This window comes from Parasteatoda tepidariorum, chromosome 1 (assembly GCF_982258835.1).
Source record: "Parasteatoda tepidariorum strain Cologne lab strain chromosome 1, Ptep-v5.0, whole genome shotgun sequence".
NCBI lineage: Eukaryota > Metazoa > Arthropoda > Arachnida > Araneae > Theridiidae > Parasteatoda > Parasteatoda tepidariorum.
The window spans coordinates 120,329,262-120,455,613 of record NC_141755.1 but is presented as its reverse complement, the minus strand read 5'-3'; the positions used below and the strand labels follow the sequence as shown (position 1 = coordinate 120,455,613).

At 28.3% G+C, this 126,352-nt stretch overlaps 3 long non-coding RNA genes across 31 annotated transcripts in view; 2 read left to right on the top strand and 1 right to left on the bottom strand.

The window, feature by feature from the left end:
- Positions 1 to 9,592: 9,592 nt before the first annotated feature.
- On the top strand, positions 9,593 to 36,719 carry LOC147816814 (uncharacterized). Of its 25 annotated transcripts, XR_015432469.1 has the most exons (12): positions 9,757 to 9,962; positions 10,450 to 10,567; positions 11,060 to 11,238; positions 13,027 to 13,153; positions 13,225 to 13,329; positions 16,371 to 16,536; positions 19,989 to 20,092; positions 24,072 to 24,180; positions 25,684 to 25,772; positions 30,663 to 30,724; positions 31,620 to 31,665; positions 32,976 to 33,609. It is a non-coding gene; the product is annotated as an uncharacterized LOC147816814 (long non-coding RNA). The 25 variants fall into 25 exon arrangements; XR_015432447.1 differs by lacking the exons at positions 9,757 to 9,962; positions 31,620 to 31,665; positions 32,976 to 33,609 and adding exons at positions 9,599 to 9,617; positions 34,944 to 36,719; XR_015432441.1 differs by lacking the exons at positions 9,757 to 9,962; positions 31,620 to 31,665; positions 32,976 to 33,609 and adding exons at positions 9,700 to 9,718; positions 34,944 to 36,719.
- Positions 16,769 to 96,413, bottom strand: LOC147816813 (uncharacterized). The gene is made up of 3 exons (XR_015432556.1): positions 95,855 to 96,413; positions 29,197 to 29,282; positions 16,769 to 17,196 (listed from the first exon to the last, which is right to left on the bottom strand). It is a non-coding gene; the product is annotated as an uncharacterized LOC147816813 (long non-coding RNA).
- Positions 96,414 to 121,708: 25,295 nt separating this feature from the next.
- Positions 121,709 to 126,352, top strand: part of LOC147816812 (uncharacterized) — a 23,197-nt gene continuing 18,553 nt past the window's right edge. The window contains exons 1-3 of one of the 5 annotated variants that reach the window (XR_015432422.1): positions 121,764 to 121,873; positions 125,052 to 125,072; positions 125,274 to 125,417. This is a non-coding gene — a long non-coding RNA (uncharacterized LOC147816812). The other 4 variants (XR_015432408.1, XR_015432418.1, XR_015432385.1 and 1 more) reach the window with 4 other exon arrangements.

Sequence of the window (126,352 nt, the reverse complement as noted above, 5' to 3'; positions counted from 1 at the left end):
AACAAATGTTTTAATATATATGTAAAAAAAATGTTCAAGTCTCCTGTCTGACCAAATTTTCATGTTTTCCCTAAATATGAAATATGTTTAATTTGTTGGTTGGTGTCGTATCCTCTATAGAATCATATTTCATGGTGTGCTTGAATAGTTTTTGTTATTTCTATGGCATTAAAAGAATACAAATCCTCTTCTGTGGGGTAGTTTAAGAGGTGAAGGCCTGCAGCGACTGCAGGGCAGTTAAAAACATGATATGGTGTCAGTTCCACATTAAGACAGTTGCCACAGTTTTGATATTTTCTAGTCTTATCTGTAGAAATTTTCATGTTTTTATGATGTTTTGTTCTTAGTGTTTAATTTGTAAAATATTATATTTCGTACATAAATGTTTATCAATCATACTTTTCTTCAGTCCCGCAGTGGACTGATCGTTAAGACACGGTTCCCAGCAGATCACCGAAGTCAAGCATCACTGGCTACGGTCAGTGTGCGGGTGGGTGACCACTTGGATCAATCTGCGTAGGGACCGAGGGTGTGCGGTATGGGTCCTCGTTAAACTGTGCTACCGTAAAGTGCTCGACTTCGCGCGCAGGTCGTCGAGCTACCGAAGCGGGGGTGCCATCCCCTCCGCAGAGGATCAAAATTGTGATGGCATGTGTTCGGATATCATCCTCCGGGATGTTTCCCAGACCGTTGCCAGTAGCCCATTGTGCAGCTCTAATGCGACGTAAATTAACAATAACAACAACATACGTTCTTCTATTTTTAACTTTTTTATTTTTGCTGTTATTATGTCTTTAAAGTAATAAGGCTTTTAAATTTTTATAAGACATTTAAATTTTTAAATCAAAGTCGAAACAAGTTTTTAATATTGTAAATGGAAACTATTTATGAAGTTTTGACAGATTTGTTTTTATTTTAAGTCTGTGCATTTAATTTAATAAAATAAAAACAAATAAAAAGGAAATTTAAAAAATATAAATAAATGACCGGATAAAATAAAAAACTTCTGTTGTCATTAGAAAGGAACGCATCATATCTTAAATAATTTGAGTATTAATGAATTACTTAAAAATAAGCAATTTTTTTAGTTTTAAAGGTAAAAGAGTTTGTTGATTTGTTTAAAAGGTAATTTTGTCCCATCATTTGCTCATGAGACTATTTAATATCTGTTTCTAAGGATCGCAATTCCTTTTTATTTTACTTTAAAATTGCACAAATGATACATTTAATGCTTTCATGTGATATGCAGCAGTTTTAAATACCTAAAAAATGACTGAAATTGTCAATTAAAAAAACAATTGACTAATACTTTTGAATATGAATTCAAATAACTCCACACGTTTTGTTTTGCTATCTCATTTCATGCTCGCATTATTTAGAGCAGACAGTTGAGTGTGGATGATGTAAGTAAAAAAAGCATACAAAAAAAAGCCAATTTAATTTCAGTTAATGCCCTGGATATTATATTTTTTAACTTCTCTCAAAAAATTAAGTAAAAAAGGTAAGAGCAGAGCTGATACTTCTAATAAGTTACATTTATTCTCTATGATATTTAATAGACTCTTTAATAAATCCTTAAAAATGTAAGCCAAAAAATATACATAAATGATAATTTTTATTCTAGCACAAAAATGAAACAAATGCACTTAAAACAATTAAAAAGAAAGCAAACGTAATGAAGAAATATTTTTAATGTAAACATCAATTAAGTAAAATCAGCTTGCAAACTTATTCTTTTTTTACAAACAGTATTTATATAACCGGCCTTCCCCTGCTCCAGGGTGTAGGGCTTAGAAGAAGAATAATAAAACATTTGTATATTTCATAATGTTGAAAAATTTACTTCGATTATTAACTGGAATAAGGAGGTATTAAACAGCTGGAGGGGGGGGGGTCGCTGGTTGCATTCGTTTTCATCCTTGTAGCGATTAGCTTTTTCTCTATATTGCTTCTTTTGTAGGAACATCATATGTCACATGACTATTCATATTACTTTTATGAGAGTTGCGAATGGCAACAGATCAAAAAATAATAATAAAGAATGAGTGTTCTAAAAAATGTCTGCTGATCATTTTTTATCCTGTAACTCTGTTGCGTACAACTGGTGACCCGGATTTTTGACATGGCTACAAAAAACAGTGAAAAGATCGAAGCAACGATCGCCATGGACGCCGAAGCTAATAAAGTAAGCATTAAAATTCCACCTTTTTGGAGAGAGAAACCCGACATTTGGTTTTACCAAGTAGAAGCACAGTTTCAAATAAATAAGATCACAACTGAAGAAACCAAATTTAATTATTTGATATCCCAACTGGAACCGAAGTATGTAGAAAATATTTGGGACATTATTAAAGACACTAAGCCTAACAAATATACCTTGGCGAAAGAAAGACTTTTAAATACGTTTAATGAAAGCGAAAACAAGAGAATTCAGCGCTTAGTTACAGGATTAGAACTTGGAGATTACAAGCCAAGCCAACTTTTGCAAAAAATGAAAAATTTAGGAGCAGACGATTTTTCAGAAAAAGTGTTAAAATCTTTATGGCTTGATAAAATGCCGAATTTTATACGAAATATTCTGCTTGTCAGTGAAGAAAGTTTAGATAAACTGTCTACGATGGCGGATAAAATTCACGAAATGAAAACTGGGGAAGAAATATGTGCTGTTTCACCAAATGTTACCAACAATGATGCTTTAATTGCACGAATAGCAGCATTAGAACAGAAAATTGATTCACTGCAAATAAATGACCGTAGTAGATCTAAATTTAGAAATAATTACCGAAATACATCTCGAAGTCGCAGTCATTCAATAAAAGCATTCAATAGGAAAGGTAAATATTGTTACTATCATTTTAAATTTGGTAATCGTTGCCGACCTGAGAAATGTTATTCACCATGTGCTTGGCGAGAAAAGTCGGAAAACTCCATGATGCAACAGGATTAGCGGCTACAACTGTTGCTGATGTTAATGAAAGCCGCAAGTTCAGATTATTTGTAAAGGATAAAAAGTCAGGTTTACGATTTTTAATTGATTCAGGAGCTGATGTTAGTCTCATACCTGCAACTCTCACTCGAAATAAAACAATAGAAGATTTTAAACTATATGCAGCAAATGGATCCGAGATTACAACCTATGGAATCAAAATATTAACTGTTGATTTAAGACTTCGCCGCTCATTTAATTTCCCATTTATTATCGCCAAAATTAATAAAGGAATAATAGGGGCCGATTTCCTTAATAAGTTTAATTTATTAATTGACATTAAAGAAAAAAGATTAAAACAAGCATCGTAACTTAGTTACTGGTGAGGGAGTATTGTAGGAACATCATATGTCACATGACTATTCATATTACTTTTATGAGAGTTGCGAATGGCAACAGATCAAAAAATAATAATAAAGAATGAGTGTTCTAAAAAATGTCTGCTGATCATTTTTTATCCTGTAACTCTGTTGCGTACACTTTAGTCAACATGGCTGATTTTTTAACAAGTACATCATTGCTAGATGATTATAATGTATTCTTATCTAATACATTAGAAAACGAGAAAATTTACTGATAGTACCAAAATCAGGAATACATAAAAAAAAACTTTTTTTTTTCTAAAAATACACACTTTTTATGTAAATAAAATGTAAGGTATTAATTGCTATACAGAGAAGAAAATTAAATGAATTTATTGCATTGTCTTATAAAAATAGTTTACCTGCAATATTATTATTTGAAATAAGTGTAGAAATCAAAGTGTAAGAAAATAGCTTTATTTTCAAAAGCGGATTTGACATTCAATGCTAAAGTCCATTTTTAGTATTTATGTTTAAAGAGTTAAGGTGGAAGAACACAAAATGACGCAAAAGAAGGAAAAAAGAGCTATTTTGGCCAATGAAATCAAAATATTTAAACCATTCATTTGGTCATTTGCAAACAGTTTATCGAAAATTCTGGTTTTAAAAATTATTGCTCTTACTATCACACATTTAATAAAAATGCAAAATGAAATTAACTGAATTACTGATTATTCTGCCATGCTCAGCGGTTCCCAAGTGTTATTTAGGCTTCGGAACCCTAAATAATCAGTCTTCTTAAGGTAATGCTAAAACCGTGTAGTATGAAATACTAATGTAATATTTTATAAATACTTATTCTTTTCCTAATTTGTTATACATTCAATATGTTGTTCTTAGAAATATATTTTAATTTTAAAAAATGCCATTTCGATTTAATTGGTATTTTACTTCAAATAATTTAATGAAGGAAACCAAAAATTTGAAATAAGATATGATTTATAGATTGGATCTAAATATGATCAGAGATTATGAAAAGTACTAACCAGAAGTTATAAGAGTATTTATCCCTGGTAAAGAAAAGTACTAATTCGCGAAACCTCTTTAACATTCCCAGAACCCTAAAGTTTCATAGAACACAGTTTGGAACTGCTTCTCTAAGGTATCGTGTTAAAACTATCAAAATTTACCACATTTGCTACCGAAGCGCAAGGTAAAAAACTATATTTTTATGTTAATTTCATGAGAAGTTTTGACCAAATCGTTACGGAATAAAATTATCCTGTTTTTTGGTGCTCTTATAAATTTTACTATATTCTAATAGTTTTGACCATGCTTTTTTTTTTCTCAGTGCGGTCAGTACCATGAATCACATTTCATAAAAGATACTGTATTGCAGCATGCAAACAGATATGTTTTTCATAATATCTTCTATTTTGACATCTCAATTTTTTTCTCTCGCAAAATTGAATGGAAAAAAAACGCGTGTCTAGTAGTTTAACATAAAGAACGTATCGAAAATTTTCATCAAAATCAAGAGCATCAAGTGTTCAAATGACTCTTAATTTATTGAGATTGTTGTTGTTGTAGTTCATTTACATCGCACTAGAGCTGCACAATGGGCTATTGGCGACGGTCTAAGAAGCATCCCTGAGGTTGATCCGAAGACATGCCATTACGATTTTGATCTTTTGCAGAGTGGATGGCACCCCCGCTGCACTTTACAGTAGCACTGTTTAACGAACGAGAACCAATACCTCACATCCTCGATCCCTGCGCAGACTGATCCAAGTAGTCACCCACCCTCACACTGATCGCAGCCAGTGACGTTTGACTTCGGTGATCTGGTGGGAAACGTGTCTTAACGATCAGTCCAAATCTCTCTATTGAGTCATATTTCAAAGTAGATCTCTAAACATAGTTTTAATCTCAAAATTTTCAGCCGTTTTTTTTTTTTTTTTTTTTTTTTTTTTGTAAAACACTGTTCGATAATTTTTTTTTTCTTCTGAAAATCTGTCATATGTCGACATTGGTCCATTTCACTTGAAATAAACTCATGTGTTTTTTCTTCCTCATTCAAAATGAGAAAATATTGCACATGATATTAGAATATGAATTCTTTTCATATGCAGATGAAAATTATGAATACAAAACGGGATTTTTAGCTAATCACGATGCGTGATTTTTAAATTGCGAGAAGAATCAAAACGTATGATTTTTAAAATGCGTAAATACGAATCGCGATATAGGATTTCTGAATCATGAGACTACAAATAACTTGATTTGCTACAAAATCGGCGCAAACAAACCACGTCATGGTTGGATATCTAAATGTGCGATTCGTAATAATATCGAAATTTTATAAACATCGTGGAAATACGTCATTTTAATTTGCGATAAAGTTTGCGCAAATAAAGTACGTCGAAAACGAGTTTATTTAAATGCCCCATTTCAAACTTTCAAAACGTTAAATAAATTTTTAAAATAATTGCGATTTCAGAAACTGCGTGAAAATGGGTAGCAATAACTACGGAAAAGTCATTGAATTTACCATTAACCCACACACATGAACAGCGTCAAAAGTGATAACTAGAATTCAAAATTCGTGTATCGTAATAATGTCGTTTTGAAAATATGGTATTTTCAAAACTATGCGTAAATCCGTAGGGTTGAAAATCGAAAAAAAGAGATCGAAAAACGACATTGATTGAGATTGGGTGTGTTAATAACCTTACTAAGCAATTACTGATTTTTTTTTTTTTTTATTTAAAAAAAAAAATTCTTATTTTTTTCCTTTTAGGTTGTTGCCGCAGGCCGCTCATGGACAGCTGGCGGGCATTTATGAAACTAAACATTTTTGAAACTTAATCCCTTACGCGGCCTTGCCTGTTTTCGCAGCTGACTATTTTACCAACTATTTAGTTGTATTTTTACATTTTTCAAGATCTTATTATGTACGCAACCACGCAAATTATATATTCAATAACATACTAATCAATTGTGCTAGTCATTTAGTTTAGGTCTATCTTTAAATTAAAGGTTCGTTTTTAAATTATTTTATTTAACAACCGTCGTTGAACAGCCGACCCAGATTTAGAGTTTAGGACTATTATTTTTCAACTCCGTAGTCTTCAAATTTTCAAGTCAATCCAGAAGAAAAGGGAAAACTAAGATCAAGTATAGGGCGAAATTTCGACTTCGTGGAGGACATTTGTTGGAACTAACCAGCATATGCGTTACTTGGAGAGGAAAACCATGAAAACCTCCATCGATTAGCCCGACTGCAAAGGGACTCCAAACCATGATCTATCTACCACTGAAGATATTTCAAGTCAGCACTGTGGTCGATTCATGCAAATTTACAGATTTTACTCTCGCTTTTGGACTCTCCACCTACGCTATAGCACTGAACTTCTTATATGAAAAGTTAAAACAACTATTGCTTTTCTATTATTACTTTTATTACTGTTTCTAACTATAATAACTACAACTCTTTTTCAGATAAAATTTATTAACTTCATTATATTCCTAAGTTGAACCCGATCCAGAAGACAAGGGAACTCCTGGATCAAGTACCTTTTCCTCATCACTATTTGTGAAACTAATCAGCATTTGCGTTATGTGGAGAGGAAAGTCACGATTTTTTTTAAAAAGAAAGTTGCGACAAGTTATAAGTTATTATTTTTACAAATTAAGAGTCAAAGCTTCTTTCCAATCTTACGTAAAACTTATTTTAATATCGCGTGAACTTATTTTAATTTAATATACTTTGTCACTAGGTGAATAATGCCAAGTAACTGCTATGATTTTAGTGTGAAAACTCTCAGTTTCATTACAACATGCGAGTTTTAAATCACACATTTAAATAATCACTTTTTAATGTACTGTGTTTTGTCCGTTTTTATTGAAAATCCATGTTATTCTATAATTTTTGGCAGTTTTTATAATGCAATCCCAGATGATTTTAAAAATTCCGATATTTATTTCATCATGGGAATTATAAATCATACATTCAAATAATTACTCATAGTTACTTATTCGTGCTAATTTTATCGTAAATTAATGCATTTTTTGTTCAATTATTGTGATAATAAATTTTGCTTTTAAGTTTTGCTTTTTGCTTAAACTCTATACATTTTCTTTAATAAAGATATTTAATTTGATTTTATATTACTCATTAAAATACATTTGTATATATATATTACTCTTCTTTCAGTGAGCATTACAAATTTTTTTCATAGAATTTCTATTCCTTTTCCCCAATATTCAAATATCGCTATATTATACTTTCTTTAGTCGAATTAATTAATGATAAATATGGAAAAAAATTGAAAAAAACGCAAAAACGGGTACTCAGCTAGTAATAGATAATAAAAAAAATGAATTCATGCTCTATTATGCCTTTAATAAAATAATAAGCTAATTCCCCAAAGAAAAATTAATCAAGAAAAAGAAAATATTTAACAGATCATCATTCGAGGGCACTTTGATAACGGTAGCAACATTTAAGTCATATATGATTGACTCAAACTTGCTGAAGAATTTGGTTATTATTTATTAGATCTGCAGGTTTGTGTGCTCAATTTAGGCTGGGAAGATTTCCGTACCGTGATTTGTGGCCGAATAATCGCTATATCTTGGCCACTTCAGGTCAGCGCACCACGAGAAACTAAAAGAAACGCCTTAAAATGAGACTAACTCGAAGGGTGTAACTCATAGCCACTCCCAAGCAAACATTTGCATGTTTTTCTTAATAATTTTTCCCATTAAAATCAATTTGGCTCCTTAGAGATCGAAGTTGGCGTTTTAGATCACGATACGGAAATATCCCCGTTATTCTTATTATACCTTTGTCAAATAGAGAGACAGATAGCTCAATGCAGAGGAGTTGGAGCACGGTGGCTCAGGGGATAGAGTTTTTGACTTCCAATATGGTGAACCGGGTTCGAATCCCGACAATGGCTTATTGATTCGAGATCTGCACCCGGCTCGCACCAACCATAGTGCTGATGTAACGTATCCTTAGTAGTAGACGGGCCATGGGTTAGATTCAGCTCGTCGTCAGGAAAAACAAAACTGTGGGAGTTTTTCGGGGATTTCCTTTCCATGTAACTCAAATGCATGTTAGTTCCACCATAAAGTCCTCCACGTAGGCAAATTTCTTCCAATACTAGGGTCCCGCAGTGGGCTGATCGTTAGGACACGGTTCCCAGCAGATCACCGAAGTCAAGCATCACTGGCTGCGGTCAGTGTGCGGGTGGGTGACCACTTGGATCAGTCTGCGTAGGGACCGAGGGTGTGCGGTATTGGTCCTCGTTAAACTGTGCTACCGTAAAGTGCTCGACTTCGCGCGCAGGTCGTCGGGCTACAGAAGCGGGGGTGCCATCCCCTCCGCAGAGGATCAAAATTGTGATGGCATGTCTTCGGATCATCCTCCGGGATGTTTCCCAGACCGTCGCCAATAGCCCATTGTGCAGCTCTAGTGCGACGTAAATTAACAACAACAACAACAAATCCAATACTAGGCGTAGGTGTTCCCTTGTCTTCTGGATTTGGCTAAAAATTACAAGACTACTGAGTTGGACATGCGTAGTCGTGAACACAAAAAATCGGATCTGTTGTTAAATAAAATAAAATAAAATATAAAGAGTGTCCTCAGTGGTAGACGGATCATGGGTTCCTTTGCAGTCAGGCTAACCGTGGGAGTTTTTTGCTGTTTTATTCTCCATGCAACTATAATGCGGGTTAGTTTCATCAAAAAAGTTCGTCATGGAGGCAAAATTTCTCCGAATATTTGATCCCGGGGTTCCCTTGTCATCTGTACTGGGTTCAAAATTACTAGGCTACGGAGTTGAACATCCACATTCGTAAACACCACGAAAAAATTGGGTCGGCTGTTCAACGACCGCTATAATACTGAGAAGGGTGGCTGAGAGAATAGAGCACTTGCCTCTAAATGAGGTGACTTGAGTTCGATCCCAATGATAGCTGGTCGATTCGAACTCGGCACCCAGCTCACACCGACCACAGTACAAATGAAAAATATCCTCAGTGGTAGACGGGTCACGGGTTAGACTAATCATATGCCGTCAGACTAACCGTGGAAGGGTTTCCTTTCCATGTAACACAAATGCAGGTTATTTACTGCAAAAAATCCTCCACGAGCGTAAAATTGTCCCCAATACTTGATCAAGGAGTCCCCTTATCTAACATGCTAACTCTATGCTTAGAATTAGATTATTTATTCTAATTTCTGCTCTTTTTTTTTAAGATGTTTACCAAACAGTCTGCCGCGCACTGCTATCTTACCTTTTCTAAAATGAAGGAAGGTAGGGGAAATTTTACATTAAGTTGAAGTTATTTATTCTTGTTTTATCTTACCCCGTATAAACCTTGAATTCCAAAAAAACTGAAAAGTCACAGAAAACAAGTAAGCTAAAAGCGTAAAAATATTTTCGTACCATCTTTTGTAATTGATTTTAAACCAATAATTTATTTTTACCGTGTTTGAAGTATTATAAATTTATTCAGTAACAAAGTAAACAAGAAATTTACTCTGGTAGAAATTATTAATACAAAAGATTATAAAACTAAAATAATTCATTTAGACAGTGCTCAACATTCAAGGACCCTGTTCTGTTTATTTATGCTACTTAATTTTGTTAATCTGAAATGTACTAATGTTTATAAACATTATTATTTCTCAAAATTCCGATTGTTTTTTTTTAATTGAATTATTATCTTTAATTCTTTGTTTTGTAACTTATATATAAAGATATTAAGTTTGCAATGTTCTATCTCGACCTTAAAACCTCTCTAGTTCGTTTTCCTTCTGGGGTTCATGTGAGAGCAACAGTTCTTTTGTCTCCAGTCATTATTTGTAAAATGATTAATACAAGTAGTTTTCAAGGTCATTTGAAGACAACTGCAAGCTAAAAGCAGTGCAGCAAATTTAAAATACCAGTTTCTTTTAATTGATTATAAAATCTCTAAAATTTCCTTTTTCTAGAATGTTATCTAAATTGTTTGAAAGTTGGTGTAAAATTTACATTTTTGTAAAATTCTCGGATTGTTTTTTTTTCTTCTTCTTTTTTTCTTTTATGTTGGTAACTTCGCTTATTTATGTACTTAATTTAAAATATTTTTTGTTTTCTTACCTAGAGGATGAAAATGTTGGACATCCTTGATGTATTTTTGGATGCTGAAGATTACAAATATGAAAGAATTGATGTTGGTATCACTGGTAGTCAAAAACAAGAAGCTATCAGCTGATCTGATGGTTAGTTATTAATTTAACTACCCTTCTATTTTTCGAATTTTCTGTCGTTGCATGTGGTTAAATGAAATCATTGCTTCTTCATAATCATGTTTTTTGTAAAAGAAAAAAAAATCCTGTTAACTGTCAATTTTTCAGAGATATAAAAGTCAATAAGAAAACTAAAATTAAATTATTTTTCTTTATTTTCCTTTTGAAAAAACAGCTAGTTTTTTAAAGTGGCCATTAAAAATTTCTCCCATTTTCACCAGATATTAACACAATTTTGTTAACTGAAATACATTAATAAATGTTCATTAAGCGTTTTATTCTTTTCTAGTGAAAGTCCATAAAATTTTAATAAATACTTGTGAAAAATACAAACAAACAGTTATATACATCTTAAAATTTTTCTAACTTTAAATTTCCGTAAGCTTTTAGTGCATAAATAATAGTTAATGTACCTCTTCAAGTGTATAAATAATTATTTTAAGTAAAATCACATTTATTCGATAGGAACCTGAAACAAAAGTTGAATCTGTTGCTTTGGTTACTCATCATTATGAGCAACAGGAAGATATGGCAAGAGCTTTGGAATGAAGGATCATAAACAAATCAACCTGTGTGCATACAAGATGATTCAACCAAGCAAGCTACCATGTCTGACTACAATTCTGTCTTCACTGTTTCATCTGGTAAGTAAAATTTTTGCTGATAATAAGTGTAATACTTTTAACTTATTGTATTGATCTATATATAATTAAAGCATTTTAATTTTAGTGGAAAACATTTGTAAATAAGAGTTTTTCAAAGTACTTTTTTTTTCAAGAAATAAAAATATTTTTTCTTCATTAAGAAGGATATATATTGTCCTAAATTCTTATGAATCAAGAAATTGTGCAAAGTTATTTTAATGGACAATCACATTTCTTTTATTTATGTTTCTTAATGGTCCAAAAAAATCAGTTATCAGTTTTATTGCTAATTCAATGGGATATATATTTCTTAAAAATTTTACAAAATTATATACATTTAAGATACAATTTAGTTTTTCTTACATTGCAAATAGTAATTTCATTATTAACTTTGAAGAAAAATTCAATTAACTCTACATATAAATGATTGAAATCTCAATTTTTTAGTCTTCTTTATTTGAGAGTGGTTATGGTTTAATAGCCCTTAAATTCTGATTATAATTCCCAATATTTGTGACTTCGAAAGTAACACCTAAAGGTGGAGAGATTTGCCTGAAATATATATTTTTAAATGCAAAAGTTTATTTAGGTATCAAGTAATTTTTTTAAAGAATTGATCATACAAATCTGTTTCGGAATATGAATAATACACAATTCTTTATTTAATCCATATTAAGTTGTGAATTGTTGATACCTTTCTGAATAATAAATGTCCAATGTGTTAAATTAGCTGTAAATTTTTTTTAATTTCTACATATCTATTACTAATGCATTAATAGAAAAGTAGCTTAATATAAGTATTATTTTCAAAGGGGTGTAAAATATATACTAGCATTAATGTTTTAATATTTCTGTATGCTAAGTTTAAACAAGATCATGAAGTTTGTACCCCAACGGAACAAAACTGCTGTTATGGAGGGGGGGACTTTTTTCTCATTTAAAATGTGAATCGGCATGACCCCTGAATGCGAATCGGCAGAGTTGATTTTAAAAACGCATAAATACAAATCGCGGCATTGGATTTTTAAATCATGTGAATATGAATAGCGATGTACTATTTTTTAAACGACGTGAATACTAATCTCAATGTGCTACTTTTAAATGAGGTAAATACGAAAATCGATGTTTGATAGTAAAACCACTTGAATAAGAATCGCTATATTAGCAGATTCTGTTGCAGTTCCAAATATTCAAAATGGCGAAGATCAGCCAAATAAAAAGAATTTAGTCTCATTAGCGGGAATTAGAGAAAGTTTAAAAATTTGAATTTTAGTTTGAGGAATTCCGTGAAAATTTCATCCCATGTATAAGTTTCTGGTTAACAAAAGTCCGAGTACTTATAGTCTTGGGAAACTCAGAATTTCGCGATATTCCCAGAAAAATCATATGTCCTGCTCCCAATTTTTAGACCTCTTGAGGATATTCTCGAAAAACACAGAATTCCGGGATACAATCCCTGAATTGAGAATAAAGTTGTTAATTCAATAATATATTGTGGAAAAAATTATTATATTGTGAAAATATTAGTAAGAAAACAATGTTTAATTGAAACTAAGATATTACATACTTTTTAATGATTCAGTCAAATTAGAAATTTCTTTTTGTAAAATGAGAATTTCTCCCTCTCCAAAATATGACTTAGCGGTAAAGTCTAAGGCCATATTAGAAAGCAATGTAGCTCATGTTTTCTATTTTATTAATAATCACTATGTATTTCAAATGTAGTATAGTAAGATAAATGTATATTAGAATAAATATTAAATCTTTGAATAATTTTAAATATTAAAGATTAGCTACTAAAGAAGAAGTAAAGCTAGCTAACAGTAAAGCTGAAGCCTTAGAACAAGAAAATATTGAATTATCTGATCAATTATCCAAAAAAGAACAAGATCTGGTGCAATCTTCACAAGAAAAAGTAAGCTATGTTTGTTAATCATTAAATTTATTTATAAATTGCCAGTTTTAATAAAATTGAATTTCTTTTAGGAAGATCTGCAGTCATCTTTAAACAAAATGAAAGTGAAGCTCGAGGAAGAGACTGTGGTACACTTGGAGTCCAAACAAAAGTTTCAGAATTAAAATATCAAAGTAGTATGTTTATCTTTAAAGTTTAGATATTCTTCAATAAACCATGTATCAGATTTTTTTGAATCTTCATTTAATTTGCAGAATTTATTAGTAAAATCATATTAAATATATACATTTTTCTGTATAAGAAGAGAAACAGTTTTACAATTCAAATTAAAATACAAACTTTTTATGTATAGGCATTTACAAAACAGTTTTCTTGTTTATCCTTGTAGATTTAAGGAAATTCACATTTTTTTCATAAATACTTGATTTATTTTTTGAAAATTAAGGAATTTAAAATTTTTCTCTCTCTAAATCTCTCTCTAAATAATTTGTTTAATAAAAAGGTTTAGAATATGTTTTTGAATTAATTTATGTATATTTAATGTGCATCAGTTTAAGACAGTCAGCTTGTTGAAGTAAGCTTAACTTTGGATTTTCTAATGTGAACTTATAACTGCCTTAATTTATTTTGAAATGTGTTTAATGTGCTACTTGTGTACAAGACCTTTCACAAACTTTTTACGCGTCATTTCAAATACGCATTGGGATGCAGATCATATTGCATTACTACGCATATATCAGGCACTTATTCTAGCGCATATTGATTATGCTTGTGCAGTATATGGCACTGCCTCAACTTCACACCTTAAAAGGTTGGATACAGTGCATCATACTGCCTTGCGTATATGTAGCGGCGCATTTCGTACTTCTCCAGTGGAAAGCCTGTATGCTGTGTGTCACCAATTGCCTCTAGATTTGAGACGAATGCAGCTCGGTTTAACATATTATTATCATGTAATCTCATCCTCATCACACCCTCTTAAACGGTAAACACTCGCAGTAAGTTTAGAACAAATTTATGATGCTCGACCCTCACACGTTCGCCCTCTTAATGCTGGTATGCGCTCGCTCAACCAATCATTCAATATCTGTGAATCTACTACACAATGTGTCGATCACTCGCTTATTCCACCTTGGAACGTTTCACAGTATCATTTTCATTCTGCATTCGAAGTATATAGTAAGTCTCAAGTAGCGCCTATCATTTTTCAGCAACTATACAAAGCTGAAAAATCGTCATAAATATTGTCAACATGTTCCGGTTTTCACAGATGGCTCATAATCTGGCTATGTAGGCTGTGGTATTGTTATTTCTGACGACACCTACAGTTATAAAATACCAACTATATGTTCCATATTTACCGCTGAAGCCGTTGCAATTCTGTTGGCATTAAGGCGTATTTCAACCAGTTTGAATCGGAAATACTGCTTTTATTCGGATAGTATGAGCGTATTGCGCTAACTCAAACATTTTGACAATGTAACTCATCCCATTTTGTGTTTTATACAGCATTTACTATTTAAACTTCAGAAGAATGGTTTAGATATTTTGTTTTGCTGGGTTCCAAGTCACATTGGAATCCCAGGCAATGATTTAGCCGATACAGCAGCATGATCTGCCACTACTGCCCTAAATATATCTGTACCATTCTCAGATGTAAAAATACATATTAAAAGTATATAAAATCTTTATGGCAGCAGCAGTGGGATAACCAAGTAAATAATAAGTTGCACGCTCATAAGTCAAATTTGGAACCCTTCCCTTTGTTGCGACTACGTAGTGCAGATGTAAAGCTTACCCGTCTGCAAATCGGACACACCAGACTGACCCATCTACATCTGTTGTTTGGTGAATCACCTCCTCAATGCAACACTTGTGATGTTTTACTTTCGATTCACCATATTTTAATCATTTGCCCGTGTTTTAACAGACATCGTCTTACCTTTTTTGGTAGTTCTATTTTATCTATGAGAGATTTGTTGGGTGACTCACATTTTTGACTCTCACATCCTAACATTTTTGCATTTTTACGCGCTATTGGCATTTTAAATTGTATTAGGTTTTATTTTATTCATGATTTATTCACTTTTTACCATTTTACTTGTCTCACAAAATTTTACTGTGTTTTAACTTTGACATGATCTCAGCATTTTTACGTGTCATTGGTATTTTTAACTGCATATAAAAATTTTAACACGTCTACTGTTTTATACACTTTTGTAAATATCTTATCACCTTCATCCACTTTACTTACTACATATTATACTGTACTCATACTTTATATCTGATTTTATTCATACTTTTTATCTGATTTTATTTAAATCATTAATCTTGTCTTATTCACCTGCTAGTACTGTTTTATCAGTTATAAATGTATTACAATTAAATTTGAATGCACTTAGACTTTTAAACTATTTTACCATACTGTTTGGCGCAGCATGTCCTCATTTGGACCTTGTGCCACTAAACCCTACATTCAATCAATCAATCAATTCACAAACTTTTTTTTAATTTAATATTATTTTACTTTTAATCTGCAAGCTAATTTATTTAATTCATCTCTCTCTAAATTGGTACAAAAGTTTTCTGTATGCATGCATTGTATGTACTTAGCAAAATATACATTAAATGATTTTATTTTTATCATTATGTTAATAGCTATAAAAAAGAATGTGGTTTACTTTATGTACATAAATTTTCACATGATGGCCTGCTTAAAAAGGAAAATTCCAAATCCCCAAGAATATTGATAGAAAATTAAGTTTAACAAACTGAGCAATAACATTAAACAATCCTTGTTACTTTTATGAAGAATATAATTTTAAGTATTAGTTATAAAGTATAGTTAGTTATAAAATTAGTTATATAAAGCTAGTTAGTTATAAAGTATATGTGTAAAAATTTGTTCGAGTTATCAGTCTAGTCAACATAAAAGATGCAGCTCCAATAAATTATTTTGAAACTTTGTAGATACATTCATTGAACTCTGAGTGGATTTAAATGAATAGAAGAATAAATTACTTAAAAATTTTTTTTGCTTATATACTTTTGGTTACATATTTTTGAGTATTGAGGCAAAATTTAAATAAATAAAACTCATAAATTTAAAATTTCTGAGTGTCCAAACCTATTAAGACACTTTATTCTTTTATTATAAGATTTCATAATCAAAATTTTTCTATACCCTTTATTTAATTCACATTTTTTTTTAATGTAGCTTGAGATGGAAAAACAACAAAGGACTCAAGTTGAAAATTTGGCAAGAGCTGGATGTTTATCTGATGATGCTAAACATCGAATAACCTCAGCACCTGGAATAGTACACATGTGTTATCCCCCTTCAGCGCCACTTGGCCCTCCACTACCACCTCCACTTCGTATTGGTAAAACAGCTTTTATTTCACATAAATACAATATGCGTTAATGCATTCAGTTTCAATAATATTCTGTTATCTAGTCAAGATACACAAAATTCTGTCTCATTTTTTAATAGTTATATGAAAATTTTTAATTTTTCAAGCATTTATTCTTTGAAATGGTTTTACATACAACCATTAGGGAAAATAGGGTTGTTTGAAAATATTGAATTTTGTAAGAATGATATGTAAGAAAAAAAACAGTATGATGTAAAACCACAAGTATATCAAGGAATATAAAATTGTTGATAAATATTGAATTTTCTGAAAATGTTAGGTAATAAAAAAAGAAAGAGTTTTAAGGGAAAAATTATTCATTTATTAATTTAGTTTTCCATTCATTATAAATTTAACCATTATAAATTTAACAAATTGCATAAATTTTAAAACTGCAATTCTGCACATAAATGACAATCTTTAGACTTAAAAATTGTTTCTTGGTTGAAATAAAGAAACATTCATGTAAAAAGAAGGCATAAAAGATGATTTCATTGAAATCTAAGTTTCCTTCTTAGCTTCATGGAGTTTTATGTGTGTTAGTCTTGGCTTTTAGTGATTTCTTAGCTGCAAACTTTACTGCATCAAAAAATCAGCACCTCCCCCTTGTTATTCAGGGTGGCCACCCACCTGGAATAATCGGAAATTTTTTTATACTGGAAAAAACATGGAAAAGTCAGGGAAAATTGGATGAAAACCTGGAAAAATCAGGTAATTTCAAGGAAAAGCTGGAATTTTTCTCTTAATTTAAATTATTTTACCATCCTTTATATCCATTTTTATTTAGACCTAAATTTATCATAAAAAAGTTGAAATATCATCAACTCAGCAATACTTTTCTTGAATTAAAATTCTCTTCATTATTTCCCTGCTAAACTAGAATGCCATTTCAAACTCTTTTATGTTGGGAAATGAATGGAGAAATCTTTGACCTCTTAGGAGATTATGAGACTATGTAGTTTAAGAATGGAAAAAATGTGGAAGAAAGGATTTGGATATTTCCTTCTGTTTATAAAGGTAGCGTTTTTTTTTTTTTTTTTTTTTTTTATAAATCTTTTAGTGTGTGGGCTGAATCCATTAATTGTTCAAGTTTGTTCCGAAGGTTCGGGGGTATTTTTTTCTTTCAACAAAATTATTCAAAATGTTTTAGTATTTTTAACATTATAAAATACTCCCCCAAAAAAATTGGTTATAATTTAATTACAGATTTTATCTTGCACTCTTTTTCTGAAAGCCTTTGTCCAAAGAATTATTTTTCTCAGCAAAGACAACCAATCGCTAATAGCAAAATTGCTACAATAGTTGCATTGATATTGATTTTCTGGATTTCATGACAACTTTTACCCTAAAAAGGTGACAAAAATCAAGGAATGTATGGAAAACATGTTAAAATGATATATAAACTTAGAATGGAATTTTTTTATTTATTTATATTTGTTTATTAGAAAGAAGCAAAACAAAACTTTTTTTTTTGTTCTGCACTGTACAGGGACAGGATTCAAGTTGGGCAACCAGCTGATCAAAATTTTAAACTTAATATTGAGTAAACTACGTATCATTTCCAAGGTAAAGAATTGAAGATTTAGAATTAATTATTTTTTTGTTATAGGTTAATAATATAGTAAAAAATTGTTTTTTTCCTTTTAATGTACAGTATTTTAGTTTCAGCAGAATTTTTTTTATTGTATATAAAAATAGTGAATTTTTCAAAATTTTTTCCTATATTTTTTTATAAAAAAAGAAGAAAAAAACAGTTTTTTATTCCATGATTTTTAAAATGATTTATGATTTTAAATTAAGAAAGAATTGCTTAAATATGAGTTTTAGTTATATTGTTGTTAATATACGTTGCATAGTTAAAATGAGTAATTTTTCAACTAACTTTTATAAGATGGAAAATGTTATGAAACATATTAATCTGACCATTACAACAGGAAATGGAAAACAATTTAAATTTAAAGAAGATATTTAATTAAAAAATAATATTTATAGCATTAAGATTTAGAATTAAAGTAATTTTCAGTCATTATATTGGTTATCATTAACTTAAATTTCTATCCAATTTGAGAAATTTACATCTGACACTGAAGTGAAAAATTTCAAATTAATTATGTATCATATTTCACGAACAACTGCATAGAATTTTTTATTCAAATGTCAGCTTCAAAATTCAGTCAAGTTTACATTTAAATTACAAAAATATTCACAGAGTTTAGACAATTTGTAAATTAGTAATCATTTTTTGCTCTTGCTTGATTCACATTCAACAGCAATAATTTAATCCATTTAAGTTGAACTTATATTAAGCAGTTTTTATAAAATAAATTGTTTTTCGATAGGTTATGATTTACGAAATATTTAATGTAAAAATTTGATGATTATAAACTTTTGTTTTATAAGATAGTTTTTCTAAGAAATTAATGTTCATTTTTTTCGGCAACGTGGAATTTCTCAGATGTAATAACAAAACCAATTAATTCATCTGAACTAGGAAACCATGTTATATTGGAATTCTTAATATATTCTAATTTCCATTAAGAAAGAAAAGAAAATTTTAAGAATTTTATCATTTTTTTTTCCTTCTGTATGGAATATGCAACAAGAAATTGATAATTTTTCATTTATTTTTCCTGAATATGTTTTAAAATAATAGTGCTAATTTGAAGCAAGCAACATTATTTAAACTTTTGTTTTATGGTATTGGTTTAAAGAAAATTATTTCAATGAATTTTATAAAGAGCACTGTTTGTGTAAAATACAGTATAAAATGGCTCTATACTGAAATGTAAATAAATATAAAAATTTATTGGTCTCTAATCACCTGGAATTATTTTCTTTAGCTTAATAAAAATATATTAAACAGTACTTATCCAAGGTTGCTTTGGGTCATTGCTATTTGTTCGGTACATTTTGTGCAAAAACAATTGAACACTTAAAAAATGTTTTATTCATTAAAAGCGTTATTTTCTGTAAGCTAAACTTATTGTTTCTTCCACATCTATTCAGGATGATATATTAAAAGAATAGCATTTTAAATTAAATACTACACTATTATATTGGCTAATACACTAATAGTGACACTTTTCTTGTACCTTTACTGCACTTTAGCAGGAAAAAAAATGTGCTGACCTGGAAATTTTGAGATTTTTACTGGTAAACCTGGAAAAATCGGGGAAATTTGAAACCTGATTGGTTACCCTGTTATTCAATGGAAATGTTAGTGTATAGCAAGGAAATTTTTGCAAATTTTATCCAAATTATTATTATTAAGTGAATTGTAAAGAAATATTTTAGTATGGTAACTTTTCAACTATTTTTATGTAGAAACTTTATTGAATATTATGTTTTTGTGTGTCTCCTTTGATTTATTATTGATTGATTTATTGTGATTATTTTCTGTATGAATTATGTAAATTTTTTAGGTTCATTAAATGTCAAACCTTTAAATTTGTCAAGAGTGATCTCTAAAAATATTCCTCAACCCTCAAATTCTTTGAAATCATTTAATTGAAGTAAACTACCAGAAGTATGAAAAACAAACTTGCTTATTAATATACATTTCAAAAAAATAATTTATAAGTGTATAACCAATGTTATGTAATAATTTTCTTGTAGAGTAAGTTGGAGGGAACCGTTTGGGAGGAATTTGATGACACAAAACTCTACACTGCAAGAATTTGATAAGACATTCTCTATTGGCCGTTGCTCTAACCCCCCTTGTAACGTCCCCTTTCTCTATATATTTACCCTGTTTTCTCTCATTTCTTTCTGTTGCACTGATGAAGGTTGCCCTTTGAGCATCCGAAACAGCTGTCTGCATTTATAAATATTTTTTGTGCTCTTAAACGTTGTTTACCTCAGTTTGTTAGTTTGTAGGACATTTTCTGCTTATCAAAAACAGCGGGTGACAATTTTTATTTTCCTAAAAATTAGTAAAATATTTTTTTCTCTATTGCATTGAATTTAATGTATAAAATTAAACTGAGGTTAAAATTAAAAATATATTTTGTGTTTTTTCTCTCAATTTCTTTGTGTTTGTTCATATGCAATATTCCTTTAAAGTTATGAAGTATTTAAGATTTTGATAAGTTTGTACTGAAATTTCTTTTCAGTACGTAACTTGTGAATGATTGTAAATATTGAGATTTTCTGTTTATTTTGTATCTGAAAACTGTGGTGAAATATATATATATATATATATATATATATATATATATATATATATATATATATATATATATATATATATATATATATATATATATATATATATATATATATATATATATATATAACTTTTAGATGCACCCTAATTAGCAAGTCTCAACCTTCTCTTTAAAAAAAATATCAATCTCTTTGATCTATCCTTGCATTACAGAAAATTAAAAGTTATACATTTTGCATATTTTTAAATGAATGCACATTCTGCTTTTCTTAAGTACTTGTGATTAATTTGTAGTGCATTGGTTCAGTTGCAAAAGATATACCAGCAGTGGTAACTAAAGCCAAATCAAGAGAACTCACGATCATTGATGGTAGGCATGCTCAAAATTGTACATTGTTGTTGTCAAAATTAAGACTCTCAAATAAAGCTTCCTAGATTCAATAGAACTTAGTATGGATAATAAGGAACAGTTACCAAAAGATATGGTTGAGCAGGTGATTGATCTTTATATATAAGTATGTATATGAAGGGAGAAGAACAGTTTAAGTAAATGTTTCTCAAAAAGGATAATTGGATCTTCATCTGTTGCACTTTGTGCATCACTAAGTTTTGACAAAGTAATAATATGAAAAATAGTCTCTTTCAGAGTGTTATTACACAGTGAAGATGGACGGTACTATGAGGAAACCCTACCTTTCCTCACGCAAAAAATTTTTTCTTTGTATCAGCTTTCTCATTTCGCTTAGACTGTTCTTCCCTTGTGGGTTGTCAGTTGAAAAAATTCAGTTATTTGCTATGGATTCTCGGATATTTTCTAATCAGACTCTTTTTAGGTTTCTTTGTTTAAATGTTTTTCTATTTTTTAAAAGTTTCTGCAAATTTAAGTTTACTTGGAATTTGAACATTTAAAAAAATTGTTTGCATTATAACTAAATAAATGATCAATTTAAGTTAATTTTTAATAGTTGAGGCCGCTGGTTACCCATCAGATACTGGTTCTTTTTCCCATTGATGTAGTCCTCTTTTTTTTTAAACACAACATAACCAAAGTATATTAGATAACATAAAAAAAATAAGTAACATATAACGTTATCATGCACATTTTCTAAAATTAGAAAGATACAAAAAGTCACTGTGTGCATTAGTTTTGATGCTATATAATGTTAGATTTTGTATTCTGATATTATATTGCGTTGCTTTTTTTTTTTTTTTTTGATGTAAGCAAGAGGAAGATTTGGATGGTGGTAGAAAAATTAGGTGATATAGTTTAACTAAATTTTCTGTATTGCTGTTAAACACTAAAACATAGAACAATAGTTTATACTAGTGGGCAGCGCCCCCTGCTCTCTAACGCTCGCCAACCCCCGAAAATTGCTACGCAATCTTATATGGTTTGATTCGCAAACCAAGCTCGCTTCGCTCGCTACTAGCTTAGGTACATTGCAAATGCACAAAATTCTAAGAATTCAAAACAATCATTCAAATCCATCTAAGAACCTATTTTTTTTAATCTTTTATCATTTAATCTTTTAAATACTAAGTCATTAAACTAAATTTGAATTCAGATAAATGACATGTAATTCGCTAAACCTATTAGAAATGTGCTATAGTATAAAATCTTAAGATAAAATTTCTAAAACTGATATCTCTTTAAAAAGGTTAAAATTTTGGCTATAATTAAGTCTATTAAAAATTGAAATAAGTGAATTACAATGGAAAAACCTGCATAAACAAAACATTATGTTTTTAAAAAATAATAACCATGAACGCATCACAACTTTGTTAAAAACATAAGTATAAGTCTTAGAACTTTGACATACAAAAGAACTAATAACAATAATAAAACAAATAAATTCGTGATATAAATCAAAAATCGTCAAATAAATTCATAATATATATAATTTGTGAAAAAAAGTGCTTTCGACAAAATACGAAGACTCCCCACTTCTGCCTAGCTTAATAGTGTGAGATTGCCGCAGCTGATAGGGTGAATTTCGGTTACTTCAGTTTCCGTTTTTAAAAGCGCTATATGTTGAGCCACCTCAACTAGATTTGGCATGTGACATTTTTAGCGGCAATCATTGGTCGATTTTCTAGCGTTGCCGTTCAGGGAGTTGTAATGAGGCTTTTTTTTGTCACCGTGTAAGCGAAATATATATATATATATAGATATGTCATTCCATGCATTATTTACTTAGAAATATATAAATACTAAATAAAATTATATTACTGAATTCCAGTACCATCCATTTTCCTCCCTCTTACTCCAAAGTATAGTATCTTATGTTCTTATGCTATATTATGATTTTCTTTAAGAAATTTGAAGTATTAAAAAAAATAGGAAATACTATATCTCAACTTTTATTGATATTTTTTTTCTTTTCTTCATGCAATGAGTTTTCTGACGAATTGTATATCATTAATAATTTAAAAATTTATTCTATATGTTTTTTTAGAAAGGATCCTATTTAATCAAAATCTCAATAGAATTTTTTAGTTTGTAAAACATGCTTTAAAAGAGTCGTAACTTCGACCATTTGTAGTTTGAAAATTGTCATTCATTATTTATATTCTGAAACTTTGTAATAATAAACCACATATATAATTACAAAGTTAAATTTACATTTGAATTAGTTGAAAATTTCCCTTAGAAATTTTTTTTCTCTTAAAATGTAATTATATCATTCATTTCCAAAAATATTAAAATAAAATTGTATCTAGAGTTTTTAAATTGTTATTTTTTGTAATAATTGAGACAATAAAGAAAAATTAAAAATATTCAAATTATTTTATTGCTTTGTTTTCTTGCTATAAACTGTTTTTTTTTTTTTTTTTTTTTTTTTTAATAATTGTTCTAGGGAATTTTGGATTTTTTCTTACACTGTGATAAATTGAAAAAATAATTAAAAAGGTTTTTCCGTTCCAATGGTAAATTAAAAAGTTTTTTTCATTCTAACTTAAAAATTCACTATGCTACTTGTTCAGCCATATAGTCAGTAAGTCTTCAGTGAAAGAGCTGCCATTTTGCATAGTAATGCATAAGAAGAAAAAAATTACAGTACAATTGCTTGTACAAATAAGGATCTTTTTCAGAATGTTGTTTAATTCAGTTATCTCCCTGAAAAAATTTCTCAAGCAATGCTGATTTTTTTCACCACTTAAGTGACCTCACTGTTTAACTTAAATTATAAGTTGCAACTCATATAGCATATAATATTTTTACTTCATTTTTACAAGGATTTTAAAACTATTTATTAAGTATGGAAATTATGTAACAATCTGTCTGTATAACCTTTCTCTTGTAATTTTTTTATTTAATATCATTATTTTTGTTTTAAAGCTTTTGAAGTTAATGCCTAGTCATGAGGATTTATGGTACTTACTCAGTTGAAATTGGGAGCGGAATTCCTTTTCAGAGCCTTGTTTAGAACTTTTTGAATCCAGGCAAGGTAATTATATACTTATAACCAATGCAAAAAATAAGACATGTAACCAATAGTTTTTTTATCATAAAAAATTAAAATTGCATAGATTAAGAATAAACCGGGAATACTATGAAATGACAAATAAATGAAAGCCATAAATAATAAATAAAAGTTGTAATAAAGTAAATGATGATAATGGTAATAATAAATGTTAATAATTGAATAAGGGAAAAGGATAAGTGAGGAACATAAGAATAATGCTTTACAGCATATAAAAATAAAGTTTGTAAGAAATACATATTAATCGCTTAAAGACAAATGAAAATAATAGCTAAATTTAACTTTTACATCTAAGCAGCTTTTAATAATAGCTATTTAATAATGAATTTAAAAATTAATTTAAATGAAAAATTGATAGTATCTTGTTTTTCAATCTGCAGGAAATTTTTTTTATTAAAAAGATGTTATATAATTATTTTAAATGTATAGTTTAATTGAAGGTGATAAAGTATATAAATTATTTTATTGTGGCTCCTTACCAAATAAAGTTTTTATTTTGCCATCGCAATAAAATCGCATATAATTTGTGTGGCATTTACCTTAGATTTTTAAATAGAAAATGTTTTATTTTTAGTTCATCACAATTTACATATCTCAATCAGGAATCTCCTTTTTCAATTTTTTTAATGTTATTATTGAAGTTTATTTAAATAAAATCTACTTTAAATATATTTGTAATTATTTAAATTGTCAATTAGTTGTCTTTATTTTAAAATGTTTCCGTAGCTTTATGAAACAAAAATGAAAAAGTAAAATCATGTTGAATTAATTAAATAAAATATTTGTTCATTTTAAAATGCATTATAGCAAAAGCTTTAAGCAGAATAATATTTGTTAATGATTAAATTTAAGGTTATTAGTATTCTTTTAAAACTATAATGCACACCACTTGCTAAAATTTTTCAAATTATTATGACAAATGAAGTTTTTTGGATTGTTAACTTAGTCATCGAGCTGCAAAAAGTTCATATCCTTGCAGACCTTAGAGCGAAATTCAGCTAAATTTTCACGATTACGATGGCTCACTTAAGCCAATCAGAAGCCTGTATTTTTGTAAACATATCCCATTTTGCTATATGTAAAAACACAGGCTTTTGATTGACCCAAATTTTTCCATCATAATTGCGAAAATTTAGCTGAATTCCGCACTAGAAAGCCATGAATTTACGAAATATAGATTATTTTTTTTTTGTGTTCATATGATAGATTAATGAAGAAGCTAACATAAAACTGACTGATTCAACACTGTACAGATATTTTGTTTAAAAAAGTTCATTATTGAAGTAAACATAAAATAAAGTTTTAATTTGGTTTGGGATCTCCCTCTGATGTGGGTACCGGGGCAACTGCTCCATATGCCCCTGCCTTTGTCAGGCTCTGAGTGTTTGACTGAGTTATGCTGTTATTTTTCTAATAAATAAATACCAATAACTAATTTCATTCACCTTAAATATTTTTCTTTTTCAGAATTGTTCATTATGAATAAAGTATTCGAGCTTTATTCTATAAACAAAAATCTCAAGAAAGAGTGAGTGACTCGAAACCAAAAATAGAAGGTATTTTCTTATTATAATTTATTGTCAAAAAATGCCTAATTTAAATTTAAAATTATTCCCAAGCATTTTTACAATGGTTTTAATTTTTTTAAAGAACATATTTCTAATTTTTGTTCAAAGTAATGTTTTTAATGATAAGGATATTTTTTTTCCATTTGATTTTTTGATTTTCAAGGATTTTAGTTATAAGAAAAGATTCTTCAACATTAAATATTTTATATTAGTTCATTAACAATAAATCTTTTTTATAAAAATATGCATAACATTATTTTTTATACTTGTTGGTGGAATAAGTGAGCATGTGATATAATTTTAATTTTATTCTCAATAATCATTTTTTATGGTGTTTAAATTTTCTCATTCAAACCCTTTTTTGGAATTGATGTTTTTTATAATGGAACTGAAAAAAAAATTAGATTCAGATTTTCACAGGTATAATGTGTCTATCTATAAAGTTCTAGCATAATGTTTTGATCAATAACAAATAATCTATTACAAATTTTCAATTTATGTTTACCAAACTCCAAAATTTGCACAAATTTAGAGAGTTAAGTGGAATATAGTATTATATATCACTTTGAGCTTCCTTCTTAACTTTTATATGCCACTTTGAACATTAGAAAGACAGAAAATCTAACTTTTTCACAACTTTCAAAAAGGTCACTGTTTTCTCTGCATCATGTAATGTTAGGTTCTATACAAAATAATATTATTTAGAGTTTGCTGTATTATTTTGCATAAGTTTTGATGCTATCTAATTTTATATTTTCTGTTACTATCTTGCATCAATTAATATTTTTGGAGTAGGCAAGAGGAAGATTTGGATGGTAGTATAATATTTAAGCAATATAAACTTACTTAATTTTCTGTATTATTGTGAAGCAGTAAAACATGAATCAGTAGCTTTGTCATTCACTCATTGTTTACTTAGCACTACATACTAAATAAAAATAATAATTAATTCTGCTATCATTCATTTTTCTTCCTCTTACTGCAAATTATACTATATGTCCAGCTGGTTTTTATGAATGATGTGATGGCATTGCATATTTCTTAGCTTTTAAAATTTCTTTAATTTCATAAATTTAATTCTTTTAATAATTTTTAATTCATTTTTAATTAAATCTATTATTTATCTAATTAAATATATTATTATTTATCAAATTTATTTAATTTTTATTGCATTTTATAATAAGCTAATATAAATATTTTATTCTCTTCTTAACAATCAATGTAACGTCTAAGGTTTTAATTCAATACAAATGTATAACTCATTAATTCACTGTTGTGGCTAAATTGAATATCAAAATCTTATTTTAATTCTTTATTCCTTAAGCTATTTTATTTCTCTTACCACAAAAATGTTTCAGTTACAGGGTTATATTAATTCTTGTGGTCTTTTGGGGGATAAAGCTGTAACCAAATTATTTAAAATTTAATATTCTTAACGCAAACTTTGTTTTGGGCTATTTTATCTTTTGATAAATCTTTGTCTATGGATCTCTTCCTATGCTCCTAACTGTCTGTTGGGAACAATTCAGTAACTGTTTATTTTAAATACTTGGTGTTAGGACTGGGGAGTTAGTCCGTCGTTGACAAAAATTCTCATCATTTTTAATAATACATCTCTTGTCCCTATAAAGGGAGCAGTCTTTATTTTGTTTTTCTGGCCATGAAAGTAAATTTAAAAATGCAAATTTCAAAATTTCTAAACAAAACAATCATTGATTTATCTATGCAATAATGTCTCTTCATTAAAATCATACTTAAAACAGAACATTACCACTACTATGATACGATAATTATTTTCCTATAAAAACTGGGCCCAATGTCTTATCAGAAAAACTGGAATAAAAATATTTCCATCATAAATGAATATTTCCAATTTAACTAAAAAACATACTTGTAGCTAATCTTTTGTTGATAATTCTTTTCTTTACAAAAGAGTTTTCTCATAAATTTTATATCATTTATCTTTTTCAAGTGTTAATATGTAATTTTAAATTCATTCCCTTTTATTATTCCCAATGAGCCATTTTTATCAGAATTTCAATTGAATTTGTTCGTTTGTAAAACATGTTTTATTAAACTCATCTCTAGTCGTCTCTTATTCAACTTTAATCATTTGTAATTTCACATTTATCATACAATATTTGTATTCTAAAATTATTTTATAAAAACTATGCTATATAAAGTTATATTTTCATTTGAATTGAGTGGAAATTTCAAATTAAAAGAAATATTTTTTTCTTACAATCTTAAAATGTAGCTGTGTGTCATTTATTTCTAAAAAATGAAACTGTAGCTTTATTTAAGGATTTGTTCAAGATTAAAATAAAATTGTTTGAATTTTTAATTTATCATTTTCTGTAATGATTATGTTAATAAAGAAAACAATTAAAAAAATGTTTAAGTTACTTTCTTCCAAAAATTTTCTTTTTTCAATGGAGAAAGATTTAAATTCTACCTAACAAATCTGAAACAAAATCCAAAGGCACCGTAAGACATTTTTTAAGGGTTAAAACCAAGAAAACATGAAATATTTTTAAAAATTGTCAATATTTTTTTTATTGTAAAAATAATTTTATGTGGGCACATCAGAATTTTAAACAGTTCTATAATTATTTAGTACTACACCGACAATATTTGCAAAAAAATTAACATAACATTTAAATTTCAAAACCAAGAAAAAAGGTAAAAATATTGGTTTATCTAGAAATAAATTTACACAAACATGTAATTGCACATGAATCAGATCTAAAACATACTTTTTAACATTAACGTAAAAAGCTGTATTTAGTATTAATGATCAAAATTTGACAACTATCAGTTACTATTTTCAGAAAGTAATCACAACATTTATTTTTGTTTAAAGCAAACCTATACCATTCCTTGTATTTTGCTCATTTGAGATTGTGCATTACAAGCATTGTAAAAAGGTTTACAAAAAAAGGTGTAATATGTAAACATTTTAATGGGGTATTTTAAAAGAAGAAAATACAAAAATTGAAGAGATGCTAAAGTTAAATTTTGGATATTGATGAATAAGCGATAGAAAAAGCTATATTAAGCATTTACAAATCTTGTTTTTGCAAAGACTATACAGGACTTTCCAGATGAAACTTAACACAAGATTCTTTTCTACAGTGATTAAATTTTTTTTTACCATAATGTGGATGTTTTTCAGCTAAATTTTAAACATTAAGTAAATCGCAGAATTTTTTTTTGCTATTATCATTATTTTACTGTTATATTATTTTAAATATAATTAGAATAAAAAATTTAGATACTTGTCTTAAATTTCAGCCAAATAATTCAAAATTAAAGTAATAAACACAATTCTGATAATATAAATACTCACAAGCTTAAAATTTTGTTTATAGTCAGTGCTAAAAGAAAATTGCTTCTAATATTATATCCTTACCTTTTGATGCAATTAAACGAATACGAAACATTTTGTAACAAATCTATTCTTGCAATGAATGGTGACCTTTATCATCGTATATAAGACTAGAAAACAAATGCCAGGAACAAAATATCAAATTAAGTAGAAAAATATCAAAACAAAATTATGAGAAGAATGAATCTTAGAGCACATTATTATTAATACAAAAGTCTTGTCATTTATTAAATATAAAAGAAAATTCTTGTTTTGTACTAAAGATAAAAATCCATAAATTCTTGAGAAATTAAAAGTAACCAAATTTAAAATAACTTCAACAGTTTCATAAGGAGGAAACTAAGTACTATGAAATTTTTTTCAACTTTATATGTTATAAAGTATCATCAACGCTCAAATTTCTGCCAACCCACTTTTTCTATTCTAAAGATTTATTGCAAAGTTGCAGAATAAATACTTGACCTTATTTTTTTCTAAATTTTAAAATTCTTATTTGAGTTAACAATACATAAGAATAAAAAAAATCATGATAACATTACAACTATTTCACAAAATAACTATTTAATTTTAAAACTAAACATACTAAGAAATAACTTCATCTAATTATAAAAGCAATATGTTCTTACCATTATCTTTTAACAAAAACATCTCTATAATTTTTTGGTAAAACACAATTTAAAAAATTATTTATTATTAAATACGTTTTTAAATGCTTATAATTTTTTTATTACTTTTATTTTTAAGAAATTTTTCTTTTAATTTAAACAAATCTTGTCTGTTTAATATATCTTTCCATGAATTTACCACCATTTAGAGTTTATATTTATTAGATTCTAAAATCTTTAACAATTAGGAAGATTACATTTAATATAGAAACCTTAGATATTCTTATTTTTAAATCTAAAATTACTTGTGGGGTAAGTTTTTCTCTTTGCATGATGTCTTTGAAACATTCATTTTAAATTCATGTAGTGCTCAGATTATAATTTGTTTTTGTAATTTTTTTGTACCATTTCATTAGTTTTTAAAGCAAACGAAAGAACACTAAAGATGCAAAAAGGATAGCAGTTTTGCTTGAAAATATAGATTTACTATGATTTGAGACATCGAATAATTTCTTTTTAACTAGATTTTTCAAGTTAGATAAATGATATTTGTTTACATTTTAGTCAATTTTAAAACAATAATCAATTTCTAGATAATTAGATTTCTAGATAATTAAAGATAGTTAGATAAAAAATTTAGATAATAACAACTAGAACTCTTTCGAAACTTTTGTTTCCAACTGATTGATTTAAAATCATATGCAAATTACAGTAAACTTTTTATTTAATTTATTCATTTATTAACCTTTTAAGTTTTTATCTGTAGTCTTCTTTGTGTTATAAAGTTTTTTCATGTAATTATCAAAAGAAATAGTATTAAGGAAGAAATATTCCCCCAAAATTTGTGAAACCTTTAAATAATTAAAATAATATTTTTTTTTACAGTTTAAAGACGTTTTAAAAATTGAAGGAGATATTCATCATGTTCGACTGGCAGTAAAAGTCAAGTGCGTACTACTCATATATTTTATTTTAAACTGTGCAAAATTTCTTAATTTTATTATTTAAGGATGCTTTCTTTTAATTTTAAATTCTTTAAAACCTTTGTGTTTTCTTTAAGAGTTAAGTTAATATGAGTTTCCAAATTATATGTAACTTAATGTGTATGTCAAAATTTATTTTACTATTGCTTATTTCACTCAAAATTAATTACTTTAAAGGGAGAGTAAGAACATGATTATCTGATATAATAATTCTAACATTTTAAATAGATTTTTGTTAAATAAAATTAGATATTTCAAGATAATCACTCTGCAGAATTCCTATCATAACAAGAAAATTAATGTACTAATTGATTAACTATTCTCTAGAAAAGCAGACATACCATATTTCTGTCCTTGTCTGGAAACTGTAACTTCAAGGTGTGCTCTATTAAAATATGTTGATCTTGTTTATTAAAGATAAAATTATCCACAGAGGAGAATAAGAAATTCAGAAACAGTAGACTGACAAGGATATAAAAATGTAAAATTCATCTTTAAATATTTGATGGAAGAAAATAAAATTCTTGTTTTCAATTCGATCACTGAGGAGTTTTGCTCAGCGGAGAAAATTTCTAATTTTTTCCATTTCTCTAGTGATTTAAAACAGAAGACATACTAATTGAAATTAAATTAAGCTATAAATCTACCACAGTATTAATTTTTATCATCTTGGTTAATATGAGATTAAGATAAACTTAATAAATGTGTGAAATTGAAATTAGTGAGTTTCAAAGCTAATTAATTTAGTTATTAATTATTTTATGAGCCAAAACTAGTATGTTGGTTTAAAATGAAAATAATACCTATTAATTTTATCTAATTGTCACAAATTTTATTTTATTAATTTTTTTTTTTTTAGCTGCACGCTTTGAAAATTTTTACTTTTTGTGAAACAAAAATAATAAGTATCCTTTTTTTCAAAAATTATTTTATTCTACTTTTTCCATTATTATTGAAAAATAATTTCATTTTAATTTTTGATTTTATCATATAAAAAAAAAACTGTGTACCGGGCAATATTTGAATTTTTGAAATTTTCTTTAATATTAAAACTTTTTCTTTGATAAAGTTGCTTTTAATTTATAAAAATGGTATGAAACTTTTAAAGAAATGTATTATTTCTTAATTTCAGACACTTGCGGAAAATAATCTCTGTTGAATAGTAAAATTTATTACTTCTCAAAACAAAAGCAAATTATTGCTTTGTAATCCAGTCAAAAAAACTAAGTTGTCAGTACCTTTTCTCGATCTTTATCATATAAATTCATTTATTTAAAATTATATTCCTCTAAATTCTTTTTTTATTAAAAATAACTACTTTTACTTTATATATAACTTTTACTTTATATTGTAAAAAGTTTTTGGCATGCAGTAATTTTTTAGTAATCTCAAAAATATTAAATATCGTAAAGGGACAAAAAATAAGGAAATGACAATGAGAGGAAAATCATTGGCAAATCCTAGTCCCGGTAATGACTGGTTCAAGCTGTTCACAGTACTGGTTTAAAATATTTTCAGTGATATACAAATTACGAGTTAGAGTTCTCCTCGAGCTAAGCTTACGAGCTTTTTGTGAATTTTTTTCTATATAATACAAATTTCATTTAAAATGTCTTCTCTGAAGGCATATTTGTAACCTATGTTTGATCCAGGAGTTCTTGCAATGTTTATGTCTTCTTGCAATTGTTAAATTTTTCAAGGTATAGTTAATTTATGATATATAAAGAAACCTTTGTTAAGTGGACACTCTTGAGACAAAATTGTCCAAAGAGAGAAAATTGTCTGCTTACAAGGGTTGTCCATTTATAGGAAAGGTGCATTAATAACTCCATAAGTTGTTTTTAGAATAACAATTGTTGAGAATGTTTTTAGAAAAACTCCATAAATTGTTTTTAGAATAACAATTGTAGAGAATGTTTTTAGAATAACTCCATAAATTGTTCTGACATAGAACAATGACATAGAAATAATTATATAAATTTATTTTCTCATTGATATTTATTTGAACTTTAAAAATTAAAATATTTACAATGCAAAAAGAATAGATGAAGAAATTTGATACTAATTTCGTAAAGGAAAAAATGCCTAAATCTTATGTGTACTGTGCATTAGAAACCAGAAAAATAAATCAAATAATAATACTATGTATAAATCCCATGTTATACAGCTTTTATATGTTTTTACTTGTATACCAAAGATCTTAATTTTAAATTAGACCTACCTGAACCAGAGCTTAAACTCTGAACTTAAAATATGGTATTCAAATTATATATAGTTAAATAGTTTTTTATTGTATTTCGTATGATTTTAAACTTTATCTTTTAAGACATTACATTAAGCCTGAAATTTTACACTTTTTATTATTTTTAAAATTTTATTAAATTTTAAAAAATATGATACATCATATCATTTTTTAAACATGATTTTTAAACTTATTTTATAGTTATTCAATATAAATATATAAAATAAGATGAAAAAGTGTGACTTATAATTTACTGGTTATGGTCTTTCAAAATATTTTCAACTAGTCAACAACTGTTGCTTTGAATTTAAGCAGCACAATCCCCATTAGATAGATATTATAAGTTAGTAGAAATTTTTCATTCTGATGACTTTCATTTTTTAGTTACAAATGAAATGTTGAGCGTTAATATCAGCATAATATTATTTGTTTCCAAGGCTAAACGCATCTGGGGGCAAGAAAAGGGACAGAAATAATTGTCGTTATCCCGGCACTACTGAGGGAGCAAATGGAATTGCTGCTTAAAGTTTTATATTTATAGTAAAAGAAACACAGAATTTCGTAAAAAATTGCTTAAGATATTTATAAAAATGCAAAAAAAGAAAAACATTTCATTATAGGTTAGTTTTATAGTGACTGATATAGGTTTTTGCTGGGTTTTCTTATTTTTTAAACTTTCTTTTCATTGATAAAAACTTTTTTCTAATTATCTGAGATGCTTCCTTCTCTCCTCACTTAATTCTCCTTCTATAAGCAATAATGAGATTATTTTTTAAATTTATTTAAAAAAAGAAGTTCAAACTAGCCAGAAATATTGAAAGCTTACTTGAATTGACATATTATAAAAATGTAGAGAAAGTGGCGAATCGAGAAAAAGCTCAGTGATTAATGATACAGATTACTGATCGATAATGTACAGATATTAAAATTTTGATTATTATTACTACAAAATTTTTTAATTTCAAATCTTAAGTATATTAAAGCTAAGAAATTCGTTTAGAGAGGGTTGCTGTTAAATGTTTTTCTTTTAATTATGTTGTCCTTTGTGTCATAGAATTGCCCATAAGTTAGTAATTACTAACAATGAAAGAATAAAATTAGATGGGTACTCTAATAAAACAATTATAAATTTAAATGCTGTACATTACTGGAAATTAATATTTCACAAATCAAAATACATAAAGTACCTTTTTTAATGTTATAACAGGAAGCTTAAAAAATATAAAAATTAGACCCCTCGTGCTTTGAAGAAGCCCAAAATAATATTTTTTCATTTTTTTTTTTTTTTTTTTTTTTGAGGGGGCTTGCAAAACTTATCTTTAGTTTTGTCTGTAACTGAAATAAACTTTCATGGTATTTTAAAAATCAATAAATAGGAATACAATTAATTTCTTCAAATGAGTAGAATTCTATGTCATATATGATTTTATATTTAAAGGCATATTATGTACCTTAAAAAAAAATTACATATAAAATCTGAGTTGATCTCACAATGTGTTAGATGAACTTTATAGTAATTAAAGCACAAAAATATTTTTCCCCATAGTTTTATAAGTATTGATTTGAATTTCATTTTATTCATTAGTTTGTATTTTAAATAAAATGTGTTATGGATTGTACAAATGTGATATAATCAAAATGTTTTCTTTTCTTTATCAGAATGTCCACCATTTAAAAACTGTGTTATGCTTGTCATTGATTACAAATAAAGGTTATGGTCAATGAAAAGTCTAAAATACAGTTTAATCTGAGAATTTTTTAAGGCTGTATTGAAGCATTTTAAATTATTTAAAAAAAATTTAAGTGTAAACAGATTCAGGTTGGAATATGCTACTTTTTTACTATTTTCTCTCTGAGTAGTATTTTGAAACATAATTGATATGAAATGTAATATTTTTTTTCATTGCCACATAATTTATTTTATTTTCTTAAATTTTTCAGATATACAAGAAGAAGAATGGACTGAAGGAAAAAACTCTCCTTCTATGAAATTTATATAAAAGGCAATAAAAGGGCATATACATATTTCCTGACATAATTGTGTGAGCTGATGAAGAAATATCTTCTTTTTTTTCCGGATTTTTATTAATTTTTTTTTAATAATGTTAACAATTTTCTTTTTTCATTATTTTGTAATTTTTTCCATGTTTTCTCTTGTTGATTTGTATTGTATTTTGAACTGCTTTTCTGAATTCTATATACTTGCAGCTTATGCACAGTATTGAAACCTATTGATTTTCTTCATTTCCTTCGTTTTTTTCTCTCTTTTTTTGTTGTTGTCCTTTTTGTATTTATTTATTGTGCTTTATATATAAATAACACCGAAAAAAAACTACCAAGATTAATTAAATATATTTTAAAAACTACCCGCCAGCACATATGAATATGTCCATAAATTAGAGTGCTTTTCAATATTGTACTAATAAAACCAAAACAAAATATGTTTTAACATATTTTGCTATATTAATACAATATTAAAAAGCACTCAAATTTACAGATATAATCATGTGAGCTGGCAAGAAGTTTATACGACTTAAATATTTTGTTTTCTTGCTTTTTAATTTTTTTAAATTATTAAAACAAATTTAAAAGAATTTTTAAAATACATATAATTATTTTTGGTAGTTTTTCTACTCATTTAATTTTTTTTTTCCTTGTTCTCTTTTTTATTTTTATCACATTATATGACTTCTATGTACTTACAGCTTTTAGATTTTCCTATTTAAGCTTCAGTAAAACTAGTTTTGTTTCGGTCACATAATTGTTCATAATTGAACATCATTAAGATTATATTTGATTTCACATGTTTTTGTCTGTATAAAATATACTATATTTTCTTCTCTTTAATTAAAATTAGTTTTGTATTTTAAAGTACTTAATTATCTTAGCTGACTGTATTGAAGATGTAGGAAAATATTATAAGCTAGTATCTAGTGATGCAAATCAAACTTTCTGAATGGGATTGCTTGTAATACTCAAAGGAAGAATTGTATTTAATTCTTGTATATAGTTAAATATTGAACATTTTATAATCCTTTTTGTTTCGAATATTGTGCACTTTCATTTGCAACCTTTTTTTTATTTTTTTTTTAGTACATTTAATTTTGACTCCGTTTTCTAACTTTCCTTTCCTTTTATTTTTAAGTTTAAAAATTGTCTGTCTTCTGTAGCAATGCTTAAAAAATGTTTCATATCTTCATTAATAGATTTAAAAAAATTCTTTTATTTTGTCTTCTGTGTAATTTATTTATTGTACTGTTTATTTTTCTTTCAATTTGAAAAATTCTTAATATTTTAATTGTTAACTTTAGTATTGTATATATTTAAGAAATCTTTCTTAAGCTATTGTAACTATTTTGGTATGTTATGTTTAAATGCTCTTACCCCTTTTATGCTGTAAAGTTATATATATTTACACCAAATATCTGCAGCATTTTTGATTTTAAAATTTGTACTGTTTCTTTTACCAACTTAAAAATGAACTAAAACCTACCGTCAATCAATTTAAGTTTTAAAACATACAAAATCTATTCGAGCCACTCCTTGACTATTATTTGTATTAACCTCCAACATACTGAGCATTAATTTTAAAAAAAATTTGTTATTGCTTTTTTCAATCTGTCTTCTAAGATTATTCACTATGATTCACTATGTTCTATATTTTTCCTATTCTTGTAGGTAATAAATTATAATTTATAATAAAATTTTTAATTTTAATATGCATAGTTTTTCTTCATCTTTTTAATTTTCTCTATATTTTTCATGATCTTGTGTATGATCTTGATATGAATTGTGTTTGGAGGTTTTCTTAACACAAAATCACTGAAACAGTTTCTCCAAATAATCTTCAATTTTCTTTATTAAAAGTAAATCACATTTAAGTCCACCAAAGCAATGTTCAAATTACAATTAAGTAAAAATAAATTATTTAGGGACATTTGCAGGACTAAAAATATTTTTTAAAAATACCATATACATTGGTTTAATTCAAACTAGTTTTAAAAATAATTTGAAAAATAATAATTTTTTTAAAGCATTAAGCTCTTACCTCTTAGCATTGTTTTATTTGCTTATTTTTTCAAAATTTTTTATTTAGAGTGAAGTTTTTAGTATAATTTTTTGTTTAATTACAAAAATTCAATGACATTTTTTTAAAGAAATGCATTACTTTGAAGTATAATTTATCATATGCAATATTTCTAAAAAATATAGGTTCTTATATAGCCGATATTTGAAACAAACTTAAAAATTTATAAAGTTACAAAATGTTATACTTAGAAATGTTAATTTTAAATTAAATCATTTGATATCAATAATTAACTAATTATTGATATCAATAATTAGTTAATTGTTAAAACTTTGCTTTGTCGAGACCCGTCGAATATGTAAAATTGAATTAAGAAGTCATTTTGAAAGATGATAATACAAATAGGATAGGTGTCCACACTTTTGATTTTAAATATTAAGTCTCTCTTGGCTCAGAAGTGAAATTTTATATGGTTGGAAAAGCAAAGATCATTTTCTTTCAACGAAGTAATGTCCCGCGAATGAGCGTAACGCAGAGAGCTTATTCTTGACACGCTTTTCTTATAGTTAGACAATGTTTATTTTATAGAAATAGATTTTCATTAGCTAATTCCAACACCTGTGATAAATGCCAAATTTCTGATCGAAGAGAGAGTTGTTGTAGTTCATTTACAACGCTCTAGAGCTGCATAGTGGGCTATTGGCGACGGCCTGGAAAACATCCCTGAGGATGATCAGAAGACATGTCATCACAATTTTGATCCTCTGCAGAGGGGATGGCACCCCCGCTTCGGTAGCCTGCTGACCATTGAAGTGACGGAATTGGAAATCTGAATGGTGCAATTGACCGATAAAGCTAAAGTGAGGATGGTCCTTCATTTCAATTTCAGAGCTGTGGAACTCTAAACTTGCAGCCTTCGAACGAGCTAGGAAGAGAAAAATAACGTCATTTTGACGTCACGTTTCTACTCCTAGGGAAAACCTGAAACCTCGCGTTTTCGAACGGATTTTGCTAACGGCCGGCGATCTTCATTTTTCCTCCCATCTATCGGAAAACTTTCACCTAACAATTTGCTGGTGAAAGCGATTCGAACTTTCGAATGGAATGCGTTTAACGCTGGGATTAAATTAGATTTCCGATTTCAAAAATAATTTTTTACCCAGATATTTTATGATTTTTTATAATCATTTACCTAGATATTTTATGAATGTATTCCAGACATAATTTTTTCTCTCACAAATTTATTATTTCATATAATTAATGGATTAAATATTCAATCCCAACCACGTTGGCAGATGCAAATGCTTTTGCAAAGTCAGAACTATTCACCCCTTTAAAAATCAAAGCCCACGATCAAATAACTAATCTTGACATCGATAGAAAGACAGCCACTACTCTCATCAGACTAAGAACAAAACATGAAAATTTCTACAGATAAGACTAGAAAATATCAAAACTGTGGCAACTGTCTTAATGTGGAACTGACACCATATCATGTTTTTAACTGCCCTGCAGTCGCTGCAGGCCCTCACCTCTTAAACTACCCCACAGAAGAGGATTTGTATTCTTTTAATGCCATAGAAATAACAAAAACTATTCAAGCACACCATGAAATATGATTCAATAGAGGATACGACACCAACCAACCAATGGATTAAATAATTAGTTTCGGTTTCTAGCAGAACTTATAATAAAATCTATAATAATCTTGCACAACTTTCAATAAAACGTGAAAAAAAAATTTTTGCTCCAAATTTTTGTGTATTCCCAGCCATAATATGTTTGGTATAATTATTGCCGTATTTTTATTAACTTTTATTTTAATTACCTCATAATATTTTAAAAATATTTGCAGAGAAAAATGTATATTTTTTCTTTAAAAAATTGGTTAGTTATGACTGAGATTAGTGCATAATAAATAAAAAAGATTACTATTACTAAATCGTATGTAATATAAATAAGAATTACTATAAATTGCATACTTATTTTCGATCCGCTGTGCAATTTTCTGTCAGAGATTTGAAAGAACTGAAGCTTTTAGAATATGATCGCTTTTGTAATTTTTATGAAATAGTTGATTAGTTTAGATGCATAATTAGGAAGCATAATTTCATTTATTTTCACTTGTCTTTTGAGTTTGGTAGAATACAGGTGGGTAATAAAAAGCATGGAATATGAAGAACGGAAATTTTTTCGATATAATTGTTTTTAAATTATTATTAAGTTGCAGATAAATTTAGATGCATAGTTAAGAAACATTTTTATTATTTTTTTTATTTTTCTGTTCATACTTTATAATGCGAAAATTTCATCTTTTATTTTCTAAGACAAAAAGATATTTTTACTCTTATATCTATAATGCCAAAATATATTCGACAATTTATTTTTTGAAAAATTATGTATTATTTTTAGGAATAAAATTTGTTAAGATTATGATTAAAAAAAATTCTAAAATCATCTTTTTTAAATTTTTTTGTTAGAAATAGCATTATAAAAGCAATTGAATTAGAAAAACGTTTTAGAGTTATTTCTTAATCTTCTGTTTGACATTTGACCTTTTTAAAATAATTACTCCTTTAATAAAATGGTAAATAACAAATTTTAGCGTGGAAAAAAAAACTTAAGCATTATTTTCTTTTCTGTTTTGAGATTCTCCATTAAGTATCAGCTAAGTTATTCTAAAGATATTCACTTATATTTATTTGTTATTATTAAACTAGCGTTATTATGTTTTTATTCAAACAATACTTTAAATTATCTTAATGTATGCGATTAATTCTACTTCAAAAGGTTTTTATCGAATTTATGGGACGTGTAAAAAAAGAGAATTTCTTTTGAATTTATTTAGCATAATTCATTTATATACAGAATGGTAAATCATAAGAAAAAAATATCCTGCGTCAATCAGAAAAACAATTGAGAGAATTTTGTTATTAAAAATGTGTGCAATGAAAACTAGTTGATATTTGCATCGAGTTAAACTACTAACACGAATTTGTAATAAAATAAAATCACGAATAATCCTTATGGCTAGACCTACTACAATGGAAATGTGTAACTAAAAGTTCTAACAAAGTTCTCACGACTTGGCACCCTTGTCTTCTGAGTTGGATTCCATATAAGAGCGTAATCTAAAGAAAAAACTTTTTTAATAAAATTGTTTTTGAATTCATTGTTTTAAAGTTGCTGATAAATTTAGATGCATAATTAAGAAACCTTTTTTTATTATTTATTTCCTTAATTTTCCTGTTCTCAATATTCCAAGAAAAAATTTTTTATATTTCTAGTCTTATAATTATAACATCGAAATATACTCGAAAATTTGTTTTTTAAAAATTATGTAATAGTTTAAGAAAAAAATTGCTAAAATAAACATTAAAAAGTTTCTAAAATCACGTTTTAAATATTTTGTTTAAAAATTGTACTAAAAAAATTCTAGACTAAAGAAAACTAAAAAGTTTTCTTTTTTAAGTAAAATTTTTTAGTTATTTCTTAAACTGTTGTTTGACATTCGAACTTTTGAAAATACTTATTGTTAGTATTACAAATTTTAGGGAGAGAAAAAATCAAGCATAATTGTTTTCTCTGTTTCGAGATTTTTTTAAAAATATTAGCTAAGTATTAATAATTTGCTGAGTATTATTATTTTTTAAATATTAACTGATATATTGTGTTTTACCTGTATTCGTTGGTCATTATTATACTAGTCTTTTTTTGGTATTATTCAAATAATATTTTAAGTTATCCTCATTGATGCAATTAATTCTAATTCAAAAAGTCTCTTATAAAATTATGTGGCGCTTAAAGCAAATATTTTTCCGAATTACTTTTTCATAATTTATTTACATACACAATGGTAAATGATAAGGCAAAAAAAATAAAACCCAGCATCAAATATAAGAACAATTGAGGATATTTTGAAATTGAAAATGTGTTTAATTGAAAGTATTAAAAATATTTGTAACAAGTTAAACTTTAAAAACGAATTTGTGATATAAAAAAATCACGAACTGCCCTTATGGTTAGAACGACAACAGTGAAATTGTGTAACTAATGACTCTAGCATGAAATTCTTAAATAAAGTACGACTACTTGGCATTCTTGTCTTCTGAGTTGGGTTTAATGTAAGAGGGTAATAAAAGGCAAAAAATTAATTGCAGAGAAATTTTTTCCAAATCTAGTTCAATATAGCACAACGATTGAAAATACCATTTTCAGAAAAGAGATAAATTATTAAATTTGAAAAATAAATATTGCATTGTTTGAGTTGCGAATCGTAATTTATTATGAAAAAGAAGAAAATAATGTTTTTTTGAAAACATAACTTACAATTATTAAAATGTATAAGTTTGCAATTGCGAAAAAAAAAAAAAGAAATCATAACAAAAAAGAAAGTGAAAAATTGAAAAAGCAGTTTCTTTTAAAATTGTAATGCAAATTTTTTTTCAGATTATTTAAACTAACAATTATTTAAAAAATGCTAGTTTAAAGTTTATTTCATGCATTCTACCTATTTATTAAAGCTTATTTATTGCGCGTTATTTTGATACTTATTGTAGCTTTAAAACTAAAGACTTTAGTGGTATAAAGCTACATATTTTATCAGTTGCAAATATTAAAAAAAATAATTAGAAATAATAGAAGATAATAAAGTAATCATAAATATAATAAAAATTTTATCATAAATATAATAAAAATTTTTATAAATAATAAGTAAAAATAGAAAATTGCAAAATTTTGTGAAATTAAATAACCTTTATTAATCATTAGCTCGTTAAATCTAAAAGCTCTCGATAATATACATATAATTTCTAAAGTTTCATAATCTAGTGATAAAATTTCTGAATGAATCAATTACATTTATTTAAAACAATATTCAAAGTACGATTTTTAGAAAAGGTCTATTTAATTTGTAATCTGATGTTATTTTTTATTTTAGGAATATTTCTTTTTTTTTTTTTTTTTTTGACAAACTGTTAGTAAATATAGTTAGAAGTGAATCGATTCTCTAATAATAAATACAATATTGCAAACAAGTTTAAAACGAATACTACATATTAAATTCTTGAAAAAAGATCAAAGATTAAAATAAGTAGATATTTATTTCAGACTGTATGTAATTGTCAAAATGAAAGAAGAATACATTAGTAACCATATAAAATTACTCAAAAATGATTTAAAATATAATGTAAAAATAAAATAAAATAGTGTGTTAAAAATAAAATAAAATTGTGTGTAAACACACAATTTTATTTTATTTTTACATTATATTTTAAATCATTTTTAAGTAATTTTATATTGTTACTATTTTATTTTATTTTTACATTATGTTTTAAATCATTTTTAAGTAATTTTATATTGTTACTAGTTAATATAATTTGAATTTGGTTTTAGCTGCCTTGTGCGCTGTTCCAATTTGAATTAGTGTAGTAATGGTTATTTATTTTTCCTACCTCCTGTTTAATAATTTTGACTTAAGAATTTCAATTTATCTTCAGAAGAATACATTCTCTTTCTGAAAGAAAACACTGTAAACTCTGGGATAGACCACAACGGCTAGGCCTGATTAATAATAAAAAATGGCTGCTTATAAAAAAAATAATTGCATTGAGATAAAGATGAACATTTAGTTGAAATCCTATTACCGCCAAGCAATCTGAAAAACATTTTCTAGGTTTTCCTTTGCGTGTAACGCAAAATTTTATTACTTTAATTTCAACTTAATCTTGGTTAAAATAAATTATTTTTATAACTTTTATAAACATTGTTTTACTCCGATATTTAAATTGCACGTTACTTTGATTTTTGGAATGAGTTAAAAATTACAAAAAATATGAAGAGCATCTCGCTATATTCACCGAAATAATTGACTGTCTGTCAAAGACGCTAAAAAAATTATTTATTATATAAAAAAAATTCATTACGATTACTGAGCATTTCGCTGGAATTCCTTAAGCGTCAAGCAATCTGAAAGATATTTTCGTGGTTTCCCTTTACGTGTAACGCAAAATATGATTGTTTTCTTAAGAAAAACATTCATAAAGGCAGCAATGTTTAAATATTTACATAAATTATGAATTATTTTATCTATATTCCTTGTAAATCAAAACAAAATGAAGAGCATTTGATTGTGGGCAATTAATTAGCTAGGTACATAGTCTTACGCGGACATTAAGCAATGAATTGGGAGATTTTGATACTGATATATATATATATTATAATAATTTGAATAATTATTTGTGCAAAGGCATTAATAAAGATCGGAAATTAATAGATAATACAATCAAGTTCATAATAAATACTACGAATAATTATTTTCATGAAAAAGATTTTTATTTTTAATTCTCATCGGAAAATTTAACAAATTTACGGTTGCATGGCTTTAAAAAAATGTGTCATTGATGTGCATTTTTAATTATTACGATTTTAAAACAATAATAGTAAACTTATAAAATTCAAAGGATTTTAGTTTCGAACTCCTTCTGTTAAATCATATTTTTCAATATAAAAAAATGCTAATATAAGCATCTATACTTCAGTTGTAATAGAACCAGACGCTTCAAACTAATAACTATGGTTGGATAAGTAAATATCCTTCCTTCGGTTTTAATTAATCTAAGTTCTGAAAACAAAACCGAAACTATAGTATATAATTGCTCGTAATCTGAATGATCTCTGCTTTTAAAGCTTCAATAAACAAACAAATAAATTATGAGTAATGAATAGACATCTTTAAGCAATATACAAAATAATATACTGGTTTACGGAAATGAAAAAGTTTTAGAATTTAAATTAAATTGCTTTTTAATGATCAACACTGATTACGCGCAATGCAAAGGTACGGCGGGGATGTCAGAAAATAATCACTACGACGACGCGAACGCCACTTTTTGTGCGTAAAACCGGTCTGTCAAAAGCATGTTGCTTTTCTAAACCCCCCTCCCCCCGGGAAAGTTAAATGTCCTTATCCCCTATATTAGTCCCTGGCCCAAGCGAAGGGAGAACGATTAAAGGATAGACAAGAGCCATTGGTCACTTTCTTATAACTATGGATACAAAACGTCACTTCCTAGGGGGAGGGTCCGAACCTTTGTTCGAGGGATTCCCTTCATCGCTCTCTTCGGGGGTTGCGAGGTTTGGATTTTGTTTTACTATCGGACGGTGGTATCGAATAGATTCCGGGGAATAGTGACGTCACCGTCCGCGTTCGAAGGCTGCGAGGTTTGGGGTCGTGGTCAGGTTTGGAAACCATCATGAGCTGGGATCCTCTTGGCGGATTTTTGTCACAGAAGAAAAACGAATTGAATCATATCGCTTTTAAACTTTTCTTTAAATTCTGTTTGCAATCAGACTTTTGTATAAGAACTTACGCAGATAGCAAAATAAGGTTTATTTTAACTCAGCAAAAACCTTTTAATGTAAACTAAAAAGGTTTTTTTTTTGCGGTTTACTTGTAAACCTTCTGGTCTTAAAACAAGGTTTGTGACAATCTGCCCTATTCTACGCACGTAACCCAATTCCGAAACCTTGGAGAGAAAACAACCTTTTATATAAAAACCTGAAAATCAAGGTTGCAGGGCTGGATTACCCATTAGACCATGACCTGGGGCCCCTTTAAAATGGATTTTTTGAAAATAAATTTAAAAAAATTAAGATAAACAATGATTTTTCAAATATTTTCAAAGTGTTATGATTATTTTTAAGTTCTAATTTAATAAAATGAAGCAAAATTTAATTTATTATTTTATTTTAAATATGCTTTCTTAAATGAAAATATAGATAAATACTTTTATACTTGAATAAATAAAAAGTATCCGAGAAAAAAAATAATTTAATCTAAGAATCTTGAATGGCCTAGGGACCGTTTAAACCGGCGCTGTGAGGTTGTCTTAGGGTTTTCAAGAGTGAAAAATTTTTTTGAATAAAGCTAGACTTAAGGTTAAAATAATCTTAAATCTAGGTCATTATAAGGTTTCTTTTCGCAAAGTCTTGTGTGCTCATCTAAACTCCACCTTGTCATGAAATTTTAATGGACAATATTCAATTTGATCTTGTGTGACGTCATCTAAAACGTCATTATTGACCTAAATTACCCTTTTACCTGAGTGGCAATACTTTTTAAAAAAGCTTTAAAATTAATTTAGAACTTTGGGATGAAATAAAACTTTAAACTTGGGGATGAAAGGTTTGAAGCTGCGATATTTTTACTTCGTTTGAAAAAATGTTTTTAATACAAACATTTTCATGACAATAAAGCGGTCGGTTGCTGTGGTGAGGTCACGTGCTTTCTGGAAATACATTAGAATCTTTCTCCATATGAATAGTGCACATGTATTTACTATAAACTTCTTGCAGACAATAAATTTAAGTTGAAAACGGCATAACAAATAATTATTTTAAGCAGAATATGGTTTTTAAAGTAAATAGAAGATTTTCCCCCTTGTTTCAAAGTTTAATATTCAAAATTTCATTTATACATACTACAGTCAAACCCAGCTATAGTGAACACGGTTTATAGTGAACTCCCGGATACTGTGAACGAAATGTGCGGTTCTGTGCCGTGCTATGTTATTTTTTGTGGATATAGTGAACCAAAAAAGTGAGAAAGTTGGATATAATGAACTTTTTTCTGTCCTCGACTGATTTTTTTCTTTATTTTTTGTGTGAGATAATTTTGAAATTTCTACTTCAAAATAAATACATATACCGATTTTTGAAACTATCTATAGAGGAGAATGTAGTGATTTTCTTGTTTGCTTTTTCACTTCTCACTTTCCCATCCCCAAACAAATGTTTCCAAAACAGGCAGATGATGCACCTGTCAGTGGGTCCATTTCTAGCCCTTTTTCGGTCATTATATACATCTTTAACAAAGAAAGATACTTGCTTTTATATGTAGTACGCATTTCATTCAAGCTAAAATATCGAAAATATGGAAAAAGGAGTTAAAATAAACTAAATAAATGAATTATCTAGTATTTTTCCTTTTTTTTTTGCCCATTATTTGCTATTTCCCGAAGAAAAAAAAAATTTTTTTTTTTTGCATAGAACACTTTAAAATGTCGAAAAACACATTGAAAAAATAATATAAAATAAAATAAACAAATTTTTAAAAAATGACTACCGCCTGGATTTACCGCTTAACGAATTTTACTCGCCCTAAACACCCTGATTTTTGTCAGTTAACTGAAACGGGTAATAAAATGTTGTAGAAAATTTCAAAAGTATTTGAAGATATGTTTTATTCCAGAACAAGAATTTAAAAATAAGGAAAACTATTTCGAAAATCGCGACCAATACAAAACGATTAATTGCGCGATGAAGCATTTTGTTCTCGTTCTGATTTTCGTCAGTATTTTTTAAAATAGTAAATCATTTCACAACTTGTAAATCAATGTTCTTGAAGTATGTTAAAAATTGTAAATCAATTTTTAACATATTTCAAGAAATTCTAGATGCAGAAAAATTTCATGTAATATTTAGTTCAAATTTTTTTAATCGGCGAATCTAGAATTGGCGACTTTAGTTCCGAACATTAAAAATAACTAATTGTATAAAATTATAAATCAATTCACTATTTATTTAAGTATCAAGAAAATCTAGATGCAAAAAACTTCGAAGTATTTAGTTCAAACTTTTTTTAATTGGCGAATTTTGAATTGGCGACTTTAGCTCGGAACATTTCAAATAACTAATTAGGGCAAAACAAAGATTATAACAACCCTAGGAAAAAATCAAATTAGAATTCTCTCTCTTCTTGTGGAGTGTGGTTAAAATTTTAAGGTTTCTGTAATTTAATAAAAGACTTTAAATATGAGTTGTGTTCTCTGTTTGCTTGTGCCAAAGCATAGTGGTATTTGTGACATATAGATATGTGTTAGTGCTTTTTGACACTAAAAGTAACAACTCAAGTCTGGCTTGCAATCTATTAAGTAAGTTTCTATATAATTCGTTACTACTATTCGTTTTGTTTTTGCATTTATTTCATAGTTGTTTATGTTAATAGTAGTGATTGAAGTGATTTTTTAGTTTTATTAATTGATTTGTTTCTTAAGAAATGCAGTTATTTTCATTAATTACGGATTTTTATTTATTTATATACGCTGATTTGTGTGAGGTTAAATTTCAATCGAGATGTATTATACTTTAAAATGGTATGTGTATTAAACGATTATTAAATGTTATAAAAATATTATATTCTTACAAGGTTATTTTAGGAAGGATAGATGTTTATGAATAAATTTGTATAATTATAGATGTCTGACACAAATAGATTAATTCACTGTTTTTATATCAATCTTTCTATATCAATTAAGATAGTATAAATTAAAGAATTGAATTGTTACTTAAGTAATTTTTACGGGTTTTTAATTGCTTAAGACAATTATCTAGAAATTTTATATCTAAGAACACACAAATAACGCTCTCACGCAATATTAAAATCAAGCATTCGTATTTATGAAATTTCAAACCCACACATCGTGATTCATATTCACTTGATTTAAAAGTAACACATTGTGATTTGCATCTCAGGAATTGAATTGTTATTTGCAGCACTTTAAAATTATGTATCCCGGTTTATATTCACACGATTTTAAAATTAAACTTTGATTCCTCTCCGTACTATTTTAAATTCAAATATTGCGATTCGCAAACACGCGATTTTAACATCACGTTTCTTATTCCGATGATTTAAAAGTCGCACATTGCGATCACGAAATTTATCTTTAAGAATTTGCTTTTCATAGCTGTAAAAAAAAGTGTAAATTTCCTCTAACATACTTATAATTTAAAACATACTTGTAATATTTATGCTCAATATTCAACACAGATGATTAAAAAATTATGCTTTAAAATTTTTTATTATTGTTCTGAAGCTATTTTTATTATTATTTTTTAATTATTACTGAAGGATTGTTAAAATCTATCATATAGTGTTATGCATTTCATAAATATTGTTCTAAAATGTATTTTAATTACTTAAAATAATATGGCTTGTATCAAATTTATTTGTAATTTAATTATTTCACAAAGGAGATTAAAAACTAAATATTGATTTCTCATTTTTAAAAATTGAATTAAAATTTGCAATGTTCTAAAAGAAGAAACTGACCACAATAATGAATTTACATGCCTCCTAAGTGAACTTTCTTTACCCCTAAAATGTAACTTATTTTTTCATGAAACCCCACTCACTCATGTTCAAGTTTTTTTTTTTTTTTTTTTTTTTTTTTTCAAATTGTGATAAAAACATTATATCTAAGACTGAATGATATTCATTTATTTAAAAATATGTAAAGTTATTTTGGTTTAATTTCTAGGTTAATTTATTTTAGGGGTGTGATCGTGATCTCAATCTTTGATTCTAAATTTAGGATTAATTTTGTTCTAGGATTAAATTCAAATACAAGATTGAACTTCGCTTTGAACGAAATTTGTTTTAATTCAATGTATGTAATTTTGATAGTAATATTTTTTTGGATCTTTTGTGTTTTGCCCGTGTGTACAGAACACTTCAAACAAACTTTGTTCCAATTTTTTTATCTCCCCAAATTTAACATTATATCAAATTTGAAAATTTTCAACGTGTAGTTTTATGTTAACGTTTTTATTTCGCATTTTAAGAAAAATTTTGGAAATAAGACAATTTTAACATAAGCATTACTTATATTCCTCCTCTCTTAACAGCAAAAATATTCAAATCACTAACCCTCTCCCTATGTTAACTGCTTATGTGATATTTTAATAGCCATGTATCAACCCTATTTTGCCTCAGAACTGTTTTCTTTAAATTTATCTAAATATTTCATACACTTAAAAACTAAAAATATTTTTCAAAACAAATTTTTTTCAGTTTTATTTTTAGTATTTGTACTTATATTTTTTGAAATAGTTTTATCACATTTAAATCGTTTACTCACTTTTTTTCATACGAAATTGCTAATGAAATGTAAAGTACGTATTTAAATATGGAGAAATTTTTTTTTTTTTAAAGTTGTTTTTAGAAGTTATACACCGAATAGCCAGTACATTATGACCACCCTGCTAATAACATGTAGGACCACCTTTAGCCCTCAAAACTGCTAGCACCCGCCGTGGCATTGATTCCACAAGGTGCTGATAGGTAGTCTGAGGCATTTATGGCAACGTTACTTTTAAAAAATAACGAGTAAAAGTACAAATATTTTAAAAAAAAGTAACGAGTAAAAAGTTCTTAGTTTAAGAAGTAACGAGTAAAAAGTTCTTATTTTAAGAAGTAACGAGTAAAAAGTACAAGTACTGAACAAAAAAAGTAACGATTTAAAAGTACATTTTTAGGAAATCGAAAATTCAATGTAACCTAAAATTTTATTGAATAATATTCTTATGTTCTTTAATGTTTTTGCAAAATTGTTGTTATTTATTTAATTATTTTTAATTTTGAAAGTTGCGAACATTAATTTATTTTTAAATTCGGAATATTATAATATAATTTTATAATATAATTTTATAATATAATCGTATAATATAATTTTAAAGTCAAATATAATTTTAATATCAAACATTTTATGGATTTGCTTGAAAAGGAAATTTTATCTGTTGATTTTAATTTTTAGTTTATCATTTTTATTTATTTAAATTACCATTGACTCTATAGAAACGCGTTTTAAAAGCACAAACATAAACAAAGCAAACACTTATCAGATAGCTTTGTGATCTTTGAGCTAGTAAAAAATAATTGAATGTGCAGTGTAAGTTGAAACAGAACAGTCTACAGTTTTATTTGTAACAATGGCTAATGCTGAAGTCATACGAGAAAATCATTTTCCGAACATTTCTGCCTAACGGATTAATTGAAATTTGTAAACGAATTTTAGTATCAGCGGCTAAACTAATATCCTTCGAGTTTTCAAGAGTTAAAATAGTAATTATAATAGTTTTCAATCGCACAAATAGTTCTGAAGTTCTTTGAGATTTGACTGGGCGTTGTTTGATAAGATCGGGCATAAACCTAATTTTAGTCAAAAATGTACTAGGTAAAAATGTATTTAGTAAAAAATGTGTTAAGTCATTAATGTATTATTAGAGAGTTCAAAAAGAAAATTAAGAAACTTAATGACAAAATCCAACATTTTTTATTTAGAATGTATTAAATAAATGCATAAAACTCGAAAATGAATGAAAATAACTTGCTAATTAATATTTTTATTCATTTTGCAAAATATAATTGCATTTCGAAAGTGGTGTCACTGAGTCTGCTGCTAGAATTTCTCAGAACGTGCTTATCCACGCTGAATAAGCGCTCCACGGGAGGTCAAGGTATTTAAACACGAAGTTAGCTGTGAATGCATATATATTGCACATTAATTTTATAAATTAAAAAATACATAATCATTTTTTTTAAATTTAATTTTTTTTTTAGGAAGCTTACCGAGTTTTAGAAAAAAGTAACGATTTCATTCGACATTTCCGTTACAAATACTTGTACTTTTTCCCTAAAAAAGTAACGAAAGTACATGTAAAAGTACTAAATTTAAAAAGTAACGAAGTACAAGTAAAAGTACTTACTTTTTACTTGTACCGGCGGTACAAGTAACGAAAGTAAAAGTACTGCTATATATGGTCTGAGGTATCTTGTACCAAGACCTCACCAACTGGTCCAGCAATTCCCTCACATTGCGGAGGGTAGCGTGGCAGCACGAATTTGGCTTTCCAAGTAGGACCAAAAATGCTCTATTGGATTAAGGTCAGGTGAATTTGGGGGCCAAGACATGACTTAAAAGTCACTGGAATGTTCCTCGAAGCAATTCATGACGATTCGACCCTTATGACATGGTGCATTATCCTGTTGGTAAGCACCAGCCCCCGCAGGAAAAACTGTTACCATGAATGGGTGAACCTGTCTGCAACTATGTTCAATTAGTTTACAGACGTCAGGAATTGTTCTATTAGGATTATAGGTCCCAATGTGCCCCATGAAAACATTGTTCCTGGGCGAGAAACCATGAAAACCTAGGAGAGCCCATTCTTATAGATGGGTGGGAATAATATAATGTCTCTTTGGTGTATATTGAGTTGGTTTAGAATCCAAGCTTAGCTTGAAATTAAAGATATGAAAACTTATATGCAATTTAAATGAAATTGTTTTCTCCTATACAATATTATTCAATTATTCTATCCAGATATTATGCGTTTGCATTAACTTTAAAAAAATACTTTATATCTTTAACAATAATGTGAGCTTAATAGACAACTGTTTAGCTTTAACCATTGGTTGCTACGCTTTTATTAAATCGCTTTTGTATGTATTTGGCTGGAATCATGAAAACTTTCGATCTATCTTTGATGATCTAGAGGACTAAATTTTAAACTTGGAGTGCTTTAAAACCGTCGTTGAACAGCCAACCCTACTTTTGGGGTTTAAGACTACTTAACTTCAACTCCGTAGTCTTGTAATTTTGAACCCAATCCAGAAGACAAGGGAACTCCTGGATCAAGTATTGGGAGAAATTTTGCTTTCGTGGAGGGCTTTTTGATGAAATTATAACCCGTATTAACGTTACATGGAGAGGAAAACCTCGAAAACTTCCATGGTAAACCTGACGGCAAGGAGACTCTAACCCATGATACGTCTACCACTGGGGATATTTTGCTTCAGCACTGTTGTCGGTGCAAATCAGACGCGGAAATCGTATCGACCATCCATCTCTGGGATTCGAACCCGTTTCACCTCATTTAAAGGAAAAAGCTCTATCCCTTGAGCCATCATGGCTCAGCTGGAACTCTTTGCGGAATGACAAACTTTCTATCATTTTTTCTTATCGCTAGAAGTAGCTTTTATTGTCACTCGAAATTTCGACAACTTTCCGATTAGCCAAAGCATTCAAATCTCGACTTGAGCTTTATGCAAAAAAGACAATACATGTTTTAATATCTTACTGAAAGTGATAAGAAAATATCATTACAATTATATTCCAAACAAAATTTCCTACCAAACAAAATTGCGATTACTTTTCGTCTAGTTAGAGTGTTTAAATTTCAAATGGTGTTTTGACCTTGGCTACAACAAATTACTATTTCCTAAAAATTCTAAGCTAAAATTTGTTTCAATTTTTAATTCCAGTTGAAAATCCGACCACTTTCTGGCGTTAACTTAGACAATAACAAAAAGGAAAGTAATAAAATGAAAAACTTCTTTAAAACTTTTTATGGAATTAAGAAAAAAAGGAGAAAGTAATCCTATCTGTAATGGCAGCCAATACCGACCGTCTTTCAAACGTATTTATCGTTTACCGTACGTTACTTTTAATGACAAACATAGAATTATTTCTACATTATTGTCTACTTCTACTTAAAAAACGTTGTTTTTAAAATTTTAATTTTTTTTTTTATGTTAAATTCATTTTTTATGTGTCCAAGCATTTGTTTAAAAATGCTGCTACATATTTTTAACTATTGTTTCTATTCTGGTACTCAAATTTAAAACATAAATTCTTTACTTTTCCTATCCATTTCATTGATGTTTTTTCTCATATATATATATATATATATATATATATATATATATATATATATATATATATATATATATATATATATATATATATATATATATATATATATATATATATATATATATAATGTGTAAGCGTTTAGATTCGTAGCCCTTATTCCGCCAGAACTGTTTCCAAATTTGAAACTTAATCTGAAAAAGATTTTGACTTCTTTTTTTTTTTTCATGAAACAAAGAAATTGATGAATCTGTCTCCAACATGTGAAATCTAGCTTGAATGTTAAAGGCAAGAGGAAGTGTGTAAAAGATTGTTTACTTTTGCGTATCAAACTAATAAAAAAAATAGAACCAATTGAAAAATATTATAACCGTTAAAAACATTAATTTAATGCCAAAAATGAAATATTTTTTTCTCTTTGGTTTAACCATGATTGAAAATCAAAATATAATTTATATATATTTTTAGACTAATACGTGATTTTGAATGTCGAAATCTAAATTTTAAATAATTTTATTCCAGAAAAATACATGAACTTTTTAATTTTTTTCTCAAGTTTTTTCGATATTGTGGTTTGTTTTATTTAAAATTCTTTGCCGAAGCATTATGATTATTTTGATTAATATTACTGAAATATATAAATTGAACATTAATTTATTGGATGAAAATTATCTTTTTGTTAAGAGGATAATGTTAAAAATCGATTATATTATAACGATCGATTACCTAGCTATCGGTTAATCGATGGCAATTTCTAGGTTAACATTACTTTATTTTCTATTACAAAATGTTACTTAGATTTGACAACAGAAATTAGCGTATCTCTTAAAAAGGTGATTTGATTCAGCAACAAAAAATAGTTTAAGAATATTATGGACGGAATACAAAACTGTGTTTATAAATTTGTTTGATTTAATAACTAAATATCCTTTTTTTCCTGTAACTGATACCAAAATAAAATTATACTTAACCATCTTTAGGGTGACACACCTAGAGTTAAAAGCTCCATTTTAACCTTTTGATATTTCAAAAAAAAAAAATTTTTTTTTTGAAAGAGCTGTTCAAAGTTTCAACAAATCCAGATCGTCCAAGGGAAAAAAATGCTTCATTTAATTAAACGAACATAAAACGATTAGATTGGAGTTCTTTATTTTGCAATCTATTAAAAAAAATTACAACTTGGAATTTTGTTCACTTCACGTGGAAAAACGTTGTTTTGTGTTTTAAATTAAACTGCACGAACTTTGTCTTTATTAATGTTTTTTCAAGAATGATTTTATTACTGTTTCCCGATTACAGGGATGTAGCAGATTATGTCTGTTTAGGTTTTTACAAATATAACGACAGTCCATAGTGGGCCAACGGATTGAGGATTTTGCCAGGGAAACTTATTCTTTGACCTGGACATCCGATTTTTTACCCCAATCACTCTAAAATCTGATTTCAAAGAATTGAGATACCATTGGTTTAGGTGTTTCTCTTATATATTTGCATATATGTAGTTTATTTGAAAAAAGCCCTCCTCCCTCGATGTGAATCGTATTTTCCCTTATTCATTTTAAATTGGTTTTATCATGGATTAAATAATCACTGATATCTTACATTATCTTATCTATGTATGTATCTATGTATATATGTGTATATTTATGTGTATATCATACAATTGAAAAATTATAAAAATGTTTTGGTATTTTTTTAGGCATTAACGCCTTTACTGGAACTGGCAGTGGGGCCTCTCAAGACTTACTAAAGAACTGTTGTTGCTTTGGAACTTTATTACGTAGATTACTTAGCTGCACAATGGGCTATTGGAGTCGGTCTGGGAAACATCAGATGGATGATCCGAAGACATGCCATAATAATTTTGATCCTCTTCAGAGGAGTTGGCTCTTCTGCTTTGGTAGCCCCGACGACCAGTGTGCGAAGCAGAACACTTTACGGCAGAACAGTTTCACGAGGTACCACGGAAACCTGATTGAAGTGGCAATCTAATCTGGAATTAGTTTACTGGGCACTGTAAGTACTCGTATTGATTTATTAATTGTTATTGTGGTCTTTTTTATTTTTATTTTATTTTATAATCGTCGTTGATTTAACTCTTTCATTCCGGTAGTGTCTGGGATTTCAAGCTCCCCTGTTACGGCAGTTTTCAGAAGGAAGGTTTTTCACTTGAACTCGACCACACTTACCACCCAGTGAGATATAATAAAGGGGGTGTAAATGATTCTCCTTTCTCTTCATTCAAACTCAGACTAGTGGGAAAAGAATGCGCGCAGCAACAAATAGTTGGACAATTTAAAAACACCCCATTTACCAAAACGTTAGTTCAGCCCTTTTTTGGCGACGAATAACTAAACCTTGTAAAAGTTTCTTTCCTTCTTGTTTTCAGTCCTCTTTTTAGATCTTTTAAAATGTTTTTTTTTTTATCTTTACTCAATTTGTTTTTACAAAATCATCAAATGTAAAAAGTTAAGATTAAGATAAATTGCTCTTTAATAAATTTTTTATTAAATTGCGTAATTATAATATATTTCGTGAATAATTAATTTAGCTGGAAGTAATATATATACCACACCTCACAAATTTCTCTGCTTTACCACTTCGGACACCGAATCTCGAGACTTGTTTACTCAAACTTTTTATTTGACTCAAAAATAATTTTAATAACCACTATTTTTTTATTAAATAGAGATTTTTATTATATAGTTTTTAATAGTACATTGCATAAAATTTCTCAGAATCTTGAAGATTAATTATGAAATTTTGCTCAATCTTAAAGATTAAAGTTTAAAATTTTGCAGAATCTGAAAGATTGAGCTATCTTATTTTTGTAAATGACAATTCCCAGGGCTCGAATGATCAGTTAATTAGTCCTTGAAAAATACTTTTTTGAAAAATGTCCCATTTCCGAGATTTTATTATTCAACTGTTTGACGCAGATAGGCCACCGGTGTCCCTTTTATATATACTTTTTCTGGCGCTCTAATTAACAGATAAAACATATTTTGGTATTTTTTAAATGTAATAAACTCTTTGATAGTTTCTAAAAAACTGTGTTAGATAATCGGAATTATATTTGTACTGAAATGAATAAAGAAATTTGAACAAAAATTTTATTTTCATTCATATAAGAAATAATTTATTCGAAATTGATTCTGTAAATTAAAGAAAACTGTTTCTTTTAGATCAAAATAACTGTGCCTGAAAATAAAGGCAAACTTAATATATATATATATATATATCTATATATATATATATATATACAGTGGAGCATCGTTTATACGACGCCGAAGGGACCACCGAAAAACGTCGTATAAACGATAACGTCGTATAATCGATTTTTACTTCTAAAACTGAAACTCACTCCGTTTCAGTTAATTTTAAAGTTTAACGTGTTGATTTACATAAATTTCTAAATTAGACAAAGCAAAACAAACAAATAACCAAAGAAGAAAAATTGCAGTGAGCAATTTGAATGTATGTTACCTTTAATTACATTTTCTTGCTATTAGTCTCTACAATGCTTGGAATAGCGAGTTGAACTTATTGCTTTCTATGATGCAATTTTAGATTTCTAATCACGGCCAAATCTAATGACTGAAGCTCATTTGTGCAATTTGCAGGAAAAAAGAGAGCTTTTACATTTTCCAAAATAATTAGTATCGATGGGTGCGCTGGACATTGGTCGATGAATAGCAAAATGTTTCGTTTTTCTCTCTTCATAACATTGTCAAGTTTTTTCAGTCATCTAGTAAAAATTACGGTCGTCATCCAAGCATTCTTGTTGGCACCCTTTTCTGTATCATTCATGTTGGCAAATTCCGGCCTTTTTTAAACAAGAAAAATAAAAAATAAAATAAACGTGAGCAAAATCTAAAAACCGACGTATAACCGATTCTGTGCGTCGTATAAACGATATATTTTTACATTAAAATGAATAGGAATGATTTGGGACCACACTAAAACGTCGTATAAATGTGAACGTCGTATAAGTGATCGTCGTATAAACGATGCTCCACTGTGTATATATATATATATATATATATATATATATATATATATATATAGTTTAAAAGTGAGCTGTGTTTGGAAGATTTTATCTTTAACGCAAAAAAGGACACGGGTGTTTCATGCTCTATTTCATAACCATAAGTTATTAAAATGCTAAATATAATATTCTTCATTCATTTTTAAGTAAAAATGAAAATATCTTTTATAAAAATCTTGCATCAAATCAAAGGGTTAAGAAATTTTGACCTTAATTTTAGAGATTATCATTATTTTTAAATTGCACTTCCTTAGATTATGTTGGCTGGCACTTTTATACTTCGAAGTTTAAAGAATTTTCTAATATAGTAATGGAATATTAAAATGATTATAGAGCCAAATTGTCTCAGAGTAAACAAATTTTATACTATTTGAGTACACTTTTTGATCGCGTAATTAGATTCAGAGAGAGTAATGGAAAGACATAATAGTTAAAGGCATAAAGTTTCAACCTTTCCCTTTACTGATCTATGAATGCCATATATTCCAAATTATCTTTACCTTTCTGACAACAATATTTTGAAAAATATTTATTTTTATTCTGAGGAATCACCTATGTAATGAATTTTGCATAGAAATCAATAGTTATAGGAAATAATATGCATATTCTAAGTCGGCTTCTTAAGACAAAAATATTGTTTATTTTTGTTAAATAGAATCATCATATTTAGAGCAACATTTTATTGCACAGCATCTTATGTAGTTAAATAAATTAGTAATAAAACTGAATAATATCAAGACCTGCATTTTCATCTAAGAACTAAGCCTTTACACAGCGTGCTCGCCATTTTGTAGGCAAAAACATTCGGATAGCGTCATCGCCTTCCTTAACTTTAAATTAAATTATAACAAAAACTATTCCCGCATCTGGTGGCCACAAGTTATCCTATTTTGTTTGAGGGATTTTATTTGAATGTATTGTTGTAGATATATGGTTAGTTTATCGTTGAAGAATCAGAAAGATGGGTTAGTCTCTTTAGTATCTTCTTATATTTTTTTTTCGGTGAAAGGAAATCTGTGAAAAAATAGAATACTATCATCTTAGCTAATTTGTTTATAATTATCAGGTATAATTTACTTTTAACCTTATAAGTCTAATATTAAGCAATTTGTTAGTATTAATATTTAATTGTGTAGAATTACAAAGCTGTTAGTATTCTTTAAATTCAGTTTTTAATAAAAATAAACGAATATTTTTTTGTAATTTGAAAGCATATTATTTAGTCAAAGTTTTTAAATACAAGTTTAGTTACAGATTCTTTTTTTTCTTTCCAATAACCACTTTTGACATCGAATCGGAATTTGTTTCATCTAGGGCACGAAAGTTCAACAATAAATTAAAGAATGTGGTTAAATGAAGCCCTACTGCTATTTTTCTAAGAAAATGTGTCTTGCTGGTTGCAATCCTTTTCAGTAAAAATGGTCAAAGAAAAATAAATTTTAGCTTTTACTATCTAATATCAAGAAGTGTTCTGTATAGTATATCATTATATTCTTAGTTACGCAGCAGGTATTCGGCTAACCTTTTCGTACATTTCTCACTCAATTCGCTTTCCAACTGGTTCAATCATTCACAACAGACATCGGGAATTCATTCCCTTTTGTATGGCGATCGACACCACTATATTCTTTGATCATGGTTTACCGGCCTCCTCCGAAAAAAAGGGGGGAAAAAAAAGGAAACTGTCTTCTTTCGACATCTATTTTTAGAAACATTTCGCCCTGGATAATTTTAATAGAAAAATAAATAATTACTGCAGTAATTTTGCAAACGTTATTAATTAATATATTTAATTATCATTTTCTTATTTATTTCTTACGTTAGAATGCCTTAATAAGTCGCTTAGGTGCTAAGCATTGTTTATTGCTGCGAAAACAAAAGTTTATATAAAAGAGAACTAAAGTTTTTAAATTTTCTCTCTAGAAAAAACATATGAGCTATAAAAAAATTAATAGAATTATTAAAGATACTATCTGATTAATTTTAATATTTTGGAAGGCTTCTCCTAAATTATATAAGCATTTTTTATTACTTTCAGTTGCTTAAAAAAATAATAAATGAATAAAGTATAGAGCAGGAAGCAGGGGAGTGATAATATTAATTCTGTTATATTTATTAAAATTTCAGATAAAACCTTCTGATACTTAAGCTTTTTTAAAAGTAAAATGTTTCATTTATCTTCTTTTTTTTCTATATTGACGTGAATAGTTTTAATAGATATAAATAGTATGTTGCACAGTTAATAACATTAAAATAACTTAAATCTTGAGAAAATTATTAAAATAGTAATAATAATTTTATCACACTGAATAATTTTTTTTAAATTTTAACTAATGAAATAAAAACATTTCTAATTTCTTACAACAAAAGAAGTAGAGAAACATGCAATGTCAGAAAAATCAGTACAAGATAAAATTTGCTACAACCGCAAGGAGACATCAAGTTTAGTCATATTTTCTATTCAACTTTAGCCAAAGTATTGAGCGATTCAAAATTGGATTCAAATTTGATTGACGCAAAATCAAATTCATTTATATGTTGCAAAAAGAAAAAAAAAAACTATAATTTTTTTTACAGAAATCTATCCCTTTTTAGTCGTAAACTTACTTTGAATAATTATTGCTTAATTATTTGAAAGGAGTGTACCATTTTTTCCCCGTAATAAAATTTAAAGCATATTATTTACTTCACAGATTATTTGAATATAAATGATTATACATTATACTCGATAAAATTGTTTCAATGCAGACGTGTTTGTATATAGTAATATTTTTTTATATTTTGCTATATTGGAGACAATAATTGCACACAGAAATCATATGTTTTGGGGCAAAAAAGAAATAGAGCACAAATCGTCAGTTCAAGTACTTCTCGAATTCTCGAACAAAACTTGCTACTGCAGAAGTTTTTATTTTATAGTTTGGTAATTCCAGGGGGAAATTGCTTCATATTTGAAAGTGTAGTTAGTGATTCTAATCAATGACATAGCATGGTTTTTGATTTTCATACACAGTTAAGTAGCGTTTTGAAGACACTCGGGAACTGGAAGACACTCTGGAAAATGATAAAACGTCTATTGGTGATGAAGGAAAATGCCCGAATTTCCTTTTAATTACTCACAAAAGATAAATAAGGGCGGAATAAGATAGATGAAAGAAGCTACAAATAAGAAAGGGATGAAAAGGTTTTTTTCCTAGTTTTTCAGGAATCCGAACTTACAGAATGCATGGTGTTATAAAATTATCCCTGCAAATACTTTTGTACGTCGTCACAAGCAATCAAACTCTCAAAATAATCTTAAAATAGAAACGATTTTCCAGAAATTTCATCCATTCCTCATATAAGAAGAAAAAATGATTGCACTTTTTCCTAAATTAGAACACAAAGAAAAAATGCAGATCTGCAGATCAAATTTCATTCATAACAAAAATTACTGGACTTTGTCCTAAAAAATTATTTTTGACGATAAAAAATAATTAAAAACTAAAATTATTATTATTATTCGTATCTTAATATAAAGCACATTTGAATATTATGCCAGAATTATCACCTGATTTTGAAGACTTTTTGATTTTTTTCTTCCTACTAAGTTGCATTTTTCCACACTTGCAGAGACACGTAAAAGAATTTAAACTAAATAAAAGTAATTTGAATATTGTCATTGCAAACATAATTCATTTAGTAAAATATGAATATTTACAACGAATAAAACTATCATACGTTTTTTTTATTTATTTTTTTACTATCGGTCGAAACAAATTGATTTGTGCATGCGAAAGTGGTATCTATCTACAATTTTTATTTATTTAATTTTTCCAGTTATGCTTTTGTTGATGTAAGTGGTATCTCACATTACTTCTTACTGGGTTTTTTTTCTCTCTGAAACACGAATGATGGAGCTGTTTCCATCAGAGAGACCTCCACAAAGAACAGCTTCTCCAAATGCTTTTCGTTCCCTTGTCTTCTGGGTTGGGCACAAAATTACAAGGATACGGAATTGATCAATGGTAGTCATTAACTCAGAATTATGTCGGCTGCTGAATGACGGTTTTAAAATTAAAATAAAAATTTCCTTACTGCGCAAATCTCTAAGAATTTGGACAAAGGTTCTGTATAGGGAGGCTCTCTAGATCAGTATACTTTACATCTACTCAATGCTCTTTTATTTAGATTTGAATAAAATAAAATTTAAAGTGAATGTATTGTGGAGTAGAAATTATCAGCATTGTGCATACAGAAATAATTTCGTTCTTGCGTAGAGCTAACTGTATTATTATTACTTTCCCCCCTTTTTCCTCCCTCGTGTGTGTGAAACAGTTGATTTTTATTTATTTTTGAATTTAAGCATACATAAACAAAGAGGTTATTTAAAAGAAAATAAAAGAATTAAGAATGACACGGACTAAAGCCTTTTTCAATTGTATTCAAATGATAAATTTATTGACAAAATTTGAAATTTATTGAAATTGCTAAAACCAAAACAAATTTAAAAAGAAAAAAAAAAATTTAAAAGACTGCAAAAACAACTATTGTTTTCTTTTCAAAAAAATTTTTAAGAAAAAAAAAGAGATTTGATTATTTAAAATATGATAGAGTTTTCTTAAGTCCACAATATTAATCATCAGATTTTGAATAAATTGTTTTGAAATAATTTCAATTGTATGGTACCATTGAAATACATTTATTTTATGAATATGTTTTAATTTATTTAATGATTGATTTTGTAAAACGATTTAAAATTCAAATATCACTACTTTATACTGTAATTTCTTATGTCATTGAAATGTCTTAAGTTTTAAATTATAATTTCTGCGTAATTAGATTTTTTTTAACAATTAATATTTTTAAATTCCTTGAAAGTTCTGTTTTTAAAATCTTTATTAAATAATCCAAATATTGTTAAATCTGTTTTAAGATTGGCTGCTAGCCAAAAAAATGTCCGCAATTGTTAAAATGTTTTAATTGTTAAGTTTTATTTTTTAGACATTAAATTTCATTAATTCTAATAAAAATCACATGTCGTATTTTGAAAAAAAAAAAAAAAAAAACTTTGAAAAAGTGAAAAAAATAATTGAGTGAAGCAAGTTTATTTCTTATAATTTTATGTTTCTACTTTGCATTGGTAACAATATACATCTCTGCTTAATTATTTACTTACTTAATTATTTTTTTTTACTTTTAGGTGTGGATACATTTATTTATTTATTTTTTTAAATCTATAAGAAACACCATAAACTAGATTACGTAGTCGATCAGAGAAGGTATAATGAAATTGAGTATGCCTGAAAAATTTGCACTAATATTATATTGCCCTAAATTAACTCATGTTATTGTTTCAAGAAAGCAAGACTAACAGTTGAAATATTAGACATTATCTACTAAAAGAAATTAAATACAATATAAAAAGTGCAATGAAAAAAGGCTAGATACCTTTAATTTTATCATAATAGAAAAACCAACAGTACTTAATTAACATTATAATTAACAATCTGATGAAAATTACATGACTTTTTGATGTGACTATGTCAGAATATAAATTTCTCTTACTTTTTTTTTTTCTCCAATATCAGTTTTTTCTTTTCCTTTTTTAATGTGTTCCGTGTTTATTCCTTAATTTTTACAATAATCACTAAATTCTCTCTCCCGGAAAAAAATATAGCATAATTTTTTCTTGAATTTAAGAAAAGAAAAACAGAAAATTAAGCTGTTGAATTTTGTTTACTTTTCTTTGGTGGCGTTTAGTGTGTGCAATACCTTACAATGCCTTTCCGCACCTATTGTAATTCCATAAGTAACAATGAAGAAGGAATGGACAAGTGTTGAAAGAATTTCTGCCTCTGGTAACAGTGGGTTAGCAGGATAGTTTAGATGTCCAGTGGTGAAGAGGAGTTAAATAGCTTTGTGAAATTTTTCTAAGCTGTGCAAAACAAGCGACTAGGGGAAGGACGATTCCATAATGTTAAAAACTTAAGAGTTTCGTCGGAAGAGTGAAAATAGGGAAAGAGGGAAATTACACTGAGAATATTTTTGTTCGCTTCCTTGGCGTATTGGTTAAATTTCAAAGGTTTACCGTCACCGTTAGCATTTGTTTTTATGTTTATTTTTTGCGACGTTTGCTGTCATTTTCGAACACGTATAAAATATGTTATTTGTTGAATGTTTTCGTTATGTCTTTGTTTTTATTATTGTTATCTGTTTTGCTTTTGTTTTTAATTTTTTTTTTACTTTAAAGTTAGTTAGATCTTAATATATGTATGTTGCCGGCATTGTATAGAATACTGGATGTTTTTAGGCAAAGTATGAAATGTGAGAATTATACCGGCCAAATTATACTTGACCATAAAAAACATCAGTGTAGGGTATACCGGGCAAATACATACCGGGCAATGGCACTGAACCTTAAAAAAACATCAGTGCAGGGTATACCGGGTAAATATATACAGGGCAGTGGCACTTGACCTTAAAAAAACATCAGTGTAGCGTATACCGGGCAAATATATACCGGGCAATGGCTCTTGACCTTAAAAAAACATCAGTGTAGCGTATACCGGGCAAATATATACCGGGCAATGGCACTTGACCTTAAAAAAACATCAGTGTAGCGTATACCGGGCAAATATATACCGGGCAATGGCTCTTGACCTTAAAAAAACATCAGTGTAGCGTATACCGGGCAAATATATACCGGGCAATGGCTCTTGACCTTAAAAAAACATCAGTGTAGCGTATACCGGGCAAATATATACCGGGCAATGGCTCTTGACCTTAAAAAAACATCAGTGTAGCGTATACCGGGCAAATATATACCGGGCAATGGCTCTTGACCTTAAAAAAACATCAGTGTAGCGTATACCGGGCAAATATATACCGGGCAATGGCTCTTGACCTTAAAAAAACATCAGTGTAGCGTATACCGGGCAAATATATATCGGGCAATGGCTCTTGACCTTAAAAAAACATCAGTGTAGCGTATACCGGGCAAATATATACCGGGCAATGGCTCTTGACCTTAAAAAAACATCAGTGTAGCGTATACCGGGCAAATATATACCGGGCAATGGCTCTTGACCTTAAAAAAACATCAGTGTAGCGTATACCGGGCAAATATATACCGGGCAATGGCACTTGACCTTAAAAAAACATCAGTGTAGCGTATACCGGGCAAATATATACCGGGCAATGGCTCTTGACCTTAAAAAAACATCAGTGTAGCGTATACCGGGCAAATATATACCGGGCAATGGCTCTTGACCTTAAAAAAACATCAGTGTAGCGTATACCGGGCAAATATATACCGGGCAATGGCACTTGACCTTAAAAAAACATCAGTGTAGCGTATACCGGGCAAATATATACCGGGCAATGGCTCTTGACCTTAAAAAAACATCAGTGTAGCGTATACCGGGCAAATATATACCGGGCAATGGCTCTTGACCTTAAAAAAACATCAGTGTAGCGTATACCGGGCAAATATATACCGGGCAATGGCTCTTGACCTTAAAAAAACATCAGTGTAGCGTATACCGGGCAAATATATACCGGGCAATGGCTCTTGACCTTAAAAAAACATCAGTGTAGCGTATACCGGGCAAATATATACCGGGCAATGGCTCTTGACCTTAAAAAAACATCAGTGTAGCGTATACCGGGCAAATATATACCGGGCAATGGCACTTGACCTTAAAAAAACATCAGTGTAGCGTATACCGGGCAAATATATACCGGGCAATGGCTCTTGACCTTAAAAAAACATCAGTGTAGCGTATACCGGGCAAATATATACCGGGCAATGGCTCTTGACCTTAAAAAAACATCAGTGTAGCGTATACCGGGCAAATATATACCGGGCAATGGCACTTGACCTTAAAAAAACATCAGTGTAGCGTATACCGGGCAAATATATACCGGGCAATGGCTCTTGACCTTAAAAAAACATCAGTGTAGCGTATACCGGGCAAATATATACCGGGCAATGGCACTTGACCTTAAAAAAACATCAGTGTAGCGTATACCGGGCAAATATATACCGGGCAATGGCTCTTGACCTTAAAAAAACATCAGTGTAGCGTATACCGGGCAAATATATACCGGGCAATGGCTCTTGACCTTAAAAAAACATCAGTGTAGCGTATACCGGGCAAATATATACCGGGCAATGGCACTTGACCTTAAAAAAACATCAGTGTAGCGTATACCGGGCAAATATATACCGGGCAATGGCTCTTGACCTTAAAAAAACATCAGTGTAGCGTATACCGGGCAAATATATACCGGGCAATGGCTCTTGACCTTAAAAAAACATCAGTGTAGCGTATACCGGGCAAATATATACCGGGCAATGGCACTTGACCTTAAAAAAACATCAGTGTAGCGTATACCGGGCAAATATATACCGGGCAATGGCTCTTGACCTTAAAAAAACATCAGTGTAGCGTATACCGGGCAAATATATACCGGGCAATGGCTCTTGACCTTAAAAAAACATCAGTGTAGCGTATACCGGGCAAATATATACCGGGCAATGGCACTTGACCTTAAAAAAACATCAGTGTAGCGTATACCGGGCAAATATATACCGGGCAATGGCTCTTGACCTTAAAAAAACATCAGTGTAGCGTATACCGGGCAAATATATACCGGGCAATGGCTCTTGACCTTAAAAAAACATCAGTGTAGCGTATACCGGGCAAATATATACCGGGCAATGGCACTTGACCTTAAAAAAACATCAGTGTAGCGTATACCGGGCAAATATATACCGGGCAATGGCACTTGACCTTAAAAAAACATCAGTGTAGGGTATACCGGGCAAATATATACCGGGCAATGGCACTTGATCTTAAAAAAACATCAGCGTAGGGTATACCGGGCAGTGGCACATATACTAGGTCTAGTTGACTGACTAGACTTTTGGTAAATGTCTGAAATATATACAAGGTCCAGTTAAGTTCCACTGCTCGGTATACATTTGCCTGATATACCCTACACTGATGTTTTTTTAAGGTCAAGTGCCATTGCTCGGTATATATTTGCCCGGCATACCCTACACTGATGTTTTTTTTAAGGTCAAGTGCCACTGCCCGGTTTATACACGAAATTCTTTTCACGATCTCCCCCCCCCCTCACGCTCCTCCAACATGTACAGAATTGCTGGAACAGCGACCGATAATTGTCAACAGTACTGAGGTACGTACCTCTCTGCATATTAAACGTTCTTTGAAGATTAAAAAAAAATCAAATCTGACTGTCTTCTCTGTAAAGCCTAATAATCAATTCTTTCTTTTTGATGACCCTATAGTTAAGTTTTTTTTTTGTTTCAGAAAATCCCGCCAAAATTTGACTTTCAATGTTGGCGCTAAAATAAGGTGATATTTTGCTAAGCTAAAGCTCTCACCACCAACGTTTTCCCGATATCGAGCTCATTTTCCCCTTTCTAAATTTTCTAAGTCCGTTTGTATTATGGACTCGTCCTGTCCCTAGTCGCTTGTCAAAGCAAATAGTGGACAACCGTATTGTATGAATCATTTCTCAGAATACTTACAAACATTAGTCTTTCCCTTGCGGTGAAGAAAAAAAAACCGAAATATTCCCAAGGGAATACTACAAAAGTAATATAAATGAATTATTTAGAAATAGAATACTGAATGACTTTTAAAAAGAAATTGGTTACGCGTGATTAAAAAAACGAAAGAAAAAAAAATTATTATTTAAAGCTAGTAAAATATTAACACTAATCATTAGCATTTTGAATAACTTTAAAACTGTTTGATAAAAAATCAATGAGAAATTAAAGTAGTCTTTTGAATGATAAAAGCACAAATGATTTTTATAATGTGATAAATGAAAGGCTTTGAAACATTTTCGAAATTTGCTAGGTCGTATATTTCTAAACATTTTCTGAACAAAAATAAACGAAAAAGGGTTGACGGAAAAAAAGGTCCCGGTCAAAAAGATACCTCCATAGGAAAAATCTGTAGGGATATTTCCCCTCTCGCCTTCTGGGCAGCATGAACGCTTCTCGCTGTTTCAATGAATATTCTTTTTATCTGTAATAATTCAGATTAGATCATTGAGATAAGGAGAAGGGTAAGGTTATGGGCTGGTTGTATTACGCTTTTTTTAAAAAATATTATTTCATTTATTTATTCTTCTTTGATTATTTTTTAAAGCGGGAAGATACTATTTAACTTTTTCAATAATGTTTTACTTTTTTTTGTAATTTTTTTAAGTGAAAAATGTGTTATTTTCTATTTTAAATTATATTTTGTGAAGAAGTTGCTAATGTGAGGCTTAAAGTAGCCAATCGGGGAAATCGGTAGTATTTTTGTGTTGGATGTTTATTCGTGATTGGAGGTGAAAGTATTGGTCCTTTTTAATTAGAGTCGCGGTATGTCTTTTTTTTATAAGCTGGGTATGTTTAATTTCTCTATTTCTCTCTAGTCTTCTCATTTCAAATATTTTCCCCTACAGAATTTTTCCTACACGGTACCTTTTTTACAGGGACCTTTTTTTCCGGGGACCTTTTTTTCCGGGACCTTTTTTTCCAGGTACCTTTTTTTCCTTGACCTTTTTTTCCTAGAATCACGAAAAAGATATTGAAAAAAGTAGAAATACTGAAAGGACTTTCCTAAGAATAAATTGGTAACTTTCCTTACATTGAAATAAATTTGTAGACATTAATGTATTGAGTTTTTCAATATTCTTATGTACCATAAAATATTAAAAGATAATGTCTAAGTTTCTTTATTCGCGATCAATATCGAGTAACATAACGACGCATATCATAATGAAAAAATATAAGTTTTAATATTGTTATAAATTTCTAAATTTAAAAAAGTAACTAAAACAAGAAGTCCTTTTTCACTTTCAATCCTTTTTTTTTTCTCCCTTTCGATTTATGTGGCGTATTATTATTTAACAATAAAGCATTGATCTTTATCATTCGAAGACTATTCGAAAGTTTTATGTAAGTGTTCCTGAGGTTTCCTTGTGTACCTGCTCAAAAGCACATTAATTCGTATATGTACGTATAAAACACTACATTTCCTCTGTGTACTTGTTAAATTGTTTTGAAGAAAAATTTTGCGAAAAACGATGTAATTAAATTTTGATTCTACATTTTACTGAGAAAAATTGAGTATAAGGTAATTGCTTAAGCATTAACCTCCAAAGACTGGAGAATAAGAATTGTATTAGGTAATTAAGTTGAAATATCAAACAAATTTCTGTATACGCTAATTACAAACGCTTTTTTTTTGTTACAAAAGTGTTTTTTTTTCTCTTTTTTTTTTACACGAATGTATTTTAACAAGTATAAAAGGAATGTGATCAATGTTTGACGGAATTAATTAAACAACTTTCTTGTTCCTCCTATGAATAGTGAATATTTAATGTGGTTAGAGTGAAGTAATGTTTCGTCAGTTTAGGCTCTTTTGTCAGTAAACTTGACATGAAAATCCAATATGGCAACAATTTATTTTACATTTCAATTGAAAGAAAAAATTTCAAATTACTTATATTTAGCTCGATTTCAGCAAGTCAAATTGCCACAAATGAACATAGTCGTCGATTAAATCTCTTTTTTTTTGTTTCGAAAATAAAATTACATAATGTGATATGAAGAAAAATAATAATTTCGTTTCGAAATTTATAGGGTTTATGCAAAGAAAAAGGATTAAACCAAAGAAATTAATATATGTTCCATAATTATTCGATGATTATTTAGCGGTTGCACTATGAGAAACCCGTGTGGCAATGCAAAAAGAATTATTAAAGTGTAGCAGTTCTTAGGAATTCCCACGAAGAAAAAAAAAACGCTATGTTTTAGTTTTAATTATAATTTGAGAAAATTATAAATTCTTATTGATTAAATAATTGTAACCAGTTTGACATCAATTTAGAATTTTTTTATTTATTTATTTATTTATTTATTTTTTGTAAAAAAGGGCCGTGAAGCATTTCGTTATAGCACAGGATACATCGATTTGTTGATTTAAACCAGTGTCTTTCAATAAAGTTAGCATTAGAAGATAAAATTTGGTGTTTGGTGCTGTCTCTAAAAGCCATGCCTGCAAATTTTAAAGTTAAGAACAGCAATACATGGGAGGAAACTAATTAATATTAACTGTCAATCCTATTTTCTCCCCCACTCCAACGAACCCCAACAACCGCGAAGCTTTTTTTTTTTAGTACCTTCCCCACCCACTGGAGAGTCACGAAACAACACCCAGCCGGAGCTTGCATGTGGATGTTTTTTCGTGACGCTTCGGAAATAAGGGGTTAATTTTATCTCATTAAATCTTTGGGTTTACGAATACTGATGTTCAACTCCGTAGTCGTGTAATTTTGAATCCAATCCAGAAGAAAAGAGAACTCCTGGATCAAGCATTGGGAGAAATTTGCCCTCGTGGAGGACTTCTTGATGGAACTAAGCCGCATTTGCCTGTCATGATTTCGGAAAACTTCGAAAAACTCCCACAGTTAGCCTGATGGCAAGGGGACTCTCACCCATGATCCGTTTACCACAGAGGATATTTAACATCAGCAGTGTGGTTGGTGTGGTCACTCTGTCCCCTGAGCCATCACTGCTCGGTCCTTTTTAATTGAAAATATTTGTATATAGAATTTTAATCTAAGTGTAAATATTATGATTTTTTTACCCCTTTTGTTAAATTGTTTTTTTTTTCCAGTCCATTTTTCTAAAAAAAGTAATGTTTCAAAATAATTGTTAAATAAGGAAAAGTATTTTGCGTTTTCAAAATGTTCCAGTATTGTATTTTTTCCCCTCCTTTAACTTTATAACCTTTTATACTAATACTAACTTCTTTAATCTTGTGTTTGTAAGTCCCGCAGTGAACTGATAGCAGTGAACTGACATGGTGGTTCCCAGTTGAACTATACTAATACTAATACTATTCCAGAAGAAAGTCAAGCCTTACTGGCTGCGGTCAGTAAGTGTGGGGGGGGGTCACTTTGATCAACCTGCGCAGGGACCGAGAGAGCACGGTATCTGTTCTCGTTAAACTGCTCTACTGTAAAATGCTCGACTTCACGCGCAGGTTATCGGGTAACCAAAGCAAAGGAGCCAACCCCTCTGTACAGGATCAAAATTGTGATGGCACTTCTTCGGATCCTCTTCAGGGATGTTTCCCTGACCGTTGCCTATACCCCATTGTACAGCTCTAATGCGAAGTAAATAAAGTATCTCCTGTTTTTTAATACTTTTTTCTCATAGATTTTAATTTTATGTTAGTTTAAAATGATAAAAAAAATATTCTTTTTTATTTATATAAGTGCAAAATAGCTTTCTTTAGAGCTTTATCTTGTAAAATATTGGTTCGATAGAGAATTATGGGATTTTTATATTTTAATATTTTATATATTTCTTTTTTTATATTATGTATTTTAATACCGGCCCGGATATAACCGGAAATTGCCGGATGATAAATCCAAATTTTTCCGGTTACCTGGAATTTGCTGGGTAGAAGATTTAATATGACGCGGCAAAATTCTAGTAACAATCAGTACATCTCCAGAAAAAAGTAGCCTCCACTTATATTTCTGCAAGTTTGTCTTTTTTTTTAATGAAAACTTCAGTTTTTCATAAGTTTATTGTTCACAATTTTCAAGTTTAATTACATGAATTATTTTATGATGTGCTTCCAAATCCACCAAATTTTATTAAAATCGAGTGTAGGGGGAGGGAGGTTCAAACTAAAAGTGATTGATATGACGTGGAATTATTCTGTTAATTGTTTGTGATTTATTGTATATGCATTGTTTAATGAAATATTACGAAAGACTTTTCTGAATTGCTTTTCAACGGTTTAGTTATTTAAGTTCAGGACATAAAATGTTATTTTCTCCTTAGTTTTAAATAAATCAAATGGAAACCTTATTTTAAAATGGATTTTGTTATTTTTTCTATAAGTTTTTTTTGGGTGTAATATTTAGTGTTTTGTCTTGCAGACAGGAACAGCAAGCTGCACGTCATTGTGGACAGGGCCGGAAATAGATAAGTACATTTTCAGATTATTTTTTAAAATTTTTGTATCATTGCTTCCCGTATGTATCATGTCGTAATGTTCTGAGCTCAAATGTCCAGTCAACTCCACCTAATCTGATCAATATGTCTTGATCCATGTGTTCGATCGTCTTGATGGCGCCCATTTTGCCAGACATTATCAGGACCATGATCACATATATCTCCCTTCTCGACCCATGGTATCACATATTTATATAAAACGAGACTTTCTGACTCCAGCGGCCCATGATCAAACGGACGTGATCATAATTCCTAACACTCGTATAATAAGTAACTTCCGAAAAAACTATCACCGAATGACGTGACATCATTATTCAACCGAACACGTCAAAAAGTAATAATTCGAAATTGAAATTCGCAAACCGTAATAACAATGTATTAAAAATAAAAGGAGTTGAAAAATTTATAAATGTGAAATGAGGATAGAATCGTTTCAAATCGAATACTTCAGAAAGTGATAACTCAAATTCGTAACAATGTATTAAATGCAGCGAAATTTACTTAAAAAGCCATAAAGAAGCAGCAAAAAAAAAAAAAAATTCTTTCGTATTGCAAACGAAAATTAACTATTCATTGTGGGTAAACATTCATTGTTTTAATATTTATTACATATTAGGGGATAACTTTTTATATTCGGTTAAATAATATCAGGGTAAAGATTTAAAATAAGGGACGATCTTAGGGTACCTTTTGATAGATTACAATTTAATATGAAAAAGTTATCCCCAAAATATGATTTATATTTGTCTTTATACACTACCTTTCAGGATTTTCAATACATCTCCATTCATTAACAAGCAAAATTAGGTACCTTCAATACCCTATTAGTAGCTTACATATTAAGACATATCCCCATAAAATCAGCTTGCTGCTTATTTCTGGACTTTTACAGTGCATAAAATAAAATAAATCACCCGGAATAACTTTCGTTTTAATGATCAGAATTTCACGAATTAACTGTCAATCATATTGACTTAAAAGAACTACTTCAAGTATCTATTTAAGTTACAGAATCAGACAAAAAAACGCGCTTTCTCAGAATAAACCAATGTAACTGAGAAACATTGTTTATAAAACGAATTTAACTTATTAAAATAGGAATGATTAGAATTTGAAATTACTTATGTATTTCTTGTAAATGTCGGAAGAGTAATTAAATTAAATTAAATTAATCAAAACTGATATTAATTACAAGTATTACTTTAATTAGGCATGTGATTAAAATAAAAGTAAGGCTTAGGTTTGAACTATTTTGATGGCATTACCCTTAACATTAAAAGGTTAATTTTTGAATAAAATTATTATAATATGAATAAACTTATTATAATTATTAAAAATATTATATTTATAATCAATAGTTTGTTATTTCCAAGAATGAAAAAAAAAATCAAAGGACGTATTGAAATGAATTACTCTTCCGACATTTATAAGTAAAGTTAGTAAAGCTATATTTGTGTGACGCATTTTTAAATCTGTAAAAAGTAGACACGACAGTAAAAGTTTTACATTTTGAATAGAAAGACAACTTTTTCCAACTAAAAGTTAAATAACTCCTTAATCTTTTGCGCATTTTCAATTTTAAGCGTTGTGTTTCCTCTTACAATCTTTTAATCTTATACATTCTTTTGTTTTATTTTCTCCTACCATGAGTTTTGAATTGAAATTGCACTTACTCTCGCGCTTAGGGCAATTTACGTAGTATTTAATGTCTAAGTAGTTTTTTTTTTGAAAGTAATTGCGAAAATTGAGTAACTCCATCTCATCATTCAAGAGGAAGTGGAATTTTTCAGGAAATGAGGAGGAAAAAAGGTTCAGTATCCCCTCTACTGTGATAAAAACCAAATTAAAAAAATAAATAAATAAATAGGAAAAAAAGAGGGAAAAAGGTTCAGTACCCCCTCTACTCTGATAAAAACCAAATTAAAAATAAAATAAATAAATAAATAAATAAATAAAAACGATGCGTATTGCACTTACACAAATTAAATTTCTTTAAAATGTTTTGTTGTCTCCGAGAACGCAAATACTTCACTTCCAAACTGATAAATGTATTGAAAATCCTATTCTTTCAACTTCTTTATTATTAATACATTCGATAAGAAAGAAAAAGCTACCGAATTTTGGGTCAAAAATGTTATTGAGAAATTTCTACTAAATCGTGAATGAATTATGTTATTATGCTTATCTATGTTATTATGCTTAATCACAAAAAAATAAATATTTTTGTGCCATTAAAGTGTTAGAATAGTGAAACAATCAAATGAATAATTTGGAAATAAATGGAGATGACGCAATGGTGCTCAAATTTTTGCAAACGGATATTTATATTCTAAGCTTAAAATTTTTTCTGTAATTTCTGTTGCCTTGATCGTTAACTGCACCTATGATAAGGTTATAGAGAATTTTAATCATCCATATATTTCGGGATGGTATTTCAAAAAGATAAAACTGGATTTTTGCAGGCATATGTTCTGGGGATGTTAAAAGGGTTTAAGGGAGAAGGTAGAAAGCATTAACTAGAAGGGGGTACCGAATCACGTGTTAGAAACCCTAATTGTAATAACTTATTGTGAAACAAAGAAAAAGGAAGAAATTTTTTTTTTTCAGATCTTAACGGACCGCCATTTAAATGGCACTTTTATTTTTAGAGTGTCTACAATCACTTTATCATGAATTATATTCAATGAACATACTTAAATTAAGGACCCCAATTTTTTTTAAAAAAAATGTTGCTTTATTCATTAGTACTACTAAACATCTATTCCTCATTTGAATAAAAGTTATCTTCTTGTAACAACGTTTCACAGTAAGCTCCTACAATGACATCACGCAACTCGTAGAACGATTTTGCCACAGTTCAAAATCGTGTTTTTCTTAAAGTTTTTAACTTACAAATTTTGAAGTTCTGAATTTATTTAAAGACAAAGCACACTTCTATCATTTAATAATCAAAGGCTTTTTGTGGTTCACTGATTGCGGACTTGCTGAGATTGTGGCGCCCTACGAGTGTGATGCCTTATTTTTTCTATTCGAAACAAGCTCAGTAAGTTGTAGTTTTGTTTCGAGTCTATATCGATTAAAGCAGGGATGCCAACAATTACAATAATATCCGTAATCATTACGCTTTCCTTGTCAAGATTACTACTTACTTTCGAATAATAAAATGTATACTTTTTAAGAATTTCCGTAATAAGCAGTTTAAAGTAAGTTTATTTTCCTCACAATTGCCAAGAGTTATGAAATTTTTATGGTCTGCAACTAATCTGAGATTTTTTTCTACTCCTCAAACAATTTTACAAAAAAAAAAAAGACAATGTTTTGATAGAAACATATAAAAAAGGAAAGAAACTTTATGTATTTTTCCTTCCAACAAGCTAATCTTCTCTCCTTATGGAAGAGCATATTAGAATGCTGAGATCATAAATTTTTTGCGGTTCAAGTGCAAGATGACAAAAAGCCGTGAAGGCCAGTTTTTGAGGAACTAAGACCTTGAAGATTCATTCCATTTAATTTTACCATCTTATAAAGTTTCAACGTTGTATAATTTTTAAAAATAGTTTTTTTTAAATCTAAATGTTACTTTTTTGTTGAATAGTAAATCCTTGCATAACTTTATTATTATTATATACCTGTATCATATTAGGTTGTATATACAACTTAAAATTGCTCTAATTTATATTCCGATCATATTTTGGTGCTCTGATTTTTGATAGCTAAATAGGAAAGTTGGCACTCCTGCTAAAGTCAGCATTTTTAAATACAAAACTTTAGAGTAAAGTCTATATTGGAATATTAAAAAGGCAGGGAAGAATCTCGAAATTTCGGAAGTGCAATAAAATGTTTAATTTTAAAAAACCAGAGTTGTGTACAAAATAAAATATCGGTGTTCTATATTAGATTAAGCTATTTGGTGAGAAAGGTTTTAACCTGCTAAATGAATGCTAACATTAACAAACCCATCTATCATATGTTTAAAAATGGTTACTTTTTTTCGACAAAAAAAGGAAAAGTTTTTTCTGTGTACAACCTGAACGTGAGGGTTGAAAAGTTTGAGGCACACAAGTGTGTGTCATTTTTCATCTGCAAATTCTTCCCATTTTCCCCTACGGATGGGAACCTCAAGATTGAAAGCTCTCTTGCTATTTGAAAAAAAAAATTTGGTTTTAACGCAATTTTATTTTTTGAGCTATTGGATGGCCATGGGAGTTTGGTGCTGTGAAATCGCTTTTAAATCCTTCTATTATAAGGTCCGAATTAAATTTGATCCTAAGTAAAATCACATAGATTTCATGTAATGATGAATGAAAATGGTGTTCACAAAGGCTTAACAGCCTTCCTGAGGAAATTTTAAAAATATTCATCTTAAAACATTCAAACTGTCTCATATATGCTTTGTGACAGTACAGTTAGGGAAATCACTGAATTGATTCAAAGCCTCAAGAAAAAAATTCTAAGATTTATCTGCAGAGCCCGTGTTTAGAATTTTTTTTATCTCCGAAACAAAATAAATAAATCTGAGCTGCATTAATTCTGTTAGAGTATGACGATCTTAATTCTTGAGCAAGCTTTAAAATGCATAGTGGTTTAAAAATCTTTTATAATTAATATTTTGTTTCTTATAATTTAAATGTTACATGCCTACCTTACATATAGATATTTGTTAATATTGAAATTAGATTATTTCACTGAATAATTTTGTAAAAAAAATATTTTGGAATTTTCATTGATAGCTTTATTTTTACGAGATTAAGTGTTTCATAGTAGTATCTGTTATCAAAGAAAAATCCTGTTTTAAGTTCTTCTTAAGCTTCAGACTCATATAATTGATTACGACTTATGGAACATTTCAATAATTTTTTCTTATTTAAAACAAAATTTCTTTAGCTTTCCCATGAAAATACTAGAAAATTGAATTTATTTATAAGCTAAAAACAAAATATTATTTATAATTAATGTTTTTGAATAATTATATTTAAAAAAATAACTTTCAATATGAAAACTAAACTTTAGTTTAGCCTATTAACTACTGCTGTAATTGGCATGATGACATTTTCATGAAGCAAATTGTTTGACTATATTATTTATAACTATGACGAAGATAGTCTGCATAGTGAAACGAGTTGAATAAAAGTTTATTCCTCGGTTGACAGAGCTTACTTGTCAGTGGTTAGATTTTATCCAAATTAGATAACTTACCCTGATAAGTGGATAATATACAATAAGCTTATGTCGTTTATTTAGAAAATATGAACGACACTACAGGTGAATACTATTCAGTTTTAAAGTTAGGCATTGTGCATTAATTTGGTAGTAAATGTTGCGGGTGAATGTTGTCTGAAAAATTATAAAATAAAAAATTTCAAACTGTAATTAAATTTATGAGATAGTTTATTTTCTAATATGACCTCTAATAATGCGAATAAAAGTTTATAGTAAACAGCAGAAATATTTCTCTGTTGTTAAGAACATTTTTTTTCTAAACAGAAGTTCCTGATTTGTATAGTTTGCTGACAATGTTTTTAAAATTAAATTTTCTCATTACTTAATTAATAACTTGACAGCTTTTTTTTTCTCTCTATAAGCAAAAAATTAATGATGAATTACAATAAACTTGTAATATTTAGAATTCTATTCATCATAAGCAACTGCTTAATTATTTATGATTAACCATTTATACTTGTCACTAAATTTTGTTTCTATAATATATTTTACTAGAAAGACAAATAGAATCAAATGATGAGCAACCAAAAAGTTCTTTAGTAATGTTAATATTTATATTATTTTTTGACATAACTAGGTATATTTTTTACCTGGTATTTATCTCCTGAATATTATTTGCTGCTCTCTCTAAATATTTCAAATTCATAATTCGTTAAATTCAAAATCTGAATGGCTTGATATGCTGAAAGCGTTCCCCAAGACAAGAAGTGTACAATTTTTAAAACAAATGGAACGTTATTTTTAATAAAACCTTGCATCCAGCTGTAAGTGGGGAGAAATTAAAAAATTTTAGGATTTAATTTTATCTTAGAATTCAAAATAGCATTCTTAATTAAGACTAATGATAGAATAATTGTTATTAATTAATATTCGAAATAATAATTAAAGAAGAATCGTTATTAATCTTTAAAGGCTAAAGACAGTAACCTTCTCAAATAAAAACGCCCTTTATTTTAATCTTAGTCATTTTTGTCAGCTTTCAGCATCCTCGATAATGAACCAAAGAATTTAACATTTATTCATTTACCTTGATAGGCTTTGGAGATATCTGAAAGTTAAATCATATTTTACTAAAAGTGCTTGAAGTGTGAGCACTTTTTTAAGGAGTTTTTTAGCTAAGAGGAGTTTTTTAGCTAAGGTTTAGCTTAAGGAGCTTACACATTAAATTTATTCCACGAAAGTTAATTCCGACCAGTGTGACAAAATCTAATGCATGAAACATGTCAGTTTAAGTGAAACGTTTCCTTTTAAAAACGCACTGTTTATCTTATTACACATTCTTTCCAGAATGTAATCATAAGCCCTTATGAAATATTTCATTATGGAAGCTCTATCAGAACTTAAAAATTAGCTGAAAACAAATTTGTTATTTTCTATTGCAAAATTTGACAGAATTTAAGAATCTACAACTTTACAGAATCAGACGTAGAATAGTAAACGTTCCCTCCTTTTTTTTGTTCAAGACTTGGGTTTTAAAACTGTTTGATTTTGTTGCATTGAGTACTTATTGAAGTTTGTGATTAGTTCCGTAGCAACTTCCTTGCGCCGTTTACTATTAAACTATGCATTCAACTTATCAGTTTATTCACTTAATGGATTTGTAGTGATGTCAACTCCTTATCTTTTGATATTTTGAACTCAGTTTAGAAGATACGGACTCCTGGTAGATATTCATATAAACTTAACGTTTGTGGGATAATTCCTAATTATTAATCCACATTTGGCTACATGTAAAAGAAAACTAAGAAACCGTCCAGCCGTTAGCGCGATATTAATTCTGTTGATTTTTCATTTAAAAAAAAAGTGGAAAAAAAAACATTTTCAAATTTGTTAGAAAATATTATTTGGATGTGAAATCCAATTTTTTTGTAAGTGTCATTGCTTATAGTTTCTACAAAAATAAGTTTTCATGATTGCAAATCCGTCAGAAAATATCACAAATAACGAGGGCTGCAGATTTGATTAGGTCTTATTTAGTAAAAAGTGTTAGTTATCTTTATTTTTTCTAAAAAATAACAAATTTCGTTTCAACATCGTGCTGAAAGTATAGTAGTTAAAAAAGACAAAAAATGCAAGTCTTCATTTAGATGTAAACTTGAGAGTTTGAATCAGGAGCAATAGATTACAATATTGATTACTTTATGCAGGTACTTTTTTCATTATGATTATATTTGTATTACATTCAAATTACATTTATATTTGTGTTTATTTCATTTAACTGAATGATGTAAAATTAGTTTAAACACTTAAAAATTACTTCAAAGCTAAAAAGGCGGTTAGAAAATTTCTTAAAAATCATTTTTATGTTAAATAAAAGTATATATTTTCAGTTATTTGATAAATTAATAAAAGTTTTGAAAATTTATTTAAAAAATGCATTTCTATAGCATATTGGCAATTTCAGCTGGTTTATTATTTACTATTAATCATCATATAAAATGCAGCATAAGCTTTACAGAAAACTCTTTGCTAAGTATGATACATGAAGGTTTATAGGACAGTTTATAGTATTTTAACGGCTTTAGTTTGTCAACCGAAGTTTATTGAAAACACAAAAATTTTAAATTGTCGCAGAAAAATTTCTAGATACGCTCTATTTTTTCGTTCCAATTAAGATAATTTTTCTAATTTTTATACTACTTCGCATTGATTTAAATTTAAAAAAAAAATTCTTTCACAGTAATCTAAACTTTCTATGATTGAAATCAGTTTTTCCTTAAGATTTACGTTGCCATACGACAACACTGGTTTCATGTGGCTGTATAAACTTTCACTATTGCTATTTTTGTAACTATGGAAATGCAAACTCTTTATTTTCACTTATGCTTATCGATGCTCATAAATTCACATCGTTTTCACATTGGTACCACAATCAACTAGGTGTGCCCTAGGAGGTATTATCTCCCCCTCCCTCCTGAAAACATTGTTAATAAGTAGTTATTTGCTGTAAGCTAATACGAATTTCTAGAACATGAAATATCTTAGTTTTATTTTATTTTGTTTGTTTTTCCATTTATTTTTGCGTCAGACTTATTTTTCCGCACCATTTGAATCTATTAACTTGTATTTCTTCTGGCTCTGCTGTATAAGTTTATTGCACCCGATCCTAAGTATATTTCACCCTACCATAAAATTCCTAAATCATTCTCTTTATGTTAATAGTTTTGAGACATGTATCGATTTCCCTCTAATGCATCATAAAAAGTAAATTTTTTTAAAAATCAATTGAAATTATAAATAAAGCAAGAATGAAGCAAAAATTGAAATGGAACAATTTCCATATTTTTGAGTCATCATTAAACACTTTCTATATTTAAAATATTTTTCTGCTAATTAAGAAATTTATATCTAAAATTCTGATTTAAAAAAATATATGTGTAGAAAATTTCAATTCTTATGTATAATTTTTTTGTCATATTGGTTTCTTTTTGAAGTACTAAAAATATTCACTTGATTCTCAATATTCTCAAATAAAAACATGAATGTTCAAGTATAAATATTAATTTTCTGAGTTGCATTCTAAAATTTCAAAAATATGGATACATGTTTGAAGAATCCGCCGGTGCCATTTTGTAATTTTGACTAATTAAAATATATATATATTTTTTAAGAGGGGTATATTATATATATTAAAGAGGGGAAGTATGTTTGCTATCTAAAATGACTAGGCATTTTATGTATGAAACTTGTATTACTAAAAAACGAACTAAGTGTTTAACAAATATTTGAGAAATAAGTTTAAATAATTAATAAATTGTCCCTATAGTTGATTACTGTGCATATCAAAGTTGTGATCTTAGTACATCTTTGCACTGTATTTATTTTGTTTTGCACTTCAAATCAGCATTAGTTATTAATGCCAGTGTTCTTGATTATACCGTTAACAACTTACAACACACAAAATTATTTATTTTGTGTTTCTGTTTACAAAAGTATAAAATACTAGCTTCCTCAATAAAACTTGAAATAAAATGGCGTAAATACAAATATATTAATGCTCAAAAATAAATATATATAAACTAAAGTTGATTTTGTTTCTTCTACACAAAAAAGAACAAACAAGCTTAAAAAAAGCAAAACAAACCGTTACCATAGCAACTTCCTTTTATGAATTACATCAAAATTAAAGATTAAATAAACGATAATTCGTAACAGTATTGCTTTATTTTTTACCTGTTGCACAAAATTATTCTAATATCAGTGCTTCTTTCTATCATGAAAGCTGACTTTTTATCAAACAAATAACTGTTTAGTTAGCATTAATAATACCTACATACAACCTAATACAGCTTCCTACAGCCATGAAACATAACTTATCTAAACACTGTGTATTGTTATTTAGCATTACTTTTGCATGAATAGTTTAAGATGAATTTTTAAAAGCAAGGAAAAAATGAATAACATTGAGATTCCGAATACTTTACATTGTGTCGATTAGAAATTTTTTGTTTCTGATGGTTCTGAGCAAATAGCAGTTCTTTACACGTTTATTCATAACTTTCTACGTTAGATAGAGGATAACCAAGTAGTTTTAAACTCTATTGGGAAAAACTATGAATTGATTTAAACAATCAGTAAATGATTAGTCGTCTCGGAACGGAAAAACGTCATTTGTGTAAAGATGATTTGGAAAATAAATCAGGCGATGATTTCTAAAAAATTGCTGTTTGAATGAAATGCTTTTGTGGACAACCGAAACATGAATTAAATAAATTTCGTGAAAGCATCAATTCGACAACCATAAGCTTCGAAAGAAGTATTAGTTATTTTTTCTATTTGCTTTAAAAGATGGAAAATATGTCGATAACTCTATGTTCTGTGCAACTAATGCTAAAAAAGGTAACAAATGAAATGTTTTAAAGAGCAATTTAATGTATTATCTCAGACGTGCAGCTATGTCTCAAAATATTTCATAACTCATGCATAAAATTTAACAATTTCAATATCTTCCTGTTCATCACACATATGCGTTTCTTCAGGACATGAATTTCATCATAGAAAAATGAAACTAATTAAACTTTAATAATTTAGTATGTTTTTTCTTCTTCTAAAATTAATTTGATTCCTTATATCGTAAGAAATATGAAAATTTAGCTGCTTTAAATATTTTTATCAAACTTACTCAATGAAGCAAAACTATATTGAATATTATTAATTGTACCAAAAAGTGATTAACAAGGTAAATGTCATTTCCAGAAGAATTTTAAAATTAGAATTATTGCTTTTGGAAAGAAATAAGTAGCATGGTATTATATTAAATAAGTATTAATGCTCCCACCTATGTCTGCAATTCCGATTGATCATATATTAAATGTTTGAAACTACGTGGAAAACTTTATAGACGTCAATAATTCTTAATTTCCTTTTCATTTGGTTTGTAAAACAGTAATTGCACACGGACGCACAATATAACATTTATTTACATATTCATGAGAAATGCTGTTTAAAGCTCCATAATAAAAATTTCTGGCAAAATTATTTCGGAATTTCAAGATGACAAAAGAGACAAAAACATTTTCTGCCCTAAGGAGATATCTTTAGCTTCTAATTCATAGCAACAGGCTGTTTTTGTCAGATAAAATTTTCTATTATAAGATGATATTTGTATAGTACGAGTTCTTTGTTATTTAATATGTGTTTTAAACTTTAGTAGTGTATTATTAGTAGTTATAAAAATAAAATATGAACAATTTCAAATGGCAAAGCTCATGAAAATGTGCAATTTTGTTCCACATTTTAGCAATCCTGTGAACCGAATTAATTATTTTATTAATAGAATGCCTAAGATAATATTAGCTATTTTTCTGTTGCACACAATACCAACATTGCTAAATGGTTACCTTAATATGGAAACGATCGTTAACGAAAAACCTCCTTTCCTGACACAAAATGATTTTCAAATATATTGGTGTAGCTTTTAAAACTTATTGAAGAAATTTTCCTATAGCTCGGGATAAGGAATGTCATATCTAACCATACTCAATTTACGTATGAGTTTGAGTGTTTTTATGCATCTCTTTGCGATATCTTTGCAATTATGCATTTTTCTTCCGAATTATTTTAAGTAAATATATTTTTTTAATGAATAGATTGGATTTTAATGGTTCCCCTGACCTTTTTAAATTGAGATCTTATCATGTTTTCACATGTTTTCTTAAAATAAAAACGAAGTATCACTTTGCAGTGAGTAGTTGGAAAGCTTTGGATATTCATAATTTTTCATCGGCTTCCCGTTTGTGAACGTTTGAATCGATCGAGGTATATAAATTTTTTATTGAATTTGATATTTTTACAAGACTTTGAAAGTTTTGTAAACCTGCTTTTTACATTAAAAAAGCATAACTCTTTTTAAGAATTATTTTTTATTTATTTTGTTTCCGTTGTTTTTTATGAGCGGAATGTTTCGCCCCGAGTAATTCTCTTAAGATAAAAATAATAAGAAAATATTTAATTTTTGAAAGGCTTATAATGAGTTTCAACTGCATCCACGTAACGTCCTCATAATACAATAACTGCACTGTTGATAAAGTGGTGGCTTTTTCTTCTAAATTTTGAAATGAATTTGCTTAGAGGTGTTAATTTGTCTCAAAAATTGTTCAGAAATTATTAGCGCATTAACTTACATTAAGTAACTTGTAACTTATTACGTAAATTTTAGTGCTTGTTGAATGAAGTACAAAAAAAAAATGTTAGGAAAAAAGTGACTCATGCAAAGGTTTTTTAAACAAAAAAAAATTCGAATCTAAAACAAAAATTTTTTTTAAAATCCTAGAGAGATTTTTATGAACAAATATTACAGATTATTTGGAAAATTGTAAAATTTTGAGCAATTTTTTCTTAAAAGAAAAAGTTAGCTTTAATGTTACTTTTCTCTTTACTTTTTCTTTAACGACACTTTTTTAATTAAAAAAAATTACTATTTTGAAACAGTTTTATAGAACTAAATATTCTTTGAATGTATCAGTACATGATTGGTCGTCTCAAAACTTGAAGAAGTGGAGTAAAAAGTTGACGGAAATGTGAAAGTTAAGTCTCTAGAAGAAACTAAGAAATCCCCGTAACCTTACTATTAATTAAAAGTATCAATAAATCATTTCATTAAAAAACTGATAATTTACTTAAACCTAAATCATCTGAATCTTATGAAAAAAAAAATCAAACATTTCTACAACTATGAACTACCATAGAAGTAATAAGCTAGCGACTCCTTGTAATCTGCAACCAAATTTGCTGATGTTATCAATAATTATAAGTGCATTGCTTAAAAATATAAATAAATTTGTAACTAGATTGCTGTTCCCAAAATGTTATTTCTTAATTTGATGCTTAAAATTGAACAATCTTCGTAGCTATCCGTGTGCATAACACACAAATTAAGAATTTCAAAGCCCTTTCTTGCTTGTTTTTTAAATGCTTGAAATTGATCTTAGTATTTCAGATTTGTGGGAAAATCAATTTATTTCAAAGATTTCATATATTTCAAAGATATTTTTCATTTTACAAAGAAGAAAAAAAAAACTGGTGTTGTCAAACGTTAATGAAATAAAAATCTTTTCCGGTAAGATAACGTTAATAAAGCGCCGCAATAAAAAGTTCTTTTGACGTTTTACTGTGAAAGGTTGTTTAACAAAAAGCGAAAACATTTTCTGCCAATTTTTAATCGACAGCAGCAGTCCGTTTAAAAACGGCTGTTCTCAGTTACATCAATCATCTATGATCAAAGTCTTTGTCTGGAAACGTTTTTTTTTTTATGCAGGATCAGTAAGAGTTTTATTTTATTTGATATGTGTTTTAAAATTAGTAGCCTGTTAATTATAAGAAAAAGTTATAGAATGGCAATACGCAATTTAAAATGGTAAACCTTTCTAAATTTGAGTTTTGCTTCATAGTTTGAAAATATTTTATATCTCTGAAACTTCTCAAAAACCCCTTTTTTTAAAACACACAATACTCATAGTACCTAATGGTTGCATTAATATTTAAACGATCGCTAACGTAAAACCTTCTTTCATACCACAATCTGTTCCATGATTAATAAGATAACGAATGCTAATTGAATAAATGGCGTAAATTCTCAACATTTATTTCCCTGTTCATGTGTTGAAGAAGTTTTTCGATTACTCGTGATAAGACTGGTATGTCTAACTACATTAATCTTATGCAGGAATTTGAGAGTACATTCATCCCCCCCAACCCTTTTTTTATTAAAGAAAGATACTATTTTAACATATTTTTTCAAAAAAAAAAACGAAGTATCAATTTGTAGTGGGTAAATTTTGGATATTTTTTGATGGCTTCTCGTTCGTAAACGTGTGTATCGATCGAGGTATAAGGAAAATTTTAAAAAAAATGCGATTATTTTTACAAGACTTTGAAAGTTTTGTAAATCTGCTTTTTACTTTAAAAAGCAAACTCTTTTAAGAATTTTCATTTTAATTAAGATGTTTTATATGAATCTTCGCCCCGAGTAATTCTTTTTAGATAAAAAATAATTGGAAAATAATTATTTTTTGTTAGGGTTAGATAGGGTTTTAACTGTATCCTCATAACGTCCTCTTAATACAATGTATGATGCTGCAGAGTATAGAAATACCGACAAAGCATGTCAGCGTTGCCGACATGTATATCAAAACTCTAATTTAAAATTTGAGAAGTATTGTCACTCAATATTTAGAACTCGAGTTTCATTTCTTTTTCTTTGTTTAATATATAAAAATGTTGCAAAAGTAAAATCACCTATGCAAAGATTTATTATTATCTAAATGTTTTTTTTCTTCAATTATTTTTGTTTTTTAAATAGTTTTAAGCATATTGCATCTTCTTAAAAATTACAAAGACGTAGTTTAAGTTTATAGATAAATAAAAATGAACTGTTCTCTTATAAAATTTCAATAATATTTATCTTTTGCTAGCTCTAAACCTTTTTAACTTTAATTTTTTACCCAAATAAAAATTAATGAATTTCTTGTTTTAACGATGAGTTGTTTTGCATGTTTAAAAGTTTTTTTGATTATTTTAAGCATTTTCAAATTCAGAATGATTTTTATTTAATTTACTTGAAAATTTCTCTAGAAAATTCATTTTTTCAAAGTAACTTTTTCATTTCTAATATTAGACCTTAGCTTTATGAGGTTAACGAATTATTATTATTAAACAATGCCTGAACTTTAAAAAATATATCAAGCTTTAAAAACGTGTTAATTTTTGTTTGAAACTGTATAAATATGTATTTGTTTGTGCTGGTTATTAGTAATTTTTTGATCTCTAAAACTTTTTTCTTTATGATGTTATTTTTAAAAGCTAATTTTATTTACGAGTGTATATTTGAATGTAGTTATAATTATTTTAGTTAAAAGAGCATATATTTTAATTGTATTGTGTATTATAAGTAAAAGATTACAAAACGTTTTACAAAACTAGATACAATAGGAAATACTTGAAACAGACATTTTCAGAAAAATGAAACTTTCCTTCGAATGTCATAATCACCCCCCCCCCCTCACACTGATTAAAAAGTTAAAGACACTGAGTTGGGTCAATAAGCTGGATTTTTTTTAAGAAACAAACTATTTTTACTGTTTTTTAAAACTGCTTCATACTCCGATCAAACGTTTGGAATTCCAAGAATAGTGCAAACTCTGTTCGTAAACTCGCTGAATGAGAGATCGAATTTGAGTAGCTTCTTGAACAGTGTGTTAAAAGATATGCAGAATCAACTGGAAATATTGAATCTCTGAGAACTGAATTGACGTAAAAATAAAAGAAAAAGAAATCGAAAATCCAAACGTTCTGGAATATAAACAGCTAGAAAGTAACTTAGTTAAATAAGTTTTAGAGGAAAGATTTGAAAGCTTCAAATATAGCATTCACCATTTTAAACACAACATTTAGACTTTTAATTCGAAAATCGAGAAATGTTACAAAAACTGTAAGCATGTTATATGGATTGTAATTATTTGACAACTTAAATCTATTAGGCCATCTAAATTGTCAGATAAATGCTTGAATAGTCACGTGCGACAAGCTCAATGATTGCGCTTACAGAAAAGCAGTTTACTCAAATTGTTTAAATTGAGCTTTGAACACTTCAGAGAACACTTTGAACACTTCTCAATTCTTAGGAATAGCTCGAAAATCTGGGCTTGTGATTCGTTTTAAAATAACGAGTGATATCAACAAAAGGTTATGAGGAAGCCTGATACAAACTGTCAAAAATCTTATTTCTAAGAAGTTAAACTGATTAGCTTAAACGATCAGTTCATTAGGACTTAAGGAACCATTTTTTAGTAACCAGTTCAAATTTATGCATTTTGGCTCATGAAAAACAAAAATGATGAGACAAGCTTCAATTTCAAGGCTCTAATGATAGTGATCAAACAATCTTACATGCTGCGATGTCAAAAAATTGTTGACCAACTTACTTTTGAAGAAAAAAATACAACATTCGCACAGAATTTGCCCTGAAAATTGAAACTTCAATCTCAAATGTCAAGCTATTCCAAACATATGTGCCTGTAACTAACTCCCAAAAAAAAAACACTTTGAGATGGTCTGGCCTGTCTGTAAAAATAATACAAGTAAGAGTCAGTTCAGAAGATATGAGATTATAATAGTTGCGAAGATATGAATGGATTAGAAAATACTCGACATTGCCAGTAATTAAGGAACCAGCATTGATCAGGGCAATCCAAGATATATGCAGTATATGGGAATTGGAACAGATGCCGACAGGGAGATAGACTCAAGCCTTTGACTAGTGAGGACGTGTTTTTTCTCTGATCGACCATTGCCGTATCACAGAACAGCGCGCGGCGGAAAGGTTTTCCCTTCCGGCCGCTCTCAAGTACTGCCATTTGATGAGTCATCGTTAGATGATATACTTGCTAACTGCGGGATTCCCCCGCAATATAATTCATCCGGAAACTTAGAGAAGTCTGAAATTGAAGCCTTCTACCTACAGTTTTCCCTAGAGGAACTGTGCAAAATTGATGACTCTTTCCGATATTTCTACAGAAAATATCCTACTTTTGATGGATCTCATTGACGTTACATCACTCAAAGGAGTGAAATTGCCCACTACATCATGTACAGATTAGGCAGACAGAAACCGGAGGGGATGGAATTAGCAAAGAAAGGAGACCCAGTTCCCGCTTCAGTTCCCATAGCTCAAACAACTGAGAAATTGGTCACAACCAATGCTACTGAATTTGACCAATACTTGGAACCTAGTGAGGAGCCTTCGGCCTCTGAGACAAAACCCCAGACAGAAAATTCTAAGGAACCACCTATCAGAAAGAGAAAGAGGAATAATAAGAAGAACTCAACTAATGTAGACTCAACAAAGCCTACTAACTGTTCTTCTGACCCTCTAACTCCGCCAGTGAAACCGACTCCAGTCCCGATGGAAACTCCGGAGGAGAGCACAGAAAAAGTCCCAGAGCCATCCACAAATGTTCATAAAGCTCAACCACCCAAGAACCTAAAAGTTCTCATCCGAGGGCTTCCTTTGTACGGACTTTAGTACGGACAATATTTTCCTTGAATTAGGGAAACAGAATTTAGAAATACTGAAAGTTGTTCAGTTAAAAAAGGAAGTGGGCGGGGCCTATAGGCCACTCCCACTGTTCCTCCTCATCATAACAGAGATGAGAACTACATGAAGATCTACCATATCGAATTCATTAAGGACTTTCCGATTTGTGTAGAGAAATTTCATGGCGGCCGGTGGCCGATACAGGGTTTTAGATGTGAAGGCTACGGACACTCTCAGCGTGCCTGCACTTCCGATCCAAGATGTATGAAGTGTGCCGAAGGGCACTACTCATTCCAGTGCAAAAAAAATCTAGAACACACCGCCTATTTGCTGCAATTGCAGTAAGGATCATACCTCGAACTTCTCTGGGTGCGAGGTCAGGCCCCAGGAGAAAAAGATTCAACAACAAAGCTTCAACTACAGCTACCTCAGCTCATCGTTTGGTTACACTAATGAAAGAGTTACAAGAACTTTTGAAAAATCAGGAGGCACTCAGCCTTCTTCAGACACTTCTTCAGGGGAATACCCCCATCCCAATGATGATTTTCTTCAGTGCAACGCAGGCCCAACATCTGCAATGGACTTATATTGTGTAGATATCTTACAAATATCTTGTGAACTTAGGACATTATAATTTAGGACTAACTAGATTCGATGAATTGGTTAGAAGAGCTTCGTGCTTAATGCCGAGATAACACCTATTTCCAGCATTCCAGCATGGAGCAGATGCCCATTGAATGGGATGATGGTTTTATCTGCTTAATCTACAAAAAGGGAGATTTGATGGATTGTAAAAGTTATAGGGGGATTACCTTATTGAATACAGCATACAAGATTTTCTCCAATGTATTATATAAAAGACTTTTACCACACGTGGAGAAGGTGGTTGGAAGTTAACAGTGTGGTTTACAAAGAGAAAAATCTACAACCGATTTAATACAAGTTTTAAGACAAATTATTGAGAAGACAAACGAATTTAATATTGAGACTTTTCCTATTTTTATTGACTTTAAGGCAGCATACGACAGTATCAAGAGAAATAAGTTGTATGAAGCAATGGAGGAATTTGGTATTCCCCCTATTAACTTGACAAAGGCAACACTCAGAAGAGTCAAGTGCAGACGTAAGTTGCAAAATTAACTCTCCGAGCTCTTCTACACTGATGGTGGTCTGAGGCAGGGGCATACACTTGTCTGCCTTTTATTTAATATCGCACTTGAAAAAGTAAATCAGAGCATCTGAAATCAATGTAAGAGGCAGTATCTTTCAAAGATCAACACAAATTCTTTCTTATGCAGATGATCTTGATATTATAGGAAGATCTAGACAATCAGTAGTGGAGAACTCCAAAGCTCTTGAAGTAGCAGCTAGTGAAATGGGACTACTAATCATTAATGCTGACAGAACTAAACACATGGATACAAACAGAGGGCTCGCTAAGGCAATGAATGCCCTTTCATGTGAATGATTATGACTTTGAAACTGTTGATGAATTTAAATATTTTGGGACTACTGTTACCTGCAAAAATGTCACAAATACTGAAATCAATAGCCGTTTAGCAATGGCAAACAAGTGCTACTTTGGTTCAAAACGCCAACTAAAAAGTGAATTTCCTAAAAGACAAAAATTAACATATACAAAACACTCTTACGGCCTGTGATCCTATCTGGTAGTGAGTGCTGGACTCTTAATAAAAAAGAGAACAAATTGCTGATATTTGAGAGAGGGATACTAAGAAGAATATTTAGTGCAGTCTATGAGAATAACAAATGGTGCACCCTTTACAATCATGAGTTATATAAAAAGTATAAACAACCAGGCATAGTTCATGTTATTCAGGCCAATCGTATTCGATGTCTGGGACTCCTTTATAGATCTGAAGACCAAAATCCTGCAAAAAAGTTTAAAAATACTTTTTTAACCAAATTTACCAACCTCTTTTTAGCCTGGTTTAAAAAAGAAACTTCTTTTAAGCCAGAAGGTACAAGAAAAAGGGGTCGTCCACCGACTAGGTGGCTGGACGCAGTTGAGAGGGACCTAAATATAAAAGGAATAACTAACTGGAAGACCATGGCACAGAATATATTAAGACGGCAAAACTTATTGGGACAGCCTTGGCCTGCCATAGGCTGTAGTGCCCAAGAAAAAGAAGACGAATCAACTTGGTGTGAAAACTAGGAAGCATATGAAAAAGGTGGACTAATGGGAAACAAGCTCACATGTCTGCTTAGTAACTGGACTATTTCTTCATTTAAATTTGATGTATCCCAACTGTAAAATGACACTCAGTTCTGATGCATACATTACACCATACCAACAAGTATATGGACAACTGCTTAACAATTCCGTAGAGAAAATAACTGTCAAGAATTGAATTTTCCTCTGAAAAATAACTAATACTGAAACTGTGCACAAAATGTGCAACAAACCTTTCGATTGTCTGATAAATTGTCTGACACGACTAACATATAACTTTAGTTTTTCTTCTCTATAAACAATAGTGGCAATCTATAAACTTCTGGCTAAATAATAGTGTAGAATGTCGAATAACAGAAACAAGGAAATGGGGGTGATTAAAAATAAACAAACTTACTCAAGAAAGATGTTTTAGTTTATTCATTATGTTCCTATTTGTTTTAAAAGCTTGTGATTATTTGCGAATTTTTCTTGAATCGTTTTTATGTAAGTAAGATGAAAACTTTGTTAAACTTGCTTTGCTGTTTTTATGGAGGCTTGTTCTAAAAGTATTTTATCGTTCATTGTTAATTTACATACATACTTCATCTGTAGTATTCTAATTTTGATAAGTAATATATAAACATAATTCTTTTAGCTGCAAAATAACTTTATTTTTAAAAATGAATTATGTTGATAGATAAACATTTTAAGAAATGTATAGCTCAATTTTTTCATTTAGTCTTAGTTTAAAATCTGCAGTCAGTTAGATCATTATATATCTTAAATGTTTTATAGTTTTAATCAATTTAAACAAAAGAAAATCCATTTGCCCTAATCGCAACAAAAAAAAAAAAGATGGGGCACAAAGTTTTTTATATTCCAAATTATTATTATTTTTTTATTTCATTAAATGTGAATTTTTAAAAAAAAGTTTTTTCGGACTAAATGGATTTTCTGCAGTGTTTTGAAAGATTTTATATTTGTTTAATTAATTTATTTATAGTTAATTCTTGCCATCAAGAAAATCCATTTCTCCCCATCGTAGCAAATTAAAAAGATGGGGTATAAAACTTTTTATTCCAAATTTTTAATTTTTTTTATTTCTTTAAATGTGATTTTTTTTTTGAGAAATTATTTTCGGTTTGAATGGTTTTTCTTGGGCATTTGAAAGCTATTTAATTTAATTCATCTGTTTATTCATGTTTATATACTTATTTAATTCATTTATTTATAAATCTTGTCATTAAAAAAAAATTCCCCCCCATCGTAAAAAAGGGGGTATAAAGTGATCTATTAAACAATTACTTAAAAAATCCAATTCGACATTATATATAACATACATCCAACCAATTTAAGCCTCCATGAAACACTTGCAAATCCAATGCTTACTTGATTGTAATCTTTTGAACCTATGTATTATGTAAACAATCTAACAGTTTGCTTAAAAAAAAAAAAAAAAAAAAAAAAAAAAAAAAACATTAAAAAATATAGAAAGTAAGAAATATTAAAAAAAAATATTTAAAAAATATATAAAAAAAGAAAATACAGAGAAAAGAAAAAAATATAAAAAAAGAAAAAAAAAGGAGAAAAAAAGAAAAAATATAATATTGAAAATATAAAAAAAGAAAAAAAAAAAGAAAATATAAAAAAAAAAGTTAAAGAAAGCAAACTGTGGTAATAGTATTTTGTATAATATTTTTATGCAAATGTGTGCTTTATGTTTTGAATAATATGTACTTTAAATTTTTTGTACTATTTATCTAGAAAAGTTAAGAAATTAATATTATGTATGCTTTTTTGTTTTTAGTGTTCTATTTATTGAAAAATTGTTTTCATCATTATATTTATCTATAAACATAGACAATTTTTTCTAATTACATTAATGTCATTCGTTACATTTAAAGTTTCTATTTTTCAATAGCTTTCTTTTTTTTGTTGTTTAATTATAGGCTATTTGTAAAATATAATAATTTTCTAAAAACTTTTTTAACTGAATCATTTTGTTAAATTAAAGAAAATTAAATCTTTGCATCAGTGCTTCATACTTTTTCATGCATTACTTTTTCATAACTTGAGTGACTGATATTATATTTTAATTTCGGAATTGTTGAAAACCTCCAGTAAAAAGTTATATTTTTACGAATTAAATTTTAAATACAGAGTAGAGTTTGTAAGAATGAATTTAAATCATTCGAAAGAAACAAAATTTTTTTCAGTTTTTGAGTATCTTTAAAGTAATAGATTCGAATCAATTAATAGAATCCTCAAAAACATTGAATCAAACCAAAGACTCGTGAATATTTCTATTCGGAGCTTCGACTCAATATTTAACTATAATCGGCAGCATCATAAGTTGATATTTAAAGGACGTTTTTACAAAGTTGAACCTGTTATTTTCTTGTCTTAAATATTTACTATAAAATCAATAAAATTCTTTATGAAACAGGGTGAAGCTACCTCTCGTTGCAACTATCGTTCTAACGACTTGAAGCCAGTCAAAGAATTATCAAATCCCTTCAAGTGTAAAGTCTATTAAAATAATTATGTAACTTCAATTTGTTGAGCTGAACTTAAATGAAATTTTGAACTATTTCTATTGAAATATTTTAACTGAAAGAATCATTTACTAAAAATTTTCAAATTTTTGTTTCGATTTTTATGTGTGCAAAGTTTTCATAATATTGAAAAAATGCATTAAATGCATTAAAATTTTTTAATTACATTTTTATTTCTTTCTGTCTAAAAATTAAGGTTTAAAAGTAAATAAAAGGTTAAAAACCAAAACAGTACGATGATTAAAATACACATTGATATTTAGCCCTAATTAGTTATGGAAGTCATGAAAGTTTTGAATTATTTTTAGAAGAATTTTTTGATTGTATTTGTAGTGGGCTTTAATCAAATTAAAAATTCAACCTTTAACTTTACGCTTTGTGATAAATACGCCCTACAATTTTACCTATTGAATATTGAATATATTCAATACTTAGTATTCAATGGTTTATCTATTGAATATTTAAAATTTCTGTCTTCGCAGAAAAATTTCTTCACCGATGCAAAGCAATTTGTACAAGGTATGGCAGAAAATGTTTTGTCGCTTTCTGTATATCAGCCGCAACTGTGATTAATGATTTTTTGCAAACTGAAGAGCAGTCATTTGCTATAAATATAAAACTTAACATATTCTATGTCAGTTATTATGAACTCAACAAAGGAGACTAGAGCAGTTACGAAGTTAAATAGCTAGCTACATTTACCAGTGTCTTCGATGGAGATAGTTTTGAAAAAAATCTTTCGCTGTTAGCGTGAGAGTTATGGAACTGTAAAATAATGATCCATATATCCTCTGGGGAAATTTTATGCCTGCCCTGTATTCTGTGTGGGTTAGGATAAGAAATTTAATTGAATACTGCTATGGAACCGAGATTTGCATTTAGATTCTATTAACGGATCGAAATATGTAGCAGCGTTTTCTTATTACTACTAAAATATCAATTAAAAGAAGCAAAGTGTCATTTTTAATGATTCAATTTCAAGCATATATAAATAAGTTCATTTATTAAAAATTGAATTTACGGAGTTGTTAATAATTTCAAATTCTAATGAATAAGAAATATCAGTTTTAAAATGTTTATACATGAACTTAAATCGTTTATCTAAAATGTTTTCAAATTATGTGCGTCTATTAGTAAGTGCAAAAAAAAAAAAAAAAAAAAAAAAAAAAAAAAAAAAAAAACGAGTTGAAAAAAAAGTAATCTGAAACTAATCTTTATACTTTACTTTTATTTATTAACGTATAATTTCCACTTTTCATGCATACCCTTTTTATGATTTTAATGACAAAGGATATATTCAATATAAGTAAAATAAAACCATACAATGCTTAAAAAAATGTTACAAAAATGCAACTTGCGCATAGTTGTTAAGAAGCCTTATTATTAACTCTGAAACTTTTTAGTCAGAAAACAGGGATTTTCATATCAGCAAATTATTTCTCTGATTGTTTAATTGCAAACTAGTCATGTACTGTTATATTCGTCAAGTTTACTGTTATTTGAAGAGTTTTATTGGTAACTAATTGTCTGTGAATATTATGTTAACTTCAGTAATTAATTTTAATATATAATTAGATTTTTTTAATCTTATTAAAAAACTTGCTTTTTTTTAAGAAAGCTTGCTTTTTTTAAACTTTTTTCTGTACATTGTCAGGCTTAAAAGCACGTGTTTATGCTTCAAATTTAAGAAAAAATTTATTTGGATTGCATTGGTTGTCAGATCACTAAACATATTTAAGATATATTATTTTAAAAAGCTAACTTTTTTGTAACTGTATATTTGAGAATGGAAATATTTTCTGAATTGAAAATAATATAAAAAAATTATTGTATTTTAAATGTTATAATTAAAAATAGTCTTACTGATTTTTATTATAAACCACAATCTATATTTTTTCTTTTCTTTAAACTTTTGTGAAAAACAAAATTGTATGATCTTCAGGGTCACCCCCTTGCAAATATGGCATTTTTTAAAATTAATAGCAGTTTAGCTGGGTCATTAAGTTATGGATATTAAATAAAAATGTAACTTTGTACAGAGGATGTCAACCTACGATCCATATGACGAGGAATTATTAGGAGAACTATCATCAAAAATACTTGCAAAATACATACAAACTTGATAATCAAAAATGTAATAAATTATAAATAGTGTGACTTATATCTCGAATCAAAATATGTAGAATTTAGGAAGGGAGCATGAAATTGACAACTTCTTGAAAAAGATGATCTCAAGGTCAAACATGTCTGAACAGGAAATTCTGAAATACAAGAACAAAAGCAGGTTGCAAAAAAAAAAAAAAATTTCTAATTGTCAGGAAACGTTACAATTTGAAAGAAGTTTAATTAAACAAGATACAACGAAAATATTTAAGTTTCAAAGATATCATTCCTAATACAGAATATTTACCTGTATTTATAAAAATAAATACTATCATATTCCAAAAGATTAGGATGATGCCGATTACAAATTAGCTGAAAACTGAACATAAAGAATTGAACTGATATGCTTAAAAAAACTGGTTTCCGAGAACTTTACAGACAATGCTGCTGCCAACTAGCAAATGTTTACAGTTTCTTGTGTTTTTCTGATAAAATGCGAAGTTGTTTGAATAAACTACAAGTTCAAGTCTTGAATGATAAATTCAAAAAGGTAGATGAATCTTACAAAAATTAACCAAAAGAATATGTCAAAATATTTTTAAAGACCAACTTATTTTTGATGAGTGGAAAATACAACGTTTTTACAGAATATGCCCTATAAAGTACTGGGAATTTCCCTATTGATGATAAGTAATTTTAAAAGAGTTTATAAGGCAGAAAACAATTTCCAAAATGAAGTTTTGACAACTAAGACATTAGCATTTTCAGTTTAGATTTGAAGGAAACAAAATGAAGTAATTGATAATCAGAAGATAGAAAAGGCTGAGTGGTAAAAAATTTCTTAAAAAAAAAAAAAAAAAAAAAAAAAAACTCTACTTTTAAACAAACTAGTCGACTCCAAACAAACTAGACGATCCCAAATTTCAGTTATGCATGAAGAAGTTGACGAATTTGATTCCACAAAAAAACGAAGATATTTGCTAAATGATTTTTGTGCACGTAAACAACTTGAAAAAGTTTTTGAGCCATCCTTTGGTGTGCTGTGAATAAAAAAAGTAATTGCAGACGACGTTTTGAATCGTTCCATTTTATTAGCTTTTGAACTTTATCAAAAAGATATCCTATATTTAGAAATGATGCAACTAGGAATCTGCTAAGAAAATTTTTTATTTTAATTATTGAGAAGCTAGAAATGCTCAAAATAGATAAAAGTAGAATCCACACAACCAGTAATACCGCCTGAGAGCGAGCAAAGAATTTTATAATATATTTTTAAAGGAAAAAGAAAATAATATCAAGAATTTATGTCTCCTTTTTATTAATGATAAAGACTGAAATAGACTTGTTACTCATAAGATCAGAGCAATCCCATGAAAGTTGTTAACGATACAAAATAACGTTGACTGATAGATATGAACATTCCCTGCCTTTTTAGTGGTCTGTTAAATAATACAAATTCTATACATGCATCTTAGCAAAGTGCTACGCAGTTCTACACATGTTACACGATACCAACAAGTATATGGACAGTTAATTGTTCTATAAGACAATAAATGCCAAAAATTCATTCTTCTTTTGATCAATAATAAAGACTGAAATAGATACATTGTGTAAAAGATGCAATATTAAAAGAAACTACGAAAATCGCTTACCTGTTCTATGATTGAACTTTGCATCATCCTTATTCATCTTGCAATTTTTATAGTTATATATTGCCAATAACTATATAAACTATTATTTAAAATTCCTATAAAAAATTATCATTTTTGCTAAAAATTATTCCTATTTTGTGAAATATTTTTCCCCTTACATGTCTGATGATAAAGAATCTCTTCGAAAACGATTTAGAAACAGATAAAAGCGGACAATTAGTGGAACTTATACTGAGTTTGACCATACAGATATTATCTCACTTCCTTTCTGAACCATGATCTAAATAGTGTGACATCTCCCCGTGTATAGTAGTGTGACTTCTCCTCGTGTATAGTAGTGTGACTTCTCCCCGTGTAGCACAGTGAGACAGTTCCTAGTGTGACATAGTGAGAAAAATCTCCCAGTGACATTTGTTCTACTCATGCGCAGAAATTTTATTCAGGACTTACATGCATGAGGTCTCGACATTATTGTTCGATATTGCAACAATCAACATTACTTGAGCTCCATCAAGTGGTGGTGTTGATATTTACTCTGCAGGATAGACATTTTGGTGAAACAACAGATATGCGTGTTCTGGTTTACTCTATTGCTTGGTAAAAAGAACTTTGATCCTACTCCCGCACATCGTTGTCACATAATAGTGTCGAACTATTTATTCAAAGAGTGCTAATTTCAATGACATTCACGCCTATAAACAGAGGCAACAAACTAAATAAAATGGGGGTGACTGAAAAAATGAGTTTTTTGATAATCTTAATAAACAAATATCAATGTCTAAGTTCAGTTATATTCTTTTAAGTTTAAAATGTATTTTCCTCTATTTTTCTTGAAGTGTTTGCTATGTAAATATAATCAATGTCAAAAATTTGCCATTTTATGGAGGTGTATCTTACACATTTCGAATATTTTTATAGTAAATTACTTGAAAATATATCATAAACATACAATAGGTTTCAGTGTTTTAAATAAATGAAATTCCATGCAAAATGGTTGGACATGACATTTTCTTAAATTCCAAATTTTATCTTTTTCATTACTGCAAATGTGTATTTATGAGTAAAATAATGACGGATTCAGCTGATTTTTCCAGAAATTTGCATCAATAATAAATTATTAATTTGCAGTTATTTATCCCAATATCTTACGTATTTTTTATCATATGTCATTAATTTCAAATGTAGTCAATTACGTCAACTTAAATTTGTCATGTTTTCAAATAAGAGTTCCATTACACCAAAAATATGGTTTCCGCATTAAGTTCCAAATAATTATTTTTATTTTTTTTATTTTGAAATGTGAAATTTAAAAATAAAAATTTTATAACTGATTTAATTTATTTTTCATTAATTTGGAAAACTTTATTTTATTGTTAGAGAAAGACTGTTTTCAAATCATAATTGTTGTTTTTTTGTTTTCGATTGAGAATGAGTTTTCTGTGTTAAAAAATTTTCTTAAGTTAAAACATGCTCATTGTTTCAATGCTTTGTAGAGAAATAGAATGAAAAGTTCGTTTATAGTATTAAAAGCAGGTTTACATAGTTTAAGCTATCTAAACAAACTCCATGAAAAATTCGCAAATTCATTTTTAATTTATGTAATGCTTACCAGATTGTAATTTATTGTACTAAAGTATAATATAAACAACCTCACGGTTTGCTTAAAAAAATAAAAAATATAGAGAAAAAAATGAAAAAGAAAAAAAAATATATATGTATTAAAAGAAGAAAAAAAGAAAAAAAAAGTAAAAAAATGTATAAGAAATGTAAAAAAAATATATATAAAAAAAGAAAAAAGATTAAAAAAAAAAAAAAAAAAAAAAAAATGCAAAAAAAAAAAAATTGCAAAAAAAAAAAAAAAAAAAATTGCAAAAAAAAAAAATTGCAAAAAAAAAATTAAAAAAAAAAATACAAATAAAAATATGAAGAAAAAAAAAAAAGAAAAATATATATACATTAAAAAAAAATGAAAAAAATTATTAAGAAAAGCAAACTGTGGGGATATTTTATAGATCATTATTTTATATATTTATCTTTTAATTTGTATGCAAACTTATTTTTGTATTATTCTACTGAAAAAGTGAACAAATTAATATTTTGTATGCTTTTTTTTAATTGTTGTGGTTTGTGTATTAAATTGCTCTTACTATTTTATTTATTTATAAATATTGACAATTTTCCATAATTATAGTAATTTCATCTATTACTTCAAGAATTAAACAGTGAGTTATACCAAATTTTTTTATTTCCTGAAACCTTTTCGAAATTTTTTTGACCTAATTATAGGCTAATTGTGAAATAAATTAATTGCCTTGAACTCTTTGAATTGAAAAAATTTAAGTATTATGCATTAAAAATCTTTGCATAAGTGTTTTACACTTTTTTCCCCCATATTCATTTTAAAATGGGTGAGATACATTGTTTTAAGTTCGGAAATGATGAAAACCTTCAGCACAAGAATTAAATTTTAAATGATGAACGAAATTAAGTACTCCGAACCAAACAATAGATTTTCAATTTTGGAATATCTTTAAGCTAATAAATTTGAATCGATTAATGGAATCCTCAAAAACATTGAATCAAATGAACGACTTAATGTTTCACTCTAATCAGCAGTGCTATAAAATATTAAGAGGACGTTCTTCAAAAATTGAACCTGTTATTTTAAATATTTGCTATGAAATAAATAAAATTATTTTTAAAAGAGGGCGAAGCCATACCTCTCGTTTTACTTATCGTTCGACTTACTGGAAGCCAGAAATTATGAAATTAAGAGTATTTTTAAAAGCAGAGCGAAGCGTAATCTTTCGTTTTGAAATGTTCGTTCCATTCACAGAAAATTAATAAGATTTTGCGCACACTTTCTTAAACATAACTCGTAAGTGCAAACTTTTTTTAAAAATTATTTTGAAGATTTTGTTTAGCTTTTGGTTAGTTCTTTTTCTTTAAGCTTTTTTTTTTCATTGTGGTGATATTTATATTCATGCTTATATGATTGTATGTAAATGAATGACAAGCTTTATCACGATATCCTCTTACATGAATGACAGTTGTTCTTAGAGTAAATAAATAATAACTTAATTACTTTTTCAAGATTTCAATTAACAATCGTGTTTTATTTTTATTGCAAAATTTCCCCTAAAACACCAATTTACTAAAAAAAAGTTCAAATTTTATTTTTTTTTAGAAAATTTGTATGTGCTAAACTTTTATGATATGCAACAAAAACCTGAATTTTGTACAAATATTTTAATTAAAATTATAATTTCTTGTCATAGAAGATAAAATAATACAGAAATCAACAGTTAGAAACGGAAATAAAATGTTGATTAAAGAACACAGTAATTGCTAAGCCATAAACAAAAATATACTAACTTGAAAGATTTTTCTTAAATTTAGCAAATGTTTGGTATTGTGCATGTAGCGATTTCTAATCAAATTAATAAAGTCAACATTTATATATGTTTCAATAGTTTGCGAGACGACATTGGCAGAAAATGTTTCGTCTCTTTCTGTTTATCAGCCAATGTTGTATCAGTCTTTGAAAAAATTATTTTTTTGCATCTAAAGCGCAGGAAATTATTATAAAAAATAATTTTTATTACACAAAAAAATTGCGATAGTCACCTTGAGTAAGTTAATATTTATTAGTAGTTATTATGTACCTTTGTTATTTTTTTAAAAATAATTTTTTTCTTTAATTGATGTTTATCCCTTTCTGTAAAAGGCAAATATAGACTTGTTGATCTACAACATTTAGACGACCAGCTTATTTTAGTTTCGGTTTCTTTGAATTGAAATGGGCATTTTTAAGGGAAATGGAACAAATAATTAGCTGTATATACAAATGGCATCGATGAATATTCTTTTAGAGAAACCTTTCACTCTTTGCGTGAGAGTACTTTTAAAATAATGATCCATTTAACTAAGAGGGAATTTTATACCTGTTCTGTATTCCGTGTGGGGCAGGATAAGGAATCTGAACTGAATCTACTATAGAATCAGGATTTTGTATTGCGATTCTATTAACGGATTGAGATATTTAAGGTATTTTTTTATCACTACCAAATTGTTAATTAAGAAGACATAATTTTGATTGATTTATTTCATGAATACTAGCATATATTATTATTTTTTTAAATTTAAAAGTTTATTTCAATTTGTGATGAACAGGAAGTATTAAAAGATGCGTACGCTAATAGTTTCTTTAATGTGCTTTCAAAATAATTCAGTAACACGGACAAATTTACAAAAATGGGTAATTTACTAAAAATAAGCTTTTTGTTTTGCTTTATTTATGAAATGTTTTTAGTATTATTGAGACAGACTTTTACATGACTGTAGCGAGGAAAAATATGTTCAATGTAAATAAAAAATGATGTTCGCAATGTTTAAAAAAAGTATTTCAGCCATGATATTTTCCTAAAACTATTATAATTTTTTTAAAATTTTTAGAGGTCTTGAGTCAGTCAGAAACAAAATATAAAAAAAATCATGTAATTTATCTGCAGTAAATGACCATAGTTTTCTGTTCCTTTTCGAGAAAACTCATGCGGTTTTCCTTTGAAACAACATTTTTAAAACTTGTTAATGACAGTTACTTCTGAATAAAAGATATTTTTATGATTTTTTATTTTTAGTGCAAACTTTAAATCTCAGTTTTTGAAATATTTATTTCGAAAATAATTTTGGTTAATGAAATATATTTTCGTAAAATTATGTGGCTGTAATATCAATGCACACACTATAATGACTCTGCATAGAAAGAATTCACTTCGAATGAGTGGTTAAGTGCAATGTGTAAAAAGTTTGCTCTCAGTTTGGCGATGAGTATATTACAAATTCATAATTAATGGGTTAATTTATATTTTCTAAATATTTTCAAATGCGTGACTCGTCGATTATAAAAGTTATATATCTTAAAGAGTTTCTGAATATAAAGTTTTTCTCTTTTAAACGTACTTCCCTTCTTTGATTTTTACAAATTGCCGGATCATTTCCAACATGAATCTCTTAACTATTTTCAAGTTAGAAAAACTGTCAGAAAAGAAACAAATATCCTGAATTTTTAATGTTAATGTGCCCAATGATTTAAATATTTAACTAGTAATTGATTGCCTGTGCAAAACATTGGCAATAATTACAGCTTAAAAATATAAATATATAGAGCACAGTTACATGTTTTGTTTAAATATGCATTATCCCTATTGTTTAGTATTTAACTAGTATATGAACTGTCGCGATGAGCACTAATTTTTTCTTAAACATCTGCAAATTTGGAAGAGTTTAAAATTGTTGGTCGTTTGATTATTATGTCAAAAAGAAACCAATATATCATTGAAGAGATTTTTTATTTTTAAATTTAGTGTGCAAATTTTTTTAAGCCCTTAATAGTATTCAAATTAGTATTTTTGGAATTTAAATGCCATAAAAACTCATTGCATTAAAAAAATGAACAAGGAACGAACTCACAATTCTCTCTTAAATTTAGTCTTATAACTCAATTAGTCATGTTGTCAAAAAAACAAAATATCTTACATATACAATTTTTTTAAAGAAATTTCACTACGCTTTTGTTCGTTTATGGTCAACAGTTAACAACGAAACTGTGAGTTGGCACTTCTTTTCTTTGTAGTTTATCCCTGAGATTAGCGATGAGTTCTCAGGTTTTTGATAGTGACTCCCAGCGTTTCAACCGAAAAAAGCTTTTTTCAGGGCCAGCGAATTTCAATCTCTCTACAACTCGCGGATAGCCAGAAAGTATCGGAAATAATTGATGATAATACCCATGCACGAATGATAATATAACAACCGTTCCTAACGTTAGTGTTTTAAATTATCACATAGAAGTACGAACTAAAAAGAAAAACACGCAGAAACACACTCTCAACTATGAGAAACGGGGGGGGGATAAAGTTCAATAGACGTACGACGACAGTACTACCTGTCAATAGCTCATTCTAATAAATATATTTTGCTTTTTGATCGATAACTGAAAATGCGAAATCCATGAAATTGTCAGTAATATATTTTTCTGAAATTAAGAAAAAATTTATTTCGTGATAAGTATAAAAAATTCTCAATATTATGATAATATGCAAATTGTGTAAATGATGAGAGCTTTTTTTTTAAAGTAATAAAAATACAGAATCAAAGAAATTGCCAATACGTTTTTTTAACCATTGCATTTTATTAAGTCTGTTTTAAGAAAGAAATATTTATGAAAACATAATTCTCGACTATTTTTTCCTTATTCAGCAGGGCTCGAAAAACCGCCCGTCCGCCCGTCCTCGGCGGTTAAAAAATTCCCCGCGGACAACAAATTTCTCGAATCCAGCGTCCGCGCGGACGGCCATTTTCACGTTCATGTTGCTCACGTTCATGTCGTCCAATTTTTGTTATCTTACAAGAGTCTAGCGCCTCACTTCTAAAATGACCCTCTAATCTCGAAATACAGCAACATACTGCGCATGGTGGAATTGATGTTTTCTCTGTCTAGGAGTACTGCAACGGTTGAAAGGGGCTTTTCAGCAATGAACTTACAAAAAAAACACTTTACTTACTGGTCTTAAATAAGAAGCGTTAAACGCATTTATGAACATCTACCTAAATGGAAAGCCTCTTTCAGATTTCTGTTCCCTCTGTAAATCATTGTAACCTCTGTAAATCATTGGCTTGATTGTGGAACTGGCAAACATCATATTTGATTCATTTAAAAAACGCAGTACCATCGGATAAATTGACATGATAATTGACAGATAACTTAACCTTTGTTATTTAAATTATTTCATCAAAGAAATAAATTATTTCATAATAGAAATACTAGGTTTTACTATTAGTAACCTAGTATTTCTTTTATTACTGTATAATGTAATCCTTGTAACTACTAATTCATTGTGCAATTTATATAAATGTTTGTAATAAATAAGAGAAAATTATATTTTTATTTATTTAGAAGCGACGGGTTAGTTTCAAAGGAGGACGGGTACATTGTTGGACAAGCCGTCCTCGGGGACGGGTAAAATTTCTGAGTTTTTTCGAGGCCTGCTTATTCAGAATTTTATTAAAACACTTATATATCAGTGTTGCATAAGATACTTATCCTCAAATTTAATAATAGTTTTTAATTCATTTTGTGGTTGATATTATTCTCTTTGCTGGTGTCAGGATCGAATGATTTGCAACTCATTTCTGTGACGGATTCTTCAAAGTTCGTTGATTTTGTTTGAGATTTAGGATACTTAAGATATTCAATTTAATGAAATCAAACAGTGATGTAAAACAAGTTTGATGCAAAAATAAGAGGGATAAAATAATTTGTAAATTTCATGCTTAGTTTGAGTCAAAAATATAAATTTGAATTTATTATTTAATGCATTTTTTTGAAATTTTTCCTCTTTATGAAATAAAAGCCAATTCATTTAAATAAAATAATCTTGGTTCAGCATTTAGTACTTTTTTTAACCATTAGTATTATTTTTAATTCAAAGCTAAAACCTTGGTCAATGTTTTAGCGCAATATGCTACTTAACAGATATTTAATAGCTTATAAATAACATGAAACTGAACAGCTTCTTTAACAGCATTTTTAAAACTAAAATAAAATAAAGATTGAATTTGTTAGAGCTTAAACAAGAGCTAGAATAACGTCATTTCATAGATAGTAAGTAATGAAGTATGTTGTATTAGGCAGTTATAAACGGACGTGTAAATTAATTTTTTTAAAAAAAATTTAAGCATTAAAATTTTTTTTATCGTTATTAAAATGAGACACATGCAGAGTAAAAATAAGCTCTTGAAATTAATAAAAAAATGTTTACAAAATATTACCATTAAAAAAATTGTCGTGCAAAAATTTTTCTTTGGATATGTTATTGCATTTTTCTGAAAACACATACATAAGTACTACTATTACTATTTATTTCAAAGATTTTTTCGAAAAGTAATATTGAAAACTAAATAAAAAATAATTTCTTTTAATAAAAAGAACACAACTTTAAAACAAATTAAGAATTTATTATTAAATTTCTTACACAAATTTAAATTTGTGATCACAATATTCTGTAAAAATTTCAGAATGATCGGATAAAAATAGTACTGTAAAAATAGTACTGTATTTAAAATTACCATTGTCCAGCTCCTTACCATATACTTAATCACTTTGCTTTATGCGTATGCTGTAAACATTTTAAACACACTATCACAGAAACCAAGGACTTTGTGCTCTTTTATGTGTTATTATCATTTTTAAAGACTGATTGCATTTATCTCTAGTCAAAAACTATATAGTTGTTTTTTAAAAGGAAACATTTCTTTTTGAAGATAATTATCATTTTTTCAATCAAATTTTCTTATGTGTTTTCTTTAACCTATCCGTTTTCAGAAAGATTTTCTTATTACATAAAACCGTCAACTGAATAAAACAACAATAGCTAAAACATATAACAGCAGTGTTTCGTTACTATAATTTTTATTCCAAGCTTATGATTGAAATAAAAACAGACAAAGTTTAAAACTTTAAATGGTTGCTCATCTATTTCCTTAAAGTAGATATTTTGTGATTTGCAGTGAAGTGGAATATATTTGATTTTTATATTTTTCAAGTTGTTACTGCTTCTTATTAAAGTGGTCTCAAAATGTGTTCAAGGAATTATATGATAACGAATTACCCAAAATAAAATTCAATTATACTGAAATGTAGTTAATTATGCAAACTTCAATATTATTTTGATATTCATCTTTACTTTAAGGTCCTGTTGAAAAAAATATAATTTAAGAGGGTGCAAAAAAAATCTTAATTCCATATATGAACTGAAAATCATTCATTAAAATTACATAATATATTGAAATAGCAGTTAAAATGTCAAATTGAGATTTCGATATAATTGATCAATATTTACTAATTTATCATCTTTCCAATAGTTTCCTCCCCCCTCATAATTGATGATGATTCCAATGATTAGTGAGAAAATAGTTCTTAAAACTAATTCCTTAAATTCTTTAAAATTCTTCGTAATTGCTCTAGTTTAAGAAATCAATTTTTTCTATTAGCAGCTTATTAATTAATACAAGAGCAGTAATTTATATCTAATGTTTGTACACACGTATCAGTAATTACACACTACTTTTGTAGCCTGTCTTTCTTTTAAATATAATTTACTAAATACAGTTAAATATTTAATAAGTATAAATTGCAATAATATTTGGCGCAATAACTTTCAAATAAATAATTAGCAGAAGAGAATCAAATCGTATAACTCCAGAAAAATATAAGAATTGGACTAATGTCATGTCTCCACAAATTCTTTTATTTTTATTACTTCAGTTACTGTATTCTTTGGCATACCTTAGTTTGAAATAAAGCACTTTTTCTGCCAGTGATCTAGCTTGGATAAATTCCCAAAATTTAACAGCCACTTTTTAATTTCTTTCCACGATTCATGATTACGTTGTAGATAAAAACAGGCGGTAATTCTCGAAACATAGAAACCTTCTATTTCAACTTAATCAAAATAAATTTGCAAATATAAGTTAAATTGTTTCAAAACCTATTTCCTAGTAAACACGATAGCAGAAACAATACTCCAGGGCTCTGCAGATTTTTTCCTTTTTCTTGGGTGAAATAGAACGAAAATAAAACGGCCAGAATTGTCATGCTGAACATTTTTTATATATACATATTTTTGTTTTAAGACTAATTTCTTTTTTATTTGGGCTTAGAGTAAACATCTTCTAGACCAAAATTATGCAATTTTTTAAAACCCTCTTACTTTTCAATCCAAAGACAGCAACAATAAATTGTTTGTTATATTCTAAAGTAAAACCAAAGATTTTGATTTTCTAGAAATTTTTGGAGACTAATTTTATATCTTGGAAATAAAGCGAAAAAAATAATTTTAGAAAAGCGCTTAAGTACAGCAGATGGAGAGAGGATTACTCCCTCCAAAAAATTTCCAAACCTTTCTCCAAATTCCTTTACTCCAAAAAATTTCTGATCCATTATTAGATTATTAGTATTGGAGTTACAAGTATTAGATTCATAAATAAGATTAATAAATGCAAAAGTATGAATACTTTTTTTAAAATTGTAGACAATTTTAGATTTTAAAATTCATGGACAAATTTAAACATTTTGCATTGCATTTTATTTTTTTAAACAATCTAACTTATTTTTTTCAGTTTTTAGAGCGATTTCTTTTAAAAAAAATATTCAAAATATATTCTAATTCATATCTTATTTATAATTGCTTAATAAAAGGCATCTGCTTATATATTCTCCAACCTCACACTTATTGACTTTCTTAATATGAATATAGTAAACACCATTTCCATTTTTATTCAGTTCAAACGATAGCAATCGACTTTCATTTTCTTTTCAACAAATATTTTATTTTATAACCGTCGTTGAACAGCCAATTTTTGGTTAACCACCACTAATGTTCCACTCCGTAGTCTTAAAACTTTGAACCCAATCCAGAATACAAGGTAACTCTTTGATCAAGTATTGGGTGAAATGTCCCGTCGGGTAAGACTTTTTGATAGAACTAACCCGCATTTGCGTTACATGGAGAGGAAAGCCACGAAAACCTCCAAAGGTTAGTCTCTAGGCAAGGGGACTCTAACCTATGATCAGTCTACCACTGAGGATATTTTACGTCAGCGCTGTGGTCAGTGCGAGCTGAGTATGGAATTCGTATTAACCAGCCATCACTGGGATTTGAACCCGGTTCACTTCATTAGAAGGCAATCTCTCTCCCCTGGTCTACCATGGCTCTTTCAGAAAGTACTGTTATTAATGACATTTTTACCACAATTGATACGCAGCGTGTGAGTTAAGGTTGCTTACGTTACCCAAGAGAAAGAATTTTATAGCTTAATATTATTCCAGACTTTATGTTCGATACGCAAAAGATGTATTTAATATTTTTTGTTTTGATGTTTTAGGATATAATGCGAACTCCAGATTGGAAAAAATTGTAGCAAGAGAGCTAGATCTAGAAGAGTTTAACCCTTTCACATCAAATTGTTTTTTCCTTTTTTTGTGAAACTCCGGTAAAATAGAGCAAAAATTGAAACCGGGAAAATGTAAGGAAAACTAAGAAAATTCAGGGGAAAATATTTCATTATTGATTATTGTAGGGACAAACTTTTCTCGCTTATTTATCCCCTTCTCTATCATACAGATATGGTGGTTTCCTACTACCTTAAATGTATCATGCATGGATATCTAGTTTCCGACTGCAAACAGTATTATGTATAGGGCACACCATTGACCGTGCTCGAATAGTGTCCCCATACATTAAAAGATTGACTAAAGTCTTGAAGTCTGGACCCGTGTGATAATCAAATTGTGAGTGCAAGGAAAATATGTTGTAGATTTGAGATGCAGTGATGAAATTGTATCCAATTATTGCTTCAAAGCAATATCAGGTTAATTTTCACCAAAGAGGGAATCTTTTAGATTGCTTAGATATGATTGGAAAGAATAAATAGACTTATTATTAAGCTTAGTTTCAATACGTAAGGTTAATATATTCTCAACACTTGCTAAATAAGTTAGACTTGATGCATGCTGATAATCAACTTTTAAATGTTAATTCCTGCATTCCTTCATTTGCTTAGCAGTAAAAAGCTTAAGAATTGAAATGAAAAAAGTCATTAAGATAAAACAGTTGACCCATGATCATTAAAAATTAATTTTACTCGTTCCAAAACCAAAGAAAGAGAAAAATGTTAGATGCTGCAACGGGGAATAACAAAAATGATAGAAACCAATGGAAGTGTTTTTGTCTATTATGGTATAAGGGGCAATCAAAATAAGAATGTTTGATGGAGAATTATTGCTTGTTTTGAATGACTAGAAAAAATAAGGAGGGTTTCTAACACGAATTTAAAATGTGCCCCTGAAAAATTCCATTTTTCCAACAATGAATGATGTTATGGATTTCCTCGGACTTCGCAATGAACCCAAAAAAAAAAAAAATATTTAGACATTAAATACAATGTAAATTCCCCTTTTTGTTGTTTTTTCCAGTGCAATTGGATTTAAAATCCATGGTTTGCGAAAGGAAGTAAACAAAAGTAAATCAAAAAGTAAAGACAATTTCGTATTTTTGCATTATTGTGTTATCTGAAGTCACCACATATATGCTCTGAGTGAAGTTGGAATATCCATTCATTCAATGGAATGTCGAGGAGGCAAATTTATGGGCGCACTACTCCATGAATGCATCATTGAGGAACCCTTCGATTTATGGGGTGAGGCACTATACCACAGTTTACTCGATGGTGCTTTCATTAAGCAGTGCTTTCATATGTATGACTTGCGTCATTCCATTGATTCATGGGCTATAATCGATATACCGATCACACTCATAGTGTATATGTGAGGACATCAGTGTTTTTTTTCTCTCTTTTTTTTCCTTGCGAAAATACGGAATTTAACTTCTTGAGTTACTTTCATATTAATGCGTAATTCAAATTAGGAGGGTGGATCAAATTTTGAACATATTCTTAAATTTCTTGCATATTTACTTCCTTTTGCGTGTTTTATTCACAATTTTAGGTTTTCCTCCCTTTGCATGTTTTTTTAATTCCTTTTCCTTAAGTCTCTCGATTTAATTTTCTGGTTTTTTTTTCTTGTTATACTCCGTGTTAATTCATTATATGTATATATTTTTTAAATCTGATTTCTTTTTTGTATAATAATTTTTTCTCCCTTACCTTTAACCCATAATTGCTTTTCACCTTTTTGTTCCTAGATTTTGTTTGCTTCTAATAACTAAATTCTACGTGTGCTTTATATACCTACCTATCTTACTTTTTATTTTTTAGGTACTATTTTACAATTTACTATTTCTACTGAGTTATCAATGCAGTGCTTGAAATTTTCTTGAAAATGCATAATTTTGAAATTTGATATTAAAAATAATTTTTGAAAATAAAATTACAAGCTGATTGAAAATTTTCGATTAATTTGTTTTTGTGAATTTTAATATTTAAATTTATTTTTTCGTTTAAAGTTCTTATAAAATAGTGCCAAAATACAAATTTGAGCTTTGCAGAAGCTTATCGAAATTTGAGCTTATCGAAAATGTGAGCTTGTGACATTACGAATTGCATTCACAATAATTTTTAACGATATGCAGATTTAACTTGGAATCTCACATAATGATTTGTATAGATTTTAATGTATTGTCTATAAATCCTTGTAATTTTGAACTGAACTCAGAAGGCAAAGACACTTTATACCAAAAGAGGAATATAAAGAGATAATAGAAAGTTTTCCGATTTGTAAAATCCAAATAAAATTGTAATTCACGATATGTGTTTTTTATTATTATTAAGGATATGTTTTTAAATTATACAGTGGACAGTTAAATATAATGCTAACGTAACTCTCAAAGCTGGAATTCAAACCTCAAAACAAGAGTTCAATATTCAATTCTTGATTTTTTTACTAAAAGTTGTGATTGATTTGGCTAACAATTTTTTCTCCTTAATTGAAGTAAAGTTTTTCCCCAGGGGGTTTGCTTAATCCTACAATACGGATTTACTTTATTCTTAATTCTTACTATTTTTGAATTCCTATTTTGAAAAGCATTTATTTATGTGCATTTCCCTTGAAGAAAAAAAAATCACATTTAAAAGTAACTATTTTTTTTTGAAAATAAACATTTTTATTTTTTTAAATTTAATTTTTAAATATGTATTAATTTTAAAACTTTTAAGTTTCAAAAAGAAATTCGAAAATTTTCCAATTTTAAAATTCAAATTTTTTAACGTTTAAAAAGAATTTTATGTTTAGAAGAAAATTGAAAATCAATGGAGTAGAACGGCTTATATTCGTTTTTTAACAAAAATAACGATTGGTTCGTGAATTTTGAGGGTTGCTAAGTTTTGACAAATCATTACAGTGAAAAATTTTCACGAGAGTTATTGCATAGTGAAGATAGGCCGTGCTTGAATAAAATGGTCCATAGATAAGAAAAGTATAGTGAGTAAGAAAAGAAATGCGAGGGAATATTTATGGGAAAGAAGTTTGGAGGAAATGTTTTTCCATTCAGATTTTAAAATTGAGCAATTCAAGAACAACCAGATATTCAAATACAATTCCCAACACCCAGAATTGTAAATTTCGTTTTGAAATTTCCAAGGGACGCAGATAAATGCTTGTGATATTCGTATACATTTTTACCTTTACTATTACAATAATCTTGAAAACTTCCAAGACGAGAAATATCTTTCACGGATATAAATCTCCCCCCTTGATTTTTAGTTGTTATTTCATCCGCTTAAATTGTAGGGTTTAGCAAATACGGGCTTCACATACCTGGGGCCCCAGTGACGTCCATCTTCATTTATATCCTTAATTTTTGGCGAAAATCATGCTTGATGCATTGCTAACTTCTAATGACTGGAATCTTATTCTATAAAAGAAATGGTTTTTAAATAAGTAACCACAAAGAAATATTTTAAGACTCACTTGCTAAAATTACGCATTTTAAGTAGTTAAAAAATTTTTGGAGTAAATTAAATCATGTCTAATATTTCTACAATAAATTCGTATTTTTCCCATGAAAAAAATGAAGATGGACCGTTCGGATAGAGAATTTTCGTTTAAGGTAAATTTTCAACTCTGTTCTCGGCCCTTTTTTCAGATATTAGTTAAGGACTCTGGAAAAAAATTAAAATTATCACATTGACTTGTTCACAAAAATTTCTTTATTTTGGACATCTGGAAAGTAATTGGAGATAAGAGAATTGTTTCATTATCCAGTTTTACTTACAAAGAAAAGCATATTTAATTAGCATTGATTAAAATACTTTTATGAGAAACTGTATACATTAAAATATATTAAATATTAAAATGTGATAAGATATATATTAAAATGTGATTTAAAAGAGAAGAATTCATAAGACTTTCATGGGTTTAGAATTTTAGAGCTTTCTATTTACTTTTATTAAACTTTTAGATTTACGATATTTTTAATGCATGGAAAAACAAATGCCGCAGAAGAAAATATTTTCAAAAAAGTTTCAATATTAGCAATTTGAGTGCTTGTTTTTAATGGACTTTTTATGGTAATTGGTTCTTAAACCAAACAACCACACTTGTAATCAATTCATCTGAAAAGATTACACCACTAGTAATTGCCTTCTACGATTGTTGCCTTTTGATTTAAGAATGAAAATGGAATGTTCTCTAAATTTAAATTCCAATACATTTGTTTTTCCAAATTGAAAAGTTTCTGTTCTGAATTTAAAGAAGTGTCGCAACTGTTTTTAAATCACAACTAATAAAAACCTATTGGTTCAAAAAATTGTATTTTGATTCGAAACTAAGTATAAAAAATGTGGGTGGCTAGTAAGATTATGAACCTCGCATTTATTAAAACTATAAATAAATATTTTGCAATATGATTCAACGAATTTTTTTTAAAGGAAGAAAAGGTAAGAAAACTGCCGGTTTTCACAAAGTAAAATTTTTTCTTGAAACAGATTCAATGAAAATACCTTCTTTAAGTGCAGAAACTTCTTATTTATTAGATTTGATTACATGTATTTTACATAGTTCTAAGTTTTTGACAATTCCGTTCTGTACTGTTGTAATTTTTAAGGAAAAACATATTCCATAAATGGAACAAAATTTCAGAAAAAAAAAAACTTAAATGCAAACTCGTTTTCATAAAGAAACTAGATTATCCATTTCAAATAATCTCTATTTTAAAATACTCTTCATTTATAATATCCTTTATTTTCTTGATTGGGGAAAAAGCAATTTTCAACATCAGTTTTTTTTAATACATGGGATTCTCTAAAAGTAATTAAGTTTTGATTTTGTGAAGTATGAATGTTGAAACATTAAAGTTATTTTAAGTTATTTATTGAAAACATTAAAATTGTTTTAACGCTTTAACCAAAATAAGCATGTACAAAAATTTTTTTTTATAAAAAAAAATAAATAAAAGCTACTGCTTTCTTAGATTTTACTGTTATAGCCAAGCAATCTAAGCATTAAAGAGTAAAGCTTTTCACTTTCTTTTTATTGTTAAAATTTAATATTTACATTGCTATGATGATTTTAAGATATTTTTTTTACTACATTGCACCCGTCTTACAAAGTTTAAGACATTTTAATAGGAAAATTTTAGTAATTAAATCAGTTGAATGTTTAGTTGTTTCCGTCCTGAATTTAAACGAGGTAATTCTTTCAATTAAGAAAAATATAAGTGATATTTTTTGTGTTCTGAACACAGATTTTTAAGCTGTCAACTGTGTCATATTTTCACATTAAACGAAATGCAATGATACTAATTTTTTTTAAACATTTTCAGCATTTACGAATAACAACGTAAATGCATGCATGAATGTTTGAGGAGGCTCTTAAATATCAATTTTCCAATTTTATTTCAGACAAAAATGAAATATTCTTAAAATTTTCTGATAATTAAGAAGACTAAATTTTTGTTTTTAGAATGTAAAAATTTTTTTTTGATGCGAACTTGCTTCATATTTTAAAAGCTTTCTACTTATTCCTCTTTTGAAGGAGGCGCCAACTATTACGGTTTGTTGGTAATATTTAGCTAGGAACTATATATATATATATATATATATATATATATGCCGTCAAACCCCGCTATAGTGAATCTTCAAGAGACCGAAATTTTGGTTCACTATATCCGTTACAAAAACAAGAAAAAATACTTATCGCTACATTCCCCTCTATAAATGGTTCTAAAAATCGGTTTATGTATTTATTTTGAAGTAAAAATATCAAAATTATTACAAAAAAAGGAGAAAAAAAATCAGTCGAAAACAGAAAAAAGTTCATTATACCCAACTTCCTCACTTTTTTGGTTCACTATATCCTCAAAAAATAACATTATACGTGTATAACGAGGCACGGTACTGAACACTTTGTTCACTATATCCGGGAGTTCACTATAAACCATGTTCACTATAGCGGGGTTAGACTGTATATATATATTAATAAACATATAAGGATATATTTTATTATTAGTATTACTATATATTATTAGACAGACTATATAGAATTAAGTAGATTATTTTATATTTCTTTAGATTATATATGTTACCGTGAAGGATCGAAATCAAGAGAATGTCTACTTTCATCGATGAATGTTAGCAATCACATAGTCATTTTGATGAATGTCTGAAATGTTTCCTATATCCGATTTGATAACTGTTGATATCGTTGATAACACTGAATGTTGATTTCTACATTCAATGTCCGTAACGTTGTTCATGCCAGAAATATTTGTTATATCCGATTTGATATTGATTTATTCGTTGATATTATTACATTTATTCGATATTTCAATATCTGCAAAGGATAAATTAGGAGAAACATCAGTATTCGGAGTACCGGTTAAATGCACACCTTACAGTGGCACTTGACTGTAAGAAACCTCAGCGTTGGGTATACCGGGCAAATGTACACCCGGCAGTGGCACTTAAATATACCTAGTATATATTTCGGACATTTACCTAAGCGACTATGGGATTGTCAACAGTTACCGGTGCAACCAATTTCGGTCATTCACAGTATATATTATACTATATCAAAAATTAGAAATATTGCAATAATACACATATATATTATTGTAATATTTCTAATTTCTGATATCTAATTTGGAAAGTTGGCACTCTTTTATCTAGAGATTTTAAATTTTCATTCCTTGATTTAGCAATATTTATTTGTTTTTATTTTGTTCTATTTCTCATAAATTTGTTCCAATTTAAAGAAAAATGTATAAATACAATTTCGGTATTGTGGTTTAAATACTATGGCACTTGATACCATGGATTTCTTAAAGTGTTTTCTTGAGGTCAAATGCAAATCAGGAATTTTAAATCTATTACTATTGATGTATGCTGACCCTGTTTATAATTTATATTAGTTATCTGAAATACGATTGTAATATTTCTTTGTTTTCTTAAATAGAAAGCTTCTAGAAAATTTGATTGTTGGCTTATCATGCGGATGTTTTGCATCATTAGTCATAGACAAATAAAATCGGATTAGACTGTTACCCTAATCGTAAAAACCCACCCCTGCTCTTGAAACTCCCTTCCCCCCCCCTTCATCACATTTAATTAATCAAAACTGATTCCTTTAAGAATTAATTATAAGAATGGCTTATTGGTTTTCAATTGGTTTGGCGAAAATGCTAAAAAATTTATGTAGCATAAAAAATATGAAAAAATTTGAAAAACTAAAGTACATAAAAAATAAAAAAGATTGACAGCTATTTTTCATAATTAAAAGATTTTATTATATTTTTATAATTTTTTTCTGTGACACTAGCCAACTTATAAAGTTCTAAATTGAATTATGTCAGAGTTGAATAAAATTGTTAGACACCACGTTAAGTTTAATGAAGCTAAAATGCTGCAATTTTCTTTCATAAAAATGATGAGTTGTGAATAAGGAAAAGTGAAATTTATTTACGCAGAACAAAATATAATTTACTCAATTGAAAAACAAATATACAACTTCGAAGAGTTTGTCCTAAGTGCAGTTTTTTTCCCTGATCAATAATTCTCAAAATTTAATTTCAATTGAGCTTTGAATTTAATAAAAAAATATTTTTAGTAGTAATTTTTTTGTTACAGTTACATGATTTTTAAAATAAAATATAAAACGAAATTTGATTCCAGCGTAGTTTGTTTGAATGTTTGTATACATTCATTTATATCGCTCATCATTACATTTTTAGTTATAAAAACACTTAACTAAATAAAACAAAGTTAGCACTAATTTTCATGCATTAGCAAACAAAAGGAATTGTTATATATAAACTCTTTTTCTGTCTTAAATTAAAATGAAATATTGATCTGAAATTTACAAGTCAGCTCAATAATTCCGTGCAAATATTTGTAATTTATTCAAGAAGAAAATTATTAAAATGTAGGTTTTATTCAACTTTAAAAATTTTAAATTCGTAATCTTTATTGTTTTTAAGGAAAGAATCAACAAAATTATTTTGTGCTCAATGAATTGATTATTAGAAATAAATTTAAATCACTGATCTTTTCTTTTATAGAAGCACTATTAAACACTCATAAAAATTTTTAACCATAAATAAGTTTGTGAAATATCACTAAATTTCACTTTGATTTATCAAGTAATTATTTCAGATAGATAAAGTATTGCAAAATTTTTTTGGTAAGAAAATACTGATATTTTATTTTTATTTTGCTGTCGCTTTGACTTCAATTAGCAATATGAGTAATGATTTCAAAATTGGACTCGAAGATTATCTTGCTTTGACATTAAAGCAATCGCCTATAAAATTTATTTACGAAAATTGGTTAAAAGCAGTACAAAGTCAACAAAAAAAAAACTCTTTTTTAAATTATTTTCAAAGTAATCAAAGACGAATGTTTCGCCCTTTTTATTTGGCGCTCCTTTTGCCATTGCCTAGGTTCACTAAATGATAAGTCCAGCCCTGTCCAAACACACCAAGGATTTGCCATTTTGTTCTTAAAATTCTTCCTAGTTGCCAATTGGCAATCATAGATGAGCAGTCTACCTATATTATTAGTCTATGAAAGAACTCTTCCGTATGTGTAGCTAACTTTATTTATTCTGTTTTGTGCCATACATAAAACAGACGGTAAAATTTTAAGTGAATATGGATAATGAAAGGTTTTTAACGTCTTCTGAGTTCGGAGTTCAAACAAAGAGAGGGAGAAATAATAGAGAGCAAAGCTGATTATCAAAGGTAACACCTATCAAATTTACGACGTCGGTAGTCATGTGTCTACTTTTTACTCTTTAAAAAATGTTGTGCGATGTTTATTTTTTAAAGATTTAATTTTTGATTATCATAAAATGATATTTTTTTCAGGTAAACTAATCAATATTTTAGATTTCTTTTTTAGTTCCTAGGAGTCGTTGTTGACTTGTATTCTTTGATTTTATTCGTATGGATGAATGACTTTTTTGTATGCATGCACACAGATGAAGAGAGGAGGAAATATTTAAAAAATTCTGCAAGCCTGTCTTTTCGTATATCAGGTAATCTTAAAAATGAAATTAAACATTAAAAATTTCTTGATAATTAATTGATAATGTTCTGAAACCTATTTCCGCAAATGTTGATAATAACTAAAGTGATTTGTTTTTTTTTTTTTCTGGTGAATAAAATCCCCGAATTAAGTACTCTCGGGTTGAATGGAAGTCACATACAGTGCGCAAACAGATCTCTATGAACAACTTTTGATCTAATGGTCTGATTGTTACATACTATGACTCAATCTTAGAGGTTCAAGAACCAAAATTTTACAGATGCTTATTAGTTATTGCTGACGATAGTTTTAGTTATGAACGCACTTTTAGTTTTATTTAGAACCTTTTAGTTACAAGCGTACGAAAAACGTTCTTTTTTTTGGAATAAACATGCCTTTTTTTCCCAACAACGGATTTGGATTCATGACCCTTAAAATTCGGGAGAGAGGGGTTGTTGGAATCTGAGAAATAAATCCCTAAACCACAGGAGAGCGGATGAAAGTTTGGTTTTAGTCATACGACAGGAGAGCGGTTTGAATCATATTTGATCAGAAGAGCGATATAGGTCCGAACCTGGGTATCTTTAACGTTAAATTTACTTTTTGCAAATTCAACTATAGTTCTCAAACTTTTTAAGCGAACTGAAATTTTTTTTCCCACTGAATTATATAATTCGTATATCGAAAGATTATTCCATGGAATTTTTTTAATAATTATTTATTATTTATAATTGATTTGTTTTATAATGGTTGAAAAATTTTGAACAGTAAGGTATACAATTTTGTGTCCTATTTTTAAAAAAGTAATTTTAAGGGACAGAATTTGAACGAAATCGGTCGAATAGTTCTTGAAAAATTAAATTTTAAATACAAGATTTTTTTCTGCACTTCACAAGTTTTGTAAACGCATCACAATTTTCCTTATCTTCAAATAAAACAAAAGAATCGTTATTTAAACTTAAACGAAATCGCTGATGATGATGATTACATAGCTGCCAACTTGTTACGGTCATCGGGAAATATTCTTAAAGAGTGGTATCATAATATAACTTAAATTTTACTACTTAGTGTACTTTTTTTTTACTACTTTTAAATTTTACTACTTTCACTTTGTGTCACAGAGGGTTTCCCAATTTTTTTTAACCTAAATTGTCGACTTTTCTTTAGAGGAGAAGTGATTTTCTAAATAAATTTCATAATTAATTGTGAGCATATTAACAAAAAAATAAGACTAACTGCTAATCCGTTATCAATCTTGAATTATTTTATTAATTTTGTTTTCATAATTAATTTGAAAGTTAAGATTTCTTCATTTTATCAATCTTAAGATAAGGTTAAATTTGCACTTCGGGAGTTTCTATATTTACTTTTAATATGAAACTGAATAACGGTTTTCATTGAAATAAAAACAAATGCAGTAAACGATAGTATGATGACAGTATTACTTGGGGCATTGCTTGAGGCCAAAGTTTACCATAATCAATAAATTTCCTTCCGTACCCTTTCGAGGAGCCTTGGTATCCATATATTAAACACCTTATTATATATATATAGAATATTTATTACATCAGGTATTATATCTTATTATATTGGAATAATTAGATCCAATTATTAGTCATACGGTAGTTTCTTAATCTTTACATGTTTTGCATAAGTTTATGGGCAATACTTTTAGATTTAAACGTACACGTAACCTGATAATTAAGATTTTACGTAGAATCTTATAGTGTGTCGAATAATTTGACCAGGTACTGCAGTGAAAACATTTAGGTAGGGGATTTAAATTTAGGGAGTGTTTATTAATTTTATATAAAGTATACTTTCGACATCTCAAAAAGCTTGCTATGTCAAAAAAATATTTTTTCCATTACATATTTACCTAATGTTAGTTTGAATTCCTATGTCGAAGAGTATCTTCTCAAAACCTTGCTAGGTCAAATTTTTTCGAAACAGAAAAGAATTTTTTTTTTTTTACAAAAATCACAATGTAGGTTCATTTTAAACCTATTTAATGCATAAATTGTTACTTTTAAAAATAAAATTGTTACTTATAGTCAACTATCATTAGATACGTATTCATACTTGTTTTTCCCGAAAGATTTTATATTTAATGTGGTGGCAAAATATATAGAGATGCACTTTATTGGTCACTAAATAAAAATGTTTTTTGATTACCAGTACATTTGTATAATTTGAACATACATATTATAGGCTTGATAGTTCACTGATAGATTTTTTAATTGTTAGTTATATTGTTACTAAATACCGACATAGCTTTATCCTACCAGTCCTACCACTAGAAAAACACCTTTCTGAAAAGCTTAAAAGTGTGCATATTTAACAGTAGTTATTCTTAAAGTTTCATGACTCTACTTTTTGGAGTAATATTTTAGAATTATTTTTATAGTTTTTAGAGCATAATTTAAAGTCCTGAACTTGTTATCTTGGAAATTCTCAATCTCGAAATTTTTTTAGCGACCCTTCAACTTTTAGATATCGATAGTATACTGTATATGGGTTGGCCATATAACCACAAGATTCATTGTTTCAAACTTTTCAGGATTTATGGCAAAAGTTCTGTCGTTTTATAAATGATTCTTCTTCATTATTGGAATCAGATTAGGACTCAAAAATAATAGATTCATATTAACAATACAGTGTCATCATAGAATTTTTAATACATTTAGGGATCAGGCACGAAATTACTGTTGTAGAAAAATATGTCTGTGTTTTTGGTTTGAGATTATTGACTACTTTTAAATTATATGAAAATCTTGAACTCACTTAGGAATTTTAATTTTATATTAATATGAGAAAATATTAGCTTTTTGATACTAATTTTTTTTAATGTGACTCTGCTATAAAAAATTTTTATATATTGATCGGAAAATTTTATGAGATTTTTCAGTGCTTTTATTAATAAGATTATACTGTGAACTGCTAAATTTTTCTAAACAAATTAAATCTAAATTTAAAAATAAAATAATTCATTATTCTTTGCAATAAAATTTGCCTTTTTTAAGTAAATCAAATTGTACCTTTTTAGTCTTAACTTAAAAGTAATCAGGTATACTGTTTAAAAAATGTCCATATTTTCCTTTAGTTCATAACGAGGTATAGCGATTTTCGGTTTCCCCAAAAACGAACCTTTACTGCTTTCATTTTGGTTTTAAGTACACAACTAGTTATTTTTTTTAAAATTTCAATTACCGTTGACTTTAAAAATAGTTTTATTGAAACAATTCATACATGGGCCTCCAGGGGAGTCTTGATTTCATATAACGAGAAAATATTTTTACATTTATTTTTAAACATTTTAATAGTTATTTTTACAGTACATAAAATATACATTGTATTTAATGAAATAAGTTATAAACCTGAAAATAACTTATAAATTTATTATGTTTCTACTGAGAAAACTAGTAAATATTAAAAGCTAGCAAAACTTTAGCATTTTTTACTCAAGTACAATAATAATGCGTCCTTATTTTCCCGTATTTTATACGTTTACTAATCTTAGAATATTTTTAATTTTCATAAAAATTGTTATAAAGATTTATAAAATAAATATAAAATGATACTTAACATACAATTTTTTTAAAAAAATTACCCAAACCTTTAGCCATGAAGTTGGAAATCAGGAGTATAAAAATGTTAACAAAGAAAGGGTTTGATTGAATTCACAATATTTTTTGGATAAATAAAAGCAAGAAATCGAAATATAATGGAAAATATATTTAACACCACTGAAATGTAACATCACTAGTTCAAAAAGAACACGACTGATAATAAAAATTAATTTCAGATAAGAGATTTGAAATTACCAACCTTATATTTTCAATATAGAGACTGTTCATTTACACTGTTTCACAGGAATGAAATGAAACTTCATAAATCACTTCACTGGCTGAGTTAGTAAAGGGAACAAAAAGGTTATCTTCAGCACGGTGGCATCAGTCTGAAACCAACAAAAATAAATGTAAAAACTGAAAGCTTTTAGTAAGAACATTTGTATACTGTCCAACTATTAGACGCACTCTAAGATTCTATATAAAATCTTAACTATCAGGTGATACACCATTATTGTTTTTTGCGAGTTTTTTTTGTTTACGTTCTTGTATCAATGGGTTAAATTAAGCGATCTATAACATAAATTCAACGATTTGATAAATTAGACATTATATAAATTATAGAACAATTATTGTATAATGTATTATATTATAACAATTAGGCCAAATTATTAAACGCACTGTAGTGTTTTAATAATGACATGCTTCACACGAGTTTATAGGCAATACTTTTATATTTAAACATACAAGTAATAGGTTTTTATTCAGGAGAATTTTTTTATTCTTCCTATTTGTATTTATTTTTAACGTATTGCACGGCAGTTTTAACCAATGTACTATTACATACCTGCTAACTCTTCCGGAAAATCCGGAAGATTTTATTTTCATATTTAAAGTGGTAGCAATACTCATGTTATTCCAATTAACTTTTTGAATTATAATGATAATTATAAATGAGTTTGACCACCACTGCATATAAATAATTACAATTAATAGATAAAAGCTTAATAATCCTTGCACAAGCGGATTTCAACAGGATATAAATATATTTTTGAGTCAGATTGTTTTTCGTTTATTGTTTTACAACCACTCTGAAAATCCATTCTCGGAAAGAGTGAAAGTTGGCAGGTATGCTATTAGAATCTTATATTATCTATTAGAATACTTTAGAATCTTATCGTCTAAAAATTTGGCCAGGGACTGTAGGATAAATCTATACGTCGAGAGAAGCTCATAAATAACAACTTTCAGTTTAAATTTTAAATACTTTTCGAATTTTATTTGGAAAAAATGAATAAATTTAAATTATTGAAAAAAATGCATTGAAAAAGTTTTATTTTTCTCAACGAAAGATACAATTTAAGTGTTATTATCAAGGATTAAATCTTACTTTGGAGCTTTGGTTTCGCAGATTGACCTCAGTGCGCTTGGAAAATTTTTGTTTTTAAAAAAAGCGTGGTTTCGCTGTAATGCCATCATGCTCTAAAGGGTTAAATTCTATTTTTAAACACAAGATGGTCCTCTTTTCTCTTCTGTTTGCTAAAATATATAAGAATGAAATTTTATATAAATGATTACTTTTTTAATTGGGATACATTTAATTAAAATTGAAAATAATGGAAGATAAGTAAGATGTGTTACCGTGAGTGCCGGAATCCAGAGAATGTCGACTTTCACCGGTGAATGTCAGCACTCTCATAGTCGCTTTAATGAAGTATTTTACAATAACGCTATTTTATGGTTAAACATGCATAGTGGCTTACAGCGAAAAACATCCCACGTTCTACTGTAGATTGTCCTTATGGCGGACCTTTACTGTTGTCTGATTTAATGTTAAAATAATACTAATAAAGATTTGAATGTAATAGTGTACAAAAGCTGTTGACATCATTGATTACACTGAATGTTGATTTCTACATTCATTGTCCGTACCGTTGTTTATGTCAAAAATATTTGTTAAATCCTATTTGATATTGATTTATTCGTTGATATTATTACATTTATTCGATATTTTAATATCTTCTGAGGGTAGATTAGGAGAAACGTGAGTGTTTGGAGTACGAGTTGAATGTATACTGGGCACTGGCACTTAGAAAAACAATGCTGTAGGGCATACCGGGCAAATGTATACCTGGCACTGAACCTTAGAAATGCATCAGTTGTAGCGTATACCGTGCAGTGGTACTTAACTAGTCCTAGTATATATTTCAGACAAAAAGCGACTTTGTCAACATTCACTGGTGGAAGTCAAAAACGACCTATTTCGGTCATCCACATATGCATAAGAAACAAAAACTATTTTTTAAAAAAATGAATAACTGTATTTACACATAGAACGAGTCATTCGATTGCCCATTATGAATCCAGTTTAATTTTCTTCCTTTTTCCTCCCTAGAGTCTGCAGAAAACTCCAGTAAGTACCTGCATTCATGAGTGTAATCAGATTCAAGTAAGTGAATAGTTAGAGGTAAGTTTTTATTAATTTAAAAAGATTTTTTACGTGACGATCACAAAATGGTTGTGCATTTTTCTATGTTAAAAGGTAAGATCGTACTGGTAATGTATTCATTTATCTTACGTTTTGTTTAATTAAATGGCCATTTATTATTGGAATGAATTCAGTTCGGGTCTTATTTTATTGCCCGTCGCGACGGGACCGACGCGTCGGTTATCGTATTTTTCAATCAGGTGCGGCGCCGCTCTCAACATGCACTCGAGAATCGCCCGCTCTTAAATTATGTGCGACGAAATTCGTTTGTTTCGTTTTCTATATTATTCAAACTTTTTCATCATGTTTTCTCTTACTTCATTTTCCTATTTTATTCTTTTTTCCGCTTTTCTTTCTCCAAATGACTAGCGGCGAATTTCATTGGTACCATATCATTGTATTTGCGTTTTCCAATTTTATTTTGTTTTCAAATGTTAATGCACATTAGTGTGTTTTCTGTCCTTCCCCCCCCCCCCCAATCTTTTTCACTTTGCTTTCCAAATCACTACTGTTCATGTGTTCGCTGATTTGTTTCCCAGTTTTTTCATCCTTTTTTTATTCTAGCTTGTTTTCTAGTATTTTATTCTAGTATTATAGTTCATCCAGTGTGTGTTCCCATATTTTTCATCCTTTTTTAATTCTATTTCATTTCTTAGTATTTTATTTTGGTGTTATAGTTCATCCAATGTGTTTTACAATTTTTTCATTCTTTGTTTTTTCAATTTTGTTTTCTAGAACTTTATTCTAGTATTATAATCTATCCAGTGTGTTTTTTTTATCATCCAGTGTACGTTCCAATTTTTTTTTCTTTCAATTTATATGTTCCAATTAGTTTCTTTCAATGTTGTCCCATTTTTTAATCTGTGCATTTTTAGTGTGTCTTGCATTTTCCAGTTTTTCTGTAGCTTTCTCAGAGTGTTTTTTTTTTTCGTTTTTATTTCCAATGCGTTTGCTATTATGAGTTCAAATTTTTATCTTCCAATAGATCTTCTGTTTTAATTCTTTACAGTTGTTCCAAATTTTATTTTCTAATATGTGATCAAATTTTTATTAATCCAGTATGTATTCCAATCTTTGTTTTCCAATATATGCTCCAATTTTTTTTAATTTTCCCATTTTTTTCCACAATGTTTCTTGGTGTGCTTTCTAGTTTTATTCATTATGGTTCACTTTCTATTTTTTTTTAATGCTTTGTTCTATTCCCAGGTATGTGCTAATTTTTTTAATGTTTGTTCTGTTTTAATTTCCATTCTGTTTTTGTGTCAATTCTTTCTTTGTTTTTATTGTACATTCTGTTTTTATCTTAAATGTACGTTCTTTTTTTTTTTTATTTGCTTCAAATGTTTGGGTACGTTTTTTCCCAGAGAGTATTTTGTTTTTCCAATGCTTTTATTTTTTTCCAGTAGTCTTCTTTTTTCAAGTAGTCTACTATTTCTTTCTTGAATGTTTTACTAATATGTTTTTCGATTGATTTTCATCCAATTTACGTTGATTAGATCCGTTCATGTTTTATTTTTCCTATTTCGTTTTTCGTATTCATTATTTTTTTCATTGTGGTTTTTGATTTCTCCACTTTTTCAATGTTTTTTTTTTTCTTTAATGTTTTTCAGTTTCCGATGTGTGTTTGTTCCAGTTTTCTAATGGGTGCTTTTTTTAAAAAATATTTTTTCCATGTTTTCCTTAGCTTTCTCAATATTTTTCTCTTGGTGACACTTTTGTACAAATGAATTTTTTTCCATCTAAATTTCGTTTTTGATATTTCCAATTTTTTTTCACTATGTTTTCAAGCTTTATTCATTGTCTTTTAACAATTTTTTTAAATTAGTATGTATATTCTGCTTATTTTTAATGCATGTGCTCTTTTTTTATGCGTAATTTGTTAAATATTTTTTGTTTTTACTTTCAATGTGTTCTGTTCCTACATCCAATTCATGTGCTGTTTTCATTTCCAATGATTTTCGATATAATTTCTAAAATATTCTGTTTTTACTTAGAATGTGTTTTTATTTGTCTTGTTAATTGAATATGTATGTTTTTTTCGATGAGTGTTTTTCTTTCCAGTTGGTGTACCATTTTCCTTTCTATGTTTTTTCATCCCTTTTTTTTATGATGTTGTGCTCTAGTTTTTCTGATTGGTAACATTTCCGTTCAAGTACGCCTGACCATTCGTGACCATCGGCCTATTTCGTTTTCCTTATCTTCCATCTTTCGCAATCGTTTTTCTGTTTTTTTTTCTTTCTAATATTTAGTCCAAGTATTTCCGATTTTATCATAATGTCATGTCTTCCAATTCCTTCTAATTCTTCCATTTCCTTCTAAATTTCATTTTTGATTTTTCCAATTTTTTCACAATGTTTTCCAGTTTTGTTCATTGTGTTCCAGATTTTAATAATTGTTTTTCATTAATATGTATATTCTGCTTATTTTTAATGCTTGTGCCATTTTTTATGTATAGTATTTTTAAATATGTTTTGTTTTCAATTTCAATATCTGCTGTGTTCTTATTTCCAATTGTTGTGCTGCTTTCATTTCCAATATTTTTCTGTTTTAATTTCTGAAATATTCTGTATTTACTTCCAATGTGCTTTTACTTGTATGTTAATTGAAAATGTATAATTTTTTTCAGTTGATGTACCGTTTTCCCAACTATGATTTCTCATCCCTTTCTTCTGCGATGTGTGCGCTAGTTTTTCTGATTGGTAACATTTCCGTTCAAGTGTAACCGATCAAATCCATTCATGTCCATCGCCCTACCTCGTTTTCAGTATCTTCCTGCTTTTATAAAGTTTAAACTTCATCTTTCGCATTCGTTTTTCTGTTTTTTTTTAATATTTAGTTCAAGTATTTCCGATTTTATCCTTCTGTCATGCCTTCCAATTCCTTGCAAATTTTCATTTTCATGTTATTAATTTTATGTTATTAATTTTATGTTATTAATTTTATGTAATTAATTTATGTAATTATATTTCATGTAATTATATTTTATGTTATTAATTTTATTTTTATAAATTTTTTTTCTCATTTATTTTCTAATGTGTTACATAGAAATTTTTTTTCTGGTTTTTATCTAATTTATTTTATTGCTTTTTAACCTTTTTTTTAGCTCTTGTTATCAAAAATTTGGGTAAGTCTAATTATTCTTTTTCAGTCGTTATTATTAGGCTATGTTTCAGTTGTTTCCAATATCTTTAACTATTTACAATTTTAATTTCTTTTCTTATGACCTGTACAATTTTTGAAGCTTACCATGTCTCTAATTTATTATAAACCCACGTAATTTATCTATATATTTCTGCTTATATATTTCTGCTTAATACTCCGACAGAGAGGAAGAATCTGACAAAATGGGATCTGTTATGTTGCTTAGAGTCTGCCTGAGATTAATTCCAAAATGATCCTGCAGGACTGACTGCCTGATATAGACCTAACAGAGCAAGAAAATTTATTTTGGAATATTGCCATTTTATTTGTAAGTAAAAAACTTTTCAATCTATTTTATCGACTATTTAAAACTTTGCTATTAATTTTAAAACTAAATACACATTGCACAAAGCAGTATTTTTTTAAATTTTTTATTGTATCATTTTTTTCACGCTAATATGCATTATGCGAAAATTGAATAGATATAATTCTAAATAACTTTTGTTCTAGTAACCAGAAAAGAAGGTTGAATCATAATGGTACAAGGGAAAGTAACATCAAATAGTGCTAATTAATTAACTATTAATTAAGTTAGACAAACAATTCTACTTCCCTTGAATAAACGTACTTTTTTTTTCTCGCAAATTATAGAGTTGTCGTGATTGAGAAAGTAGTTCAGTCAGAGGAGCCGCCGAAATATCTCGTTCCTGTCAAAATGACGAAGTTTTGCTTTCGATTTCCTCATGGTCGTGATATTTCCAGGCTGATAGTGTTAAAAAATGATACGCAAAAAAAAAAAAAGGTTCAGACAATCTATTTCTTATGCTCCGAATCATATATATTTCTCAAGATCAGATGGAAGTATTAGATTATTTCAGTTTAGAGATAGTTTATTTTAAGCTAGATGTCAGCGCTCGTCATTATTTTATTTTAAGCTAAAAAAAATTTCAAAAATTAAAAAAGATATTGCTCACACACTTAGTTTTATACTCTCTATGTCCGAAAATTATTGCTACATTTGATTACTTTTATACTGATATTGATGATTTCGTATGAACATTATTCAGAGATTTCAGGATGTTACGCTATCAATCAACAAAATTTATTTACCAATCATTCTTTCCTTAAACCACCCAAGTCAAAATTTTCGATAATTTTCCATTGATGAACCAACATGATCTTGATGGTAACCATCAATGAACCATTTTATCATGAACCATTATATTTTTCTATGGTAAACAACATAAGTAACCATCTCTCCAA